Genomic DNA, 144,179 nt, shown 5'->3' with positions numbered 1-144,179 from the left:
AATAATTTTAATCTTCCTTTCTTGGAGATACCATACAAGTGTGTAGTAAACAAGAAGGAAAAATGGATTTACCAGACTTCATTAAGGCAAATTGAAGCAATTTTAGCTGCTCTTTCTGGGTTTGCTTTTTCTTCTTGTTCTCCTTGTTCTCCTTGTTGGAGGTTCCTTCGGTGATACTGATTGTCCCTCTCCTTTTTTCGGGCCTCCCATCGAAGCTGATGATGCCTCTGCCTTTACCTGTGGATTTTGCTCTTGTTGCGGCTCTTCTTCTTCATCATCATCATCCTTCTGTTGTTGTTCCTCAGAAGTTTTTAGTTTCTTTGATTGGCTCTCGGTAACTTCAGCTGTTTCCTCTTCTTTTACTTCTTCACTTTCTGTTCTCTCTACAATCTTTCGTGGTCTGCCTCTCTTTCTAGGAGTCTGAGGCTGAGATTGTTGTTGTGCTTCTTCTCCTGCTGATGAAGCCTCAGCTAATGCTACTGAAAGTTGCTTCGTTTTTTGAGGCTTCTTCGTCTTACCCATCAATCTTTCCTTATCAACAAGCTTTCATTCAAAATAAAACCATCAAAAATCTCCAATGGCTTTTTTTTTAAGTTGCTATCCTTTTTAATGGACGCCTGTCTATTGAATCCAAAAGAATTCATTCAAAGAATGCCCCTAGATATGCATTTTTTATACAACACCCTAAAACAAATTGACCAATATCAAGATTCTGGAAACCCCATTAATACAATCTCTTCATTTTTTTTTTTCGTTTCTTTTCCTCAAATTCTCTATTATTCCATATACTTTATAATCTACAACCAAATACCAATAGCAGTAGTAATTGCTCCTACTTGCAAAGAATAAACAATACCCAAAAAGCCATTAAAATTACTTTTCTTTATCTGTCAACCCTATTCTTTCATCCCTATGCGTCTGTGTATATATAAAAATATATACACTATTCTTTTGCAGCAGAAGAAAGGACAAGCAGGAGACTTTTTCATTCACTCCCAATAAAATTTTATTTTATTTTGTTGAACAAAAAAAAGTCCGAAAACTAAAAAAATAATGGAAAAAGAAATAACTACGTTCGATATGGAACAATACAAGATATATAATATTGATCGGATAAATATTAAAACCAGTATCAGTTTGTTAACAGGTGTGGCCAGGATAACCATGGTTAAATGTGTAGTGGTTTTGACTCAGAAATCAGACGCTGTCTCTCAGTGTGACCACTTGTGTCGCCAGTCGCCACACGGCCAATCTTTGTGGCTCAGTAAATTTTGGGGCCGGGGGGTGGGGGGGCACAAACAATAGTTAATCTATATATATATATATATATATATATATATTACGATTCTGCAAATCATCAAATATCAACTTACAAGGTCAGGTTTCCTGCTGTATAAATATACAGACTAAGCTTGTTTTGCAGCTAACAGAAACACACTCAAATACTGAATCAAATGGGTTACGACACAACTAATAGAGTGTTTGTTATTCATCGCGAATAAACAGGTTCTTCAGTAACTTGGTTGAGGTCGTGACTCCAAGAATAGTCTTACAGTTGAGTGGATTAGAGAAGGTTCTGCCATGGCGCCATTCCCATAGTCCCCACAAGCTAGTAGCTTTGAGACAGGTGGGATGAGAGAAATTCCAAGCTCATCAATTGTGACGAGATGTTTTTCCGTGAAAGGGTTGCTCCACATTAAAGTGTTCATAGCCGGCGCGACAAACATTGGCTTGCTATAGTCCCATGCTCGTACGACACAAGTTAGCAGATTGTCACATAATCCACCAGCAATCTGCAATAGCAGATACTAAAGATGAAAAAGAAAATGCTCAAGAGAAGAAGCAATATGATTGTTTAAGCAACAAACCTGCTTCACAAAATGGGAATATAATAAGCATATGACAGCAGAAGAAACTAATTTTCTGCTTAGCACAAAATTGTGAACTCATGGTCAACCAAAAATATAATTGACATAAAGAATCAAATTAGTACTTGGATCTTTTTACAGCTACATAAAGCATCCAAATCACTCAACTTAGGAGACTTTATCGCATTCTCCAAACGTCTCCAATGCTCTTTTCATTGACACGAACATATAATGTTTAGCGTCCTTTCAACAGTTAATACGAGGTACAACATACAGGAACAAAAAAATACCAAAACGTGGCCAAATAATGTTACCTTGCCAAGGGTGTTTGCTGACAATGGGGCAATGACCATAATATCAGCCCATCGTCGGAGCTCGATGTGAAGAACACTGTCACCTATTTTCCCCCAACTAGACCATTCCTCCTCGTCAGTGTAAAGCTTAAGATCCTTAGGAAGTGATGCTCTGTCAATGAAATGCAAAGAAGCCTTCGTGGCAATTGCTTTAACTTCTGCCCATTCTGAGAAACAATGGCAGAGATTCCCAAACTTTATGGCAGCTACACTTCCACTAGCTGCGAGTAAAATCCTGGGCTTTCTTGGGGTAGGGTTAACCTGAACTATCTCTCTCTCTGCACCATGATGCCCAGGGTACGCCATAATACAAATCCGAGCAAGAATAACCTTGACTGCACCGCACCTTTCAAAAATTAACTGTCAGTTTTCTTTCTGCATTCAACTACTAGTTAATTACAATCCCAAAAAAAAAAGGAAATACACCCCCCACAATAAATAGATAGTAAAACCCCAAAATGCATCCCCGAGAAGAAAAGAACGTTCCACTACAAAGAATTTAAGCTTGCATTTCCTTGATTTGAAACTCAAAACCCATTTCAAAATTTCATGATACAGATCAATTAGGGTAGAGAAAAATCGATATAAAATACAAAGTAAGCCGGCAGGAGTACTTTCGCATTGAGTAGACAAAGATGCTGACCTGGAATCTAAGATTATAGAAGAATCTAGGATTTGGTGTTCAGATTTTCTTGTGACTTCCACAGTCGTTTGAAAGACCAAGAAGCGCGGGAGTTGAGCTTTCGAAAGAGCCCCTGTCAGAAAACAATTGTTGTCTTTCGATGATCTGTCCCCCCTTCTACTTTTTCTTGCAGACAAATACTGGGATTTCCTTGGCTGTCCGCCCCTCTCTTCCTTGCAAGACAATGGGTATTAGGTTTTGGTCTCTTGGTTTCAAGAATTGGGCTTCTCTTATTTAACCGAATCTTCTCTTTTAAGTATTGGTTTTTTTATAATGTTAAAAGGCTTGATTTTTGAAGTCCTAAGAACTGAGGCCCAATGAATCTGAGGAGGCTACGTCTCTAACATTAAACTCCGACGATGATTTCATGGCACAACAGGCAACGACTACGTTGACATAGCTGCTGATTACTCCTCAGACGGCCCGCAAGGTGGGGCGGGGTAGGGCAGGTAAGGCCATCCCTTCAGGCTATTTGATATAACTAACACTAATTTTCTTTAATATTCCCTTTCTGACACCGTTTGACCAATATTTCTCGAAGTAGCACCCTTTCTACTGAGTTGACAAAGGCGCGTCCCCGGAGATGCGCTTTACCCGTGTTTTCGCTGAGTTGGATGCCACGTGTGGAAGGCGCATCCCCGGGGACGCGCCTTTCGCCAGCTCGACTGCCACGTATTTTGTTTAATAATAAATATTTTATTTTTATTATTATTATAAATTAAAATATATTATGTAAATGTTTCGATTATAATGTAAGAATTATCAAATGTATTTTGTTAATGTGTGTTAAAGGTGAAGTGAATTATATACATTAATATGATATAACAATATATGAAAACCAGTTTTGACTTTATTGTAGTTATAGGAAAAATGTATGAAATTATAATATTACACATATGGTTTATATTATTTTTGATTTTGATTATCGATCTATTAATTTTATCAGTTAATTATTTAAATGTTATCAATCTAGTCATCTCATATCAATATTTAACGAAAATATTGATGCATAAGTTAATAAATTAGTATAATTACATATTTAATCTTCAAGACTTACATATTTTATAAAATTAGTCTTATTGAAAATTTAATTTAATAAATTTAATCCTCCAATCAGAACATGAAATGTGTCATCGTATACATAAATTTTTTAATAACTTTTAATTTGTTTAATTTAATATTTTTCTCTACTTAGAAAGTGGAATTATTATTATATTTTAAAAAAATTATAACTAATAATATTAATTATTATATTAAATAAATATATTAAATATATTTATGTATTTAAAAGTTTAAAAAAATTATTTAGGTGTACATACATTGACAAATTATATAAATGCAATAACATTAAATTATTAGAAACAAAAACATTCATTTAAATACAATATTAATTACATAAGAGTTAACGGTTATATGATGATAACAGAGCTGGACATTTTTTTCTATTGTGTCCGATGTTTCTACAATGCCCACATCGTTTTTGTTCTGTTGACTTCTCCCGAATATCCATATCACAATGTATTCTAGTAGATTTTGGACGACCTGAGTCCCTCAATAGCAATGGATCTGGTACAATTGTAAGCCAAGTTTGAATCTCATTTGGGTCTCTTTCGTTTCCTATGGGCGGAAACTCAAATTCATATACCTTGAATACTTGTGAAAGTTGGTATACGGGATCAACATAATTTTTGTAGTCCAAATGCGAATGTGAGCAAGCAACAATGACATGAGAGCATGGATATTTGAGTGCTTGAAAGAAACCACAATCGCACCACCTCTCTTGCAGATTAACTCTGAAAGAGTTAGCTTCAATCCCTTGCAGCGGACGTGGCATTTCGGTTACACGAAACAATTCACGGGTGCGAGAAAAATTTGTAACTAACATCCCATTTGATGCAGCCACTTTTTTCTGTAAATCAACTACTAGTCTTGGGTGGTAAATATGTCCGTTTTGCATCCAAGTAAGAGCTTGTCCACCGAGCTTTGCAAAGAGTTGACCCAAACGAAAATAAGTCGTTTTAACCAACGCAGTGACTGGTAAATGACGCGCCCCCTTTAAGGTTGAATTTATTGCTTCAGCCAAGTTTGTTGTCATATGACCATAGCGATACCCCCCGTCATATGCATTTGTCCACATTTCTTTGCTGATGTCCATAATGTACTCGCACCCTTCTTATTTTTTCCAAATAGCTCTTGTAGCATCGACTCAAACCTTTGAGGTAAGAGTTCGTAACCTAAGCCATTAGGAATATGTAATAGTTAATATGAAGTATAAATAAGTAATAAGAAATTGATAGAAAAATTGGGAAAAAGTAACATACCCATCCGCACGACTAACTGACGTTCATCGTTCTTCTTGTATTTTCCGTAATAGTTTGTAGCAATATGACGGACACAATAACGATGTTGAACATGTGGAGGTCTAAACATTGTACCCAAAGAGTCCATTGATGCTTTTATCCCGGCTCCTCGGTCTGAAATAATGCATACTCGTTCCCTGGTGACAACATGTAAACGTAAATTTTTAAGGAAAAAAGCCCAAGACTCAGTGTCTTCTCCTTGAACGAGGGAAAACGCAACAGGAAGAATATTGCGGTTTCCATCTTGGACCACAGCCAATAATAAAACTTGCTTGTATTTCCCATACAGGAAAGTACCATCAATTTGGACAACTGGTTTACAGTACTTGACTGCATTAATACACTGAGGGTAAGTCCAAAAGACACGGTAAAATTGGCAGCGATCGCGAACCATTCGATCATTCACGTAATGATGTTGAGTTTCGAACTCAATAATTGTCCCAGGATTAAGTCTTTGCACAACATGAAACCAACTGGGCAGCTCGTTGTAAGAGGAATCCCATTCGCCATGAAGTTTGCAAATGGCATTCTGTTTTGCCAACCACGCTTTTTTATATGAGACAGTGTACCCATATTGTGACTGTATAGCAGAAATCAACACTGCAACAGCTATATGAGAGCTTTGCTTCACAATGGGCATGATTACTTGACAAATAATGTTGGAGTCCAAGTTGGGATGATCTTGGTTTATACCTGTTGCACAACATGTATGAGGACCGTTGTATCTGGTTAGTTCCCATAAGTTGTTCTTCCTCTTCCTCTTTGATACACGGACCATCCATTGACATTCGTTGTCACGTTGGACGCAGTAGCAGACATATTTCTCCGTGTTAGATCGATCAACTCGGGACTGAACTGAGTTACGAATATTGTAACTCTTTATTGCCATCATTGCTTCCTCCTTCGATGCGAACTCCATTCCAATATGTAAATTACCGTCATTGACTGATGATTGAAGTCCATAGTTGCCAACATCAGGAAGATCTGGAAATTCAGGCTCATACATTGCATCATAATCAGCCTCATACATATGTGCAGGAAGTTCGGCTAGTGTTGTATTTATCGGAACGTCATCCTCATCATCATCAGAATATACGTTAAACTGTGGTGAGTCAGGTTCAATGAATAATCCCGTTACAGCACCATCTGCACCTGGCTCCCGAAGAGGTTCTTCTGGTGGAGATGAGGGTTCCTCCGATAATCCAATATTGAGGTCAAATAAGTTCCCGCTTGCGTGTCTTCCCCTTGAACTTGAGGCCATTGTATCATGTGGGATGTGAATAGACTGTCGTCTCGTTGGCATTTCCATATGTAAGTCGAAAACATTGGCAGATGAATGTCTGCCCCTTGAAGTAGAAGAGATGTTTCCTTATGGATTATTGGTGAAGCCACGTGGGTTGAGATCATAAGCAGTTGTAGATGAATGCCTTCCTATTGAACTTGATGGCATGGTATCTGGCGTTGGATCCGCCATTAATGATGTGAAATCATTACAGATCAGTTGTGTCGGGCTATCAACTTGATCAGTTTGATATGCAATGCCAAAGTGAGAGGAATATGAGAGACCACGAGTTACACAAACCTCAATAAAAGTGGCATACATTTCAATAAGAGATTGTGAACTCCCCATATGAGCATCAACCATCATAGAAACATCATCATCGTTTGAAAGCTGAAATGATGTATACGTGAGCGGAAAAAGTTCAGTAGGAAATCTATACTGAAGTGAAGATAGTCTTCTCTGGCTTGCTACACGAATCTTTAACGAAATTTTTGTGATTAACTCCTCAACTGTGATGTTTCTCTTCAAGGTTAAGGGGATATAATGATCTGACTCAAAAATAACCCCCTCTTCAGCTTCCTTAATTAGTCCATCATACAAAACAACAGCAGAAAGACGACTCATTTTCAGAGAATTTGAGAATTTAGAGTTTGGAAATTTGAGAATTTGAAAGTTTGTGAACTGAAGTTTGTTTTGAAAGTTTATAATATGTTGCATATAATAGTGTCTATAATCGGAGTACTATTCACATGAAGGCGCGTTCCCGGGGGCGCGCCTTCCATTATTTCAGAGAATATGTTATCATTACCCTATTATGTCACTCATGTCCCTCGGTGACACTAGATATATCAGTACCTATTATTTCACTATTGACATGAAGGTGCGTTCCCGGGGGCGCGCCTTCCATTATTTTGTCAGAGAATATGTTATCATTGCCCTATTATGTCACTCATGTCCCTCGGGGACACTAGATATATCAGTACCTATTATTTCACTATTCACATGAAGGCGCGTTCCCGGGGGCGCGCCTTCCATTATTTTGTCAGAGAATATGTTATCATTGTCCTATTATGTCACTCATGTCCCTCGGGGACACTAGATATATCAGTACCTATTATTTCACTATTCACATGAAGGCGCGTTCCCGGGGGCGCGCCTTCCATTATTTTGTCAGAGAATATGTTATCATTGCCCTATTATGTCACTCATGTCCCTCGGGGACACTAGATATATCAGTACCTATTATTTCACTATTCACATGAAGGCGCGTTCCCGGGGGCGCGCCTTCCATTATTTTGTCATAGAATATGTTATCATTGCCTTATTATGTCACTCATGTCCCTCGGGGACATTATTCATATCAGTACCTATTATTTCTCAGGGGACTTGAAGGCGCGTTCCCGGGGGCGCGCCTTCCATTATTTTGTCATAGAATATGTTATCATTGCCCTATTATGTCACTCATGTCCCTCGGGGACACTAGATATATCAGTAAATCAGGTAAATTATAACCAAAATTTAACCTCTTTTGAAAGTTCAGTAAGTTAAGAATAACTTAAATTAAAACGTTATGTGAAGTTTGAATAAATTAGATAAAATGTTATGGATAAATTGAATAAATGTGAAGTGATAAGTTGATTGTGACATTGAAATTGTATGGAATGAGCATTGAAATGTGGCATTGAATAAATTGCCAATTTACCCCCCTCTTGGCCGATTCCGTCGATCGATTAACTCAACATAAGTTGATTTTAATGTATACGTTTTAATATATATGTTAATGATAAAATCATATATATGGATAAATTTAATTTCAATTTAAGTATTGTGAACTATAATTGGAATATAACTTTTAATTTCGAATACAATTGGAATATTAAGTTGAAATTTAATGTTAAATTTCGAATACTATAATTTATATTTTAAATTTAAATTTCGAATAATATTATTTTTATTTTTATTTTAAATTTTGAATAATATAATTTGTATTTTAAAAAAATTTATCAAACATTTAATGTTAAATGTGAATAAAAAATAACATTAAAAAATATGTATGTAACAACCATGAAACATTTAAATAACATAACCAAATTACATAAAATTCTGAAATATAATTATTTAAATAACATTAAATACAACTGGATCACCGATGTCGTCTTCTCGAATGAGTTCCACATGGCGGTGGTTGTCTATTTTGTGGAGGATTTCTTCGTGGAACTTGTTCTTCAGTCTCCTCATCTTCATTATCATCATCAGCAGCATTTTCTTCATTTGGTGTAGATGACGCTGAAGGGGCTGAAGGGCCTGTATAAAATAACGACCCTGGAGGAGTGCTAGTAACAATCCCACCGCTCCCCGGGAACTGTGAAGACTGTGGAAACATTGGCATCGATGTCTGTGATCCAGATGGAGATTGAGGTGTCTGCGGAGAAGCACCACCAGCTAAATAAGATGCATATGAACCATATGCTGGATCATTAAACATAGTCGTATATGCACCTCCATATGGTATAAAACCCTGCGGGCTAGGCATGTAACCTGGCGGGCTATGAATGTAACCCTGCGGGCTCGGAATGTAACCCTGCGGGCTCGGAATGTAAACTGGTGGGCTTGGTATATGAAGTGAAGGGTTGGGCATGTACCCCTGCGGCATCGACGAATAAGGATGTTGTGGTGGGACTGATGCAGAACCGGTAGCGCCTTCTCTCCGTCCACGCGTCGGGGGACGATGATATTGAGACGGTTGCCGTCTTTCTCGGCGCCTAGGAATGTTAACCCCTCGTGCTTCCGCCGAAAGTAGAAACGGCTTCCCATTTTCATTAAACCAGTCCATATAGTTATCCGTAACAATATGACCAGTTTCAGCGTAATATTGTCGAGGGGCCAACAGTGTATATCGGTTCTCCCAAAGCGCAATCCAATCTCTGTGTCTCACCACCCAGTTAACATATTTCTTTCCTCGTCTATCTATGTTATGCACGTCGTCTAAATTCCTAGGAGCTCCAAGAATATATTGCGTACAACCATACTGACGGAGCACGCGATCAACTGGATGCCACTCAATAATAACATAACATATAAGAGGTATAACCGATATCCATACCTCTAATGACCCACTAAGGTGGGGTGGGATGCAAGCTTTCACTTCATCGCTCGCATAAGGTATCCACTGAAACTGAAATATAAATATACAATTCAAATAAATAAAATATTCTAATTATATCTAACATTTTAAATTAAAATATTAATAATTAAACAAATTTAAAAACATACCTCAGACCCAGCTTTCGTATCAATAAGTAAACGAATTTCCTCTAACCCAGTAGGTATACTTTTATGGTCATTTCTTTTCATCGACCACATATGAAATATAATATAAACTAAATATCACCCTATTTAATTGAAAATATTTAAATCAAAATTTAGTTCGAAAATTACCTCAACAATAAGAGGAATACGTATGGTTTATTCACGATCGGGCATAAGAAAGGCATGCGGAACCATGCCCATGATTGTAGAAGCAGAAGACATCCACCGATAGCAGTTTTCTTATAATTCGTCGCCCGACACATTTCTCTAAAGAGAAATGTCAAAACTGTAGCGCCCCAACTATATCTTCCAGCTTCATCAAAATCGATCAGATGCCGCAACCACATACAATGCACCTGGTTGCGAGATTTGTCGGGCATCAATATTCCTCCAATTATTCGTATATGCCCGAGCACATGCCTTTGCTTGATCCTCTGAAGCATTTTCATTTAAAACCTCAAAATTAGCTTTCAACCAAGATAAAGCTATTCTACCTCCATTAAACTCTGGCGGAGCAGCTCCAAGATTGTCAATCACCATCCGCCATACCACACATCATATTTCCGTCGACGGGAAGCCCCAGATGCATAGAGACATCCTCCAATGTAATTGTCGCATCTCCACATGGAAGGTGAAAAGTGTGTGTCTCGGGCCTCCACCTCTCAATCAGTGCAGAAATTAGGACAGGTTCGAGTTTGCAACCGCCTATAATTGTTGCAATATACCCGAACCCGGCAGAAGCCAAATATGGCAAAATACGTTCCGGTGTCGGTATACGTGGATTTTTAATAAAAGTCTCTAAAATACGATCAGTATCCTAAATAATATACATTATAAAAAATAAAAATTAATATAAATTCATAATAACTTTAAAATAAAAATAAATTTAAATATTAACATTAATTATAAAAAATATTACCATATCGCTAAAATGTCTGGAGATATGATCAATATCCAATCGCAACAGCATTTCGTTTTCCATTATAACTGTAGACAAAACAATATAATTAGCAAAAAAAATTAATAATTCTAAATAAATAATAATTATATAAATATTATTTTAATAAAAAAATAATATTTACATAAATATATTAATATAAAAATAATAACTATTTAAAAAAATACTAACATAAAAATAAATTTCTTACTACTAATAACAAATTTAAAACTCAAATAGTTGGAGAATTTGAGTTATATAAGAGAGGAGAATATGATTTTAGTGTAAAGAATGAGGGAGGGTTGAGGGGGTTTATATAGGGGAGGAGGAGGGGTAGTTAGGAAAAACGGATGGGGGCATTTATGACATTTAATAGAATGCGCGTTCCTAGGGATGCGTTTTCCACACGTGGCAGTCGAGTCAGTGAAGGCGCGTCCCCGGGGATGCGCCTTCCACACGTGGCATCCAACTCAGCGAAAACACGGGTAAAGCACATCCCCGAAAACGCGTCTTTGCCAACTCAACAGAAAGAGTGCTACTTCAAAAAATATTGATCAAACAATATCAAAAAAAAATATTAAAAAAAATTAATATCAGTTATATCAAATAGCCTCCCTTTCAAATGCCACCAGCCTCATAATAGCAAAAATTTGCGGCTGCTAATCGGATAAGGTCATCGATATCATACTCGAATAATGATGCATAGGTAGCGCAGGTCAGAGGTAGCCACAATATTTCCAACAACTAATCTCTTTCAATTTTAAGATGTATTTGAGACAACCCATTTTGATGATCTGTGTAGCCGTAATAATAATACAAGGCTAGAAGTGTCATGTAGTTCTGCAGTATTTTTATATGGAAATCAAAAGCTTTGATCTTAGAGTTTGAAAGCGATTTTTGGGGTGGGGTCATTAGCTGGAAGCTAGAAAAGTAGGGTCTATTTCGATCGATAGAAAACAACTAATACAGTTGTGCAAGAGTGGAATTTTTGCGGATGGAAAATTTTCCCGGTAGATTATTTTCATCAAATGGAAACTCCTTTTTACGCTTGTGGTGCTCTGTGTTCCTAAAGAAGCTGATATTTTAATAACTTTGACCGGTTGTGTGACGTGTGTTTTTAATATTTACACAAGTGCCAAGCTAGTTTTTAGCCTTAAAAGCTCTTCTTTTTCTCTTTTTTTTTCCTTCTCTCTCGGAAGAACAAGATGATTGAAGACTCAATAATTCTTTAATTAGACCCTATTGTTTTGCTGTCATTCCAAACTTGGTGATAAGAGAGAGCCGATTCCTGTTTTGTTTATCTGTAGGACCCCCTTGGGAAACTGCTGGTGGATTCTTTTTTTTTTCAATTCCCAAATGATGAATATTCTTTACAAGTTGATAGTTTTAAATTTCCACTTGTCTGTCTTAGTTCTTCTGTTGTTTAATGGAAAATTCATACAAGTTAATAGGAATTCGTTTCCTTTTTGCTTTTTATCATTTTGGGGTTATTCAACAATTAATTGGGTGTTTTTCAAAGGGAAAAAAATTAGACTTTTCAATTATCTCTATTTGGGGATGATCATATAGACATAGTAAATTTGGAAACGTATCTTCTTTCCACCGTGTGGAGATAATACTGTTTGGGGATGATCATATGTGTGCTTTTGGCATTTATTTATATTGTTACTTGGAACCCTATTATTAAGCTCTCCCTTGGATTTTGCTCATATACTCTTTGTTCTTGTACCCCTCCTTCGCCCTTGATTTGCACCTAGCTGATTTGGATGACTTATTCCTTGTGATTATCTGACTGGCATAGTGGCATTACTCTTCTAATATTATGACAGATTTTTTACAGGCAATTCAATACCATTTTCTATCGGCTGTTGTGATTCTAATTGATGTTGGAGGGATTCTGTGAGGATTAAGCTCCTCAATCATGGAGGGTCTTTATGAAACAACAGAAAATGGTAAAGTAGCAGATGGTGACCAGATTATTCGGCACTCACTGTTCCAACCCTGTGCTGGATTATCATCAATTTGGTTTGATTTGAGAGTCTTTTATGTTAGAGTCAGCAATTTTCAAGTTGATGATTTGACTCCGGAGTTTCTAACTCTCAATCATATCCCCTTAGAACCTGACACCCTTTTGGAAGTTAATGGAATTAGAACCAGCATATACTCTGATGAAGTCTCTGTACTCCTTAGAAGGGATCGTGTAGATAAAAGATCAGAAGAAATCACCTTTGTGGGTACAGATAATGTTAAGTTGACAGGAAGTGTGAAATTCGAGGTTTTTGATAAAAAGGGTCCCATTCTCTCTGGTCTTTTGGAAAAGTCTGGTAATAATGGCTTCAATGGGGGATCGAAAAATATTGTGAAACAATGGAGAATGAATTGTGAATTAGAGATCACATCTGGCAGTGTTTTCCTGAAGGGAAAGCTTAATTCTTGTCCCAAATTATCTCCACCGACCATTGAGGTTTATGTTGCCGGATGCTTCTATGGAAAACCAATCATTTTGACCAAAACATTGCAACTTAATTACCGGAAGAAGCACAATCGCAAGGGAACATTGGATGCAATCCCAGAATATAAGAGCACTGAGTGCCAGAAAGATATGTCACCTGGATATATGCAGGTAAAATACCTGACAATTCACTATTGAAATTCCATTCCCTGCCTGTTATGTTCACTTTAGTGGACTGAGTTCGAGATATGCTATGTTTGAGCCATGCTTTGACACTGTATTCTTCATCTTGCCGTTTTAGTAGCTCATGTTCTGTTTTGTTTAAGGATGACTTCATAAGCTTTGGTCAAGTGCTCTGATTTCAAATTCAGTGAAGTTTTTATTTTATGCTAGTTTCCTTCCTCCGTTTTAACGCTGCCCCGTGCTTTCTGTCTCAAACCATGGTCCATACTTGCAAGATTTGGAATGGACCGGGACACAGAATCTTTAACCTATATGTGTGATCAGCGTATGGGCAACCCACACTTCTAAAGTGATGGGATATATATCCTTTCCTTTTCTCGTGTACTTTTTCAGTAAAATTGTTTTGCCTGATCCACGACAATAGCCCCACTAGAACCATCCTGATTTTCTATAGTGTATAGGCCACCTCCCCTGGCTGTTTCTTGCTCTTCTACTGTTTGGGTACCCGGCCATCCTCCGCTGCTAAAGGAAATTCCGTGTTCATAGATTTCATTGCAATCGAGTATTTGATTAATAGCAGCTTTGCCAACCAATGAGGGTCGATGAGGTTTACTTTTTCTTTCTTGTTAGCTAAACTTCTTTTTTTTAAAAAAAAAAAACAACACATGCGATTAGAATTACTTTGTGTACCTGTACTAAGACTTGCCTCAGAAAGTTTCTATTGATCTTTAAGCGTCGGTCTTTGCAGGAAACTTCCTGTTTGAGTGGGTATACTGAATTCTTGCTGCCAAAAAAATGTTTTCTCGAATGCTTTGTGTGAAACCCTCTTTAAAAGCATTTCATGTAAGCTTTGGGTATTTGTATTCGTAGTTATCTTCTCTGGGATCCCTTGGATTCGTTCTTTATTATTTTTTGAGGATGAGAATGTCTTGGATTCGTTCGTACAATACAGCACATAGCTCATCTCTAACTCATCGCTTTACTTTCCAATTTCCCATCATAGTTATCAGAATACAGAAACTACAAACAGTTGAATGATGAAGACTACAACAATATCTTCTGGAGAAGGACGGAGTACATGGAAAATGAAGATGGTGAGCTCTCGTGGTTCAATGCAGGTGTAAGGGTTGGTGTAGGGATCGGTGTTGGCGTTTGTCTCGGAGTTGGTATAGGATTTGGCTTGTTGGTTCGTACTTACCAAGCAACCACTCGTACCTTGAAAAGGCGGATTATTTGAAACCCTGCATTTAAATTGGTATTACAGCCCACTCCCTCCCTCGAGATCCAATGGCATGTAAACCACCGTCTTGTTTACAACAGATTTTGCGTCGCTTTGCCGTTAGTGTGTTAGATAGTTTAAACATAGGGGAAGTAAATGATTGTGTAGGTACACGTTGAAGCCTGTATGACTTGTATTTCCCTGTAAATAACACTGTTTTTGAGAAAACTGGTGTATGCGTTCAGAGAAGCATTAGTCCTTAGCATTGTGATAAATTTTTGGGTTAAATATACGTTTAGTATATGAACTATACTTGAATTTTCCATGTTATGCATTTTTTTTAATTACATGCATAAACTTTTTGGTCATTAACGGGCTAGTTCATTTCAGTCGCGAAAGTTGGATTCACGAATCAATAATAAATTGACATGATTAAGTAAACAAAATAATAAACACACGGCATGTTTTCTCCCCAATTCTGCTTTCGATCCTTATGATTTGTATACAATTAAATTAATTATTAAATTAAAACAACCAAAGCAATTAAATTTGTAAAATTAAAAACAGATTAACTAAATCTTAAATGTAGGAATACAAAAGGGACTGGAAGCATAAATTAAACCTCATTCTGACTAGTTAAAATATTTAGATTTGATACAAAATAGTGTAAATTTTATTATAAAAATTAATGAAAAATATTTATTAAATTTGTCTGCAATCTGTTTTTGACCTGACCCACTGAAGGGTTTAGGATCGCATTCTCCATCAGATACACCAGATGCCGAAACTGATTGTCCAACGATATGGTGTTCTGCCATGTTAATTAACTCGAGGTCTGGTTTTCTTCAAACTAAACCTGTTTTTGACTCCCAGTCTAGAAAATTTGATAGCTTACCCAACGAATTTCCTCAGGCTTATAGGTTGATCTCCATTTGAGCGTATCTTCCAGTATTCTCTTTGATTTGTCAACTTTCTAGTTTCTTGCCCTCCTAGTATCTCCTCAAGCAGGCATTAGTACAATATTTCAAATGGTGCCCTCATAGTGGTTCGACTACAACTCGAAGCTTCTTGATTTGATTGCATTTCTATGTAAGAGCTAATATTAATATCAACCAACTAGCAACAACATTCTAAAGACAAAAAAAAGTTCAAGTTTTTGAAATATATTATTAGGTAGATCTTATATTGATAATTTATTTACTAGTGCAAATTTTTCCGAAGATGAAGAGCAGAAAAGGGAGATTTGAGTAGACAACTCCCAAAAAGTAGTTCACAAACAGGTCCAACTATATTACCTTGGATTCATGCTGCAATGAACCACTCTCGTTGTTGTTATGCGAATTGCTCTCTGACAACATTACACTGCAAAACTTGAGAGAGTTATTATTCAGAAATAATCAATTAAAATAGCAGGTAATTGGCTTTTAAAGAAAAAGTTTGATCCGTATACCTTTACAGTCAAAAAGGTTGCAGAGAAAATATGCTTCCAGTTCTCCCCATCCAGAATACCACCACACAGTTACTGTCTACGTAAGTAACAATTTTTAGAACCAAAATAGAGCAAGAGTTCTGAACCAAATAATTTCATTGTATTCACTAATATTCAACAGCAAACAATGACACATATAGTGCTGCAGGATCAGACACCTTGGAAACTAGGATGAGACCTGAGACATATGCTTGAACCACACCTGAGACCAAGCAGCTACCTGGTTTCATTTCATTTCCATAGATTAGCATTACTTTCATCAAAGTTGCCATAAATTTTCTATCAATTCCCCCTGTGGGGATCTATTCATTGACAGGTTACAATACTCATATAAAAAGCAGTGACGGTTAAAACGTTGACACACAAATTACAAATTAAAAAAAAACCGAAAGAAACATGATTCAACTGCTAAAACTTTCAGAAGTAAATGGGATAAATCTGATGTCATGTAATACCAAAAGTCTGTAAATTTAAATGGAAGGAAAAGTATAAGATTGTTTATTCTACATATAACGCCCATACGCCATCAGAGAGAGAGCAAAATGATGATGCCTTTTTGCATCAGCCTGATATGTAAAAGAAAATACTTGGGCTGTAGTAGTTCAGAAGTTCTTATTTCTTAGCAGTAGCACAACAGGTTTGGCCAAACCTAGTGCTTGCTCAATCCACACAGTTAAAGCTTTATCTTTTCCAAATTTTCCTGCTTTTATTTTTTCCAAAAAAAATATATAGAATTTAAAGCTGATAATAACCAAGAAAAACTTCTGCATTAATAAAAAAAAATGAGTAAAAGAATATCAATATCAAAAGATAAAAGATAAAAGGAATAGAGATAGATGAACAGATACAAAGATGTAGCAAAAGAACTAAAAATAAAGATTAAACTAGTGGTAACTTTCTTCTATGAATTTTCATCATTTAAATTTTAGAAATTACATTTTAATTATTATGCATAGACATATCTCAAGAATAATGGAAATTAGAAGACATATGGAATTAAGGATCCAGGCTGACTCGAACCACTAACCTCCCAAACCAATGTTTGAGCGCTCTGCCGATTTTGAGCTTATGGATCCACAAGGTTGACACATAAGGTGTTCTAACCAACCGCACATAACGACCCAAAAGCAGAGAAAATAGTTATTACATGGCCCCCAAAATTGAGATTCAACAGCCTAACCAAAACACCCTCCACAGTCCAACCAACATCAAAACTATTTTTTATTTTCAACCAAACATATTTTTTTTATTAATCTAAGGTGTTACAAAGTAGTATATGTTCTAAATACTCTCAATCACTTGACAATGAACGTTCTATCACCCTACTGCAACAGTTGATGTTTGAACCTGTAACATCTAGGAATAATAGGGATGGGCATGGGACCCTAACCCGACGGGTTCCGCCTGATCGGGTCGGATTTTTTTTAAAAAAAATCGAGTTCGGGTCGTGGTTTTTTTTAAAATGTGTTGTTAGGGTCGGGTCGAATTCAAGTTTAGGGTAAAAAATACACGACCCGAAAAAATATATAATTTTACCTTATATATTTATGAATAATTACAATAATACTCCTCTATATATTATTTTTTTCAATTAAGTCATTAGTTTTATTAAATAAAAATAATTTTTTTATTATTTCGGGTCGGGTTTTTAAGTTAAATATCAGGTCGGGTGAAAACTTGTTTTGGCCTGGTCGGGTCTCGGGTGGAGGACTCATTGTTCTCAGGTCAGGTCGGGTGGACCAAAAACCCGACCCATGCCCATCCCTAAGGAATAACAATAATTCTTTTAACTACTTAAATAAATTGGTTCGTGTCAACAAAACATCTTTAATTATAAAAAGGTTAAAAGTGCCGGAAATCATTGTCCTTCATACATTTTCTCCCAAATTAGATCTATATACTACTTTTTTATAAGAAAAATCTTTATCTTCTTGAAAACCTTGATCCTCCCTAATTGCCGAATTGACAGTTATGAAAAAAGACAATAACTTTTTTAGTGCACTCCATTTAGAATTTTTAACAATTTGAAACTTACCCTTTAAAAAATAATAAAATAATGTCGTAATTTAAATTTAAAAAATACATTTTTAATCATCTACGTTACTATATTTTAAGGATCAAATTGATAAAAAAAATGTAAATTTAATGCATTAAAAAAGTTAATTTACCTTTCTTATAACTATCAGGTCAAGAATAACAAATAAAAAATAAACAAAAGTTAAGACCAAGCTTTTCAAATAAAAAATAATGCAAAAACTCAATTTCATAAAAATAAAAAAATATAGGAACTAAACTTTAAATTCTAAAATATTAAATATACCTTTGACATATTTAAAGTTACTCCTTAGTTACTCTATACACTAGATTTATCTTGCCACATCTAACTTAACAAAACTATGTTCAGATCCACTACTAATTAGCTGAACACTGGACCACCAAGTAACATGTCAAAACTTCAATTGTTCCACAAAATACATGTAAAGTTAATCCAGAAGAATTATATGTAAAATTCGATTGGAGTAGCAATATGATTACAAGCATGCCAATTTTCGTCTCTGATAGCAATGATTTGGTTACATATATCATTGGTGTAATATAAAGCCAAAGTTTCAGTTCAACAGCAATCCTAAACTAACAAGATTCTCTGCTACGTCACTAAGTCCCGGAAATGATTAGGCAAATTGTAAAACTAATAACTTCAGCAGAAGAAGATATATAAATTACCAGTCAGGTCACTCTAAAAGTTGATTGAAGTCAAATGGTTCAAAACAGGTATTGGAAAGAATTCACCATGTTGCGAGTATTTGGAGCAATTTTCCATTCAATTGTTCCTGCATAAGGTGCTTAACGCTTTTCAAAGCAGTGAGTCTAAGATATAGTCCTGAAACACAAATTCAACAAGTTACTTCACATGCCCTTGGATGGAAAGGGCGTATAACTAATGTAACACAAAAACATTAAGTTGCTCGCTTTCCACAGAGATAGCAGGAAAACCTGAAAAGCTCTCTGCTTCGCCATCAAAGCAAAGTTGCATCGTTTAAAATCTTGATGGCAGCCTCGTTCGGAAAGGAAGCAATTTGGTGGATCAATGAAATTTACAACTTATTTATGAACTAATACATTGTCCAACCCAATGATGATTAATAATGAAATATTTCCCGAAGAAAGAGGATTAAGTTGGTACACCATCTCCTTCTAAGCTTGAGTGAAATGTGGTAAGAAACAAAATAAATTATTAATAATTAACAAATTTAAATATTTAGCTTGACCTTCCATTGTCGTCCAGTGGTTAGGATATCTGGCTTTCACCCAGGAGACCCGGGTTTATTATTTTTATTTTTCATGTGTTTGTTAAACACGGTCGTTTTGGTGTAACACTTCTGTAATTTACTAAAAAAAATTTGAACCAGGCCCATCAGATATAGCAGCCCACGGAATAAATTCCGTCAATTTTTCACCTTGAAGAATGCTTTTTCCTTGCATCGTCATTTGAAGTTCTTCCTCAAGTCATTGTTGACATTTTTTAATTATCTCATTGGATTTAAATTTCAAGCAAAATGTCTTTTTTCTGTTGCAGACATCGTTTCGTTTAAAGTTCAGATTTTAAGGTAACTTTTTCCCGTCACTTTCTAAACAAGCTTGTGGCTAAAATTCCATAGCAGCCGGGGGTCTTTTTCACTCGTTAAATTGTCAGAGTCTCTAACAATGCTACTTTGGGGTTTATGAATTTGGCTGGACGAAGGTTTTAAAAATGGGGATAGATAATCGAGTATAAGCTCCTTTGCTGTGTTACAAACTTGTATTTACCATATGCTATGTTTCATTAAACAGACATTAGATCGTTTTCACTAACATAAGATTGGTTGATCATGCAAGTTCTTTACTGATTGCATTCATGACATGCTTAATGGTTACTTGATGATACGTTGGTAACATTCTTTAAACCCTAGGTATTTTTGGGCTTGCTCAGCCTATGGAATGTTTCATTTCTTGGATATACTGTAAGAGTGAGTACTTCTGCTTCAAACTTTGGTTAAACTTGCCTTTCTTGTTTTTTGTTGTTGTTCTGCTCCTTTTTTAAATGCTTACCAGCCACTCTATGTATATCAGGTCATTTTATATTTTTACCTTACTCTCAGGCCCTCGAGAAGTTTGCTCAACAGGCATGTTTGCTTGGAACTCCTTTGATTTATTCTTGGTGGGCAACATTTGGGAGCGAATTGAATTTGTGCTGTCAATTTTATACCTTGCAAATTTTGTACAACAGTTTAGGTCAGCATGAGGATTAATGGAGAAGGGGTGTCAATTGATGGTGTGCTGCTTCCTTATGAAGCCGGTGAAATTAATTTTGGCGAACCGGGAACAAATGGCTGGCACAGCTTTTATCAACTGATCCACCAGGAGCATTGTCTGGTGCATCTTTCATATGACAAAGGAATATGAGGTGATTCCTGTTGCATATAACATCTTAGACTACCTTGAATTTGAGATGCTAAGTTATATGTTTGACTGTGGTCCCACAAAGCTATGGAACTGCCCATAGATTAGGCAACCTTACTTCAGAAGCTTGTGCACAGAACTAAGATACTAGAAAGCTTTTTTTAGAGACGCGCTTATTTACCCTGAAAACTAAGATACTAGAAACCTTACTTGGAGAAATTTAATTTTTTATTACGAATTTCTTTTGAATGCTATTCACCAGAATATGGGTTCCAACTCTCGAGATCCCAATGTTTCTCCAACCTTATATTTGATGGAAGAAATGTTTTTTGTTACTGCATAACCATCCTGAAAATAGATTTGGGTTTTGGTACTTCCAAATTATCGTGCTGAAGTGGTGAAGTGTGGGGATGTGACGGTTTTTTATCTTTCGGTGTTGTAGAAGCAAGCTATTTCCTAAACTGCAAGGTGCTGCGTGCTATAAGCACTTTAACTTTTTATTTGACATTGCCAAGGACGTGTAATTCCATGTGATTTCATTGGTTTTGTCTAGAGCAAACAGCCTATGTACCTTAAAGGTAATCCATTTCTGCATTAATTACTAACCTGAAGATCATATGGTTGTTTATGTTGCATCTTTATGTCAATATTAGTCATCATCATTATTTTATCATATTGGCAGGTGAAGTGGTAACCGTGATGAGCTCATGCCCAACATCAGTTCTCTGAAGGAGAATATTCCAGTGTTCCGCATAAGGCGACTTTCAGCTTTTGTACCAAGTTTTATTTCATTAATAGGATTAATCCCCTAACTGTTGTAATCTTCCTTAAACATTTTCTGGAAATAGGCCCTCTGAATTTTGCTTCCATCTCTTAATGCTTACAGTATTGGACAGGTGAGTAGCTTTGATATAGCGAAGCATTTTGCATATAACGTTTATAACTGCTGAGGGCTTCATTGTTATTCTACTGGCTTTGCACCACTTTACTACGGCACAACTTATGGCTTTAGTCTTTCAAGTACAAGCACTTGGAATAACTGGGAATTACACGTCCCTGACAATGCCAAAAGAAAAGCTGAGCACAATGATGTCTATTCCAGATAATGATAAGCTTGAGGTTCAAGGTTAACAGAGCAGCAAAAAATCATTGACAATAGACCATAGAAGTTAACATGCAGATGAAGTACCACAGCTTGGCCTTGGACAGTCGTGCAAAGATCAGTAAGAGAACTCGGTTACCGCCGATTACCGAATACATCAATGATGGCTTCTTCCAAAAACATTATCCATACAGCAAAACAAAGGAAAACATTTTGTTTCAGCAGTGCCGCCCACCAAACTTGGCATCCTAATACACTGCGACAGGAAAAAGAAAACAGAGGTTTAGACACCAGTGGAGCCAAACCCCCCCCCCCCCCCCAGCCCCTCTAGTGGTAGCATCCAAATCTTCAACTCCAAAACATCGGGTGTCCTGATTTTCTCAATAATCAACTGGGCAATTCTGTCGCCCACTTTCACTTCAAAGTCAACATTCGAATGGTTGAACAAAATCACCCCAAGGGGTCCCCTGTAATCTGCATCGATTACTCCAGCACCTACGTCGATGGAATGCTTCCAAGCCAAACCAGAACTTGGCGCTACACCCAAAAAACAAATTCCCCAAATTTTAGTTCGGCCAATTATGTTGGATTAATCGAAGAGATGATAAATAGAATAAGAGATTTATACCAACGCGACCATAGGTTCCTTCAGGTACTGAAATGTGGGTGGCTGGTCTACAAAGAGCACTCCTGCCAAAGGAACTGCAAGCTAAGCCGGTAGCAGTCAATGGGTGGGGGACCTTAATGACGAAAAGCTCCAAAAATGTGAATTCTGGCAATACTGTTGTTTCAAATTTTCAGCAGGAAATTGCAGTCCCACCAGATGCGTCTTCAACGGAGGGAAGCAAGAAGAAATGGAAGAAAGGAAAGAAGGTGAGCCTCGTTGTTTTAGGATTTAACGTTGTCCGTAACCGTAACATGACGGGTGAGATTCAGGTGTTTGAGGATTGAGAATTTTGACCGAAGACAAGACGGTAACTTCGGAGATTCACAATTTATGGTTATTGGGATGTGGGTGTAAATACATTTACCTTCACTGTTTGTAAATATAATCGAAAATCAAGTTTGAGTATTAAATTTTTATTCAACTTCCATTATCTTCATTTATATTTAAGTTTAAACTTGAATTTGAATTGGAATTGGAATTAAGTGCCTTTTGAATTAAAAATAAGGATATTTATATAATTTAATAATATAAAATATATATTAGTGAAAACTCAATTAGGTTCACAGCCATTATGGCGCTCAAATTCAGTTCGACCAATAGCTTGAGTTACTCGAGCACAACTTGATTATTATTATTATTTAATCATATTTGATTTTTTTAATTGAACTATCTACTTTCAAAGTTCCTTTGAGAACGAAAAAGTATGGATGATCTGAATGTCTGTTAGGAGACCAAAAAGCCCAAAATAATGCTAAATCCGAGCTCAAACCTTTATTTCAACCTCTTTGCAGGTTAAAAAGATGAACAAAAAATGGGGGGGAAAGGAAAAGAACAAGAAAGTGGCCTTTGATTGAGTAGAGGGCAAACCAAGATTTGAGTGCATATATAATTTAGCAATCTCAGAAATAGCAGCATCTCGGACTCCAGGAACATCACTTGATAAAATATTCACAAGATTCAAGCCAAAACCTTGGCAATCGAACGCTGGCGCTTTGCTTATAAACATCTCACCATCTTCTCTTTTTCCTCCAATTCCTGTTTTTAAACCAAGATTACTCAATCCAAATCCAAACAAAATACTAAAACCCAGAACTTTTACCAAAGAAATCTTCCTTCACAGTCTCAATGTGTAACCCCAGACCCGGTCTGTAAGTTAGGCTCAAACCTAAGTGATCACATATCTCATTCAAAGATTTTTTTAACAACTTATAAAACATTATAGGTAATACTAAACAAAATATCGATAATACAAATATATCCAAAACGATAGCAAAATACATGTCACCAAACACCACTGAAAAACATATAGAGATATACGTTCATACAAAATAAAGTAGTTGATCTCCCCTGATGTCAAATCTAATGCTTACTGTCTGCTGTTATCTGAAAAAGGGTAAAACTATAGAATGAGATAAAAAGCCCAGTGTGCTTCAAACAGTGTATAAAAACATACTAATAAAATATTCCAGTAAAATCAGTTCATCAAACATGTTTTTTTTATTTAAAATATGAACACTACCCTTATCCGTCACGAACAAAATGTGTAGGTTCCCCAAAACCATACACCCCGTCACGTCCAGTAAAACTCTGAGCACAAAGCCAAGGAGCCTGCAAGTATTCTTCCTCCAACAATATTTCCCCCAACGTTAGTAATAAACAAGTATGTATTCAAGTGAAATTGGTGAATAATTCATCAAAACATGAAAATGTTTTATGCTTAAAAATCATATACAGAAATCAGATATCAGGTAATCAATATTCAGAAATCAAGTATCATGTCATAACAGTATTATGAATTATCACCAATCTAAAACAATTCAAATAATATTTTTAAAACAGTAAAATAACACTATCATGAAACACACCTGTAACAGTCTGAGAAATCAGATAGGGAAGCCTATTACTGGGTTTGTCGATCACGTTCTACTGCAGTGCTAGATCTTACGAATTGGAAAAATCCATATTAGAATCCTAATATAAATAATCTTAATCTTTATTTAAATAATATACGGAAACTTACGGGTAATTCTTGTAGTACGCGGTTCGGGCTGATCTGATGAACGAACAACTCCAGACCTAACTGATCCTCGCTCAGGTGAAACACGAGTACTTTCATAAAATATTTTATTGAATCAATTCCTTAACTAAAACTCAAATAAATAATCAAAATATTAAAATACTAAGCCTTTTGGGTTTACATGCTCGATTTGGGGATTTCGGGTCAGAATTTGACAAAACGGACTTCGGAATCATATTCAGGACGTCGAAAAACATAAAGTATAACCTTCCGAAATTTTGAATTCTTGGTCAAAATCAAAGTCAACGGTTTTGACTAACGATTTGGAGACTTTCGAATTTGAATTTGGTGAAACGAACCCCAAAAACGGATTTGAGAGGTCGAAAAATGTAAGTATAGGTATACTCGGAAAAGATTAAAGGTCGTTTAATGGCCGGTCAAAGCCGGTTAAAATTTTGGTCAAAGGTGGTCAAGATATGATCAACCATTTTACACATTTATCACCCTTTAAAAACAATTTACAAATATATCACCCTTTTCAAAATAATTACTAAAATATCACTTTTTTTTAAAAAAAAAATAGAATTTATCACCTTTTTAAAAAACAATTTTGAAAATAGCATCATTTTAAAAATAATTACCAAAATATCACCATTTTCAAAATAATTACTAAAATATCATCCAGTCAACGATCAACGGTCAATAGGTTGGGTCGGGTCAACGGGTCGGGTTAGAACCGGTCAAACAGGTTCAAAACCGGTCAAACTGGTTATTTTATCATTCCTCACGCGCAGTATCGACGCGTGGGGGAGCGTGAGACATCTTCTGGCAATGTAAAATTCACATAAAAAATTTTATAAATTATTTTGAGCGATTTATAGATACTTACAAAGTTCGGTTCAAATTTTTAAACGGCAGAGAGTTCGATTTCAACAAATCGGAAACTTTGACCGCTTCACTTCCTCACGCACCGCCGTCTACGGAGACCAAGGATGACACCGGCGAACTCGGAACGGCACAAGGAACACGATGGTGCGGGAGGTGTCGAAAACCGAGCAACGATCGGTGATGAATTTAAGATTTTCTCGGCGAATGTGCTAAAAAAACGTCGAGACTTTGACTTAAAATTCACGACGTTTGACAGCGTTTCACTTCAATTAATTTAAGGGGTTTGTTCCTCGCTCGATGATGAACACGATGATGCTTTCAAAACAATGATCGGAGGTCGGACGGCGTCAGGATCATGGTTGGAAGTTGAGATGCGTGGGGTAAAAACTTAGCAAATTGTTCTGGTATGAAACCAGAATCAATTTGCACGCATATAAGCAAAAATTCCGCCGACACTCTTTGAAAATATTCAATGATTGGTCACTGAATTTCTTTCACTTTTTAAAATAGGTTATAAGTTTTAAAAAACTTCCAATTAAATCTCCAAATTTCACCAATTTACTTAATTAAATATTTTTTTCAAATTTTCGGATTGGTACACAATGTTGCTTGTTTTTGTTGTGAATTGATTGCATTTGGAAGTGTTTTGGGACTTCTCGACCTCATCTTTCAAATCTCCCTGTTTTGGCTAAAAGCTAAAAGCACTGAAGTAGCCGAGAGAAGAAATAATTAGAACATTAGATGGGTTTAAATATGCTCTCAGTTCCTGCACTCCTCACACATTTAAAATAGTGTTGAAGAAAATTACAATTTCAGATTTAGAATAAAAATGGTTACAATTTCTTATTCGGCCTTCAATGTGTGTAATATTGATCATTTATTCATTTCTTTTTGTTGAAATATCATATAACTGTAAGTTTGAGCGTTATTTTAAAGTATTATCAATTAGGTTAATTAAACCTGCTATACTTCAGGAGTTTATTGTTTGCAAGTGAGCACTGAAGTTTGTTGAAATAAATCATGCCTCGGTTGAGAGAAATTAGTCGAAGAAAAAGAAAAAGGAAAGAACATTACATTGTCCCTTTTGTTTCTCCGAGACAATACAACTTCATGAATCATGTCTGGGTTTTATGTTTTAACAAGTGATCTTTAGGCAACGTTAAAAAAGTAATAATCTTCTAGTTTTTATAAAGGTTCATTCAAATAGCAAGTACAAAACAGGAGAGGAAGCTTGCTCCCCCTGTCCCAACTCCCCAGCCGACCTTATTAAACAGCTAACATATAGTGTTTAGATGTAGTTTATAATGGAGAATGAAAGCAACTTGTAATCTGATTATTAAATTATAAAATAAAAAACTTTATTATAAATTTTAATTATTTTATTAATACTTTTTTGTCTCTTTATATCAAGCGATGATACTTAACAATGAAAAGTAAAATAATTTCACTATTAGATTCCTGTTACCCTTGATGAGTTCAGGGTTACAATATTCAAGAACGAAGATAAAGCCACTCGTCTTGATAGCTATACTGTAAATTCTTAAGGCAATGATAAAAGTAAAAAACAAATAAATTAATCATCGGCAATCCATTGATGATTGATATCAAAACCAACTTCTTCAGTCTATGACACCATGTCATGCATATTTATCCCAGAAAATGCAGACATCATTTATCTTCAGTGACCTTGGTCCAGGCATGTTTGATGATCAACTGCATTTTGTGAACAAAGTCTCTATGAACCTCGATCCCAACCACAACACAGCTTAACCAATTAGCTTTGAAAGAATGAAATGATTCTCAAAATTTTCCCTATATTCACGTTGTTTCATCTTCTAACTCATCAATTCTCTTCGTGCTCTCTCTTGAGATCAGCTGGAGGCAGAAAAGTTTCATTGGACAAGCCAAGAATGTTAAACTCTACCCCGTCGATCCTTCAAATCTCTTCGACCCGCCGCTTGTGTTTCTGTGACTTCTCGTATCGGTAAAGCGTCGTGATGGTCTTCCCACTATGTGCTATGTTGATCCCATCGACGTGCTGGTAATCTTGGACCATCGATTCCACGCTGGTCTCCCAAAACACGCTGTCGTTGCTAATAGCGGTCTTCATCCTCACCAGCTTTTTGTCCTCGAACATGTTGAGGTGAACTTTGAGCCTTGAGTGCCTCGGAATCAGTTTCGAGCATGAGTATGAAACAATCTTCATCGTTAATAGCCTGTTCTCCTATGCAAAGTGAATTGATAAATAAGCTGGCCGTGCACCTTGGGTCCAATCGCTGCGGAATCCACAAAATGAACAATGTCATGGCAAGCATATGGTAACTGCAATTCATCTTGGAAGAACAGTCTAAAGTGCACCTGTGAGAATCGTCGTAGGGATCGAGGAGGGCCTCAATGTGCATGACCGGATTGTGAAGATGACTGGTTCCAAGCAATCTTACCGTCACAGCCTGCGCTAATTTTGAAACCACATACAACTAGTTCTAAGTACGACAAATCAGGGTTCTTCCGCCACAATACGAACCCCCCAAACTCACAACTGCATCTGTAATGTACCATATCATCACCCAGCGGCATCTCGGAACCCTGCATCTGCACCTTCCCCACTGCATACATGTTTCTTATTGAATTCAAAGCCGAATGCCTCCCACAGGCGGCCACGTATTGCCGTGTTATATATTTTGCAGTCTTCCTGTTTCGTGGATCCTCAAAAACAACAATCTTCGTTATTCATCTTCGATATTTCAATGATGGACGTACATGGAGAAGACATAGAAAGAGTTGTAACATACGATGGAACAATTTTTAATTGAACTTGAACGCGTGTAATTCTCTGAATCGACACGGAAAGGGATAAGGGGAGCACCGACGATCTTAAGCAATGTCAAGAACTCGTTGTCGGAATTAGCCAGGAGAGACGACGAGCTCTCGAGAGATGACCGAGCTTTCATGAAATTATGCATGTTCTGCCATCGTAAAATCTCATTGCTGCCCATCTTGGTGTACATTTCCTCGGGTATAGGCACTTCCAGGACGGCATCCAGGCCTTCGTTATCGAGGTTAGGCCAAAGCTTCATAATCCTAATTCAAAATCAACTCTCCGAAAATGGGGGTAAAATGAGAGACAAAAGCTACGAACTTTGAGATTTTCCCGATGAAAACTGGTTTGTTTTTGGTCGGAAATTATGTCGATGATCACCTAGAATGAAACAGGTTACCTGGTTTTAGTATTTTGGGAAGATTTTTGTAACTTCTGTTTCTATTTGATTATGAGATTGGCAAGTATTAACATAATATATATATATATATATATTAAGGTTGTTTGTTTATTAGTATTAACATAATATATATATATATATATATATTAAGGTTGTTTGTTTATTAGTATTTTTTACTATTTGTTAACTTTAAGTTTAGTTTATATTTGTTTTGAATTTAGTTAAAAATATAATAAAAAAATCCAAATCTTCTAAACTATAAAACGACGATGAATGAACATTCTTAGGTGAAATTTAAAAAAATTAAGTACTAAAATAGAATTTTAAAATTAATTTAACAGTCAGGATACAAATTTTAACCATTTATTTTATAATATATATAATATTAATTTTTTTAATTTAAAATAAAAATTTTAAAATTATCAGATTGTGACACATGTCACTTAACGGCCAAAATTAATTGTTTGTCATGACTTGACCCAATTTGAGTTACAGAATAAAACGTTAGCACCAAATTGAAACGAAATAAACATTAGGCCCTAAACTGGAACCAAAGGCATACATGGGGCACCTTCGTATATTAAAGCCTTTATAAAAAAATGGTAAATTATACTAATGGTCACTAATATTTAAGTAAGTTTTCTTTTCCCGCTAAAGTCTCAAAAGTAACAAATTAGTCGCTAACATTATTGATTTGTAATAAAATAGTCACTAACGTTATCGATTTGTAATAAAATAGTCACTAACGTTATCGATTTGTAATAAAATGATCACTTCACTGTTATCTTTATTAAATTGATGACATGACACCTTTAATAAAAAGGTTAATATTTAGTTTTACCCCTAAACTATTGTTAAAACATCAAATAGGTCATTAAATAATGATTTTATATCTAATTTATCCCAGAAGCTTTCTAATTTCCATTTTTTAAACACTCCACCATCTCAATTATATTCTAACCACTTTTCTTACAAAATAAAAATTGCACTTATACAAACTCTCATTTGTCTTTAAATATTCTAAATATTTTACTTACGAAATGAAAATCATCCCAAAAGCAAATTTTTTACATTAAAATTAATTGAATATATGGCTTTAAATACTCATGTATTTGTCTTTAGTGGAAAAAATCTGTTTATCTATGTAGTGTGGTTTTTTTTTTTTTTGTAAGGAATGTAGTTCGAATATAGTTGTGGTGGTGTGTTTGGAAAAAACTATAAATTAGATAGCTTTTGGAATAAATTAGGTATAAAATCATTGATTAAGAACTTATTTGATGTTTTAGCAATAGTTTAGGGGTAAAACTAATATTTTTATTAACATTGTCACATCATCAGTTTGACATAGATAATGGTAGAGTGACCATTTTGTTATAAATCGATAATATTAGTGACTAATTTGTTATATTTTAAACTTAATTGAAAAAAGGGAAAATTTCTTAAACATTAATAACCATTAGTGTAGTTTATCCGTATATATATATTAGATGCTAAAGATTACAAAATCCGAACAATTCCACCAAACTCTCCTCTTGTTTCGGTTCCTTGCCTCTTGCGAAGAAAAATGAAGGCGTCATTGAAAGGCAGATACACTAATGACAAGAGCACCGCCGCCGTTACCCTATCCGTCAACGCCGGCGATGGCAAGCTCCGCGCCTCCATGACTGATGCCACTGTCATCAAGGGTCCCAGCCTGAACGGTTTGACGCTTGCCGTTGAGAAACCCGGCTTCTTCATCATCGACTATGACGTCCCCAAAAAGGCACGCTTAACCTAAAAATACCAAATTTTCTTTAACTATGCCTTTAATTAATTAATCATTAACTTATTCATTTACTTGAATTTTGTATATTCGGGACAGGATTTCAGGTTTCAGTTTATGAACTCAGTTAGGGTTGCGGAGAAGCCGTTGAAGCTGACTTATATTCACAGCAGAGGGGACAATCGGACCGTGGTGGACGGGTCACTGGCGTTCGATTCTGCTAACAAGCTGTCGGCTAATTACATGCTTGGTACGAGGAACTGTAAGCTCAAGTACAGCTACGTGCACGGAGGGGTTACGACTCTGGAGCCATGTTATGATATTGGGAAGAATGCGTGGGATTTTGCGATTTCGAGGAGAGTGAATGACGATGTTTTTAAGGCAACGTATCTGACATTGAGCAAGGATTTGGCCTTGGAGTGGTCGAGAAATTCTAAGTTCAATGGGACTTTTAAGGTAACTGATACTAACTAGATTGTTCCTTCTTTATCCTTTCTTTGCTTTTTTTTAATCGATTTTTTCGTGTTTACTTTTAATGGTGTAATCTTAAATCTGCAATTTGGATTCTGAAATTGATTTTCAAACTGATTTAACTAACCTATTTAATTATGGAACTCGAAAAAAGTGGCCGATGGGGTTGCAAATCATAAATTATAGTGACAGAGGTAAATTAAGGTTTCACAGACAATGGCTACAGGTTTTCGGTCTCAAATGCTGAGAAGAGCTTGAAGCAATCAAGACTTTGGATTGCTTGATTAGTTTGCTTATATCCTTCTTGGATTTACATGTTATCTATATTTGTTTAAGGGAAGCTTTTATCGAACGACACTGGTGTTTAGATTAAGATATAAATACTCAACTTAGGTCATGCTTTTGAAGCATTACGGTGGTGGTTTATTGGGAGGCTACTCTTGCTCATGCAATCTTTATACAGAATCAAGTGAAGAGTTTCTTTTCTTGGCCTGGGGAGTTTCTAGATGTATACACTGTGGAAGGACTAAGGACCAAGGAGTAATTTAGGAGACAAAATTCTTAGTTTGGAATCAATTCATAGTCTTCTTGCATTGTCAGATAGCCTTGGTGGAAACAGATTTGATCCCTCTGTTGGTTTTGAGGAGAAGAAAACAGAGTAATTTAGGAGACGGGTAACCGGTCTTGAAAGCTCTTAGACACTGTGTTTTGGAAGCAGAACACCTATTATGCACCTAATACTGAAACTTGAGAGAATTGTATACATGACACGTTGAATTATGATGTCCTTTGATATCTTAATCCTATTTGTTGGTCATGACTTCTTGCTTTGTATTGTCGGATATAATTTCTAACCATGTTTGCTTTTTTTCTTCAACAGATTTCAGCATCGGTCAACCTGGCTGAAGAAACTAAGATCCCAAAGATTATTGCGGAGAGTTCTTGGGATTTGGAAATGTGACGTTGGTCATCAATATTGTTTATTTGCTTGTTCGAATCATACACATTTGGACAAACAGCTTATTGTAAGCTCAAAACATAATGGTGTTACTTTGACCAAACTTGTCATTTGATCAAATTGAATACCAGATCGCCATTCTTGCAAGGTCTTGGGATTTTCGAGACTTCGTTTTCCTCTTTTATGATGAGATTATGCAGCTCATATCCTACAAATCCGAAGAGATACCGGGAACATAACTTTTTATTTGGAGACTCTTTTATTTTTGTTTTTATGGCATGCAGGATAGTTGAGATGTAACATCCACATACCAATGCGGGTGACCCGATCTGATCCGGGATTTCACATTAGGGTTACTGGAGCGATCCACGATAAAAATCCGGGAAAATTTAAAATTTCTATTGAAGTATGTAATATCATAAAACAATTTATATATTAAAAATAGAATTTAATAATATAAAAAAATAAAACAGATTTCAGACTTGGATATAAAAATAAAATACAATCTACATGCCCTCTAATCACATACACCGTACTCAGCAAGCAAAGCCGAATAGAACTCCCAAAAGTGAAGTTAATAGCTGCACTAGATCGATTTTTGCAACCTGAAATGGTGAGTAAAAGAGTGAGTTTTGGGAAGCTCAGTAATACATAACTACCAAATTATGCTAAAGGACATGTAGATAAAAGGATAACATAAATTTTCCTTATTGACTTAACCGTCTATAGGTTTTCGTAATGAATTGAGGTTCCACTAATATTTCTTTGAGTACAAAGCCATGAAGATGTTAGCTCATAGGAAACATTCAGAGTACCAAGTTTTCAGGAGATCAGAATAGGATGTCTAGTGTGTTCCAACCAAAACCAGTGTAAAGGTACAAATCTTTTTAAAACAGTAACAATTTAAAACATATTTTCAAAAACCATAGTAATACACTCATACCGAACACAATTATGTAGTTCCCCATAACTGCATCCATAAGAACTTACCCTAAGCACACAGCAGAGGAGCCACCCTAAAGGAATGCCTTGGGGCCTATGGGCCTACCCAAGGGTCACCTTAGGTCCATAAGGATTTACCAGCTTGATCAGAGCTGAACCTTCATACTCCAAAATCCTACTCATACAGTATCCAATAGAAATAAGATTTAACAGTAATAGTAATATCTGGATCGTGATCCAGTAAAATCTCGTAAGTGTGATAATGAAATAAACCATATAATTACCATCCACTCGTACACCATATGTAGTTCCCTAGAACTGCATCCATAGAGCTTATCTTATACCCATTAGATATAAGGAGCTAACATAATGGAGCATCTTGGGGCCTGAGAGCTTACCCAAGAAAGTTTTCTGGGCCTATCCAAGAACGTTTTCGGGGCCTCAGAGCCTATCTAAGGGTCGCCTTACGTCCGTAAGGATTTACCACTTTGATCAGAGCTAAACCTTCATACTTCAACCGACCCAAAAAAAATTTCAATAAAATAGTTCACATAATAAGCAGTAATTTCCATGATCCATATTAGGCATAATCATATTTCTAGTGAAAACAAATATTCAAATAACATAAATCATTTCACCGTAATCCATAAACCTTTAACCAGTAAATCAATAAATCAAAATTTTCAGTGAAACTTGTCGACAATCGTTTTTCGTCCCAAAATTTAATTATTATATTATTATTACTATTATTATTAATATTATTATTCCATTTTATTTTTCAGAACTAAATACAACAGGCCCAATCGGGCCCCAATTACATCAAGCTGGCCCAACAAACTTGAAACCCAACTGCTATAGCTCGATCAGGTGGCCTAAACCCGATTAGGGTTTCTTTCTTCATTGCCTAGCACCGCATCATCCCAGTCGTTGGATCTAAGAGAAATCCAACGGGCCATATTAGTGACCATTAGGGTTTCCAAAACCCTCATCTATCATCGCCCCACAAGAATTGTCCGATCTAGACCCATCCAACGGTCCAGATCGAGCTTGCCACCGCCACAGAGCCCAATCCGAGACCACCTCCTTGCTGCACCAGTGTTTGGCCACCACAACTGCCTCCTTCCGGACTCCATCTCGATCCACAAAGCAAGCAGCAAAACCCAAACATGCAAAAACCCACCTTTTTTCAGTTGTAATCATTTTGATCCAAAAAGAGAAAAAAGCAAAAAGTCAAAAAAGTTGCAATATTTGGGTTCTATATAAACCCGAATCATATATGTAAACGGGGGTTCAGACCATCCAGTTCGAAAAGTAATAAAAACAGACTTTTGAAAATTTGTTGAGGTATATTTTTGTGTTTCATTTTTATGTTTGAAAGCAGAAAAAAATTAGCAAAAAAATATAAAGCGTCTTGCATGTGAAACCAAAACCGAGAGTCACGAGGGTTGAGTGGTTACCTGAGCTGGAGAGAGTCTCCACAGCGACCGAAGGTCCAAAAACTGAAAGGTCAAGTATTTGAGGTTTATTTTTAAGGTTGTTTAGATAGTCTTTAGGCTAGGAGAAGGGTCTAGGGTGGTAGATCGAAGCAAGGGGTCATTTTGGGTGAGTTTGGAATTTTCAACCACCGTGTGCGGCGACCAGTGATGGTTCAAGTCGATCGGTAGTGGGTTGACCGGATGCTTTGAGAGAGAAAAAACAGAGAGATTTTTTTAGAAAAATGGTGCTAATGAAAAAAAAACTAAAGTTAGTATTTATAGGCAAAGTTTTAGGGGAATTTGCGTTTAGGTCCCCCGAACTTTGCCATTTTTTTTTTGCAAAGAAGTTATTAGGGGACCAGTTTTGTTATTTTTCTATTTTTATTCATGCTTTATAGTTTTTGGGTTAATCTTATTTTAGTTCCCCTAGTTTAGCCGTATTTTTGCATGTTAGTCCCTATAGGGACTGTTTCTATAATTTATCATTTTTATATCTGATATTTATTTCTAGGGATATTCGATGTATAGACCCTGTATTTTTGCATGTTCGTATTTCGAACATGAATATATGTTTTTATTTATTTTAATTCGGCTATGTAGTTTTAATTTATTTTAATTTATCCCATATTTTATTTATTTTTATTTTAGCACCAAATGTTCATTTTAGTCCCTTGTATATTTTATTTTTTATTTTAATTTTGGCATGATAGTTTGATTATTTATGTTTTAGACATACTTTTTATTTTTATTTTAATTGTTGTATGTTGTTTGCATGTTAATTCATTTTAGTCCTAATTAATTTCTCATGATACCCTCATAAGTATCACTTGACTCGAATCAAAATAAATTGACTAAGGGTAATATTCGATCATTTTAATATTGTCATAAAGTGATTGTCTTAACGTATAAGAAAGTTACTTTCGATAATTTTAAAATGAAAGTTTATTCCATTAAGTGACACGAATTAAATCAATTTCATTTTTAAAATTCGGAGATTGAGAAAAAAGACAATGTTATTTTAATTAAATTCATCGAAAAAATACTGTTAGATCGAATCTAAGGTATCGTCCAGAGATATTTAAATAATTGAACATTCTTATTCTCATTAAATATTGGTAAAGTAAATAATTAATTACATGTCTGTTATGTTTTTATTCGTTTCAATTTTTGCATGTGTTTTCCGATAAATTTTCAAAACAACAACATTCGAATTGACATAGAGAATAGTAATATCTTTTCTTTTCGATGCGAGTAATAAATGATTGTTTTAAAATATGAGAGGTCATTTATTCTTGATTAGAAATCATTAGATATTGTCGTTTTCATTCGAACTGCTACGTAATTTTAAGACGAAATAGTAATATCCTTTTATTTCAATTGGGGTAATAAATGACTATTTTAATGCACAAAAGGTCATTTATTCTCGATTGGAAATAATCAGATATTATTGTTTTACCCTTAAAATTATTTTGGGTGTTATTATTTTGAAATTGTAAGTAAAATTTAGAATAGAATTTTAATATTTCTTTATTTCCATTGGAGTAAGAATCGATTGCTTCAAGGTATGAGAGAATGATTCTTCTCGATATGAAATAATTAAATATCATCATGTTTCATCCAAAAATTCAAAGAACATTATTTTAGGGGATATTAAATTAAAATAGACTCGAACTTGTAAATTTTATTGCAAAGACAATTAATTAATTGACTAGGTACCGATTTAGGGCGTTGTGGGGGTGCTAATCCTTCCCCACACGTAACCGACTCCCGAACTCAAATTCTGGTAACGCAAACCGCAAGTTTGTCGTTTTAATTAAAATTTATATTTTATTAAAACGGAAAATTTATTTTTGGGTTTCCAATCACACCCTAATCAAATATTAGTGGTGACTCATCAAACCACGTTTTATCATTAACCGGACATTCCAAGAATTATTTTCAAAATGAGACCCCCTTTCCCCTAAAAAATCGTTTTGACAAAACTTTTTTAAAGCAGATGAAACAGTCGTGTAGAACAAAGGGAACATACTAGGGGATCCAGATACTATTCAGAGATACTTGGTATTTATCAGGTAGGGAACCAATAGACTTTTGTAATTTAATAGGATTTTAGAATCAAGATCTCTATATAAGGGGGTTTGATAGTTAACTAATTCATCATTCAATCGGGAAGTGATTTATCAAGATCATACAATATTAAGATATATTTTGTAGGCAATTGAGTATCAAGAAGGCATTCAGAATATTTTACATCAGAATTATTGAAGATTTAGACATAACATGAGTGTTCCCAATATTCAGACAAATTAGGGGTATTTTAGACATTTGGTTCTTGGAGAATTATTAGCAATTTAATTCAATAAGGGAATAACGATGATTTAACTGAACAAATCCCAGCACTAATACCTGTCAATTGGTTAAATCGATGCACCACAATGGTATCCACACTTTAATAATGACAACTCTTATCAAACTGTTCATATTTAGAATCTTCGTTGAATGAATCTTAGGGAGACGAACATGTGTTCCAATGGTTTTCATTGCATTTTTGTAATGCAGCGATATCATGAAATGTCGACGTGCTTGATTTTTTGTTCGATACCCTTATGGACAATACAATATATAGGTTCATCAACGTTTCCAGACATATCTAAGTCATTCCCTTAATTCTATGTCTTTAAGGGTACTTAGACCATTTATTAGTTAAGTCTATCCCGATCACTTCGGAGTTTCCAAAGTAATTCGGGCGTTTCCGTAAATTCGAATATATACAATACTTTCATTCAGTTCAACTTGATCATATAATATAGTCATTTTGGGATTCAGTTCAACTAAATCTCTCACTTGGGCAACATATGTTTCCTGATAAATGTATAACCTACATAAGCTCAAAACTTGTTGTTGAAAACATTTTGATATTTTGATATAACAAATTAAGTTAAATGAATTTTAAGATTTTCCAAATGATTTTCTAAGTATATTCGATATAATTATTCGAATATCAAAATATTACTCCAAATATTTCAAAAGTCATTTTTAATCCTTACTCGAGTGTAAAATTAAGTTTTAGTCAGAAAATAATTTCAAAACAATTTTACAAAATATTTCGAACCATTTCAAAGCCAAAAATTCCAGATTGCTCAGAGGGAACCGATTCCCCCTGAATGGTTTGGCTCAGAAAAAGAACAGAATGCTCGGAGGGAACCGATTCCCCCCAAGGGGTACCGATTCCCCCCTGTTTAACGGTTGAAATATTTGAATTTTATACTTAGGGAACCGATTCCCAATGAGGGGTACCGATTCCCCCCACGCTCCAAGCAGAAATATTAATTGTTTTCACACTTAAACGGCTCCAATAACTTCATTAATGATCCCCAACATTCAGAAGTGATTCAAGATGTATTTAAGCAAGCTTAGAAGCCATTGATCAACAACAAGAAACAACAAGCAACTAGAATCAAGAGAGAATCAAAGAGAAAGCATCAAACCTCAAGTTTGTGCATTTCAAGCCTATTTTTCATTCAATATTCATTTTGCTTTCAAGAACACTACTTGTACAATAGGTATTCTATAAAAATATCGTCCATCAACTATATTTGTATAGTATCAAAGCGACATTTGTCATATTTATCATGACTAGACCCATCAATGGTCACGTATACAAACATAGTCAAATGACATAGATCAATCATGAAGTGTAGCATAGAAATTACATGCAATGTGAACCACACATGTATATTTCCAACTGGTCCTCTTTAAACATTAGTGAGATCCAATTTTACCCAAACTAAAGTATGGATAAACCAAAAAAAAATTATTTATGCAGAAAATAACGTTAAAATAAATATTATTAAATCAAAGTAACTAAAATTGTGTTTAAAAATAAACAAGCATTTTTAAAGTTACAAACTCCCACTAAAACTGAAAATTCTTATGTGATATTACACCTACATGAGTAGTGTGCTCATGAAAGATCTTAGGTAACAATTCCTTAGTATGTGTGTAATTATGAGTTTGTACCAATATGTTCTATAAACACATAATCACTCAGGACTCTCTTTAATAACCAAAAATATAATGGATGTATGCTTAGACTTAAAGTGTTTCTGTTATATATAGAATAGAGGACTACAACTTAGTTGTCACAAAATAACTCAAGTGATCTTTCTTATCAATCCATAATTAGCAGTTCATGTGACAAAATTTTGCATCCATATTCTAGTAAGTCAGAGTCCATAAACTGAATGATCTCTTACATACTAGACCTTCGATATGTGAGCATTTAACATTTTGTTCTTAAATGTATTATATGAATCAATTTGGTTGTTATCCAACGATCCAAACCCAAATTGCTTAAATATTTGCTTAATATATTAAAATCATACGCTATGTCTAAATGCATATGAACTTGAGTATATCTTAAATTCTTTATTTATTTTGAAACACAAGGAACATTTTTACATTTCCTTAGTTTCAAAATCATCCTTAGGGCTCTGATCAATACTAAACTTGTTTCTTTTAGCTATAAGGGGTATCATTTGGTTACTCCAACTGAACTTATAGTGTATACAATTGTCAACCAAATTCATCTCAAAACCAAACGAGATAATCACTTGGTGAAATTTGTTATACAATTAACGGGAGTCATACTTAAACTCATAAATGAATTTCCTTAATTTGCATATCATTGATTTTGTATCATTAGATATAATTTTCTAATTGCACCATATAAACCATTTCATCAATGTTACCATTGAGAAACACAATTTTGAAATCCAACCTATGTAACTTAAGATCAAATATGAGCAACAAGTATCATGATTATCCTAAAAGAGTCTTTTAATGAAACCAAAGAGAAAGTCTCTATAAAATTAATGGCTTTTTCATGAGTATATCTTTTAGATACAAGGCAAACTTTATACCTATCAACATCACATTTTGCATCTATTTTGGTTTCAAATATGCATTTGCAACCAATTAATTTTGCACCTTCATGTAATGAGACAAGTTTTAAACTTTATTATCTTGTATAGATCTTATACTCTTCTTCCATGACATTAATTTTGTAACACCCCCAACCCGTATCCGACTCGGATACGAATCCGATGTGTCACATTGACTTTTCAATCGTTTACTTTTAAAAAATAGTTGAAAATTTAAACTTTTATTTGCATAAAAATGGTAGAACCCTTGATCAAAGTATATAAAGAAAGTTCAAAGTCAATTTAAAAATATAAACTCAATAATTTGCATAAAAACAATAAAGTTTGTTTACAAAACTGATCAGAGCATATTCAATTTAACATTTAACTACATGCCAACACAATTCAACATAACAAAAGAACCTACTGTTTAAATCGTTTTTGATCTGATCCTCGATAGAGATATGTTGTCTTGATTGATCATAGCTTTGCTCTTCCTGCTTCTTTACACCTACGTGTGAAACACTCACACGCTAAGTCGTTGACTTAGTGAGGCATATAAAGTGCATAATAAAACATTTAATCATACTCTAAACATTTCATAAAATCATATAATAAATAAACCATATAACATATCATAGAACAAAAGCATACATATATATATATATCCTCGTTATCATCATGCACTGTTTATTTATATATTTTCTTTTAATAGCCTATGGTACATCATTGAGAACTTAGGGTGCGTTTGGTTCACGGAATGTAAGATTACCAGTGAGAATAAAAGATTACCAGGGAATAGGATTACTGGGAATGTTGTATTTTGTGTTTGGTTGGTTTAGCAGGAATGTAAGATTACCGTGTTTGGTTAAAGGAATAAAAGATTATTGGAATGTATATTTGACCAAATTGTCCTTATTATATATTTGTATAATATTACAAATTGTAAAATATTTATATATTTTCTTTAAAAAATTAAATTCGTAATATTTATATAATTTTTTTACAAAATTAAAATTGTAAAAAAGGTTTAATGAAAGGGTAAAAAAAAATTTAACCTCTGAACTTCATATAAAATTTTAATTATAGATTTTTTTTGTAAATCTAAAATAATTTAAGGATAAATTTGTAATTTAACTTTCATAGAATTTTTATTATTCAATGATAGAAGAATGATATTTTTTGAAAAAAAAATAAAAATTTAAGAGAATTTTAGTCCAAAACTCCGGTAATGTTACAATACCTAATGGAAGGGAGGTAATGACATTCCCGGTAATATACCCAAAAAAATCTACTATTGGTAATAAAACATTACCGGGAATGAAATTCCCGGCCAACCAAATATGGGTCCCACAATCCTTAAACCAAACACCCCCTTAAGGTATGTGAGTGCATTGAGGTTGTGCACTAATGATGTCAACACAACTTGTATAAATTACACTGAAGTACCGCGTAGAATATGTACCGAAGTTTCACATAGAAATGTCCCGACATATTATTGTCCCGACATATTATTGTCCCGAAGGACCACGTAGAAATGTCCCTATAATTAGCGTGATTCATATGCATTTACTGTTGATTCCGTTGTTATAGCTCTTCATTTCAGTAGCTTTTAGCATGACTCTGGTCATAACACAATCCTATTAATCTACGTGTACACAGATCAACTGCCAGTGTATCCACGTTTTACCAGCCATCTTAATCCTTTGCTACTCGATGCTAAGGATCTGGTGTTTATTGTTGACATGCTGTGCCCACCATCGAATAATGACCGATCTGGGGTTTATTATGCGCCCACCACCGACTAATGACCGATCTGGGGTTTATTCCGCACCCACCATCGACTAATGACACGGGGGCCTTGCAAGAGGTGACGGATGGTTTCCGGGTTGGCTCAAGCTAAGAGGGCAGCAATCACTTGCATCGAATCCCAAAGTATGGTAGGAATTTTAAGTTTAGGTTGTGGGTGGCTTGGCTTTCCATGTGGATATTTTCACCGTGAGTACCCATAGAGCGATCTGTGCTGAAGCCAAAGCAAATGATAATTATGAATATTGTATTTGTAAATGATGATTATACTAATGAACACATACTAATAATGGAGGATAGTCGACTCATTAAACATTACACGGTTGTGGTTAGAAGCGTTACTCTATGCAATGGTTTCAAATAATTATTTTTTATTGCCCATTGTGATGAATCTCAGAGATTCTGGGTAATGCCAAATTACAAGGGAAAAGCTTCCCTCCGTAGGGATTCCTTTCTCATTCCAACGGCCCTGAACCTAATTTTGTGAAAATTATTGAATCCAAATCTAAAAATTAAAACAACGGCTACTTTGTTTTTGTTGTAACTCGTACTCGATGCCAATCGTGAGAGAGCAAATGGAACTAAAGATTGATATATAATTGAAACGAGAACCTTTGGAGTTCAGTAGAAGCCATTCATTTCTTCCTCGAAAATTTCATTATATTATGTCATCTACACACCTGTCGTTAGCTACTTGCACTAAACGAGTAACTTAATATTCTCCTTAAACCAATACATAGTAACGTCGGAATTAAAAGATTAATTTCCATATTACTCGGTTAAAGTACTGTAGAGGTCCAAGTACTACAACTGTAAGTACATTTTGGATGAATGAAATTAGTTGCGAAGTTGGGATAATAGTGTTGTAGGGTGTCGTGGCACATAAACTCATTTGGTCCTAAACCTTGTGCTGCTATTGATATTGTAGGGTGGTGGGAACCGGTCAGCTCTAGGGTATGGGCAAAAACCTATCGACTCTGCCACTACCCCCAATCTAATAATATCATGAAATCCGACCCACGAGTTCTGTACTTGGACCAAGAGGTATTGATGTGCGGTTGCATCTTTTGAAAATTTTAATAATAATTTTATATATCCCTGTATACGTGTCACAATAACTCTTGTTATCGTATGTATGCATATATATGCAAAAACCTTTCTTAAAGTTAAATTTTTTTTTAAGGTGAATGTGCTTGTCTGTCTGGATATTCAAGTTGGACCTTTTCTTACTTATCGCCATTGGAAACAGAAAGAAGCTAAAAAGTTAATCAAATTGGTGATGATTACTCCAGGCCCTGTCATTCAATTTCAACACCTTTCTTTTCTACTTTTTGACAATTGCTCATCACCTTACATTTTCTATATATATTGAGAAAACAAAATTGAAAATGAATATTTTACTGTTGAAGCTGAACATAATCATGAAAAACTCCAAAGCTTGGGTTTACTTGGTCCTGAAAACTGTTAAAACTAGATTGCTTCATAATTTAACTTGTTGGATGCCATGTTGTTTTGTTTTAGAACCAAAAGCTTTTTCTTTTACCTATTTACTCCCAACTTAACTCCATAATATCCCCTTATCAGCAATATTTACTTACACCCTACAATGGCCGACGAAGGAGAGATGAACACAACAAATGTATTGTGCTAAAAGAGATTATATATTTTAAGAAGTTTAATCTTTAATTAAAACATATTTATGGCTAAGTTTGTTTAAGGTAAAATAGTTGTAATTATGTAATGTAGTAAAGATATGTTGGTATACAATTGCGGATCACAACTTTTTGAGAATTGATATGTGATTATCCTAAAATTCAGATTATCTTTAATTAGTAATTTATTTTATTAAAAGTGTCCACGACTATTTTATTAGTTGTAATTCGAATGTTTATACGATGAATGCGGTGAACTTCTTTGTTAATTAAGGTTATGACAAAAGAATGACTCAGTATTTACGTCGTGTTAAGTGTAACCTGTTTAATGGTTCAATATTTATTCATTTTTAATTTTTGAATCAAATTATTATTTAACATTAAGAAAATAATAAATACTAGAATTAATTATTTTTAAATTTTAAATAATGATAGATGTGAAAGTTTATGTTTTTTTAATAGTTTGAGAATATCATACGATAGTATTTATTCGTAATATTTTTTAATTATTGACAATGCAAAAACATCTTGTAGACGTACCTGTTTGAACTTGAGACCATAATAAGAATAATATTTATCTTAATCAGTGAAATAGTTTCTTTTTTAAATATATTTTGTTCAAATTTGGTGTAGTCTTAAATTATGTAAGCTCTATAGATAAATGTAGTTAAAGAAAAAGCAAGACCGCAAAGAGAATAAAAATGGAAGAAAATAAATCTTATCCATGAATGCAAAGCGAAGCATGGGTCCACCTTTGAAACACTTGATTGGCTCAACTCTTACGAAATCATTCTCTTAATCTTTGTAGCCTATCCATACCATAAAGCATATAATATGCTATTTGCCAAAGTACGTAAACCAAGTGCGTTTACTAATTTTAGCCCTTTCAACCTTTTACTTACATTAAACTAGTTCTTTTTTACGTAAGTTTTAATATATGGTTAAGAAAATATGTTATTAAAAATATTAATATTTTTTAATGTTTCCGATAAAACATTATATAAAGTATTATTTTTTTATCAAAAATGTTAATTTCACTACCTAATTTTCGGTAAAAAAAATAATATTTTAGGTAGCGTCCAATATTAACATTTAGGGTAGAAAAAATATTTTAGGTTGCATTTTACTGGAAATGTTAAATATTTTAAGTAGTGCCCAATATTAACAATTCCGGTAGAAAAATTAATATTTTAGGTAACGTTTGTTAAAAATTAAACATTTATGTTAAAGCATTTCTTTAAACGTATATTAAGACTATAGCACCTTAGACATTCTCGTTTTTTACGCATTTTTTCCATGAAAGTAACTTTTCTTTTTCTCATAGGAAGCGATTAATTATATAATTTCATTAATCGAATGAGATTTTGATTGTGTCGATAAAATTTTGACCACAAGATATTGTGTTTTAGTATAGTTATCTGTAAATATTATGTATGCATTATAAGTTTTATTATAGTTTAAATCTCACTATGTGTGAGAGAGAAGATAAAATAAAGAAATATTATACTTCTCTCTCTTTTCTCTCAATTTAATTTTCTTTCAATATTTTTGTATCGTCTTCTTCTTTCTCTTTAATCTTTGTTTAATCGGTAGCAACATCGATCTTAATGTTAATTACCGACCGCCGACAAATATTAGTTCTCTTATTTTTATATTATGTTTTTATGTTTTTTTTTTCTTGAGTTTTTTTAATTTTGAACAAGTATATATGTTATTGTGACATGATTTTTCTTTGTTCTTGTGACACAATTATCATATTTTTTAATACGTTTTTTCGCATACATTTGCTGTCGTTTTGGTTATCGCACAAAAATCATCACGATATTTATTTCTGATTGGTTAATCAGTGGTCACGTATAGTCAGATCCCCTCTTTTAGTAAAAAAGTTATTTGCCGATGTAATCAGAATTGCGTAGCGAAGCAATCTGCCAGATTATTTGGTTTGCTCTCTACTCCTTTATCACTTTGTCAAGCGTCTCATTCGACAGAGACAATGAGTTTGTATAAAGATTATTGAGTTTTGATATTGGTCGTCATTCTCAATGTAATATTTTAATTTTCTTCGTATTTTTAGGTTTATTATTTAGTTTTTGTTTGAGTATTTTAGTCACTATTTTCTCTAAATTTATCTCTTTATTTTGATGCGTTGTAATTTTGATTCCTTCTATTATTAATAAATTCAATTGCTATTGTTAGAAAAAAAAATCACACCATGTGTAGGTCATGTTAAGAATTATTAATATTTAGATTAAGATGCAATTTGATTATCGATCAATTTCTTTGTGCATTATAATGACCGACATTATTATAGTTAAACGAAATGATTGATTATTATTGTAATTTTATTTATACATTATATTGATGTTTATGTATAATATCATATGAATATACTAATTATAATTATAGTTGTTACTTAAAAAGGAATATTTATTTTTTTATAATTAATTTATATTCGATTTATAATTAATTAAATCAAATTAGGTATTATAGAATTTTATTATGAACTGATGATTCAACTTAATTTATATTATTTGACAATAAGGTTCCTTTAAACATAATCAAAGTAAATTACATCACGAGTCAATCAATTATTAGTAAGATTATAAACAAGTCATTCAATTTTAAAAAGTTATAAACAAGTTACTCAATCAAACGATTGTTACAAACATGTCATTAGATCATTAAATTTTGACAACGTAAGTTTCTTTAAACATAATTTAAAAAAGTTATAAACGAGTTACTCAATGAACCGACCATTCCAACCATGGTTTTCAGAACCGGACCGGTTAGCGAACCGGTCATGCTATCGGTTCACTGGTTTAACCGGTTGAATCAGTCCGATATGTCGGAAGAACCAGACGACGTCATAATTATTTAAAAAATTAAATAAAAATATCAAAAATATTTAATAAAAAATAATTTTTTTATATCACAAGTCATATTCAAAGCAAATCATAACATATATAAGTTAAAAACCATAAAATCAAGTGAAACAAAATGATTCAAATTAACTACAACATAATATTTAAGGTAAAACATATTAAATAATAAATATAATTATATAACTATAATTAATAAATAAATTTGAGGCTAAAAAATCATAACAAAATGATATTGTTTGGTTTAATTTTTTTTAAAAAAAACAATCTTACATGGCTAAGAAACATAGAAGAGCATCCCAAAAGTCTAAAGAGTAAAAATATGAGAACAAAATAATCTCACATGGCTAAAAAATATAGAAGAGCATCCCAACTAACTTCTATAAATAATAGAGGTAATTTGACATTCAAAATCATAAAGCCTTTTGGTGAGCATTGAGTGAACTATTCTTTCACTTTAATCAAGCTTCAATCGAGCTTCTAAATTTTTTTTAGTTCAAACATTTTCGAGTTCAAGTTTCAATATTATATTTCGAGTTCGAGTTGAACTTGATAATTTTTAGCTCATGAGTTTGAGTCAAGTTGAGCTTACTTTTAAAGTTTTCAAGTTCGAGTCGAACTCAGCAATACTCGAGTTTGATTTGGCTTGTTTAACAAACGACGTCGTTTGGTTTAATTTTTTTTTTAAAATACAAAATTGACGGTTTTTTCTGATTTTTTCCGCCGGTCCGGTTCGAACGGTTCCAGCCGATTCACTAGTAACGATTCAACCGGTGTAAATTGAACTGGACTAGACAACGATTTCCGGTTGAATCGGCCGATCTAATCTGGTTTTCAAAACAATGATTCCAACTTAATTGACTAACTATCTGATGTGACGTATACATTAACCTCACATTAGTTTTAATTTAATTTAATATTAATCGTATACGTTTTACTGTTTAATATTACCTTAATTATTACTTTCGTTAAATATTTTTATATAATTAACTAATTTTATTCAAAATAAAAAATATCACAAATTACAATATAGATTTACGATCACAATTGTAAATTAATTACATAATTGGGAAATTTTCTTATAATCATTGAAACAAAATTAGTAATTTAAGATCACATAAAGACCATACAATGAAAGATTAAAAATCTAACCAAGAAACTAAAACAAATATAAATACAAACAGATCTAATTGCATCAGCAAACGAATTACAAAAGAATATCAAGCTATTGAAAGACCATCAACAAACCTCAAATCAAACTTAAACAACATGGAAAGCTATCTACGAACGAAAATAGGGTATTCAAATTCAATTTGAGGGTCTAAAGCAGAGAATATCAACAAGATATTAGATAAATATCATCTTATCAATTGTGATGATGTCAAATAAATCCTTAAAAAAATAAAAAAAAATAAAGATATGATATAAAGAAGAAAAATACAATAAAAATATAATAAAAAATATTGATGATCAATAACTAACATTAAAATTAATATCACCACTAAATAATAAAGACGAAAAAAAAGAGATGATTGGTACAACAATGAGAGAATACTAATTTTTTGTGTTAGTTTAAGAAAATGTCTAGTTTCGTTAAATAATTTGCATTGATTACTTGACTACTCAGTGATTCCCTAAACCCTGGTAGCTAGGAAATAGAATATTATTTATAATGGTAACATGCACAATTGTAGATGAGTAGCTCAGACTGGGAAAATCTTTAAGGTGTGCCTTTAAGTAGTGAGATTTTTATATCTTAGAAATAGTTGGTTAATGGCTTTTTGTCAGAGTAGAAAACTCTTTAAAATAGGTTTAATCAAACAAGATTTTTTATAACAATAGTACTGCACAGTGTCCTCTAACAGGTATATGTGAAAAGATGGAATAAAGCAGACAGAACCCCACTTAAAGCCCATGGAAATGGAAATTGCACAACATATCAATGAAGATAAGACCCTGAACCAACCCTTGTTCCTTTTATATTGGAACACGTCTATATCTCAACCTTCCATGCTTTGCTATTTGAAAATTGTACCAAGAAAAAGCAGAATCATGGACAATATGTCAAGTAAAAAAAAACCAGAGACTTCTTATTATTTAAAATGAAAAAATAGTCCAAAAATGTTATATTATTTACGAAAGTTGCCACTTTGCCAAGGGAAGTACAATTGTTATTTTGAACAAGGAACATGGACATCCTTATATATACTACACAAAAGCAAACCAGCTGTCTCAGCATTATGAGGACAAGAATGTTGAGCATAATCACGAGAAAGTCACTAAATTTCAGACCAAAATCTTTCAGGTTTGTCTCATTGTGTATTGTTCGTCCTTATCTGTTCAATGGCATATCTTTGCTGCTAATCAAATATTATACTTAAAAAGCAGTTCTTTTTTCTCTTTCCAACAAATCAGAGAAAGATAATATATTATACAATATAAATATATAATATAACTCTAATATAGTACTCCTATTATTAGTTTAGGGTAAATTAAATGCTTATTCACCGAATTTTATTCTATCTTCCTTTTATTTCACTTACTTTCAAGTTTTTTAATTTCCTCGTTAAATTTTAGACATTGAATTTTTTTATTACTCGATCGTTTACTCAGTAATGGGGTGCTCATGTGGCTTGTTTTAATAATAAAACATACCACATAAGACTTATAATTAAAAAGATAAATTACACGTTTACTCATTGAACTTTATTCTCTCTTCTATTTTATTCACTATACTTTTAATTTTTTTTAAAATTAATATAACAATGTCATAACTCCGTTAGAAATTTAAAGACCAAGTGACCAAAAAAGTTTAATGTTTAAAGTTCAATTAGCAAATTGAAAAAATTGAAAGTACAATGAGAGAAATAGGAGAGTAGTGAAATTAAGTGAGTAAGTGTATAATTTATTACTCAAGTTGTGCAAACAGACCCTAGGTTATTTTATCCATACATCACCGTAAAAAATAATTAAATATTAAAATAATATTTATTAATAATTATTCACTAAAATAAAATTAGGTAAACTGCTAGTCACTTTCGTTTATGTTGTGTACATTTTTTCTCATTAAATGTAAAAAAATAATATATAATTATTTTTCGTTTTTATTTCATTAAAATGTGATTAAGTTCGTTTTTATTTATCGAAAATGTGATCATTTACTTTTATCGACTTTTAAATATTTTATCATTGAATTTATAATTGTTAGTTAAAAAATGAGAAAATTAAATAAAAGTGGTTATGTCTTAATTAAATAAAAATAAAAGTAATTAAATATTATATTTTATATTTGAAAAGAAAAATATATAAAATTTAAACGAAAATGATGAATGTAATAGTTTATCCAATGAAATTCTTTTGAGTGTTAACACGTCGGATGCATTAATAAAAGAGCTAATATATTTGATGTAATAAATAGTGCATGTTTAAAGTTGATGGGGCCTTAGAAATATGACGATAACAAAATAGTTTAATTATTTAATTTGTTATTAATATTATCAACGTATTAGGTAGCGCCTAAAATATTACCAAAGTTTAAGTTGATGGGGCCTTAGAAATCCAACGATAACAAAATAGGTTAATTACTTATTTTGTTATTAATATTATCAACACATTAGGTAACTCCTAAAATGTTACCAAAGTTTAAGCTGATGGGGCCTTCGGAATCCGACGACAACAATATATGTTAATTTCTTATTTTCTAATAAATAAATATTAACATACTAGGTTGCGGCAAATGATGTTATTTTGAATAAAAAAATAGGTTGTAATATGAATATTAAAGTTGTGTTTAATGATATCGGTAAGATTTAATATATTATGTATATTTGGATGACAATTATTTTTAAAATAAATATCGATACTACTATGATCTGATGGTCAATACTTTAGCAAATATCAATATCATCTATGATGTTAGCAAATATTAATATCATCTATGATGTTTGATATTTTATCATTTTAGAAACTTGTTAATTGATTTTTTTTTTTTTGAAATGTTAAGATTGAAAGTGACTTATTTACAAAATTCCATTAAAATATAGTTGTAGAAATATCAATACTTAGTGTAGATGTATAGAAATTATTATATACTTAGTGTATATGTATCAGTACGTATTCAGAAAAATTATTAATACCCGATATCAATACTTTAAAATTTTAGATTTTTGATGACTGTTATCGAGACTTTAGCTGAAAAATTTGATAAATGTTAAATTATCAATAATTAATATATAATGTATCAATATTTTTGAAAAAAAATTGATGAATCCCACCCTCACATCAACCTACAAATATCAATATTTTCAAATGTTAAAACAATATTTAAAATGATTAACTTGTATATATTTTACCGTTTACATTATTATAAATATTTAAATAAATCGGTAGCTAGTTTAACGTAATTGTAGCGGTTATTTAATGTAATATGCAACGCCTATTTTAGTTTACCGTTTACATTATTATTAACCTTTAAACAAACCGGTAGTTAGTTTAACCTAATAGGTAACACTTATTTAACCTAATAGATGGCGTCTATTTAACATAATAGGCAACGCCTATTTTATTTTACCGTTTATATTATTATTAACCTTTAAACAAATCGGTAACTAGTTTAACGCAATAGGTAGTACTTATTTAACCTAATAGATAACGCCTATTTAACATAATATGTAGCGTCTATTTTATTTTACCGTTTACATTATATTAACATTTAAACAAACCAGTAGTTAGTTTAACATAATATGTAGCGCTTATTTAACGTAATATGTAACGCTTATTTAACGTAATAGGTAGCACTTATTTTATTTTACCGTTAACATTATCGGTAACCTTTAAACAAACCAATAGATAGTTTAACGTAATATGTAGTGTCTATTTTATTTTACCGTTTACATTATTAGTAACCTTTAAACAAACTGACATATATTTTAACGTAATAGGTAGCACCTATTTTATTTTATCTTTTACATTATTAATAACCTTTAAACAAACTGGTAGGTAGTTTAACATAATAGTTAGCGCCTATTTTATTTTAACCGATTAAGTTTTAAATATAAATATCGATACATACAATATAAGTATGAATACTTTTTCAAACAATAGTTCGACATAACTTAATGTCGAAACAATATCTATACTTTTAGAGTAAGTATGGATACAGAAACTGTGCAATTTATGTTTCAAATTTTTTTAATAATTCTTCATGTTTTCACATACAACATTAATTTAATAATTTCATTTACATAAAAAAAATATTTTATTGTTTAATTTTTTTATAAAATATTATTTTGAATTTAAATTTAATAATTTTAACCAAATATAATAATAAATATGTAATATCTATATTTATTATTTTTAATTTAATAATAATATATATCATAACATAGAAATAAGTCATTAAATGCTTATAATTACTAAATTAATATATTAAAACTCATCAAAAGATAACCCTAAGTCATTAAACGCTTATAATTACTAATTTAATAATAATATATATCATAACATAGAAATAAGTCATTAATTTTTTTCACAGTAAAGTAAGTATGAATACTTATATATATATATATATATATATATATGTATGTATCGATACCTACTGATAATCAAAGTTTATCGATTATCAATTTTTTTTAATAATTCTTCATGTTTTCTACCTACAATATTATGAACTTATCAACATTTTCGATAGCGTGTTACCGAATTTATTAATTATGCTATTAAATTTTTAGTCAAACTATTTCTTAATCTTATATTAATCTGTCTTACCTTATATATCCTACACGAAATGCACATTTGGTCAATCGTAAGTATATCATTTTAGTTATTAATTGATGATAAGGGTAACTTAACAGTGCAAACACACGTTGGATTGGTTTTTAAATTCCAAAAAATTACCCTTCAGAACGGTGAATTTTGGTTTTACATAGGGGTATAAACGACCATTTCAGCGGATCTGAAAAGGTTCGCGAAAACAATAGCATCGTGAGGAATGAGTTTAAAAGAACAAGGGAAATTCGTTTTGGAGTCTTTTCTCACTAAACGACAAGCACCGTCCAGTCCTGACTGCTACCGACAAATGTCAGCAAGCTGGAAAACGTGACACGTACACAGTCAGTTTTTGTAATGCAGCCAGAACCTAGAATTGAAGGACAGCTGATTCCTTAACTCAACCATGGTTAAACCTGACGCTGCTTTAACTGTTATTTTTTAGGAAAAAAACATTAATGGATGGATGTCGCTTTTTCCTATATGTATGGGGTAATGGGAGGTAAGATAGTAGGTTATCTCAACATCAGGTTGAGAGCAGCTTTCGTAAGAGACCTCCGAATTATGAAATGCCTTCCGTGGGACTCAATTCCACGACCTCAAGGTTAAGAACATTGTGCTCTACCAACTGAGTTGAATGATCATTTCAGAAAAAAAAATTAATAATTCACAATTTATAATTTTCTAAGTTCGATATTTTAACGTTTATGATTTTCTTAAATATTTAACAGTGGTTTTAGTATTTTGATTTCATTGAATGTTTTTATTTTTTTAATTATAAATATTTTTAAATATTTTATTTTTCTTAAAATTTAAATTAGTTTTTAAAGTTTCTGAAAACCAATTAAATTCTTAAAAATTTTAAAAGAATTAATTAAATTTCTTATCACTTCATCATCCATCATAAATTATCATGTCAATACTATAATATGTCACATTAAAATGTACGGATCAATATGGGATTTCATTTTTCAAATGGTAAGATTATTTTTTTTATCGATTTAAAGGTTATATTAGATGTAAAATAAGTTTAGGGACCATATTTATTTATGTTTTCAAAAGTTTGAGAGTTTTAAGTAATTAGGCCTTTTTTTATTTCACTCATTCAATTATCTCGCTAGGCTTCTTTGCTTATTTACTGTTTTCTCTCCCTTTCGCTATGTCTCTGTGTATATATCATGGGCATGAAGCCGCCTTACGAGACCTCCCCGTGCTCTTCCGGTATTGACTCGACGACGACTTAGTGAACTATGGCTTTTATTTAGACTAAAAGCTTTTTGTCCTTTTCTTTCAAAGCGTTTTTTTAATCATTTTCCCCCTCGAAAAGTGAAAACAATCCATAATCTTTGAAACCCAACCCATCATTTGCGGTGAATCGTTGTCTAGAAAACTGGGTTATTGTTTGTTTTGTAGTTGAAAACGAAGAAATTTTGGGCTGTATTTTCTTGGGATTTTATCTTAAAAACACATGATGAAGCTTGAAAATTGGTTGCCGGTGACGGTTTCTACAGCTTCTGGAGAAGCCACTGCTTCTTCTTCAGGTAATCAGATTCAAGACACTCAACTAGCAGCAGGAGGACCAGCGAAGAAGAAAAGAAATCTTCCCGGGATGCCAGGTGAATTATAAGAACATTCACACTCTTCCTTTTTTTTGTCTCAATAATTTGAATTTCCAAGTTTTCTTTATTGTTGCGAAAAAAATAATTTCTTTTGGACTCATTTCAGATCCAGATGCTGAGGTGATAGCTTTATCTCCAAAAACCCTACTAGCGACCAACCGGTTCGTCTGTGAGATCTGTAACAAAGGTTTCCAACGAGATCAAAACCTGCAACTCCACCGACGGGGCCATAACTTGCCATGGAAGCTACGGCAAAGAACCAGCAAAGAAATTCGGAAGCGAGTCTACGTGTGCCCCGAACCGAGTTGCGTCCATCACAACCCGGGTCGAGCCCTAGGTGATCTTACCGGTATCAAGAAACACTTTTGCAGGAAACACGGGGAAAAGAAATGGAAATGCGAGCGGTGTTCTAAAAAATACGCCGTTCAGTCCGATTGGAAGGCCCACATGAAGACTTGCGGCACCCGAGAATATAAATGTGATTGTGGCACCGTCTTTTCTAGGTATAATACAATTACAAACTCATCCGTACGCTTCCCTTTCACAGTTCAACTCTTTTTTTTTCCTATCATTACGGGGTGGTGGTTCTGGGTTTGACGACAATGATGGTTTTTGAAGGAGGGATAGTTTCATAACGCATAGAGCTTTCTGCGATGCGTTAGCTGAAGAAAGCGCAAAGACCAAAATGATAGCAGTTGTTAGTACAGAAGGAAACGTTAATGCTAATGGAAATGGTGGTGGAACTGTGATTGGAGGAGCTGCAACTGCGACATCTCGATCGCCTCAACCTTTAACACCCTCTACTACTGCTCTAGTTTCTCCAGGTTTATCAATTCAGAGTTCAGGTTACAAAAATATTAGTGTGGGTCTTTATATATAGATTTTTTTTGAAGATTCCCCGCTAATTTTTTGTTTTTGTTTATTTAGATAGGTCAAAGTTGAGGTAATCGTAGGGGTGTTTGTTTCCCCTTTTAAAATCGTTTTTGTTTATGGGAGTCCATTGAGATGAAGTTTTTGGTGTGTTTATGGCTCTGCTTTGTCTCTTATTGTTGTCGCTCTCGTTTGTATGTTTAGTCTTAGGGAACGTAACACACGTGGTAGTGAAAGAGAAGCATTAACAGAATATAAGAATAAGAGAGAGATGTTGAGTAGTTTAGTTTTGTGTTCACGAGTAATATAGTTAAATACTGTCGATAAGTAAAGCTCAATGATCAAAAAACAAAAAGGCGATGAATTTTGATCAGAGAAAGAAAGAACGAAAGGAAGGCATTATTGCCTTTTGGTTTTACTTCTTAAAGCTTTTCAAGATTCATAGGGCTTTAGAAAAGGGATATAGTTCTATAAAGAAAAGCCCTCTCCCTTTTCACGCTATTTTTTGCTTCTTTTTGTTTTTTTCATTGACACTTTTTTTTCCTCAATGGCTTACAGAAATACCTGGAAATTCAATGGGACTTTCACAGGCAACTCCTGCAGCAGCCACTGCCTCTACTTCAACCGCCAATGTTTTTGCTAGCATGTTTGCACCGAACTCCCAACCGTTCAACATATCTGCACCAGTGGAGCGAACATCCCTCTCTCTTTCGTCTCCACTTTACATATCCAACAATGGCTCTTCCAATATCTTCACTGGACCCGAAAACGATCATTGTCACTATGCTCCAACTCCGCAGCCCGCCATGTCGGCTACTGCATTGCTACAAAAAGCTGCCCAAATGGGTGCCGCGGCATCGAACCCTTCATTGATTCGTGGTCTAGGCATGACAGTATCCTCGGCTGGTCAAGATCCTAATGTCAAGTCCGAGAGCAACATTGCCCTTGGCGTTCCCTCAAACGGAAATTCTGGCTTAACTAATCCCATGATAGGCTCATACTTGCTGTTTGGAAACAAGCCTACAACGCTAGATCTTCTCGGCCTTGGCATGGCTAACGGCGTAGCTGCCTCAAGTGGACTGTCTGCGTTGCTCACTTCCTTTGGAGGTGGCTTCAATGTCCTAGCAGCGACCATGACAACATTCGGAGCAGGAGGGAGTAATTCGCCTAGAGAAACATGGGACGGTGCACCCGAAAGAAAACTCAATGGCCCAACCATGATTTAGAGATCATTTGAGTTCTCTAGTTAGGCACTGAAAAACAAAAGTTGCATCTTAGAACCCAAAAAATGATGTGTTAGGGTTGCATATTAGACATTAATTTTGGGTTTTCTTTAATTAGTACATGCATTTAAAGCTTAATTTCCTTTTGAGGTAAAACCTGGGATAGATGGATCCGGAGAAAAGATTGTACAGGAACTCATCTAGTTAACCGCCAGCAGATATAGCACGAAATATTATGCTACTATATACGGTTTTTGGTTTATTTATTTCTCAGACCATTGTTTTCACTTCCAAGTTCGGATTTGACTGTCGACTCAGGTAGGGTTCAGTTCCCCAAAAATGAACTCAACACAACACACTTAAGTTTTTGGTTTTTTTAATATTTGTGAAACCACGGTGGTTATGGGGTGAAAATTTGGTCAAATGAGTAGTAAATTTGTAAACAGAAGATGAGGGACCATTTGGACTTTGGAGTTGAGATTTCAGAACTGAGGAACCACATTTAATGAGGTGAGTTGGCAAATCTGTAAGTGCAGCTGCCCACTTGAGCTTTTGTAGGTGGTGGGGTTGCTTTCGCATGCTGTTTCAAACGATTACGCATTCTGGAAAAAAATAAAGGGTAAACTATGCCAGTAGTTAATCATGTTTAGGATAGTATTCGTTTTCACCATTGATATTTAAAAAGTTACAAATTAATCACTAACATTATCCTTTGTTACAAATAGTCCCTCGACTTTAACTTTTGTTAGTGGAGTAACGGATCATAGCTGAACCATTATCTGCTGAATTGAATGGTTGACCATGACAACTAGACCATTTTAACCGGCTCTTCTTCTTCTTCAACCCCACCTTACCTTCTTCCTCAACCTAATCAATAATGCTATCCAAGGTAGCTGAGCTTGGAGTTAAAATCTGCTGCAACATTTGTTTAAACAAGGCAATAGCCTCCAATCCTATCTTCTTTTCCCTCTCACCAAAACTCTCTCTCTCCCAACAAATCTATTAATGTATCGTCCTCTATGGGTTCAACGGCTCCGTCGTTTTCGGTTTCAGACTCACCAACGCCTATATCCATTTGGATTCTCTACAATTTGCCCAGAAAACCTTCCATTGCATCACTCGCAAGAATCTCAATTCCTGGAACAGCCTTATCTCTGGGCATTCAAACAATAAGTTTTTCCTCGTTGTTTTACGCCTTTTTAGTCCAATGCGAAGGGAGATCGTTGGGGATAACAGTTTCAATTTAGTTTTTGCAATCAAAGCATGCGTTGGACTTTCATTCCTGAAAGATGGAAAACTGATTCACTCTATAGCTGTCCAGTTTAGGTTGGAAGGAGACGCGTATGTTGCGCTCGCTCTTGGGAAGGTGTACTGCCAATTGGGTTCTCTGAGAGATACTAGGAAAGTGTTCGACGGTTTTCCTGAGAGAAATTATATTCTTTGTGGGAGGGTTGGTTCGAGCTTGCGGAAATGTGTCTGCTGATAAAGAAAGCAATGGTTTGTGTATTAAAAACAACTTCGTTTGTTCCAAGTTTACTTGCAGACCTCCCTTATGGATATGTATTTGAAAGGTGTTTTGGTTGATTTTGGAATGAAATTATTTGAAGAGGCTAGTGAAAGGAATGTGGTTTTGTGGGGTACGATGATAACGGGATTAACCAAAAATGGGAAGGGGTTGGAGGCTATTGCCTTGTTTAGACAAATGTTGCAACAGCCTTTAACTCCAAACTCAGCTATATTGGATAGCATTATTGGTTAGGTTGAGGAAGAAGATGGGGTGGGGTTGAAGAGGAAGAAGAGCCGCTCAAAATGGTTTAGTTGTGACGGTCAATGATCCAACTCAGTAGATAATGACCCAGCTGTGATTTCGGTTACATCTATCAATGGTTGATAACGTTTAGTGACCATTTTGTAACAAATGGTAAAGTTAGTGATCGATTTGTGACTTTTTAAATATTAGTGGTGAAAATAAATACTACGCCAAACATGAGTGAACATTGGCGTAGTTTACTCAAAAAAAAATTGCGTGATCGGGAAATGCGACCGAAAATGATAAACAAGAAACATATGGATGTTCCGTGGGCTTGGTTATGGCCTTGTAGCTGATTCGCCGCCGTTACGTGTGATTGAACTTAGCTTTTCCTTAAACGGGGAGAACCATGAAATTTTGCCTTCTTTTGAAATAACTATGATATTTCCATTTGTTACTATTTTTTAATTTTTTAATAATCATATATTGTATACTATTTTGTAAAGCAGAGGAAAGTGTCCCGAACACCAGGTTGAGAGCAGCTTTCGTGGAATACATTCGACACTCACAAAATTAAAAATAAAGATAAAATACAATTCATGTATAAATAGATAAATAAATATATAGTTAGTATTCATATGCAGTCTTCATATGCGCGTCTGTAATGGGAAGTAACTCCTGCAAATAAATCCATGCGTAAAAATCTCTGCATATAGACAGAAATGTAAGTCCCGACTAAATTTAAAAAGTAGGAACATGAAGAGAATGATGCACAGAAGTCAGCGATAGCAAGATACGATAATGAATAAAGTCAAATGAGTTAAAACCTAAACTAAGACAACACTACTCCGCTACCCTAGTTCTAATCCTTCATAATTTCCAATGACAGAAACGTATAAAAAGTAGAAGTCATGAAAAATTACTACAAAGACATTAAAAAGAAGACAGAGATGCTACACCATATGGCTGTGACCCGAAATGTAAATAAACATTAATGCATCTTAATTTATATTTTTCTTGCTACAACTTAAGAGCACCCAAATCCATCTCTAAATCCAATAGACGTTAGGGAATGCAATAACAATCCCTGAAATATAAATCGGCTAAAAGAAGAGAAAGCAAAAAAGAGAACAAACCAAATGAAGAAAAAGCTTAAAATTATGGCCAATTCAATCCGGAGATTTGCAGTTGTTTCCTGGAACAACATGGTTTTATAAATGCTGATTTGACAAATAATCACACTCATAGTTGGGAAACTGGCGACCCCATGTAAAACTTGCAAAGGATTACATCTTACCAGATGAGACTAATGGCTGTTTTTCGTACACTGCAGGACCGTCATCTATGACTCAAAAAGCCTATAACCATGTGCTATTTAATTTAATAATCATCTCCGGACTCAATTTCATACTTAATAATAAAAAAAAGGTTATATTGTGTTTTCCTAGGCGTTGAATTAGTTAATTCGGTTAATTGACTCAATCAAATTACTAAAAATTTATTAATAGAATTTTTTAAAGAAAATTAATTGAACCAAATTAAATTTGATTAATTAGTCGATTAACCAAAGTTTATAAATAATATATATTAAATATTAAATATTAAATATTTTCTACTTATTCGGTTAATTCGATCAAAAGGCCATCAGTAAGCGGGCCTGCCTACCGTCCAATCTTTGGGAACTCACCCGAGATCCAACGTTTGTTTAAGGAAGATAAGTTGAAGACAGCTCCAGTTGAACACCACGATATCCTCCACCCTGTGGCTTCCTTCTACCACAGGTGGTCGCGTATGTACGAGACGCCGTTTCTTTATTGGTTCGGGTCGAAGCCAAGGCTGGGAATCTCGGATCCTGATATGATCAAGGTGGTTGCTATGAACACGAGGGGGTCGTTTGATAAGGTCCGGAATAATCCCATGTCCAAGTTGCTGTTCGGGCAGGGACTTGTTGGATTGACAGGTGAACAATGGGCCATCCATAGGAGGATTGAAAACCAGGCCTTCAATATGGAAATAGTCGGGGTAAAATCGAACCGTGTTCACAGTATTTATCCATTTTTGCAAACCTTGTACAGTTGAACAAAAAAAAAACCATTTATCTATATCCACTTGTGAATGTAAAATCATGTATAGTTTCCAACAAAAAATCATATACAGTTGAGTTCTTCTTGATTATCAATCATTTAACTTGAATCAACATTTTTTTCCACAAAATCAGTGATTGATCGAAGGGATGAACGGAGACAGTCGCCCTCTTTAAATATTTAAATTTATTTTATATTTTATATATTTCTATATATTTTCTATTTAAAATCTATTTGCATCCCCCTAATCTTTACAAGGTACTCTCTTGCTAAAATTTCATAAATTCGGTGTCCCTGATATCAAGTCCTGCCTCTATGGAAGTATACTTTAATTGCAGGGTTGGGAAGTATACTTTAATTGCAGGGTTGGGTACCTGAAATCATAGCTGCTACTACGAAACTGCTAGAGAAATGGGAGGAAGAAAGAGGCTGGAGAGATGAATTCGAATTGGAAGTGAACAAAGAACTTCATGACCTCTCAGCTGACGTTATATCCAGAACAGCATTCGGAAGCAATTTTGAAGAAGGTACGCATCTTTATGCTACAAGAACAGCAGATGGAGTTGTTCTCAGTGGCTATAAGAAGTATCTATATAACCTTTGCTATTCCCTTCCAATTCACTTAAGAAATTAAGTTTGTTTATGTAAATGCCCAGACAGTGTCAACTACGGATATAACACATGCTGGTAAAATAATAGGAAGAAATGATCTTTGATGCCGTAGCTTATCCATGCACGATAAGTAATAGCCTAAGTTGCTGTTGTGTCAGGTTTTTGCCCACTAAGAATAACAGAAAGAGGTGGAGACTAGAAAGGGAAACTCGCGAATCTGTAAGGGCAGTGATCCGGTCTAACAGAAACAGAAAAGAGAACTCTTCAAGTCTACTAGATCTTTTGATGTCTCCATATAAGAACCGGGATGATAAAGAAGAGAAGTTAAACGAGGAAGAGATAATAAACGAGTGGAAGACCTTTTACCTTGCGGGGAAAGAAACAGCTGCTAATGCTGTATCATGGGCACTTTTGATTTTGGCATTGAATCCCGAATGGCAAGACAAAGCAAGAGAAGAAGTGGTTCGCGTCGGTGGAAGCAGCAAGTTTCCAGTTGCAGAGCATTTGAGTGACTTGAAGATTGTAAGTTTTTCATCTTCTGATAACCTTCTTTTTCATGTTAAAGACCAAGAGGATATGATTGCATAAACGATTTAATAAACAGGTGACCATGATAATCAATGAAACACTTCGACTATACTCACCAGCAGTGATGTTGATGAGGGAAGCATGCAAGGATGTTAAGCCAGGAAAGCTCCACGTTCCTGCAGGTACACAGCTTTATCTGGTACTGACCGCTGTTCATCATGACACTGATACATGGGGAGAAGATGCTAACAGATTCAATCCCTCGAGATTTAAACAGCCTCGAAAGCATTTAGCCTCATTTATTCCACTCGGTTTAGGGCCTAGAATTTGTCGGCCAGAATTTAGCCATGGTTGAGATGAAAATAGCTATAGCTATGATTATCCGGCAATACTCACTGGCAGTGTCGTCGACATATGTTCATGCCCCTATGCTGTTCATCACCACGCAGCCTCAATATGGTATTCATATACTCTTAACTAGAATTGTGGAATAAGGAATGGGTTTTGAAACTCACAAGGCCTCTTCTTTAACGATGTGAAATTGATGCAATCGGTTTATGGCCTAGAATTTGTGTCGGCCAGAATTTAGCCATGGTTGAGATGAAAATAGCTATAGCTATGATTATCCGGCAATACTCACTGGCAGTGTCGTCGACATATGTTCATGCCCCTATGCTGTTCATCACCACGCAGCCTCAATATGGTATTCATATACTCTTAACTAGAATTGTGGAATAAGGAATGGGTTTTGAAACTCACAAGGCCTCTTCTTTAACGATGTGAAATTGATGCAAACGATGGTATGGTTTTTATTATGAAAAGTATTCGCTGACTCTGCTAATGCATATTGTCGTAACCGGTTTTCGTCCGGGCACGAAATTTTTTACTTAGCGGGAAAAATGATGTGAATAAATATTTTTTTTAAATAATTTGGAGTCGCCATCGGCCTTTTGGGTCAGATAGGTCGAATACCTAAAAATCATCTTTTAAAAGAGTTTTTAAGAAAACATCAGTTAAAAGATAAACTGATATGCGTTTAACCAAAAATTCATTCTTTTTTATTAATAAAAAGGGATTCGTGGTCGGTTACGTTTAGGGAAGGATTAGCACCCCTACAACGCCCAAAATTGATACTTTTTAATTATAAATTGTCTCTATTATTGGAAATTTAAAAATTCAAAGATATATTTAATTCATAATTCTATTGTTTCAAATAATTTTAAGAAAATATATTAATATACATAAATAATATATTTATTTATTTAGAAATATCAGAAAAGGGCTTCTGGGTACCTTAAGACAGCTCTCTTCTTCTATATTAATAAATAAAAATGTAATAAAACTAAATTATAATTTTTATAATAATTAGTTTTAAAATACCAGAATAGGACATCCAGTTGTATTAAGACTGCCCTTTTCTTTAATATGGAAAATAAATAAACATTATTAAATAAATAATATATATATTTATAATATAGTAAAACAATAATTAAAGTAATGATTTAAAATATAATAAAAATTAAGTTAACATATAACTAAACAATGACTAAAAATAAATAAAATAATAAATGTAAAATTATGAACATAACTTGAATCATCATAAAATAAAATTACTAATAGTGTAATTAATCCTTAATTAATTAATCAGTGATTAAAATAAAATTTATCAAAGTTTAAAGGCTCTATCTCGAATAAATAAAAACTTTAAGTGCTAAAAATGTAATTTAGCCTTATTTAATTAATCGGATTAAAATAAATATTAATAAAATTATAAGGTACTAAATCAGTTATTTACCCTAAATATATATATAAACTGATAATGACTAAAATGTAATAAAATAAAATTGAATGACATAATTAAAAGAATTAAAACTTGCTTTTAGTGACTAATTTGTAATGTTACAAACTCGGAATGACTGCGGAAAGGGTTTACCCATGATGGAAATTACACGCACACCCTCCCCCAAAACGACGTCGTTCGGAGAGGGGTTTAAATACCCCGAATGGCCGGCCATATATGCCATCTTCCTCATTTCTTTCTTTTCTTTCTTTCTCTGAGAGAGAAAATTCTCTCTGTTTTCTCTAAATTCTTCCCCGGAGAGAGAGGGCTGACCACCGGCTGGCAACCATGATCCGCCGCAAGTCCCCCCGCCGGCCACCGGAGGCGGTGGCCGGAAATTCCCAAATTTCCCTAAAATATAGATTTAAACGCTCTAAGACCGATTCCGGTCTTTGTTTTCCCTAAAAACCCTTAGATTCCTGTAGATCTAATTTTTTACCTTCGAAAAATGAGACTCCGGTGATGCTCGAGATTTCCGGTAATGAGCGAAGCTTCAAGGGTAAGTTTCTTTTCTTCTCTTCGTTTCTGTTTTGGTCTGGTTGTTGGTTGTTGCTCGTATCTCTCTCCTTTTTTTTTATCTCTTCGTCTGTTTCTCTGTTGTACTCCGTTCCTCTCTGTCCTTTCTTTTCTTGCAGGTGTGGTGGCTTTTATAACCACCACCGAGGCTCTCGTTGAACCGGTTCTAGAGATGAGTTCTGGTGAGTCACCAAACTATGTGGTGACTCACCCCATAGCTGCGACGTGGACGGCCGGCGTGGTGTTTCTGGAGTCTTCGAAGAGGCGGTGGTGTCGTGGCTACAGCAGGGTGGAACACCTGAAGGCGGCAGTTAGGGTTTGAAAACCCTAGGGTTTTCAATCTGGAACCCTTTTGGGCCGTTGGATCTTGCCAGATCCAACGGCTGATGATGCTGACGGCGGCTGGCCTTCTGGGATCTTGGAAACAGCTGGGGGTTAGGGTTTGAAAACCCTAGATGAAACCCTAAATCAGTTTAGGGTTTCCATTTAGGGTATGGGTCGGTTCTGGTTGGGCCTGGGATTTGGGCTTGTAAATGGGCTTCCAGTTTTGTAATTATTTATTAAATAATAATAATATATATTAATAATAATAATAATATAATAATAATAATAATTATAATAATAATACTAATAATAATAATAATACTAATAATAATAATAATTTTAAATGAAAAAAATTGATGTCTACACATATGATTGCATTTACCAATTGATGATAAATGTTTCCTTTGGGAAGATGACATTGAAATAACAAAATTTGCTTATTAGCCCTCAAAATAAATTGACGATCAATGTTTCCTTCGGCACTATTAACTGTCACCGTAACAATCAGATTTGGTTAAAGAAGGAAATTAATAAAATTGAAGGACTTCAAAGGCAGAATTGACGCAATTAAAAACCAGAGAGCAAAATTATTGACATCCTGATTAAAAAAGGGCTGCTCTTTTTGTTTGCAGATGTTATTGACATGGTTCGACGTTGGTTCATTTCTTTCCTTCTTTCTTTCACCAAAGCACTTTGAATGTCTGATTCGATCTTTCTCAATAATGAATAGAATGGTGGTGAAGCACATAATCAAACAAAAATGTTCTCTGCTACATTAAAACTGAAACTGCCCGTACAAGACGACGTGTTTGTAACAAAGTAGTTCGAGGTCGTTTTACTTGGTCAGATCTCAGAAATGCCATTAAAATCTTGTTTTTCCTCTTGCAAGAGCTCCATTGTCCCAACATAATTATCATGGGGGGAAGATGAGTGAGCTAATGTTAATGTCATCGGATAGAAGGTTGCTGTCATGAATAGAATTATAAATGTATGATGCAACCACTCTCAACCTATTTGCATTAATCTTCGCCGATGGAATCTGAATTTGGAAGCATTTTGCATTCAAGGTAGGCCCTGGATCGATCCAACCAACAATTACTCAACAAAACAGGTCAGATTGGTCCTCGTGATTTTGGGTTTGGAATTGGATAAACTTTTCTATTCATTCACCATTGATCATTTCCTCCTCCATGAAGATCTTAGGAGTGGAAAGGAAATCATGGTTTTGGTTTAAGCTCAGACTCAATCAGCACAAGCGCGCGCACGGTGCACACACACACACACAAACGCTTGATGAATAACGGTCGCCGTTGCAGACAATTGATCATTGAATGACGTATTTGACTTAACAGCCTACCCTTCGTTTTTTCTTTGCCATTTTTCAACTCTATTGCATGGATTAATTTGTGGCTTCAAATCCTTGATCGACCTGTCAAACTTTCAAGCAGTTGACCCTACACTGTGTGTGTGTCTTTTCCCTCCTTGAACTTTCTCTACCAAAACATTTTATTTTCTTCTCACCAAACCTCCCTTGCTTCATCAGCGGGAAACATGATCAGTTCACCACAGTTTGATTCAACTAACTGTCGTACCACGTTGACAGTTTAAAACAACCTTGTCTTCATTTTCTTTTTCGATTCTGAAATGCAGAGATTTTCGCAGAGGGAAAGTGTTATTTTGGGGTATAGCCCTCAGAAGACATTCACGGATCCAAGTTCTTCCCCGGAGAACCCACGTAGAAACTCAGATATAGATTTTAAAGATGTCTTCGGTGGTCCACCATGGCGGCCATAAAGTCAAGAGAGAATATATGGTTTTGGTGAAAACCGAAGAATTGAGGTTGCTGGATCGCCACGGAATCCATGGTCTGATTCGAGCGAAAAGCCGGTCTTCGGTGAAGAAGAGATGGCCCGGAGAAGGCGCTCGAAAAGCGATTTCTTCCGTGATATATTTAGAGGGAACGAGTCATCGAGTGCTTCAAGGAAGTATGAAGTGAAGGACTCCTTTGCACCTGGTTCATAGTCGATGAGTCAGGCTTTTCCACCAAAGCGAACCTTTTGGCAGTTCATCTCCTGCTCATTTCAGGTTCGGCTTGCCTTTTATATATATTACAGGGACAAGAGTTTAGAATGATGACATAATTCACTCCTTTACCCACATGTTAGAGATCACAGCAAACCCATATGAAACATTTTCAGTTCTTGCAGATATTTGCTTTTTCTTGTTTCTTAGTTATGATTAATCTTCTAGTTTCTGATGCATTTGTATCTTTCGTGTTTTCGTTGCATTGATTAATTGGTGAAAAGTGAAAATGTGGTAATTTCATATGTTTCTGCCATTGGCTGCCTTTAACAGACATCCAAACCTTCCTGCTAAATTGAACAAAGGAATGGACCTCCCCATGTTTGGCTCCTCCACTCAAACCCGTGTCTAAATTCTCAGGCCAAGCAAACGAAGATAGAGAAGAACCCAGAAATGGTTTTCAATCATCATATTGCTTTAGTGAAGGTAATGAGGGGTCGACAAACTCGACCAAGTATGCAGAAACGGGGAGAGAGAGCAATTCGAATGAAGATTCAAGTAGCTCGGGGATTTTGAAATATGGCAAATGGTTTCACTTCTCAATATACAAATGGGCAAACAAGGGAGGTGTACCGGTATCCAATCCACTGAGGGAAAGTGACAGACGCAAAGGAAAGGATAAACTGCAGAGGAGCATAAGTGCTAATGGATGGATAGCACATGAAAGCATAGCAAAGGAACCGAAATATAAACTGCATAATAGATTTTTCTCTTTTGATGCCATCAAGTTGTAAATCTTTTAGGGTAGAGCATGACAAAAATTAAAAAAACAATATTGTTCTGCAATCTTGGATCATTCCTGCTCAAGGAAATCCAATGCAATATCTTTTTTCTAAACTAAAGCGACTGAAAGTTAAGCTTAGAGAACTCAATCATTCTAGCTACAGTGATATTACTGCAAGGGTTCTTCAAAAGAAAACATAATTGGAGCATCAACAACTTAAAACTCTTAGGGGTGAGGATTCTATTGATAAGGAAATTCATCTGCAAAATGAACTTAAAAGCCTTGAGTCAGCTGAAATCCTATTCTTAAAGCAAAAAACAAAGATATAATGGCTTAAAGAGGGTGACAAATGTTCCAAACTTTTTCATTATGCTCTTGCTCTAAAGAATAAAAGGGATACCATTCGAATCCTAATTGATGACCAAGGTAATCGGTTGGAAACTTTTGATTCTATGTCAGCTGAGGTGATTAGCTATTTTACTAATTTGATTGGCACCATTGATCATGAGGTGAAAGCTATTGATCCTTCCTTGTTGAAAGACATTCTTCAGTCTACTATTACTGAAGACAATGCTCAAGATCTTATAAAGGAATTCACAAATGAAGAAATTAAGGTTGCTTTCTTTTGTCAAGGAAACGACAAGTCTCCTGGTCCTGATGGTTACACTCCTTTCTTTTTCAAAAAAGCTTGGCATATCATAGGAGAAGATGTCACTGCTGCTGTCAAACAATTCTTCCTTGATTCTTCTCTTCTTCTAGCTTTTAATGCTACAACCATAGCATTGGTGCCAAAAATCCCTAACCTAAGCAAAGTTAAGGATTTCAGACCAATCTCTTGTTGCTCTGTTTTTATAAGGACATCTCCAAAATTCTGGTTAGCAAACTGCAAAAGCTCATTCCAGATTTAGTCTCCCTCAATCAAACAACTTTTGTTAAAGGAATAAGCATTGTGGATAATACTCTTCTTGCCCAAAAATTGGTTAGAGGTTACAATAGGAAAAAAATCTCTCCAAGATGCTCTCTAAAGATTGATCTACATAAGGCCTTTGATACTCTAAATTGGGATTTCATTTCTTCCATTCTTAAAGTTATTGGTCTTCCTAGAATCTTCATCAACTGGATTGAGCTCTGCTTCTCTACAACAAGGTACTTTATCTCCTTTAATGGGAGCTTAATTGGTTTTTTTAAAGGAGCTAACGGAATTAGGCAAGGTGACCCCCTTTGACCTTTATTATTTGTTCTTTCAATGAATGTCCTCTCTAGACTTCTGATTTTAGCAGCTGCTAGAGGTTTTTTGGGTATCATCCAAAATGCAAAGGAATAGGCCTTACTCACATTTCTTTTGCAGATGACCTATTAATTTTCTGCCAAGGTTCTGTTGATTCTGTTATTGGGGTCACTAATGTCTTAGATCTTTTTTATGAGATGTCTGGCCTCAAGCTTAATGCCTCCAAATGTGACTTTTATGCTGCTGGAATGCATCCTTCAACTCTAGAGGAAATTCATTTGATCATTAGTTTTAAAAATGGCAGTTTGCCTGTGTGGTATTTAGGAATCCCTCTGGTCTCTAGAAAAATCTCAAAAAATGATTGTATGTCTCTCATTGATAATATTAGAGCAAGGCTGAATCACTGGTCTACTAAATCTCTTAGCTATGCAGGAAGACTTGAGCTTATTAAAGTTGTTTTGTTTAATATTACTAACTACTAGTGTAGACAAATTTTTCTGCCTAATTCGGTGTTAAACAAGGTTGAGCAGCTCTGTTCACGCTTCTTCTTGAAAAAAGCTGATAAATCTACAACTGGTGCTAGGGTTAGTTGGTAGAACGTTTGTCATCTGAAATTAGAAGGAGGGCTTGGAATTAAAGACTTGAAGACCTGGAATAAAGCTTGTATGGTCCTCCTTATTAAAAAAATTCTAGCAGGAGAAAGGTCTTTATGGGTTGCTTGGATAAAAAACTATGTTCTCAAAGACAATGATTTTTGGAATGTTGACATTCGATCTTCTTACAGTTGGAGCCTAAGGCGTATCTTCAAACTTAGATCTGTAGCTTACCCCATTCTAACTGCTGGAGCAGTGAAAGTGATTGATATATGAGATGCTTTTCGAGATAGAAGACCTCAAGTTCCATGGCAGAAAATTATCTAGTTCCCTCTCCATATTCCCAAATTCAGTTTGATAACTTGGATGGCTTTACTTGATAGACTTCCAACTAGAGATAGACTTCACCATATGGGGCTTATCAATGACTGTAAATGTCTTTTATGCGATGATCCTTGTGAAACAAGGGAGCATTTGTTCATCCTATGTCCTATGACTAACCAGCTATGTAATGTTATTTTTTCCCACTCTGGACTGCAATTTAATATTTGCTCTTAGGATGCTCTTATTATGTGGGCAAGCTCTAATTGGAAAGGAAAATCTCTACTAACATCGATCATGAAACTTGCACTTACTGCTCTTATCTATATTCTTTGGGATGAACGAAACAAACGACTGTTTCAAGGCCGATCCAGGAACTTTCAAGATCATTTTCATGCTATTAAGGATATAGTTATATTGCATTTTAGGGATAGAAATATTAATAGGAATGATAGTGTTAATATTACTCTATGTGAGCATTGGGGTATATTATGATATAATTCTTTTTGTAAGTAGGCTGATATTTGTATCAGAACACTGATGTTTTTTGTAACAGTTTCTGTTCTTGGGTAATAAAAATGAATTATCCAAAAAAAATAAAAAAACAGGCTCCCTAATCAATTCAAGAAATGATGGCGAACTCGGTCGAGTTGTTGAGGAAGACAACATCACCAAGCCTGAGTCAGAAATCATAAACGAGCTTAAAAGTACTGTTAAGAATTTTCTAATGGAGAAGTTTCAGCGGTTGGAAATGCAACTCGAGAACCTCAACCAAAATATATGAATTTGCTTTTCGACGATGACATCGATGGTGAACGAGGTAAGTTTCATATTCCACTTCGACATGATATGTTTTGGTGCTGATGGTGTTTTTTGTTATAATGTTTTATTCTATTACATATGTAGGCAATGGTGAAAATAAATAAAAATTATGGAAGAAAAGGCATTCTTGAAATGAATGCCAAGAAGTTATCTGAAATTCTAGATGGTAAAAACACCAAAAAATAGGATGTAAAGAAAAGGGTTACTTCCAACCTGGAAACCAGTGCATCAAGCGTGAAACATTCCCCAAACAAATCATGGGATAATGGAAAAGCCAAAGTCAGAGGAAAGGTCAAAGAATTAATCAAAAATTTTCAACCAGGATGCTTCATCGAGACCTAGAACGGATGCTGCACTATCTGAGAATTATGGCTCTAGTCGGAAGGAAAGAGATAAAGTCAGGCCCGAGACTGAACCAAATATTATCATGAATACAAGGGTAGAGAAAGTTCACCTGAATAGCGTGATAAAGAAGAAACCATATTCAGATATTCCTGAGTGATATGTGTAACGGAGCATCCGAGAAGAACCTCAATAGCTCAGTAAAAGAAAGCGGTATAGTTTATCTGTTTGCTTTCTTCACTCTAAATGAGCTTTTACTTTTTGTTTTATGTTGATGGAATTCTGCATAATCTGCTTCTGGTACTTTTGAACCAAGTATATGGAGGGAAGTTCATTACTTGAACAAACTGCTACAGATTTTACATCATTTGATCTTTCAGTTAGTACACCATGAATTTTCAGATGTTCAATTCTGATTGTCCACTTACTCTGTTGGCACCAGTTGAGGATGTATAGTTATGATTTCAGATGTTGAGGATCCAGCAGAGTTATTTGAGGAAGATTTTTTGGTAGGTTACTCGTCTGTTTTAACTTTTATGTCTATTTTTACATTACCTGATGGCTGATATGAAAATCACTCTATCTGTACTATGAGTCCACATACACTTCCAATGATAGTAGGAACCAGGCATTTTAAACTGAAACTTGGGGTTTCTGTTTGTACAAAGGTTAATAAGTGAATTGGCCCCAAAGTTCATAACTATACACCTTTGAATAATTTGCAACTCGGTTACTTGTTTAGAAGGGAAGAGAATATTTTGGCTGAAGCCCTAATAAGCTGGTTCACTTTTGGCTTATGAACAGATAGAAGACCTGACTCCGGAAGAGAACAATTTGCCAAGATTTGGAATTGATGCTGTAGAAATGGAGGTAATATTTATTAAAAAATATATAGAGGGATATTATTGTAATTATCTCTAAATATATAAGGTAAAATTACAATTTTATTAGGATCGGGACGGGTATTTTTCACTCTAAACTCAAATCCGACCAGACCCAATCTCGATTTTTTTTTAAAAAAATCTGACATTATCAAATCAAATTAAATCAGAACCCGTCAAGTTCGAGTCCATGTCCATCCCTAGACGGGTGCTAATTCTTAATTATTATACCTTTTAACGACTTTTTAATTATTCGTAACAGGGGCCCAAGTTTATCTTCTGCTTGACTAGGAGCAGGTAGTAAGGATCGTTGAATAAAGCTTTTAGAATTGAACATATAACAGTGAAGTTTCTGTAATGAAAAAAAAATCCCAAATTGAAACCCTAAAATTTGGGAAATTATAACCTAAATTCCTAATTTGAATGTGGTGACCAAATTGTAATTTTGTAACGATTGAAGTCGTATTTTCAAAACTCTAGAAAATATGATCGCTTACCTTGAAATTATACTAATTTAATTTGAAACCCAACTCTCCCCTACCCTGATATAATTCTGCGCAGCTTTCTTTTATTTTTGTAACCCTAGCAGCAAACCTTTAACCTCTCTTTGCCGCCGCCGTCTTTCTCCCTTTTCGCCATTCACGTCGGTTTCTTGCAAAGGTAAGGTCGTCGATCGGTATTTTAGTGCTTCTCCGTCGCCCCGTCGCTCGTTGTTGCCGTTGAACGGCACTGGTTGCGAAACCCGAGAGCTTTGGCTCGCTCTCGTCGCCGTGGGGCCCTCGCGACGGCCATGTGTGGCAGTGGAACGGTCGAACGCTCGCCGGGGAAGACTCAGATGGCTTGGTCGCGGCTGAACGACGTCGTTTGGCCGTGGAGAGCCTTTGTCGCTTGCTGTCCTTCTCCATCGCAGCCGCCGTCGGCCGTTTAAGGCCACTGAAAGGCCGGCCATGTCACTACCGACCCATGGTACCACTGTCGGTGCACCCTTGACGTCGACAGCTCCTATTTCTGTCCTGACATAATCAAGAAGTTAAACCAAACTACTGTCGAGTTTCGATTGAATCGGAAATATTTTTTTAATTGTATTTAACTATTATTTAATGATCTCAAATCTCAGAATCGGGGACTTATTTGGTCATTGAAAATTTTACAGAGGAAGTCGAGCCAGGAATCGAGTTATCGCCTCCGCCACCGTTATCCTCGAACTACGAATCGAACCATGTAGCTTGTGTCGATTCTGAGTTGTAGTTGACGAGTTAATCCGTTAATCTTGTAATCGATTAAGTTATATATTTAAATTCTTTGTCATAGTCACTGATGACGCAATTATAGTCGTTAGTTTTCTCGAGATATGTTCTGTTCAGTACTAAATATAAAGTTGTGCATAGTTGGTTGTTGACATGAAATAATAAAGAGAAAATAATTTTAGTGATCGAAAATGTCTTATAATATACGATTTTGATCATTTTTTTATTGTCAAAATGACCAACAAAATCGCAATGCGATCTCTAAATCGTAACGCGATATCAAGTATCGTAAATCAGTTTCCAGATTCGCAACGCGATTTTGACTATCGCATTGTGATTTTCTAAATTCGCGTTGAGATTTTAGAAAATTGCAATGCGAATATGTAAATCGCAACGCGATTCTGACTATCGTAGTACGATTCTGACTATCGTAGCACGATTCTGACTATCGCAACGCGATTCTGACTACCGCAACGTGATTCTGACTATCGCAACGCGATTTTTAAAGCGCCATTAGTATCGCAACGCGTATTTTATTTTCAAATTCCAAACACGAATATTAATATATCCCGTAATCACAACTCATAACCTAAAACCCTAAATCACAACCTAGTCCCATCTCCATCTCTCACTCTCTACGGCGACATCTATCCCCATCTTCGACGAAATCCGTCCCTATCTCCGGCGAAATCCGTCTATCTCCATCTCTCAGAGCCACCCTCACAATCATTCACGGTCAGAAATGGAAAATCAACCAAATCAATTACCGATGGTTAGTTTTTTTAATTATTTTTATTTTAAAATTTTTGCATTATTATTAAGTTTTTCATATTGAAATTGATAATAAGTTTACTGGTAATTTCAATAATAGATTAACCATTTCACTTAGATTGCTTATTAAATTCATTCGATTGCTGTCAATACTGCTAAATTGTTTAGTCTTTAACCCTGTGAAGTTAGTATTTGTCTTTGTTTTGTCTTTTGATTGAAGTAATGCAATTCATTCAAGTTTCAATTTTAGACAATGACTATTTGAAACCGAGAATCGCAACGCGAAATAAAAACCGCAACGACAAAATCGCAACGCGATTTTAGTTTCGCATTGCGATTATCTCGTTGCGATTTTCATTTCGCGTTGTGATTATCTCGTTGCGATAGTCAAATTCGCGTTGCAATAGTCATTTTTGTGTTGCGATTTTCATATTCGTGTTGCGATTTTAAGTTTCATAAACTATTATTCTTCTGCAAATTGAAACTTGAATGAATTGCATTACTTCAACCAAAAAACAAAGACAAATATGAAATTCACAGTGTTGTAAATTTAAGTTTGAAGAATAAACTACTACTACTCTTTATGTTTATTATTGTTTTTTGTATATCTTCATAGTGTAGTTTTTGGTATATCTAACTTGGTATGTTTATTGTTTTTGTAGAACTTTTTTTCGGCTCAATTGACCTTAAGGAATAAAATAAGCGTAGTCACTACAATTGCGTCGAAGCTTTCACCTGTACAAAGAAAATTGTTTGAGGATACTTGCTTCGGGCCATGGCTGAAAGTACAACATCCAGGTGGAGATGCTATGTTGACCCATTTGTGGCTTCAGACCATGACTAGCGATCTACCCGAGAGTATAAAACGTGGTAATGAAGAGATATGGTTTCATTTTCCACCGGCGTATACGTGTTTTGGGCGGGAGGAGTTTTGTTTAATCATTGGTCTACGCTTCGGACACGATGATGTAGGTCGATACACTAGTCATATTACCCGCCCATCATGGTTATCCCGGGTTTTTCCTGAGATGTCAATGGAGAAACCGAATTTACACGTCGATGACTTGACGAGATTATTTAATAAGAAAGATGGTTTTACTCGGATGGATGACGTCGATGTTGTCCGAGTATGCCTTTTAGTACTTTTGCATGCCGACTTTTTAGGCAGAGAGGCCAGACAACCTATTCCTAAGGAGCTAATATTATTGGTAGAGGACCTAAATGTATGGAACCTATTTCTGTGAGGTTCGTATCTATGGAAAGCTACCTGGAATAAGTTGTCGTCTGCCTTTAATGACCAAAAAAGTTTGCGTGGCGATGGTTCCAAATACACTTTGTCAGGCTTTATTTGGGCCTTTAAGGTAAGAATTTCTATATAATGTTTCCAAAATTATAATTAATTATTTAACAATTACTAATGTTTGTGTATTATATTGTTTGTAGATTTGGATATTTGAGGCTTTTCCCCGCATGCAGACATATGTATTAAAAACTTCAAATGATATTCCTAGGGCTATTTCCTGGAAGAGGAAACAACAGTTGTTGGATTGGGAAGAGTTACTACGGTATACAACAATAAATGATGTAAGTTAACACAAATACTACCATATATAAACAAGTTATTACTAGTACATGTTTAACTTTGTTTGAGCTTTTATATTGTTAGGAGGCCAACACTCCTTTACAGAGGCTGACACCCACGGAGGCTGAGCTTGCCACTGATTGGTGGCAAGCTAGTAAGTGTTTTTTTATGGCACGGATGATGAGCAGCCTCCACTTCGAGAGCCATCACCTCACCCAGAGCCATCACCTGATCGACCACACTATATACATCTACAATGAGAGCCATCACCTATTTCGTCACATCATCGAGCCTCTTCTCCACCATCACCTCATGATAGGCGACCGACAAAGATTCCACGACATTTATCTCCCTTTTCTCCAACTCCACCTCCACGGGATGAGTTAGGGAAGTTACGTGATGAGGTCAATGCCTTGCGTGAGGAGGTCGGTACTTTACGCGATGACAATGGTGCATGGCGTGACGAGGTATCTACTTTACGTGGTGAGGTAGCCGGTCTACGTGAGATGGTAGCATCGTTGTAGAATGAGGTTCATACTCTACGCAACGAGGTAAGTTTAAGATTTTTCATATTTAACTTGATTTACTCGTAATTTCACTTAGATTAATAATTTCACTTAGACTGCTTAGTAAATTCATTCGGTTGATGCCAATACTGCTAAACAGTTCTAAAATAACCCTGTGAAGTTAGTATTTATCTTTGTTTTGTCTTTTGGTTGAAGTAATGCAATCCATTCAAGTTTCAATTTGCAAAAGAAGAATAGTCGCAACACGAAACTTAAAATTGCAACGCGAAAATGACTATCGCAACGGGATAATCGCAATGCGAAATAAAAATCACAACGTGAAAATCACAATGCTAAAAGGAAAATCGCAAAACGAATTTAGTTTCGCGTTGCGATTTTGGTTTCGCGTTGCGATTTTTATTTCGCATTGCGATTATCCCGTTGCGATAGTCTAATTCGCGTTGCGATAGTCATTTTCGCGTTGTGATTTTAAGTTTCAGAAACTATTCTTCTTCTGCAAATTAAAACTTGAATGGATTGCATTACTTCAACCAAAAGACAAAGACAAATACTAACTTCACAGTATTGCAAATTTAAGTTTCAAGAATAAACTACTACTCTTTATGTTGTCCTTGAACATACACTAAACCTATATGTTGTCCTTTTAAATGTTTATATAAGTGTTTACTTCTGGAATGTTATCTGATGCATTTTGTGAACTATGATAGAATAATGACTTGGGTGAATACCGTGCAAGTTTGAAACATATTTGTCTTTGTTTTCACTGTTTAATATCATGTCTGTTTATTTATTGATTTATATATTAATTTATTTTTAGCGGCCCGATAAGGTGGATGCTTTACGTTGGGTTTTTCTTGCACGACGGGGTTCACGCATCAGACGGCGTACACGTGCCATTACGTCTCCGTTCACCCCAATAGTGCGAAGACTCCGTAAGAAGAAGCCTGAATCACATGTCATCGTTCAAGAGGCCTCTCCTATCGTTCAAGAGGCCACTATCATCCTCAAGAGTCCCCTCCCACCGTTCAAGAGGCCTCTGTCATCGTTGAAGATGTTCCTCCCACTATTTAAGAGCTCGATTCACACGGCGTAATATGTCAAATTATTGAGAAACCCTCTCACGTGCCGGACATGATGGATGAGTGTTGGCTTTCGTATGAGTTACTGGCCAGTACCATTCCGACAGATGAAGTGGATAGGAGAAAACTACCGGAAACAATTATGGATAATAACCTTTGGGCTAAGACCGTAGTTGATTTTTATTTACATGAGCGGAGCCAGGGGTGTTACGCTGACATATACAAACTCAACGATGATATGCATTTGTTGCTTGATCGGTCTTGGTGGGGTGTATTATTAGGGGTTGAAGACAATGGCTATTTCGATGGGGGGTAAGTCTTATATTTTTCTTATATTTCATTTTGATTAATTTTTTTTAAATTTATGTAATTCACTAATATATGTCTTTTTTTGTAAAACAGCATATTGATGCATGGGTGTCACATCTTCTAATAATAAGGAAAATGAGGAAAATAAAAAAAAAATACGCGATATACAATTATGCCGACGTCTTTTCACATAGTTCACTTGAAGAATCAACGAGATGAATCATATGTGTTGAGTAATGGACAAGCTAAACTTTATCCTGCAATTGAATTATTACTTATGATTGCAGGTGTTTATCCCTATTTTGGAACATAATCATTGGTTTCTCGTCGAGCTTCAGCTCCTATCCTTGAAGACAATAGTATATGACAGCATGATAAATTACATATCATTGTCTGATTTGAGAGATATTATTAAGGGATGGAGCTCTGATTTGGCTAAATTCTTGGATGCGATTAATTATTGGACTTATTCTGGAAACAAGAAGCCAAAGAAGTTCAATGTTATAGTTATCAGAGATGAGACCACGCCACAACAAACGCAGGGAGCCAGAGGGGATTGTGGTCCTCTCATATGCATGTGCTTGGAGTGTTTGACGACAGGAAGTATACAGTTTTTACCTCTCACCGATAGAGATAGAGGTGCAGTAGGCTTGTGGTTTCAGCATTTTATGGCTAGAGCGATATATGCGAGACGCTGTCTACCTGCATCCGCGTTATGAAAGTGTCCATAAACAATTAGTAAGTCAAATGCAAGTGTTGTTAAGTACCTAGAATTCAATAATTTGTTGTTTGTTGGTTTTAAATGTGTAGAAAGTGTTGTTTGAACAAATGTTTGGTTTCTTCAGGTTAATCCTGAAGTGAGCTGCGTGAAATTGATGTATGGGTGCATAAACAATTGTCTGGGGTACACTTTTTTTGATTGTTTAATTGATTCTTAAAAGTTGATTTGTTTAATTGATGAGGAAAATAAGAATTATTATTATTTTTTGCTTGTTTAATTGATTTGTAAAAGTTGATTTGTTTAATTGATGTATAAATAATTCTTATTTGTGCTTGTTTAATTGATTGAAATGTAAAATTTGATTTGTTAATTTCAATCTGCATCATATTGAAGGCAAAAGATCTGTTGAAGGTACACTTTCGCAATGCTAAACTCAAAATCGCAATGCGAAAGTCAAAATCGCAATGCGAAAACCAAAATCGCAACGCGAAAGTCAATTCGCGTTGCGATAGTCTAATACGCTTTGCGATTTTCTCGTTGCGATAGTTAAATTCCCGTTGAGATAATCAAATTCACGTTGCGATAGTCAAATTCGCGTTGCGATATTCAAATGAATGTGTAATAAGTGATAACAACTGAACAGATCATAACAATGTTCAAACTCAAGTTACTAATACATGCCTAACTGAAAATGTTAAAAGTTTACACATAAAATACACATAATACAACGTTTGCATTTAAAAATCACCTAAGTTAATAGTCCCAAAAGGTGAAGCCGGTTGTGATTGAGATTTTGATTTTGATTGCGATTTTGATTGCCTTTTGCTTGACATCATATGAGCTTTGATTTTGATGAGGATCCATATTTTGGTAGAGAAAAAGATGATTGTGATGGCACTGGTGATCCACATGTCAACCTTGTATGACCACTTTCTTTGCACCGACTACATGTTGATCTCTTCTTCTCTTCACCCTTAGACGGTATACGATCGTGACTTTTTTTTCGACCAGGTAGCCTTCTATCCATGGCTGGTGGCAAAACTGTTTGTAAGTCATCTGGTATGTCCCACTCAGAAGGATGTGGAATAGGGTAGATAATCTTGGTATAAGTCTGTAGCGTATGCGCTTGAATCATCTTGGTTTAGATGAAGAGCAACTTTTATAACATGGCCACACGGATAACCATATGTTTTTCATTTCATACAACTACACGTCTTTGCATTTAGATCGACAAGCCCATTTAAGTTATTATCCAGTACTTCAAACAAAGTGTTTGAACATGGTTCAACTCTCCATGACGTTGACTTCACAACACGTTTCGTTATCTTTTTTTCAGTCCATGGTGTAACACGATGTTCCAATGTTCCTGTAAATTTAAATAAATAATACTTAGTAAAATATATGATAAGTTACGAATTTAAAGAAATAATACATGCATGGTTTCTTTTCTTGTAGTACCACTGTTGAATAGAGGCTCGGAAAAACTCCATTAATATAGTAATGGGTAATTTCCGGGAATGACGACTTAGAGCGTTGATTGATTCTGCACTATTAGAAGTCATGAAACCATATCTTGCTCCAAGTTGATGTACTCTTGACCATCTTTCAAACCCATCATCTTCTAGTGTTTGAGCACACTGAGGCAAAACACGTCTTAAATAATTTATATGCTTATTAAAATCCACTTCCTGATAAGCTTTTACAGCCTTCAAGTATGTCCATTTGTGATTTTTTATACCAACAGACCTTGATTTTAGATTTCTATACAAATGAACACCACAAAGTCCATAAAAAGCATCTGGGAAACACCTTCTAACAGCGTTGTCAATTAAGTTTGCCCTATCGGATATGATTGTCAGATTGCTAATAGGACCTATGCAATCCCTAAGATGCCCCATAAACCATGTCCATGAATCAGAAGTTTCAGATTTGCCAACCCCGTAAGCTATTGACAATATCTCATTGTTAGCATCCATGACTACTGCTAATAAGTTTACTCCAAGGTATCGACCTTTCAAATGTGCTCCATCAACTATAATAACTGGGCGCATGCAAGTAATAAACGAACGAATCTACAAAATAATATACACAAGAAATATAATCATTTAAATGTGAAATGCATGTAACTAAAAAAAATGAGTCAACAAAATTATATTGATTTACTAACCGCAGCACCAATGGCGATAAACAGCAATTCAAAGCGTCCATCTCTATCTGTTTTGATATGAGTTACTGACCCAGGATTTTTCAGCTTTAAATTGTGACAATAAGCCGGCAGTTGGGCAAACGATGCTTCTGGCGACCCCCTCAACAATTCCAAGGCATAACATTTGGCTCTCCAAGCTTGAGAATGTGAGATACTAATCTTGAACCGAGCATTCATGTCAGTCATAATTTCATATCCCCGATATACCCTGCCATTCAAAAACATTAACTCAGCCAGAAAATCATCCAACACCTTTTTGTTTGCCTGTCTATGGTGAGGAAAAACTTGGGTTCTTGAACATGTATGTTTATCAATAAAAGTCCTAACTTGAAACATTTCACAATCTTTTATCCTCTTTGCAATCATACGCCACATACAGTTTTTGTCAATCATACACCTTGTTTCGAAACGATCTTTGCTTGATTTGTTAACTTTTAGTTGATAGCCATCTTCCACACATTTCATATACAAATCTATCTTCAAGTCTTCCTTTGTATCAAAACAATCATCTTTCTTGATACGAATAATTTTTGTGTAACAATCAACTGCTATCTTTACCAACTCTTCTTCCGGTATCTGAAGTAATTCTGGTATATTCCAGTTATACTCCCGTGGCATTTTCTTCGAGGACTTTTCTTCGGGGATTTCTTTTTTTCTTTTTCTTTTTCAGGGTTATATGAATTACAGAATGGATAACATGTTCATTTACAGTCGTAACTTCCTCCTCATTATCATCAACAACATCTTCCTCGGCAGCGGCTGTTTCATCATCAAAATTTGGGTATTGACCAATATCAAAATCATTACACGCAGGGTCTGTTTCTTCTTCTGAAACATCATCAAAATCTGAGTATTGACCAAGATCAATGTCCCGGTATTGACCAAGATCAAATTTCGAATACTGACTAGTACTCACAATTTTTTCTGTTGGCTCATCATCGTCTAACTGGTCAATACAAAAATCGGAATTTAGTGCTGAAAGTTGATTGGGATTTGGATTAGGGAAAGGTTTTGGGTTTTGAGATTGTGTTTGGTATTGGAAATGTGGTCAAACAAAATTTGCTTGGTGATGAAATTGTGGTGGAACCATTAAATTTTGAGCACCATAAACTCGGGTTGAAAAACTTAATTGATTACTACCTGCTACTGACCCAACTTCACTACTTCTAGGTTCAACAACATACAATGTAACATCATCTTGCGAAACACTAATGTAAGCAATGAATCGTTCAACATCTTCATTGTCGGTTAACAAATAAACTTTACATTTTCTCTGATAAGATAGGCTAAATCCACTTAGGGGCTCTAAATTCAATTTATTTGCAACACGTAACATTAGAGTTTCATAAGTTAACTTTTTTAATGACAGTTTTAGTTGAAGATTCATGGGTAAAGGCATATATTGTAAAACACCATGAACATTCTCCCATGACCCTCCAAAACACAAATCTATCCAAACATGATCAACATTAGATGATTTCATTATTGTAAATTAATTTACTAAACAAATGAGATGCGAAACTAAAACCTGTTGCCGGATGGGGAAGGATGTCGTTGGATATAGGATGTCGTTGGATATAGGAACGGATGTCGCCGGAGAGAGTGATAGATGGAGATGAAATGAGTTGCGATTTAGGGATTTAGGTTATGAGTTGTTGCTGCTGCGTAGTTATATACCCAAAACATTTGTGTTGCGAAACTAAAACCTGTTGCGAATTTGAAATTCAGTGTTGCGATAGTCAGAATCGTGTTGCGATAGTCAGAATCGCGTTGCGATTTACATATTCGCATTGCGATTTTCTAAAATCGCAACGCGATAGTTAAAATCGCGTTGTGAATCTGGAAACTTATTTGCGATACTGGAGATCGCGTTACGATTTTGTTGGTCATTTTGGCAAATCTAAAAAAAAGTTGGTCAAAATCATATATTATAAGGCATTTTCGGTCACTGAGGTTATTTTCTCAACAATAAATTATGAACTTAACTGCTATGTGATATTGGTTGAATTTAATGTCATATGAATTTGCCATGTGATAATGTCATTCTATTGAATTCGGATTATATGCTATGCATCAGGAAATTATGTACCATCTTTACATTTGGATCGGATCAGAATTTATATATGTATCTCATATTGCCTTGTCATACGGGGTTTGGATTGATAGGGAAGTTCAGTGTTTTCACCCGACGAGGTGAAAGTCAATTCGGATTCAATAACTTTTGCCTTTGTGGCGGACCTCACTTCTGATGGTGTTAGTAGTAAGAGTGGTTTTGAGGAACCTACTCTTTTGATGGTGTAAGGTGGTTGGGTGCATACTCATTGCATACCTTATCGGATTGTGTATATTTTGTTGAAACGGATTGTATGATAACTTGTGTTATATTAATTGTGACTGATGCACTATAGAAAGATACTAAGGGTGCGTTTGGTTCACGAAATATAATATTACCAGTGAGAATAGGATTACCTGCGGGAATAAGATTACTGGGAATGTTGTATTTTGTGTTTGGTTCGTTTAGCAGGAATGTAAGATTACAGTGTTTGGTTAAAAGAATAAAAGATTATTTGAATGTATATTTTATCAAATTGTCCTTATTATATATTTGTTTTTTTACAAGTTGAATTCTACTATAATTAATTTATATATTTTCTTTAAAATTTTTAAATTCATAAAATATATATATATATATATATTTTATAAAATTGAAAAGATAAATAGGTTTAATTAAAAGGTAAAATTTTATTTTAACCCCTCAACTTCATATAAAATTCTAATTATGGACTTTTTTGTAAATCTAAAATAGTTTAAGAATAAATTTATAATTTAACATTCGTAGAATTTTTTTTATTCAACGAGAGAAGAAGAATATTTTTGAAAAAAAATTAAGGCATTTTAGTCCAAAACACCGGTAATCCAACAATACCTAAGGGAAGGGGGTAATAACATTCCCGGTAATATACCCCCAAAATACCACTGTTGGGAATAAAGGATTACCGGAGGCTGGGAATGTTTGCCAACCAAACAGAAGAATGACATTCCATTCCCTTGGTAATGTGAGAAGACTTGAACCAAACACGGCCTAAGCTTATTAGCTTACACCCCCTAATTTCTCTCTCTCAGATTCTCGAATTTGGACAATCAGTACTTGGAGTTCAACATTATTTTGTTTTTATTTTAGTATCTTCTCAGTATGATATATATTCGATTTTTAGATATTGTCTCTTATTATTTTATAGTATGTTAAATACTTGAGATATTGGATTTAAACGTTATTTGGATTTTGAGACTTGAATTTTGGATTTTATTTGGATTTTGAGACTTGAATTTTGGATTTTATAAATGCTCGTACTATGTTTTAATATTTGTAAATTTATTTGGGTTGCTTTAAGTATTTGATTGCAATAAATACGAGGGTAATTTTAAATGTATTTTAAGTAACGTTTGGGGGTTCGAATTGTGAAAACAAGATGGTGGGCTTCTTAGATCCAACCTTTTCCCTTTAGGTCGGGTAAAAGGGGTCACATTTTGCAGTTTCATTGTTCCATTCTTTATTATTTTCCAGCAAAGAACTAGGTAGAAAAATTCATTGAGGCTTGCGGGTCAAAATGAAAAGAATGATGTGATCATGACTGGGTAAATTATACTTTCCTTGGGTAATAGAGAAAAAGACATTTTATTAGAAAAATGGCCTCTCTTTTTTTAAAAAAAAAAAGTAAATAAGATGTCTGCGAGCACATGGTGATCTTAGACTCCAATAGATAAACCAGAAAGTTTTAATTGAATTTTAGTGTTAATAGCGAGTTGGATTGCCCTTTTGTTTGTGTTCTTATCCTTTTGGCCCTCGAAACAACTGAAAGAAACCAAAAACATGGCTGAATTTAAGGGGACGGTATATAGAAATGCTAGATGCGAATACAAGCGTAGTGATTCCTTTACAATGGCTTGGAGATACACTAGCTTATTGATGTCCGATTCATTCACTAGTCTTCCCTTCCCAATCTGGGTGTCCAATTCCTCCTGAGCTTTCTCCAAAGCATAGCGGTTATTCAGCAATGTAACTGTCACGGTATCTGTGCCCCCTACAACCAAACTCTACAGAAAAAAATTATGTTATTTCCATTAAAACATGGTCGACACTAGCAATTGATGTTTTTATCTTCGTGTTTGTTGAAGAATTCTTACCAGGGCGGTTGCTTTAGTGACAGTATTAACATCATATCCTGAGAGATCCAATCCCTCTAACCATTCTTCCATGAAAAGAACTCCCTCATGGCCTTCCTGCATCGCCTTACCTTGACAGCCCCAAAAAACCTCTTGGCCGCAATCATCCGAAGAATCTCGTTCAGATTCAAGTCCCCCACCCATTTCTTCATATCAACCAAAACATGAGTTGACTCAACTTTTTTCTTGACCCATAGCTTGTACAGCTCTTTCACTGAGCTTTCCACTTCAGATGCTCTAATGTATTTCAAAAGCTCAAGTCTCCGGTTTGATAAAAGCTCCGAGGCTGTTAATTTGCGCATTTCACACCTGTATGCATTATAAGGGCAGAAACCATAGTTGGCATAGTTATGGCCCATGTGTTTCCTGCAAGTAAGTTTAGGCCGGGAAGACACTGCTACGTCATAGTAGGTAAATATTTCCTTGTCCAACTATTGACCACCACGGCAGGGTGCAAGCCGATCCGGATGGAAAATATTGGTCCATGCTTATCGGCTAAGTCAGCCAGTGCTAAGAATGGAAGCTTGGATCCTGCTAATACCTGGAGATGACCGATTAAAGGCCACCCACCGACAGCTTCTGGTGGGCTTTGAGCGTTCAAAGACTTTCTAGACCAAGTAATTACCAGGAAAAAAGAGAGGATCAGTATAGCAAAGACTCCTGCAATGTTACTGTTTAGGTAAGGGAAGAGGAAATCAAAATCCATAATAGCTTGGATATTCTTGGTTGAAAAAGGTTTTAGAACTAAGTTTGGCAAATATTTGGGGATCTGGGATATTTTAGATACCTTCGACAATGTTTCCGCTTATCAAAGTCAACCCATGACTAATGAGAAAAGAAACAACTTTATAAACTTATTTATTCAAAATACCACCACGAGGCACAAGTAGGCAATTATACATTTCGAGTATAGTCATTCTGGCTATCATTACAGAAGACAAAAAGCAAGATCGGAACTCAAACTAAAGTATTAAATCTAACAGAAACATATCATGACGTCAACTAAAAGATTCCATTTTAGATGTTTTTATTTTTCTTGAATCACATCGCTAATTATCATCGATGCTCATGTTATGATGGATAGACATTTGGTGTGAGACGCGGCTTAAGTAGAACGTCCAGTGGTGTGGCTTTTGGAATGGTTAAACCGGGGCTCTCAGTCATATCAACGGGTTGATTCAAAGGCTAGTGTGAGATGAAGAACTTGGAGAGCAAGTGATGCACCAGGGCATGAACGTCTTCCCGAGCCAAATGGAAGGAGTTCGAACTGTTGGCCTCTAACTTCAGTATCCGCATGGCTTGTGAGAAACCTTTCTGGTAAGAATTTAGATGGATCTGACCACACTCTTGAATCTCTTTGAATTTTCCACACATTTACAATCAAGCGAATGCTGGCTAGGATATGGTAGCCGGCAACGGTGCAATCGTTCATGGCTTCTCGTGGTCCTATTAGAGGACCAGCTGGATAAAGGCGTAGGGTTGCTTTGATGATGGCTTGAAGATACAAAAGATTTTTTATATCAGAGTCATCGACTGGCCTTTCTTGGCCTACATGGAACTCTAGTTCCACATGAGCCTTCCTTAACATGTCACGATTATTCAAAAGTAACGATTGATTCCTTACCAAACATGAATGCAGGAGCCTTTCCACTTTACCATTTCTCAATTTTCTGAGGCATACGATCATCTGTTCGTCACATATTACTCAAATTTTGGATGAAATCAACACTCCATATGCAGACATCAGCAAAGCAATGTCCACAGAAAAATAATATATCAAGGTTGATGACTAGCGGCTCGGAATACAGGCATGGTTTGGAGTCACAATTAAAACAATACTTGTAAATTCAGCAATGAAAGTAAAGAGTTAACATAACATGCTTTTTTTATGGTGAATTTTAGATTGTTATCTATACACGCACTTATTTGCTTTATGCAGGATTTCTTTTCCCAAATGAAATCAGATCAGAGCCGATTGATAATTCACATTAAGAATTGGATTTCTCATCTATATTAAACTGGTCCAATTAGTAAATATTAACTTGTTCATATCATCCGTCACTTGAATTTACACTGTAGACTTCCTTTCCTACATTATTCGGCATTGGTGGTGGTGAAAAACATGCCCCAATGTGATTATAAATACTTCATCTGGAGGCTGGATACAGAAAAATAAGTATTTATTATATAGTTATAATACCAAATATGGACCAGAAATCCACTGGAAAAAGATAACAATGATTAAATCAACAAGTTTTTTTTAATAATTTCCATGGGGACTGTATGTCTGGTACCAAAAGAATTGAAAACATTGGGAAAAGAGAAAAATGAGAAAAGCAGAGACAAGAGAAGAAGCTTCAAAGAAAGAAATGGAGCACAGGGTACAGAAGCATTCATTCTGACCCAAGGATCTTTCAATTGTAATGGTACCGCCTGGAAATTTCGTTGAGAACGACTAAAGAAAAGTTGAAGGAAGGATGAAGATTTTGTCAGGATTTTTCGATGTTGGTTGGAGTTGGGTGCTCCAGAAAAAATAACGCTGTCGTTTTCGACAGACACAATTTCCACGGAACAGACAACCATACAATCATTATCGATGAAAACAAGGACCAGTTCCCAATTTCCAACACTCTCCAAAGCTTTGAAAGGCCTAATGATGGCGAACAAGGCCCATAATAATTTTGATTTCCAGTTTTTGCTTCTTTCTTTTCTTTTGTTTAATGCAGAGGCATGGGTGGGCAGGAACTGAAGTCTTTGGGTAATAAAAGATTGATAGGGACCGTGCACCAGATATCCAAATGAAAAAGTACAAGATTTCGTTTTCGATTTCTTCACTGCACTTATGAAGCAAAGAGCGTGGGCAATTATACGACAACTAACAATGGATACCTTTGCTTTCTTCGTAATGGCTTTTCAGCAGTATCATATGCCCTCCGTTTATGACTCTCTCATATTTATAACAGTGATATAATTACTCCGATCCCTTTTACTGTTCTCCAAAATAATGTAATCTAACCTCTACTCACTATTATAGAGTAACTTTACAGGAAATTTGATCGACTTGAGATTGAGCCTCAATCAAATTGGATGTCCTTTTTTGCCGACATATGCTTGTAACTTTACATAAAACATATGCTCTGTATATTATTAATGTATATTCAACTTTCTTACTTTTTAGAATAATTCAAAATATATTAAAGATTTTTAGGGAAATGTAAGATTATTTATAAGAATAATATTATCAATATATAATATTACTTGATATATAATTAATAATGTTATATTATATATATATATATATATATATATAGTATCTTAAGAACAATATGATCTAAAATTTTAGTGATTGTTCATTTCCACTACTTTTATGAATAATTGACATTATTAGTAATAATTTAATGAAAAATACCCTAATTAAAATAATTACTCCAATCAAACACACCCCTAAGAAGTTGGATTTCAAGAATGGATTGAAGGAACCAGCCAAAGTTGGTGGTCCCATAAGGGTCTTCTCTGCAGATGTATAGTGCTGGAGTGGTAATTTATGAAACATCACTGCTCGTATAGTAATTTGAAGATGAAGAACACTCATGATTGACGACCACTCTGAAAAGTATGGGGTCCTCAAAGGATTATTATCTCTTTGGAATACTTAATTAATATAAAGGGTCGTTATTATTGTTTTCCAGAAGACGTGGAGTGGACCAATCTCTTATCACATCGTACGTTCAAGCTTCCAAGGCAGGGCCTGAGCGACATTAGTATTCAAATATTGGCTACAATCATATCAATGGTCATGGAAAGATGTAGGGGCCATTCCCAGCTCAATGTTTCAGAGAGGGCGCCGAGTGCGAAATTGATTGACATAAACTGTCTCAAATATATTAATTTCATTGACCCACTTGTTCACTGTTGGGGACCAAGTCTGCAGAACCCTAGCCCCACTATAGACCTTGCCCCGGAAATATCAAGATCGTTGCTGGTTTTAGAATTCTGGTTTTTCCTTTGTTTGTTTGCCACAATGCCATCAAAATTACATGGAACAAAGGCGATCCGACGACATTCACAAGGCTACAGACGTTTTCTTTTTCTTTTCCAGACAAAATTTAAACAACTTGGAACAAGATAGTTCATGCAGAACAGACATGCATTTCCACCCAAATTACAGGAAAAAAACATCGTACTAGCTGGTCCTGTGGCGTCTAACACTTGAGAAGAGCTAACTCATTTGAAGATTCAGCGTAGTCCATTTGCCAGCTTGGCCTTCCGAGGGTGAACTCTAGGTTAAGGAACATGTCTGAAGGTGACAAGTTGCCGGAATCTAATCTTTCCTTCATTCTGTCCGAGACTTGAAGCACTGCCTTGTCTCCATCAACCTATGGCAAAACCAAAAGTTAATCACGAGATTGATAATCAACACAATATAACAAATTGAACTATCGAATTTCAACACGTTGGGTTTTGTTTTTAGTCAAACAATTATACCTTTGCATTATTTGGCTCGAAAATCAAGCCGTGCCCATAGTTTGATATGCTCAAATTAAGTGTCTCCGTTGAGGATAGCCATGAACCGCTGCAAACAAGCAAGAAACACCAACAACAAAAAATTGTAAGAAAATCCAAAATATTGCACGCTTATATCAGTTTGTCGTACTTATATTATCATACTTCATATATAATCATGCCATTGATTCTACCCAATGATGTATAGCATGTGGAAAGTATGCAACTCCTTTCAAACATATATTATACTGAGAAATTGTTTGGGGAAGTCGACAAAACGAGGCAACAAACAGCAAAATATAATTAAAGTATTACTAGCTTAATAAATAAGTAGAAAGGTCATGGAAGTTTAGGCCTTTAGAAGAAATGGAGATTACTTCGAAATCTAACGGGCATTATTTTTAGAACTGGACCGGTTAGCGAACTGGTCATGCTACCGATTCACTGGTTCAACCGGTCGAACCGATCGGAAGAAACCGGTTGAACCGGATGACGTCACAATTATTTAAAAAATTAAATAAAATATCAAAAATATTTAATAAAAAATAATTTTTTATATCACAAGTCATATTCAAAGCAAGTCATAACATATATAAGTTAAAAACCATAAAATCAAGTGAAACAAAATGATTCAAATTAACTACAACATAATATTTAAGGTAAAATATATTAAATAATAAATATAATTATATAACTATAATTAAAAAATAAATTTGGGGTTAAAAAAATCATAATAAAATGATATTGTTTGGTTTAATTTTTTTTAAAAACAATCTCACATGGTTAAGAAACATAGAAGAGCATCCCAAAAGTCTAAAGAGTAAAAATATGAGAACAAAACAATCTCACATTGCTAAGAAACATAGAAGCGCATCACAACTAACTTCTATAAATAATAGAGGTAATTTGGCATTCAAAATCATGGAGCCTTTTGGTGAGCATTGAGTGAACTATTCTTTCATTTCAATCAAGCTCGAATTTTAGGCTTCAATCGAGCTTCTAATTTTTTTTTGAGTTCAAGTTTCAATATTATATTTTGAGTTTGAGTTGAACTTGATAATTTTTAGCTTATGAGTTTGAGTTGAGTTGAGCTTACTTTTAAAGTTTTCAAGTTCGAGTCGAGCTCAACAATACTCGAGTTCGACTTGGCTCGTTTAACAAACGACGTTGTTTGGTTTAATTTTTTTTTTAAAAAAAAACTAAAATCCTGATTTTTCCCGTTTTTTTCCGGTTTTCAGCCGGTCCGGTTCGAACGGTTTAGCGGTTCTGGCCGGTTCACGAATAATGGTTCAACCGGTTTAGATTGAACCGAACTAAGCAACGGTTCCCGATTGAACCGGCCAGTCCGGTTTTCAAAACAGAGCTAACGGGTAGAAATGGGTGGGATTTTTTTTTTTTTTGGAATGGAACACAAAATAGCTTAGCTAGCCTAAAAACCCTAAGTGATCTTCATCAAAATCTATGCACTTGTGACTAAATAAAATGGCCTCATCTGCCTCATAAACAGTGAAAAACACTTGGATCAAACCATGACCTAGAATATATGTGTATATGCGACTATGCATCATGTACGATGGCTTTGGTTTTGAGAAAATAGAGAAGATCAGCTTCGGATACAAAGAAACTAATAAAAAAGAAGCAGAAAGAGATGTTGCAGATATGATAGATCACCTTTGGGTCCTTTGTGGTACAGTTTGTGGTGGTGATGTTGTTGATAGTTTGAGAGAATAAGAAGCGTTAGGATCTGCCTTTGCAGAAGATGGTGTTCCGTCCAAATCAACAATTCCCATCCTTTGGTTCAAACTCATGTCTGTCTTCCCTTGGCCTGAAACACCCACCAAAATAATTCCTATTTTAGATTTTTAGGTACAGTCTAATAAATCCAAACGGTTCTGGTTTAGTTAGGAATAGTGGATCAGATGATATAACTTTCTGTCATACTTGGTCACAAATTTAGGTCTAAAACAAAGAGAAACTAATAATTGAAGCGGAATAAAAATTATAATGGTTCTTAGAGGGAAATTCCAATTACCAGCTGGTCCTTTGTCAGTGCTCTTCACTGTTCTATACATCTGCATGAACACAGAACACCCGTAGAGAAAAAAAATGAGAAAAAATTCCACATTGCTAAGATTACTACTCTTGATGCCTTTTTGTCCTTACCCTTTATTTCCCCAGTCCTCACCCACTACAGTTGAATCATACAGAAATACAAAAATAGAAAATTGTAAAGATGCCAAAACAACTATAGGAAAATCATAAAAGTAATAGTAAGAATTATCATATACTACATAAGTTCAAAGAAACGAAGATTGCACACAGTAACCCACCTGCAAGTGACTCTTCACATGAGCTAGGGTTAGATCTTTGACATTCATCAACTCTAAGACTGATTTTGGTGTTGCTCCTGTGACAGTTGACAATACAAATACGTAAACTTTGTTATGCTTTTTTTATTTCCAGTAAAGATTATTTCTATTTTTGGGTATTTTGCACTAAAACGAAAGGGAGGGAAAGTAAGTAAATATATTACTTTCATGGCCTCCAAGCAGCTGGACTGCATGAACAAAATGGGCATGGAGTGTTGTAGTCCATCTCATTCTGGGAGCTCTGACGCTTCTTTTCACAGTTCCATTGATCATTCTTGCATTTCTCTTGAAATCACGACCATAGATTTGAGGCTGATAAGGCTGCTGCTGCTGATGATCATGACGATTATTAAGGTTTCTTGGTTGCTGTAAATGGGGAGAACATAAATCTGCCATTTCAAACCCTAAGCTCAACGTCGGTGCTCCAAGGCCTGGATTACCGTATCCATTTTCATGGCTCAAATCGCTTCCGCTGCTCCCGGAATCAGTCGTCGAGCTCCTATCACTATAGATTAATTTTCCTGATAAAACATCGTAAGTCATTTCCTTAGCTTTACAATCTAAAACGGGCGGTGGGCTAATCTGCAAGGATAGATCAGGCAAAGGTGAGTTTATCATTATGGTTTTTGAGCTGATGAACATAAGGAAAGAGTGAAGATCGTAGTCAAAAATCCCCTGGAGGATGTGCTAACAGAGACAAGAGATTAAAATAGAGAGAATGAATGTAAGAGAAGCGTACGCAAAATACTGCCAAAACAAGAAAAAGGCAAAGAAAATCGACAGGAAAAGTGGGTTTAAAACTTCGAAGTTGAACAAACGAAGAGAGCCGAAAAGGAAGTGAAGGAAAGCGTTGTGTGATTATATCATGAGAGCCTCATGATTAAGTTGCATGGTGTGTTGATGTGTGTGTGTGTGAAACTTGAAAGAGGGAGCGAGTGAAGAGAAATATAGGCTTTTTAATAGGATCCGTCTAGGTTTGATAGAAAAAGGAAAAAACTTGCAGAAACTATAACCATTAAGCAGTCAGATTATACAAAAAAAGAAAGAATTGCAGGCGAAGAGAAAGTAAGTAATCAGAGTTGTTTTGGGGATGATGGTTTGAAGGAAAAGTTTGTAAAAAAGGAAACTCATGTATTTAAAGAAGCAGAGAAGGATCAGAGACCTTTTCTTCCTTGCACAGAGAAAGAGAAAGAGAAGGAGAAAGGGAAAGAGTGTGAAGGAAGGGACCTTATTTTCCTGTATCTTTTATAATGGGGGATTCAAAATGCCAGCAAGCCAGCCGGGAGCCAAAAAAACAAAATGGTTACTATTCAAACTTCACAATACCATTTTTTTCTCTACGTAAAAGGGTATAAATTAATTAAATAAATAAATAAACACATACTTTTTAATGTATTATATATTTGAAATGGAAGTTGGAGTCACATAATATTTATCTTCCTACTAATTTAATAATATCTTTAACACTTTCCCAGAATTAGAATATTCTTGGTTTTCATTTTCTTACACCAGGATTGAGTGGCAAAGCAGGAAGGGCCAAAAATATCTTATCCCCTTACCTCAAACTATGAAGCTGTTCTAAGTTATTACTAGCTCTTTTTTACAAGAAGACGAGGCCCTATTAAATGTTTACATTTTGGTTTTTCTTCCTCACTTTTCAAAGCTCACTGCCTAACACATGACGCTATGCTTTTATCTGTTTTTGTGATGTTGATAATTTAAGCACGAGCTTAATTGCATGCCATAAATACCAAAACACACTCACCCTTTCTTCTCATTCTTATCAAAAAACCACATTTGCGGTGGGTTTTATGATTAAAAATAGAAAACCAAGAAACTGTGAGTGCAAAACCCCAGCTCTTAGTTATTGATTAAACGGCCCACATTTGCCGAGTTTGGGTAAAAAGGGGAAAACGTTGAGGTCTTGTAAGTCAGTGAGTGGTGATGTTAGGTGGAGCGACAAAAGTGAAAGAATCGAAATATCAATTCTGATTTAGCTATGCGATTCAGTTTAGTTTGGGTTTTTTATTTTTTAGTCCAGTTTCTGTTCGATTTTAAAACACAATTATATAATTCGGTTCGATTCCGATTTTTAATATGAAAATTATTTGTTCCAAATCGAACTGATTTGAAAAATTAAAACAAAAATAATTATCTAAAACAATTTTATTTTGAATTTATTAAAGAAAAATATTAAAACATTTGTTTTATAAGTTTAAATTTATGTATTTGCACTCGATTTAATCTTTAAGTTTACTTTATTTGGATGATGAATTTGAAAAATAGTGAACAATCAAAAACTACAAAATTAAATTGAACTGAACCAAAAATCATGGTTTTAATTTGTTTGTTTCGATTTTAGTTTTAATTTTTTAGAAAACTGGAAAGTACGATTCAACTCGTATTTTAATAGAATTGAATCGAATACACCCAAGTGTTAGGGTCCCGGTGGGCACGTAGCGAAACAACAAATGAGCTGTACACGTGCGAAGAAGTTGGCGATAGAAAAATTTAAGAGTGGGGGAATGATAAGGAAGGTGTTATAAGGAGAGAAGGAATATGGAGCCTAATTAAAGGGAGGAGTTAGCGGTGTCAGATTGGTTGGGGTGACCGGCGACACCAGGGTCTCAGACCCACATGCAAACTCTTCCCTTGGCCCCCTCCCTATTTCAATTTCATCTATGTTTTGCTCTCTTATTTTCTCACGCGTCCACGCTTTTCTTTCTTTTCTTGGGTTTTTCCTTCCTTTAACCGCAGCCTTTAACTACAAGTAAAACAAAAAAATCAGTATCATTTAGGTGTTCTGCCACATTAATGGACTCGTTATAATCGTCAGATATATATTCTAAATAGCGAATAAATGTGTACAAACAACTATGCTGGGTATAATGGAGATATATGAAAATTATAGTGTAAAATGGGAGAAAAATGAGTCATAAATTTTTGAGGGGGAAAAAAAGAGGATTGTACTGTTTTTGAGATGGTCTTGGAGAAGATGATGGATGATTAAAAACAAAAACATGCAAGGAACAAGAATCGTGTACATAATTGGCAATTTCACATATTCCAAAAAAATTTGGCAAATTTGTACCTTAAATGCGATGAATTATACCATGAAATATATAGTTTTAATTTTGGCACCAAAACATTTTTAATTGTAGTGAGCTCATTGTTGATAGCATAAAAGAGACTGATCGTATTAAACTTAGTAATACTTATATAGATAAGAGGGATAGGATGAACATTAGGTTGTGTTCTGCGTGGGGACTGCCTTAATCGGGATGCTTTTGGTATGTTGTAGCAGCTTGACTGCTTTCATTTTACTTAATGGAATTCTTGAATTATCCAAAAAAAAAAAAACCCTTTGATGGCAAGGTCGAGAGCGCGTTGAAATGTAACACCCCGAAATCAAGGTCAATAGTTTGGGTCAATCCGAGATTCGTTTTGGAGCACAAAGGATTTATTAAAATAGCTTGGACTAAGTTTAGATGGAATTGGGTTGAGCTGGGCCCAAAAGGTTTATGAAAAAGTGATGATATTTTTTATGAGCTTGATAGTGTAGGGACCTAAAGTGTAGTTTAGCCAATTTTATTTGAAGATGAAAACTTCCCTCTTATTTTATAGTATGTTATGTGAACAACCCCCATAATATCTTACCCACTATTCTTCATTTTTCTCCCATTTTCTCCCATTCTTTTTTCCTTCTAAATTAAGAAGTTCTACTTCAATTCTAGTTTGGTTAAACCAAGGTAAGATTTTTAATCCTCAACCTTCTAGCTTCAATTCAAGCTCCATTTTGCAAGATTTTCACCATGATTTCAAAAATGGGTTTTGGGGAGGTTTGTTAGAAATCAAGGATTTTAGGTTGTTTTTGTTAGATTTCGATTATAAGAAGTGTTCTAATCCTTATTTCCATTACATAGTTAATTTATAAACTCCTATTTCTTATCCATTGATTAGTGAAAGAAGTGGATGAAAGCTTAAAGGCCAAGGGAAAGGAGAAAACACATTTTGAGTGAGTTGTGGGGTTTTACATTTAGCCAAGAAACTTGAGTTAACCACACTCACAATTCCTTCATACTAATTAGTGGTCAATAGAAGTAATGAATAACATGAAAGTTGTGAAATAAGCTTGATGATCATGTTCATAGTAGATGCTGTGATTTTATATTTTTAATATGTTTTAAAACTTTATTTATGACCCTTATTTCACATAAGATATTAAGAACAATTGGGAGCCTCATTATAGTAATGTAGGTGAATTTTAGAGTGAATTTCAATCCTAAGTAAGGCTTCTTCGAGAATTGATATCGGTACTTTAAGAACATTATCTATATTGTTCTTCAGGAAGTGTAAAAATTGGCTTAGTCTTAACAGGGGTATCGATACTCATTTCTTTCAAGGAGTATCGATACTTGGAAATTTTGAAAACATTAAAGCTAAAATTGGTATCGATACTCATGGAGTATCGATACCCAAGGTTAGAAGTATCGATACACCCCATAAGGGTATTGATATTGAGATTATTTCCAACATATCAAAGCCAAATCTGGTATCGATACCCTATATAGTATCGGTACCCTAGCTTGGAAGTATCGATACTATATGGTGAGTATCGATACTAACCTTTTTCAAAATAAGAGAAAATGGAGTAAAGTATTGATACTTAAGGCTAAGTATCGATACAAAAAGGGTTAATATCGATACTGAATGGTCATTATCGGTACCATCATACATTTTAAGATAAGGATTTTAAGGGTTTGGAATATGGAAATGAGGTTCCTAATAACTCTATAATTACTCTCAAATAAGACTATAAGTGTAAAAAAATAATGCTTAATCAAACGTAGAAATAAGATAAAATAGGAAATAAATAAGACTAGCCTTGTATGATGCTCGGGAAACAAGTCAGTACCCTTGTTCTTTTAGTTTAGGTTGTCGAAGTATAAAATCAATCTGAATATCCTTAGGTAGGGCACAAGTCCCTTAAAACTGACTAGCTAGGGAGCAAAGTCTGACACTCGCAAGGGATGGGTTAGTCAGGGGTGTGGTGTCCGATGCAGAGATTTCGGGGGCCACATCCTCGGTAGACTAGAGGGGTGTGTGACCTCCGAGATGCAGAAATCCCTCAGCCGCACTATGATGTCTACCATAGCGTAGAGAGAGAGTATCACAATGATAATCACTAATGTTTGATTTGGATATATTCAAAGAACTTTTACCAATTGTTAAAGCATGATTCTAACAATCCCTTTTAGTATGTTTTAGTTGTTAGTGTGGAATTGGGGTAGGTAGCTCAGTGTTTGGAATTTGTTTTCTTACGTAGATTCTTAGGTGGAGCACTTGAAGAAATTTTGTGCAGAGTAGATCCAGATTAGTTCTAGAGCAGAGTATGTCTCGAGTCCTTTAGTGGGCATATATACTCGAAATCCCTATTTTGTATACTTGAGTCATGCTTTTATTTGAATGATGGTCTGTATATTTTGTTACTATGTATGAGAGCTCCCGAACATAAATTGTTTTGTATAAATGGTGTTAAAGTTTATATTATTTTTATAATCGATTTTCTTATATTATGGTCATTTTAAATTAAGAAAAATGAGAGAAAATTTGGTTAGCCACTTCGATGGTTTTGTTTGGCACTGCATCGGTCGATTGTGTGTCGTACTGGTGTAGGGTGTTACATTTAGTGGTATCAAAGCGTCAGGTTTGATTTTTAGGACCTACGAGTCAGAGTCAGTAAAAGTTTATGAATATACATGCCTCTAGGGATGCTAAGAGTAATTCTTCTTCTGAAAATATATATAGTAATCCCTCTTATTGTTTAAATTTCAGAGTTTAGATATGGACGAAAGCCTAGGTCACAGTCAAGATGCTAGACATGGGAGTGGGACCTCCATTACAGATGATTCATGTTATGAGTTTGTCCCTGGTAAAGATGCAGAAGAGCTTAGGGATGCGGGGGTCGAGGAGGTAACTTTTTTAGATATTTGACGGAGACCCTTAGGCATATAGTTAGAGCTCTACATTGAGTGTATACTACCCCACTTGCCCAACCAACTCAGCCAACCCCACCTATAGTAGCATCTCATGAGACCCTGGTTGAAAGGCTCTGAAGATACTATACCACAAATTTTCTTCGGTATGGGAGACAACAATCCAGTAACTGCAGACCAATGGCATAGAGAGACTCTTTGGACTTTTTCCCAGATATACCTTATCCCTGAGGGTATGCTAGAGTGTGGCATCTCATTGTTTAAGGATGAAGCAATTGACTGGTGAGAGACGGTTGAAATGTCCCCGCAACCCGAGCGACCTACCTGAGATCGCTTTTTAGAAGAATTTTGCCAGAAGTATATTAATGAGGCTCACATGGATGCCTTGAGAGATCAGTTTCTCTGCCTGAGCCGATATACACCCGAGTTGATGTAAATAGAGTACCATAATTGTCAGAAATTTAGATAAGGCCTTCAGTTGGATATTTTGAGCCACTTAGCTATCGATCATGTAACACCCCCAACCCGTACCCTACCCGAATACGAGTCTGAGGTGTCACATTGACTTTTCAAACTTTGACTCTTGAGAAAAATTCAAAGAAAATTTAAAACTTTCATTAAAATAAAAGCAGTTTATTTACATAAAGCGACCAAAATAACCAAAATCAATCAAAGCATTTTCAACTCAATCAATTAGTACATGTCAACTATATTCAAAATAACCAAACACATTTAAATTATCTACTTTCTGATCTGAGATTTTGTAAGGAATATGCTGACCTGTCTTGCTCTTATTCGCTTCTCTTCTCGATTCTGTACCTACGTGTGAAACAATCACACGCTAAGTCTATGACTTAGTGAGGCAAATTGTTGAGTTAATCGAATGACGAAATTGGCCAAGAGGGGGGTGAATTGGCAATAAAAATTTTGTGGAAGCTTTTGCAGAAAATTGAAAGTAATTGCACAGCGATTTACAGTGGTTCGACTTTCTCAAACAAAGTCTACGTCCACTACCTTAGCTATCCACACTAAGGATTTTCCAACAAATTCACTAATTTGTTCTTTCTTTTGAGGCCAAAGAGATAACCTTACAATTCCCTCAAGAGTATACCCCAACTCTTGAGAACACTCTTTTCTCAAAGAGAAGATTACAAATTTGCAAACTTACAAGAAAACCTCACAAGGTAAGATGTTTGCACAATTCTAGAACAAAGAAAAGAACACTCAAAGATGAATACAATTGAGCACAAAAAGTGTTCTTGAAAGCAAAATGAATATTGAATGAAAATGGGCTTGAAATGCTCAAACTTGAGGTTTGATGCTTTCTCTTTGATTCTCTCTTGATTCTAGTTGCTTGATGTTTCTTATTTTTGATCAATGGCTTCTAAGCTTGCTTAAATACACCTTGGATCACTTCTGAACGTTGGGGATAATTAGAGAAGATATTATAGCCGTTTTAGTGTGAAAACATTTAATAAAACAGCTTGGACAGTGGGGGGAATCGGTTCCCTCTCATAGGGAATCGGTTCCCTAAGTGTAAAATTCAAATATTTCGACCGTTGAACAGGGGGGAATCGGTACCCCCTTGGGGGGAATCGGTTCCCTCCGAGCATTCTGGAAATCTCGGAGCCAAACCATTCAGGGGGGAATCGGTTCCCTCTGAGTAATCTGGAATTTTTGGCTTTGAATTGGTTCGAAATACTTTGTAAAATATTTTGAAATTGTTTTATGATTAAAACTTAATTTTACACTTAAGTAAGGATCAAAAATGATTTTTGAAATATTTGGAGTAATGTTTTGATATTCGAATAGTTATATCGAATATACTTAGAAAATCATTTGGAAAATCTTAAAATCCATTTAACTTAATTTGTTATATCGAAATATTAAAATGTTTCAACAATCTCCCCCTTTTTGATATAACAAAACATTTTAGTAATTTTAAGATTTTTTGAAATCAAGTTTTGAAATTACTCCCCCTTACTTTAACCCATCTTCAATTTATCATGTAAAACATTTAACTTAACACTTATTATTCTTCTCCCCCTTTTTGTTAAATCAAAAAGACATTGTAAAACAAGGTTTTGAAAATCATTTAGCCAATTGATTTATTAATTATAAGCTTAAGCTGCTAAGATCACAATCAAAAGAGAGGTTAGCCATTAGTTTCATAAATCAATATTCATAAATAATGTGATATGGCAAAATTGGTCATATTGCTAATGATAATGTAAATGATGCAAAAATGAATTAAACACACCAAACATATAAGTTCACACCATTCATAAATCCAAAATCCAACAATCCACAAAATCAAACAATTCAAAATGTTGAAACAATATTCATTTTGTTCAAAGTTTTAAAGCTAAACATAAAATCAAGCATCCGGATCGGTAGGAGGAAAACGGGCTCGCATAGCGGCCATCTCGTGTGTTAGTTCATTGATACGAGCGTTGGTTGATTCATTGTTTGCACGCATCTCCCGAAGAATCTCTAATTGTTGAGCTCCTATTGTGGATAAATGAGACTCTATAGAGGAAAAGCGCGAGTCCATGGTAGCGTATCGGAAATCGAATGTTTCCATAAAGGATTGAAAATATGGAGGCATTTGATGCGTTTGTTGTGCTTGCTCCTCGGGCTGCTCTTCGGGTTGTTTAGGTTCTTCTTCAGCTTCATCAATATCCCTCATTAATTGTTCAAACTCGGGATCTTCGTCAGCTTCGGGTGGAGCTTGTGAAGAACTAGCTCCCGGAGTAGAAGAACGAACCCATTCACCGGTTTCTTTGTCCTTTACCCATCCCGCTCTCGTTAAGGAAAGAAGATTTATTTGTTTCTTAAGAGGAAAAACGGCATCTAGACCGACTCTAAGCCCAGCTTTGGAAAACAGATTACTCAAAAAGCAACCGTAAACTAGAGATGAACAGTGTTTCTTGTTAGGAACAAGATTTACGGTTTCAACAATTTCAGCAAAAATAATCTGAGGTAGGTTAATTTTAATACGATTTTCGAAACAATGTAACCACCAAAGATCCAAAGCTCTAAGAGTAGAATAACGACCTCCGGATGGTCGAAACCACCAAGAAATCATTAGATGAAGAAAACGCTCATGTAGGTCTAAGACACTCGCACTATCTCTTCTTTTGTAACGAGAACCTAAAATTTGTTTTTCATTCGAAATACCATCATTATCTAATCCAAATGTATTGGCTATATATATGCCGGATCAATATATAAGAATTGTCCTAGAAGGTAGGAACGAATTCCTATGGTTTCGGTTTCAGCTTGGTTTTTAACACATACGGCATTAGAGTAGAATATACGAACAAGTTGATGGTAAACGATGGGTTCAAGATCAAATAGTTTATCAAATTTCCATTCTTGTAAAATGGGAAGATATTTAAAATCGATAGCTAACATAGCTTGACGAGAAGGAATACGTTCTTCCCAGATTTTGTAAGAATCGAAATATTGATAATACCAATATCGGTGATTTCTAGACCCAGGATGATTGAAACACGAATTTTGGATAGTCAAGTTAGGATCAGTGGGGATTGGGATTAAAAATTGGAATAGAAGGAGGATTTGGAGGTGGATTTGGTTGACGACTAGAACGACTAGATGAAGACCTAGGACGTTTAGGATTTGACATGATGAAGGAAATCGGAATAGATATAATAACCTGCAATTTTAAAACAAGTGTATGCAATTCAATTAATCCCAAAACTCAAATGAGTCCTCAATATTTCAAGATTCTCTAAATCAATCCTAATGGGCAAAGTTTGTTAAAAAAAACTTTTGAAAAATATGGTTTTGATAAACAATATATGTAGTTTTTCATAACAACAATATAATTTAATCAAAACACAATAATTTGAAAAATAACATTTTTTTTATTTCGAAAATTTAAAAAAATTTGAAAAATTCTTGTGTTTTTGATGAAATTAGTTGTAACATCTAGTTTCTAATCACTAAATAATCAATGCCCGATCACTATTTCAACCTAGAACTAATTGAAACTAATCCTATGTTCAAAAATAATGAAATAAAGAGTTTAGAAAAATTTACCTTGAAATATGAAGATTGAGGGGATTTAGATGTTGTTTGCACGATTTTAATGATTCCAACAGGTTTGGAAGATGATTTATGAAGCAAATTCCGATTAATATCGTTGATTTGAGGCAAAAATGGAGATTTGAGGGGTTTAGAAGGTGAAAACGGCGGAAGAGATAATAAAATGAGGGTTTTTGAGATTTGGGGTTATTCTGCCCGATTTTAGCAGAACCCCAGGGGGTATCGATTCCCCTGTGGGGGGAATCGGTTCCCCTTCAAATGGGGAATCGGTTCCCTCAGGGGGGGATCGATTCCCTCTGCACAAAAATGCTAAAATCCATTTTTTTAAGCACAAAATGCTAAATTAATCTTTTCTAGTGGTATTGGCAACTCATATATCAAACATTAATTATGTTCAAACAATTAAATTAATCTTTAATCGATTTTTGAACATAAAATTAATTTTCACTAAGAATCACAAACCCCCCTAACTAATAGCAAGAATGCAATCAAAAATTATAAGCATTTTTTTCAAGATTTATTAAAAGTGCTAAAATTATTTTAAACACTAAGTGAAGATAGGTTGGTCAAACCTAATTCTCTCCTAAGTGTCCAAAATCTTTCCTTGTCTAAGGGTTTTGTAAAGATATCCGCTAATTGTGCAAAGTATCAACAATTCTAGAACTACATCTTCCTTAGTGACATGGTCTCTAATGAAGTGATGTCTTATTTCAATGTGCTTAGTTCTAGAGTGTTGGATGGGATTTTTAGTGAGACAAATAGCACTAGTATTGTCACACTTGATAGGAATAGTACCTACTTCAATTCTATAATCAAAAAGTTGTTGTTTCATCCATAAAACTTGTGCACAACACTACCAGCTGAAATGTATTCGGCTTCAGTGGTAGATAATGCAACACAATTTTGTTTCTTTGAAAACCAAGAAATCAGCATATTCCAAGGAATTGGCAAGTACCGGAGGTGCTTTTCCTATCTAATTTGCATCCTCCATAATCCGCATCAGAAAAGCATGCAAGCTAAAGCTAGAGTCTAGGATACCAAAGTCCTAAACTAGGAGTGTCCTTAAGGTATCTAAAGATTCTCTTAACAGCTAGTAAATGTGATTCCTTAGGACATGATTGAAATCTAGCACATAAGCAAACACTAAACATAATGTCCGGTCTACTTGCAGTTAGATAAAGCAAAGAGCCAATCATTGACCTATATAATTTAACATCTACACATTTACCTCCTTCATCTAAGTCAAGCTTTGTTGAAGAGCTCATTGGAGTGTTATGAGGTTTCCCATTTTCCAGTCCAAACTTCTTGAGCATATCTTTGACGTACTTAGCTTGATTAATGAAGATGCCATCTTTTCTTTGCTTGATTTGGAGTCCCAAGAAAAATGAGAGCTCCCCCATCATGCTCATCTCAAACTCACTTTGCATTAGCTTAGAAAATTCTTGGCAAAGACATCATTAGTAGAACCAAATATATATCATAACATAAATTTGAACTACTAATAAATCTTTACCTTTTCTCTTTAAAAACAATGTAGTGTCAACTTTCCTTTTAAAAAATCTTTTTCAATTAAAAAATTTGACAATATTTCATACCAAGCTCTAGGAGCTTGTTTTAAACCATAAAGAGCTTTTGTCAATTTTAAAACAGATCCGGAAAATTTGAATCTTCAAAACCTGGAGGTTGTTCACGTACATTCTTCTTTTATAAACCATTTAAAAATGCACTTTTAACATCCATTTGATATAATTTAAATTCATTGAAACATGCAAATGCTAATAAATTCTAATGCTTCCATCCTAGCTACGGGAGCGTATGTTTCATCATAGTCTATGCCTTCTTCTTGAGTATAGCCTTGAGCAACAAGTCTAGCCTTGTTCCTCCTATATTACCACTTTCATCAAGTTTATTTCTAAAAACCCATCTAGTACCTACAGTAGATTTATTACTAGGCCTTTCAACTAATGTCCATACTTTACTTCTCTCAAATTGATTTAATTCTTCTTGCATAGCCATAATCCAATGTTCATCTTTTAATGCTTCTTTGATGTTCTAGCTCTATGCATGAAATAAATGCAACATAATTAAGATATTTCTAAGAGAAATCGAGTAGTTACCCCTTTGATGGATCACCTATAATTTCACCATCTTTGACATAGTTGTACTCTCTTGGAAAGATACTTCCTTTCTTCAATGGTTGGATTCTCGAGGGGATCATGAGTTTCCTCATCTTTTGTTTCTTCCTTTGATGATGATTATCAACGTCATATCTAACGTCATTTGCTTGTACAACCTACATCATCATTAACAGAAGAATCCTTCCTCGGAAGGGGATTATCATCGAAAACAACATGTATAGACTCTTCTACAACTAAAGTTCTTTTATTAAATACACGATAAGCTTTAGAGTTTAGGAATAACCCAGAAAAATTCCTTCATCACTTTTAGCATCAAATTTACCAAGATTTTCTTTACCGTTGTTTAAAACAAAACATTTACATCCAAAAGGATGAAAATAGCTAATGTTAGGCTTTTTATTTTTGAGAATTTCATATGGAGTTTTCTTTAAAATTGGCCTAATCATTACTCGATTATAATAACAAGCAGTATTTGTGGCTTCCGCCCAAAAATATTTTGGCAAATTATTTTCACAAAGCATGGTTCTAGCCATTTCTTCTAAAGTTCGATTTTCCTCTCAACAACTCCATTTTGTGAGGGTTCTAGGTGCTGAAAAATTGTGGCTAATACCATTAGAATTACAAAACTCAATAAATCCAAGATTTTCAAATTCAGTTCCATGATCACTTCTAACACTAGTGATAGTATCCTTTTCACTAGTGATAGAGTATCCTTTTTCATTTTGGATTATTTTTGAAAATGTGATGAATTTTCTAATGCTTCATCTTTAGTACTTAAGAATAGAACCCAAGTGTATCTAGAATAGTCATCTACCAAGACAAATGCATATTGTTTTCCTCCCAAGCTAGTAGTTCTAGTTGGCCCAAAAAGATCTAAATGGATCAATTGTAATACTCTACTAGTTGATACATCATTAATAGATTTAAAAGAAACTCGTTTTTGTTTTCCTTTAGCACAAGCATCACAGATTTTATCATTTTCAAATTTAAACTTAGCAACCCTTACTAAGTCTCCTTGAATTAACCGTTGCAAAACACTCATACTAGCATGACCCAGTCTCCTATGCCATAACCAACTATCATGCTCATCCTTAGCAACTAGGCATAAATTAGTCATATCAATAGAATCTAAATGCACCATGTAAATGTTTCCTATTCTATGACCAACAAGCATAATCCGATTAGATGCAATGTCAATGACTTTACAACCATTAATTTCAAATAAGACATTGAATCCTTTATCGCATAATTGACTAATACTCAATAGATTATGCTTTAATCCATTCACAGATAAAACATTCTTAATTTGTATGGAAGAGGTATTACCTATTGTACCAATACCTTCAATGTAACCTTTTGAATTGTCTCCAAAAGTCACTTCTCCTCCATTTTTGGCGTTAAGCTCAATGAACCGGCTTTTGTCTCCGGTCATGTGTCTTGAGCATCCACTATCAAGGTACCATGAATTTGAATTTGTTTCCCGTGCCTTGTAGCAATGCTCCTTTCCCTACAAACATAGATTAATTTTTGATTTTTGGTACCCAAATTCTTTTGGGTCCATATTCATTAGTTTCCAAAATCCTAGTTCCCTTAGGTATCCATTTTTGTAGGATATCTTTATCTTTAGTAGTAATGAGTCCTTTAGGAACCCATATACTTCTAAATATTTTACCATTTAAGGTTCGTTGAGGATTTCTATGATTGTAGTTTCTAAAATCTTTTCTAACAAAGTTGGATTTTGTTTTCTCCTTTTTCAAAACGTTTTGTTCCAACTTTATCAAAGAGATTTTAAGATCATCAATTTTCTTTTGATGATCATCATTGACCTTTGAAAGTAAATTTTGCAAATCTAAATTTTTCTTTTCAACTCTTCTAGTTTGATTTGCAAATCTTTAATTTTACTTTCAAGATCATTGTTGGTTTTGGATATGAGTTTATTTTCATTTTTCAACTTTGAAACATCATTTTATATTTTAAAAATAATTTCTCATAATCCGAAGCCAACCCATTATATTCCTCTAATAGCTCATCATAAGATAAATCATCAAAATCAGATGAGTTAGAGGTTACCTTAGAATCTTCCCCGAATGCCATCAAGCACAAGTTTGCTACTTCTTGTTCCTCTTCATCGGAACCTTCTTCATCGCTCCATGTAGCCACATGAGCCTTGTGCTTATTCTTTGATTGACCCTTTTCTTCAATTGTGGGCAATCATATTTGACATGCCCCGGCTTTTTGCATTCATAGCAAATGATTGGGTCCTTCTCTTTTGGTTCATTTTTTAGGCCTTCGTTTCGTTTGAATTTTCTTCCTTGGTAAGGTCTCATCATTTTTCTGAACCGTTTGGCAAACATGCCATTTCCTCGTCATCATCATCATCATTAGAATCACTCTCATCTTTGTGGATTTGAGAGCAACTCCAATGTTTTCTTCTTCTCCTTTGGTGTCTCTTCAACTTTATCACCATTGACAATCGTTGAAAATCTATCCGTCATAGCTTTGATGTCTTCATTTGGTTTCATCCTGAAATTTTCATAGCTATGCGTTAGAAACTAATTTTTGATTTCTTTACCTCATCGGTACCTTCATGTGTGACTTGAAGCTGTGTCCCATATTTCTTTGGCGGTTGTACACGATGAAACTCTTCCCGTATTCATCGGTCCAAGAGCACAAAAGATAATATGGATGGCTTTGGAGTTGAGCTGGAACATTTTTGTATCTCCTTCACTCCACAACCTTGGATGAGTGATAGGCTATGTATCCTTCTTCTACGGCATTCCATGCTCCCATGTCACTTGCTTAATGAAGTACATCATTCTATTATTCCAATAGGCATAGTTAGCTCCATTGAAGAAAGGAGGCTTGTTGACGGGCATAGAATCGAGACCGGAGTCGAAGTTTGAAGCGAGGCCATTGAGACTTTAATAATCGATATAACTCTTCCGAATCGACTCAAGAGGCGATAAAACCTTTAAATGAGTTAGGCTCTGATGCCAATTGTTGAGTTATCGAATGACGAAATTAGCCAAGAGGGGGTGAATTGGCAATAAAAATTTTGTGGAAGCTTTTGCAGAAAATTGAAAGTAATTGCACAGCGATTTACAGTGGTTCGACTTTCTCAAACAAAGTCTACGTCCACTACTTAGCTATCCACACTAAGGATTTCCAACAAATTCACTAATTTGTTCTTTCTTTGAGGCCAAAGAGATAACCTTACAATTCCCTCAAGAGTATACCCCAACTCTTGAGAACACTCTTTTCTCAAAGAGAAGATTACAAATTTGCAAACTTATAAGAAAACCTCACAAGGTAAGATGTTTGAACAATTCTAGAACAAAAGAACACTCAAAGATGAATACAATTGACACAAAAGTGTTCTTGAAAGCAAAATGAATATTGAATGAAATGGGCTTGAAATGCTCAAACTTGAGGTTTGATGCTTCTCTTTGATTCTCTTGTTCTAGTTGCTTGATGTTTCTTATTTTTGATCATGGCTTCTAAGCTTGCTTAAATACACCTTGGATCACTTCTGAACGTGGGGATAATTAGAGAAGATATTATAGCCGTTTAGTGTGAAAACATTTAATAAAACAGCTTGGACAGTGGGGGGAATCGGTTCCCTCTCATAGGGAATCGGTTCCCTAAGTGTAAAATTCAAATATTTCGACCGTTGAACAGGGGGGAATCGGTTCCCTCCGAGCATTCTGGAAATCTCGGAGCCAAACCATTCAGGGGGGAATCGGTTCCTCCTATGGGGGGGAATCGGTTCCCTCTGAGTAATCTGGAATTTTTGGCTTTGAATTGGTTCGAAATACTTTGTAAAATATTTTGAAATTGTTTTATGATTAAAACTTAATTTTACACTTAAGTAAGGATCAAAAATGATTTTTGAAATATTTGGAGTAATGTTTTGATATTCGAATAGTTATATCGAATATACTTAGAAAATCATTTGGAAAATCTTAAAATCCATTTAACTTAATTTGTTATATCGAAATATTAAAATGTTTCAACACAAATAAACATGTAATGTAACTATAACTTGTAATAATGCCGTAACAATCACTGCTATCATATCCTACCACTCATATCCTTATTCATGTAACAAATACCTAGAACACCTATACAATATATCATTAAATGTAAGAACATGCACACATATACTCATCACTCATCATTTCCATCATTAGCCTTATTTTACCATCAATATTATTATCATTTATATCCCTTAACCACAACCTCTTATACTTATCATTTTAATCAACATATGACTCATTCATTCATACAATCCAAATATAATCATATATATAACATGTAATATAATTCATATCACAAAAGCATATAAATCACATGTAATGTGGTTATTGTTATCTCTTTATTAGCCCATGTACACATGTGAGAACTATAGATATGTGAGTCTATAGAGGTTGTGCACAAATGCTGTCACCACAACTCGTATAATTGCACCGAAGTGCTGCGTAGAAATACACTGTAGTGCCACGCAGGATTGCACCGAAGTGCCATATAAAATGTCCCTAAGGACCACGTAGAAAATTCCTTAAGAATCATATACATATACAAATGATCAAGTATGTGTCTCAAAAGACATCACACATGTTCCAAGGAATACATATATGTCCCGAAGGACCGCGTACACCCTCGACTCTTGGCATGCCAACTATACCCTTAGCTCTCATGACACATAACATGGGCATTATTATCTATGTCATTTCATATTCACACATTCATAACACTTATCTCTTATCGCATGTCTGATCTCTTATAATCATGTAATCACATAGCTCATGTCATTTCTTGTGAAATCATACATATCATGTAAGACATATCAAACATGTACACACAAATCACTTCATATAATTCACATGATTTATTATCTCGTAGATCATATCACAGTTTCATACAATTTCATAAACCATTGTCATATATGGATATCACAAACACCATTTACTATTATACATGATTCGTGCCCTTATAACTTATTTTACATATTCACACAACTCATAAGGTTCACATATAGTTACATATTTTGTTCTCATATAACCCATATCATATAAATTCATACCTCATAACATATAATATGAACAAAGCATATACACATAATATAACCTTAATCATGCTTCTATTCACGTAACATAAAATATTGGAAACAGGCTTATCACAAGTCTAATTTCCATATAATAATATGCACAACCTAATAATATGCACTCACCTTGGCCTCACTAAGTTTCAATCCCCTTTTTATGATTTCCTCTCTTTTGATTGAATCTTAACTTGATACTCGTTCCGGAACTTATTCATGTTTAATATCTTCATAATCATACATTGATACATATCAATATTTAATTGATATACTCTAATCTATCATTTCTTAGACTAAAAGAAATGTCTATTTCTGTAACATCCTCAATACCGGATTAGTGACTAAATTGGAAAGTTTTAAATTTTGGTGATTAAAATAGAATGAATGAATAGTATAAAGATTTATATGTAAATGATTGTATAGGATTGAATTGAAAGGAAGAATGAATGGAATGGCAAAAGAGCCATTTGCAAGGAAAATTAATTAAAGAAGGGATAAGGATATATATGAGTACAAGTGGGATAAAAAGAAGAGAACACCAAAGCCTTCCAGAGTTATCTTCTTCTTCTTTCTTCCTTGTACGTGTGAACCAAAGCAAAGGTAAGATTTTTGATTATTGAGTTTCTTGTTAAATTTAATATTAGGTTTTGATTATTAGATGATAACTAAGCTTAAGGAAAGCTTAAGTTATCTTAACATCAAATGATGATTGAGTTAGGAGAGATTTAAGATTTGAAGTTCTTAAATAAAATCTTGGAATAAAGTTCATAACTAGAATTGAAAGTTATATTTGACTTGTCATCAATCTATTTAAGATATACGAAGTGTTAAAATTTGAATTCAAACATGTTGATTTATTAATGTAATTCTTGAATTACATATGAAGGATAGGATTTGAAGGTTTAAGATGAAATAAATGAGTATAAATTGGTTTAAGGATGTGTACTAGAGTTAAGAGTGAAAGAGGGGATTAAACATGAAGGATTTAATCCAAAAATCGATGCACATTCATAGTGCATCGATGCATCAAGGTTAAAACCCAGAAATTGTATGAATGTGCATCGATGCATTGGTAGTGCATCGATGCACTCTTTTAAAATAAAGACATCGAATGCAATTCGTGCATCGATGCATAAGGAGTGCATCGATGCATCCCAGCAATAATACTACATCGAATACCTTTTATGCACCGATGCATCAGTAGTGCATTGATGCATACCTTCATTAAAAGATGAAATTGACTTTTCTCTTAGTCTAATGAGTGAATCATTAGAGTATATTAGTTATAATACTGATATAAATCCATGTGCGATTATGTAGATACTAAAAGTAAGCTTATTCCGGAACAATCAAAGGATTAGAATCGAATCAAAGCAAAGCTAAGGTAAGTGCATACTATATGTATATTATAATGGAATAAGACTTGTGATAAGTCTAATCCTTATATTGATTTTTATAATACAGTAGTTGTGAACATGCATACATGATAATTATTGTGATACATGCATAAGATATATATATGTTCATGTGATATGCTATGTGATATGATATGTGATATGACATGTGATATGAGAACATGATATGAAATGACATGAGCTACATGATCACAAGAGAAATGACATGAGCTACATGATCACAAGAAAAATGACATGAGTACATGAACATATGAAATATAAGAATAATGCCCATAGTATACGATATGAGAATTATAGGTGTAATTGGCATGCCAAGAGTCGAGGGTATAATAGTCCTTCGGGACGTAGTCCTTCGGGACGTAGTCCTTCGGGATGTAGGAGTCCTACGGGACGAATACTGAACTAATGTTCGGTGCCCCATGAGGGAATAGATACGAGCTGTGGTGACAGCATTAGTGCACAACCTCAATGCACTCACATACCTCTAATCTCAATAAGATAAATGGGCTATGCAATTGAAATACCGATTTACAGTGAAAGTGATACAAGAAGGTAAGTTTCGTATGTGCATTATATGTTATCGTGCGATAGATACATGCATATTGAAATGTCATGATCCAATTGTAAGTATGAATATTCATAAGTTTATTGTTGCATATTCATTGATTGCCTCACTAAGTCTATGACTTAGCGTGTAAGTGATTTACACGTAGGTACCAAGAATCAGGAAAAGTGGAAATAGAAGTAGCACGGACAGCAATACTACTAAGAGATTAGATCAGAAGTAATTGACAAAGTATGTACTTGGTTATGTATAGAATGTTGGCATGTAATAAGTGTTAATTACGAATACTCTGATCGATTTTGTATTTTATGGTCTTATGTAAATTAAAGTATTTCGTTTTAATGAAAGTTTTAAAAATTCCCGGGATTTTCTATAAGAGTCAAGGTTTTGAAAAGTCAATGTGACACCTCAGACTTGTATTCGGGTCGGATATGAGTTAAGGGTGTTACAATTTCAATTTCCCCTTGAAGTGCATCGATGCATTCTACAGTACATTGATGCATTCTTTAACATGTGCATCGATGCACTAACCATGCATCGATACACCAATCACCTTCGATGTTTTCATTTTAAGGTGGGTGCATCGATGCACTCCTAATACATCGATGCACTAACTGCATTCGATGTTTCTATTTTTAAGGGGTGCATCGATGCACTTCCTGTGCATCGATACACTCTGAATAATTCTGGAAATTTACTCTTGATGCATCGGTGCACATTGAATGTGCATCGATGCACATAGCCCATAATTCATTTTTAAGCCCGAAAATCTACTCAATTCAACTAAAATACTTCATCTTCCATCCCATTTCATGTTCTCAACTCATATACACATGTTTAAACTCATTTATGTTCATTTACCTCTTCTTGAACCTTAATATTCTCTCATCTTTATTAACTTCCAGAATCATACCAGATTTTCAACATGTTTTAAAACTCATTTTATCACTTCATATCCCTTAATTTAACCCTTGACAAGTCAAATTCAACTTCAAAATCTATTAACTCATTCTATTTCACTAATTCACTTAAAAAATCTTCATATTTAATCCTTCATAACTCATCCATTTTGAAGTTTCAACATACTTTAATCTCTAAATAATCTTTCTTAGCACCCCAAGAATCAAAACTAAGCTTAAAACTCAAGAATTAACCAACTGAAATTAAACTTACCTTTGCCATGGAGCTTACGGGAAGAGATGAGGAAGGAGATAACTCAAGCTCTAGACTTTTCTTTTCTTCTCACCCTTTCCACGTGTTTTATAACCTTAAAAGAAAAATAAAATTCTTTCTGGTCAAATTACCATTTTACCCTTTACTTCTTTTAATAATTACTAAATAACCTTCATCATATATTTCCAATAATCATTGAACTATTTCATTCTTCCGCTTTAGTCACCAAATTCTGAAACTTTATAATTTAGTCACTAACCCGATATTGCGGATGTTACAAATCTCCCCTCCTTTTTAAGAAAATTCGTCCTCAAATTTTCACTGAACAGCTTGATAAAAACATATCTTCTAATGTTCTCATGTTGCTTCATTTACTTAATCTTTCTTGTCATCATCAGAAAACTTACTTTTTAATCCTTTAGTTTTTCAATTACCTTTTTCCTTTATACACTCATATCATGTCACTTATCATTTAAACAACAACCAGTAACTTCAATCCATTTTCATCAATCAACATCATAAATTCATCTCTAACTACCTTATAATAATAAACAAATTCGTTTTCCATCATCATTTAACCAAGAACATGACCTTAAATCTTCTTTAAATTTGATTCAACACACACTTTAAAGAATCTTTTTACATCACCTTGCACACTTTTCTTACTTTTATATCAAAATTACCATCTACACTTTCATATAACCTTTATCGTGTCTGATCCTTTAACTCAATTCCTTTCATTTCTTTATTCTATTCTTCCTTTATTCATTCCTTATACACAAATCATATCTTTCCTTTCATATTCACATACTTTTGTCTTATCATCTATACTCATCTCTATGTACCAATCTTCATTGTATCCTTATAACATTGATAACCCCTTTTCTTATATAGAACTTCATTCTTTATCATTTCTTATACTTGTATTTTCCTTTCTTAAAGTTCCATGCAAATACTTATCTCCTTTTTTACATCATAGCTATCTTATCAGAATACACAACTATATTTAGATTCATATCATAATCAATTAACTTAGCTTTATATTTTCCTCCAATCTTATAACTCTATTACCTTTACTCTGATAGCTAATCAATAATCTCTATTCAATCTAGGGCACAAGCCCTTGTCAACCAATCATATACATCATTTCCAAATGAAATTATCTCAAAATTAGTTTACTTAACTTATCAATTTCACCTCTATTCTCATACATCCTGAAATTTCCGTTATTCAAACTCAACATCATAACTTCCTTTGTCTTATAAACTGATCATCGATATATACATTCTCAAACTCTTCTTATCAATCCTCAACTTTACTCAAATATACAAATCCTTATTTCTTTTACTATATCACCTTACTATGGTCCAATTATACAACTGTATCCAGATCCATTTTATATTTGGTTGTCTTATCCTGACAACATCTCCAAATATTAAATTCTATACATTTTCCATCACGTAATTTGGTTAGCCAACGCTAACTCTGTCCATCCAAAATGTAAACCCTTATTCTATCCACATTCTTGCTTATACACGGTACTATTCTTTTATTTCAAACTCATCAACTCTGGTTGTATATATCTTATACGCTTGTCACTGATGCACTTATTCTCAAACTCTCCACAAATTCTAACCACATCTTTAGATCTTTTAACGTCCTTATGGTGACACTTGCTCACCATATTCTATCTTATCCACTTTATAACAAAACTTCTCTATATCACTTTTCGATTCGAAATAGTGAAAACCTTTTATCACTATTAAAATATGATTTCAATTTTCTGAAATCAACCTTTAATCTTATAAGACACTTTCTGAGGTTTCTGCTCTTCATCCTGCCTGGCCAAGGCGGGTGAATTGCTATCACCATCAGATTTGTCAGTTATTGATTCACTTCGATAATTTCTATAATCAATTTACACTATATTATACAAATCTTGTTCTATTGGCAAGACATCATACTCCTTACCCTATCAGATCAGAAATTTTCACTCTGTGTTGGCATGTACACATTTTATGACACTTTGGACTTCAGTTTATGCCGAGAATCGGCTAAACCGTAGCTCTGATACCATTAAATATAACACCCCCAACCCGTACCCGACCCGAATACAAGTCTGAGGTGTCACATTGACTTTTCAAACTTTGACTCTTGAGAAAAATTCAAAGAAAATTTAAAACTTTCATTAAAATAAAAGCAGTTATTTACATAAAGCGACCAAAATAACCAAAATCAATCAGAGCATTTTCAACTCAATCAATTAGTACATGCCAACTATATTCAAAATAACCAAACACATTTAAATTATCTACTTTCTGATATGAGATTTTGTAAGGGAGATGCTGACCTGTCTTGCTCTTCATCGCTTCTCTTCTCGATTTTGTACCTATGTGTGAAATAATCACACGCTAAGTCTATGACTTAGTGAGACAAATAAACATGTAATGTAACTATAACTTGTAATAATGCTGTAACAATCACTGCTATCATATCCTATCACTCATATCCTTATTCATGTAACAAATACCTAGAACACCTATACAATATATCATTAAATGTAATAACATACACACATATACTCATCACTCATCATTTCCATCATTAGCCTTATTTTACCATCAATATTATTATCATTTATATCCCTTAACCACATCCTCTTATACCTATCATTTTAATCAACATATGACTCATTCATTCATACAATCCAAATATAATCATATATATAACATGTAATATAATTCATATCACAAAAACATATAAATCACATGTAATGTGGTTATTGTTATCTCTTTATTAGCCCATGTACACATGTGAGAACTATAGATATGTGAGTATATAGACGTTGTGCACAAATGTTGTCACCACAGCTCGTATAATTGCACCGAAGTACTGCGTAGAAATGCACTGTAGTGCCACGTAGGATTGCACTGAAGTGCCATATAAAATGTCCCTAAGAACCACGTAGAAAATTCCTTAAGAATCATATATATATACAAAGGATCAAGTATGTGTCTCAAAAGATATCACACATGTTCCAAGGAATACATATATGTCCCGAAGGACCGCGTAGACCCTTGACTCTTGGCATATCAACTATACCCCTAGCTCTCATGACACATAACATGGGCATTATTATCTATGTCATTTCATATTCACACATTCATAACACTTATCTCTCATCGCATGTCTGATCTCTTATAATCATGTAATCACATAGCTCATGTCATTTCTTGTGAAATCATACATATCATGTAAGACATATCAGACATGTACACACAAATCACTTCATATAATTCACATGATTTATTATCTCGTAGATCATATCACATTTTCATACAATTTCATAAACCATTGTCATATATGGATATCACATACAACATTTACTATTATACATGATTCGTGCCCTTATAACTTATTTTACATATTCACACAACTAATAAGGTTCACATTATGTTACATATTTTGTTCTCATATAACCCATATCATATAAATTCATACCTCATAACATATAATATGAACAAAGCATATACACATAATACAACCATAATCATGCTTCTATTCATGCAACATAAATATTGGAAACAAACTTATCACAAGTCTAATTTCCATATAATAATATGCACAACCTAATAATATGCACTCACCTTGGCCTCACTAAGTTTCAATCCCCTTTTTATGATTTCCTCTCTTTTGATCGAATCTTAACTTGATACTCATTCCGGAACTTGTTCATGCTCAATATCTACATAATCATACATTGATACATATCAATATTTAATTGATATACTCTAATCTATCATTTCTTAGACCAAAAGAAATGTCTATTTAAATTTCCCCTTGAAGTGCATCGATGCATTCTACAGTGCATCAATGCATTCTTTAAAATATGCATCGATGCACTACCCATGCATCGATACACCAATCACCTTCGATGTTTTCATTTTAAGGGGGTGCATCGATGCACTAACTGCATTCGATGTTTCCATTTTTAAGGGGTACATCGATGCACTTTCTGTGCATCGATACACTCTGAACAATTCTAGAAATTTACTCTTGATGATGCACATAGCCCATAATTCATTTTTAAGCCCGAAAATCTACTCAATTTAACTCAAATGCTTCATCTTTCATCCCCTTTCATGTTCTCAACTCATATACACATGTTTAAACTCATTTATGTTCATTTACCTCTTCTTGAACCTTAATATTCTCTCCTCTTTATTAACTTCCAGAATCATACCAGATTTTTAACATGTTTTAAAACTCATTTTATCACTTCATATCCCTTAATTTAACCCTTGACAAGTCAAATTCAACTTCAAAATCTATTAACTCCTTCTATTTCACTAATTCACTTAAAAACTCTTCATATTTAATCCTTCATAACTCATTCATTTTGAAGTTTCAACATACATTAATCTCTAAATAATCTTTCTTTGCACCCCAAGAATCAAAACTAAGCTTAAAACTCAAGAATTAACCAACTGAAATTAAACTTACCTTTGTCATGGAGCTTACGAGAAGAGAGGAGGAAGGAGATAACCCAAGCTCCAGACTTTTCTTTTCTTCTCACGCTTTCCACGTGTTTTATAACCTTAAAAGAAAGATAAAAATCTTTCTACTCAAATGACCATTTTACCCTTTATTTCCTTTAATAATTACTAAATAACATTCATCATATATTTCCAATAATCATTGAACAATTTTATTCTTCTACTTTAGTCACTAAATTCTGAAACTTTACAATTTAGTCACTAACCCAGTATTACGGATGTTACAAATCTCTCCTTGGGGAGCGTCGATCATTTTCGTTAAAAAGAATGACGAGTCGATGAGGCTGTGCATCGACTACCGTTAGTTGAACAAGTTGACAATTAAGAACCGTTATTCCCTTCCCAAAATTAATGATCTATTTGATCAGCTTAAAGGAGTCTGCATTTTCTCCAAGATAGATATGAGATCTAGGTATTATCAGCTAAATATTAAAGAAGTTGATATCCTAAAAAATGGCGATCAGGACAAGGTATGGTCACTATGAGTTTCTTGTAATATCATATGGACTCACCAATTCCCCGACGACATTTATGGATCTTACGAATCGAGTTTTCCACTCGTACTTGGACTAGTTCGTGGTGGTTTTTATTGATAACATCATGGTATACTCGAGATCGGAGGAAGAGCACAACCATCATCTTCGCATAGTCTTTAGACTCTTTAAGATCAACAGTTGTTTGGTAAGTTTGAGTTTTGGTCATCTAAAGTTTGATTCTTAGGGCATGTTGTTGATGTAGGTGGTATTAAAGTTGACCCTCAGAACATCCATGTAGTACTTGAGTGGGAATTGGCCAAGAATATTACAGAGGTACGTAGTTTTCTAGGTCTGACGGGATATTATTGACGTTTTGTTAAAGATTTCTCAATGATAGCAGCCTCGATGACGAAATTACTTCAGAAGAGTGTGTCATTCGTTTGGGGAGAGAAACAATAGAATAGTTTCGAGCAGTTGAAAACTATTTTTAACCTAAGCCTCAATTTTAACCTAACTCGAGTCGGAAAAAGAATTTGCAGTTTTTAGTGATGTGTCACTAAATGGCCTTGTTTACATGTTGATGCAAGAGGGAAATATGGTTGTCTGTGCTTGTCGTTAGCTTAAGCCTCACGAGTGGAATTATCATAATCATGATCTAAATCTTGCAGTTATAGTCTTCACACTCAAGATTTGGAGACATTATTTATACAGAGAGAATTGCCACATCTTTACCAACCACACGTGTTTGAAGTATCTGCTTACCGAGAAAGTATTAAATTTGAGCCAGCGAAGATGGGTTAAGTTACTAAAGGACTATGACTGAGTGATTGATTACCACCCAGGAAAAGCAAATGTTGTTGCTGATGTTTTAAGTCGGAAATCGATATTAGAGTTGAGAGCTCTTCTAGCGCGTCTAAGTATATCCGAATATGAAGGTTTGTTAGTCGAGCTCCGAGTAGAACCTGAAATAGTAAGTGATATCAATAATTTGTAAAGTTTAGATAGTCATATAAGAACTCGTGTAGAGCAACTTCATCGGGCGAGGACCTAGGGTTCAAGTTACATGAGATAGATGTGTTGTATGTTTTAGGGCGTCTTTGTGTTCCAGAGGTCGATTAGTTACGCAGTAAGATCCTTTATGAGGCCCATTGCAGTCCACTTTCGGTTCATCTGAAAAGTAATAAGATGTACAGAAAACTTCGACCATTGCATTATTGGTCGAGAATGAAGATAGATGTTTCCGAGTTTGTAGCGAAGTATTTGGTATACCAGCAAGTTAAGACGGAACATCATATTCCTTCAGGTTTACTACAGCTGAACCAGATACCGCAGTGGAAGTGGGATAGAGTAACTATAGATTTAATGACCGGGTTACAAATGATGAGACGTAAACATGATGCTATATGGGTAATAGTAGATCGGTTAACAAAATCCACACATTTCTTACTGGTTAGAATGAATTTCACCTTAGAGAGGTTAGCATAGCTTTATATCCGTGAGATAGTAAGATTGAATTGAGTTCTGACCCAATCATTTCGGATAGAGACCCCAGGTTCACATTTCAATTTTGGGAAACTCTTCATGATTCTCTAGGCACTAAGCTCCATTTCAACACCTCGTTTCACCCTCAGATAGACATATAGTCAGAATGAGTTATTCAAGTTCTCGAGGACATGCTTATATATGTGGTTATCAATTTTGAGGGTAGTTATGAGGATCATTTACTCTTGGTGGAGTTCATGTATAATAACAGTCACCAGTCGAGCATCTAGATAACTCTATACAAAGCTCTTTATGGGCGAAAATGTATAACTACCCTCTGTTGGACCGAGGTTAGTGAAGGAAAGATAGTGGGACTAGCATTGGATATGCAAAAGTAGTATGATATTTTGAAGCGCAAAGAAGTTGAGTTTATTGTGGGAAACAAGGTTTTTCTTAAAGTGTCTCTGTGGGCATCTAGATGGCTCCATATGGAGCTCTTTATGGGTGAAAGTGTAGAACTCCCCTTTGTTAGACTGAGGTTAGTGAGTGAAAGATAGTGAGACCAGCATTGGATAAACAAAGGTCGTATGAGAATTTTAAGCGCAAAGAAGTTGAGTTTACTGTGGGCGACATGGTTTTTCTTAAAGTGTCTCCGTGGAAAAAAGTACTTCGATTTGGGCATAAAGGTAAATTGATTGCATGTTTCATCAGTCCCTATTAGGTGATTGAGAGAGTCAGACCTATAGTATATCATTTGGCCCTTCCCCTAGAGTTGGAGAGCATTTATAATGTGTTTTATGTGTCCATGCTTCGAAGGTATCGTTCAGGAAGGTATCGTTCAGGCCCTTCGCATATCCTACCCTTGGAGCAAGTTGAGTTGAGCCCTGACATGACCTATAAAGAGGAAGTGGATCAGAATCTTGTCTAATGAAGTGAAAGAATTGAGCAACAAGAAGATTCATTTGGTAAAAATGTTGTGGAGAAATCATGGAGTTGAAGAAGCTACTTGGGAAATGGAATAAGACATGAAACTCTAATATCCGCATCTCTTTTATCAAGGTAAAAATTTTGATGACTAGATTTCTTATTAGGAGGGGAGAGTTGTAATGCCTCGAAACCCGGGTCAGTAGTTTGGGTCAACCCGAGGTTCGTTTTGGAGCACAAATGATTTATTAAAATGGCTTGGACTAAGTTTAGATGGAATTGGGCTAAGTTGGGCCCAAAAGATTTATGAAAAATGATGATATTTTTATAAGCTTGAAAGGGTAGAGACCTAAAGTGTAGTTTACCCAATTTTATTTGAAGCTGAAAATTTCCCCCTTATTTTATAGTATGTTACGTGAACAACCCCCATAATATCTTACCCACTCTTTTTTATCTTTCTCCCATTTTCTTCTATCATATTTTTCTTCTAAATCAAGAAGTTCAAGTACTCCAACTCTAGTTTGGTTAAACAAAGGTAAAATTTTGAATACTTAACCTTGTAGCTTCAATTCAAGCTCCATTTTACAAGATTTTCACCATGGTTTCAAAAATGGGTTTTTGGGAAGTTTGTAAGAAACCAAGGATTTTGGGTTGTTTTTGTTAGATTTCGGTTATAAGAAGTGTTCTAATCATTATTCCCATTACATAGTTAATTTAAAAAGTCATATTTCTTATCTTTGATTAGTGAAAGAAGTGGGTGAAAGCTCAAAGGCAAAGGGAAAGAAGAAAGCACCACTTGAGTGAGTTGGGGACTTTTTATTTAGCCAATAAACTTGAGGTAACCACACTCGTAACTCCTTCATACTAGTTAGTGGTCAATAGAAGTAATGAATAGCATGAAAGTTATGAAATAAGTTTGATGACATAAGACATTAAGAATAATTTAGAACCTCATTATAGTAATATGGGTGAGTTTTAGAGTGAATTTTGAGCCTAAGTAAGGCTTCTTCGAGAATAGGTATCGGTACTGTAAGAACAATATTGATACTGTTCTTTAGGAAGTGTAAAAATTTTAGTTTTAACAGAGGTATCGATACTCCTTTAAGGAATTTTTGAAAACATTGAAGCTAAAATTGGTATCGGTACTCATGGGAGTATCATACCCAAGGGTAAAAGTATCGATACTCCCCACAAGGGTATCGATACTAAGATTAATTCCAACACATAGAAGCCAAATCTGGTATCGATGCCTCATATAGTATCGGTACCCTAACTTCGAAGTATCGATACTATACGGTGAATATCGATGCTAACTTTTTTTCTAAACAAGACAAAATGGAGTAAAATATCAATACTTAAGGTAAAGTATTAATACAAAAAGGGTCAGTACTGATACTGAAGGGCCAGTATCGGTACAATTGTACATTTTAAGATAAGGATTTTAGAGGGTTTGGAATATGGAAATGAGGTTCCTAAGAACTCTATAATTACTCTCAAATAAGACTACAAGTGGAAACAATAGTATCGCTTAATCAAACGTAGAAACGAGATAAAATAGGGAATAGATAAGACTAGCATTGTATGATGCTCGGGAAACGAGTCGGATACTTGAGTTCCTTTAATTTAGGGTGTCGAAGTATATAATCAGTCCAAATATCCTTAGGTAGGGCGTAAGGCCCTTAAAACTGACTAGTTAGGGCGCAAGGTCCAACACTCGCAAGGGGTGGGCTAGTCGGGGGTGTGGTGTATGATGCAGAGATTCCGGGGGCCACATCATCGATAGACTGGAGTGGTACGTGAGCTTCGAGATGCAGAAATCCCTCAGCCGCACCATGATGTCTACCATAGCATAGAGAGTGAGTATCACACGGTTACTCACTAATGTTTTATTTGGATATATTCACAGAGCTTTTACCAGTTGTTAAAGCATGATTCTAATAGCCCCTTTTAGTATGTTTTAGTTGTTAGTGTGACACTGGGCTAGGTAGCTTAGCGTTTGGAATTTGTTTCCTTACGTAGATTCTTAAGTGGAGCACTTGAAGAACTTTTGTGCAAAGTAGATCCAGACCAGTTCCAGAGCAGAGTACGTCTCGAGTCCTTTAGTGGGCATGTATATTCAAAATCCCTATTTTGTATAATCGAGTGATGATTTTATTTGAAAGATGATATGTATATTTTGTGACTATGTATGGGAGCTCTTGAATATAAACTATTTTGTATAAATGGTGTTAAAGTTTATTTTATTTTTATCATTGATTTTCTTATATTATGGTCGTTTCAAATTAAGAATAACGAGAGAGAAAATTAGTTAGGCACTTTGATGGTTCCGTGTGGCACTCGCATCGGTCAACTGTCTGTCGTACTGGTGTAGAGTGTTACAAGAAACGTGAGAGGAAAAACAAGTAGAAACTCAAAGACGATGTCCAACCTCAACGTTCAATTCAACGGGTAGAATTTGTCTAATAGAGTTTATCTTTCCTTCATGCCCAATATTCCCTCCACGGCGTCAAATATTCCTGTTTTAACATAAAAAGATGTCGAGTTCTTAATCCACCCGCGCTTGGGAACCATATAGCCTAATTATATATATTTTTAATAGATAATATTGTATTTTTTACAATAATGATTTTATTTTAATATTAGTAATTACAAATTTTCATATTCAGGTATTTGATTCTTCGCATAGTACTTGCAAGTTAACTGGTGAAAATAGTCAGATTGTATCACTATAATATCGGATATTTTTAAACCCTTTTGTTAATAATATATTTTAATTTTCATAGAAGAATTTGAAAAGATATTATCATGTACATTATTAATAAAATGGAAAAAATACCGCATTATTTTTCTATAAATTGTAAAAGTAATTTAAAATATATATACATTTGTTACCGACATATAAAAATATTTATCACTACAATATTCTGACTAATAAAGTAATAATTTGGTAATAATAAAAAGGATCATATTCCTCGGCGTCAACATGGTTCATATCACGTGAGTGTAACCTCGTGTTGTCTAGGTTTTAAGCTCTTTGTTTATTTGTTTCTTCAAACCCCGTTTTATTAGCCGAATGGTCTCATTTAATTTATTCTCAAATTGTGGAATTCCCATGGCCCTTGTTTCTGTATCAGGTTGATCAAACAGTAACAACAATATAACTATGAGAAAATAACCTCATTGACTAAAAATGTCTTATAATATACGATTTTAACCAATTTTTTTTAGATTTGCCAAAATGACCAACTAAATCGCAATGCGATCGATAATTCGCAACGCGATCTCCGGTATCGTAAATCAGTTTCCAGATTCGCAACGCGAACTTCGACTATCGCAACGAATTTGGAAAATCGCATTCGACACGTATTACCACGACCACGACCACGACCACGACCCGACCCGAGACGGACGGCGGCGGCGCGCGAGAGTCCCTCTTGTTCTCTATCACTCAACAAGGAAGTGGGAAAGTCAAGCCTTAAATACCATTCACAATAGTGTTTCCAACTATGTGGGATTGAGCATTACCAACACTTGTTTCCAATACAATGTGATTATTCAGGAAACAATTAACAATCATGCACCTTAAAACAACTGAATCAGCAACTAATTGCATTAGTATTATACGATTAAATATGTCATAATTAAAGTCAATCTACAATCAATCACGATTATTGCAATTTTAAGCAAAACATTCAAAAATAATATCACTATTTAAAGCTCAATCCCACATAGTATTGGGAACAAGTGTTGGTAATGCTCAATCCCACATAGTATTGGGAATAAGTGTTGGTAATGCTCAATCCCACATAGTATTGGAAATACTATTGAGAATGGTATTTAAGGCTTGTCTTTCCCACTTTCTTGTTGAGTGATAGAGAACAAGGGGGACTCTCGCGTGCCGCCGCCGCCGCCGTCCGTCTCGTGTCGGGTCGTGGTCGTGGTAATACGTGTCTTCGATACGTCGGCACGAATATTATAAATAGTATATTATAAGACATTTTTGGTCAATAAAATTATTTTCTCTATAACTATATAGAACAGAACAAAAAGTAGACGTGTTTAATGCTTTAATGATTTGTTAATAGTTTTCGAAACCCATGGTCAGCGCCCGATGCGCTCTATATTCTCCGGGAACTGGATTTTTTTTTGTTGTTTTCTCCTCTCATACCTAATCAATTTCTTTTTATTTTCCTCTCTCTCTCTGTGTGTGATTAGGGTTTTAAATTATTAAATTATTTGTTTTTTTTTGTGGGCCTCACTTGCAATGGTGTCAAATTCTTTGGGTTATATTCCATATTCCATGTGTTTGTCTTATAAGAACAATTAATCCCTACTCTCTTTTCCGCTCTGTTGTTATTGTATTCATCAAATCTTCCAAACTTGTATTTTTCTTTTTATTAATATCATTTTCCGAGAAGGACCCGTTATAATATCCATAGTTTAAGCTATTGGAATTCTCAAAAAAAAAAAAGTTTGAGCTATTGGACCCTTCATTTATATAACTCTATTTTAATACATAATGGTCATAGCATTGTTGATGAGATTTTTTATTTATTTATGCGTAGCATTACCATGTGATATTGTTAATATATTGTTTTAATAAATTGAAGTATATAGAATTACAGTAGCATTTAAATTTATCGCATGTAGCAAGTGCTTATAATTTTAATAGGTTTCAGACTTTCGGCACCATGGTTTTCAGAACCGGACCGGTTAGCGAACCGGTCATGCTATCAGTTCACTGGTTTAACCGGTCGAACCGGTCCGACCGGTCGGAATAACCGGACAACGTCATAATTATTTAAAAAATTAAATAAAAATACCAAAAATATTTAATAAAAAATAATTTTTTTATATCACAAGTCATATTCAAAGCAAGTCATAACATATATAAGTTAAAAACCATAAAATCAAGTGAAACAAAATGATTCAAATTAACTACAACATAATATTTAAGGTAAAACATATTAAATAATAAATATAATTATATAACTATAATTAAAAAATAAATTTGGGGTTAAAAAAATCATAACAAAATGATATTGTTTGTTTAATTTTTTTTAAAAACAATCTCACTTGGCTAAGAAACATAGAAAAGCATCCCAAAAGTTTAAAGAGTAAAAATATGAGAACAAAACAATCTCACATTACTAAGAAACATAGAAGCGCATCACAACTAACTTCTATAAATAATAGAGGTAATTTGGTATTCAAAATCATGGAGCCTTTTGGTGAGCATTGAGTGAACTATTCTTTCACTTCAATCAAGCTCGAATTTTAGGCTTCAATCGAGCTTCTAATTTTTTTTTGAGTTCAAGCCTTTTTGAGTTCAAGTTTCAATATTATATTTCGAGTTTGAGTTGAACTTGATAATTTTTTAGCTTGTGAGTTTGAGGTGAGTTGAGCTTACTTTTAAAGTTTTCAAGTTCGAGTCGAGCTCAGCAATACTCGAGTTCGACTTGGCTCGTTTAACAAACGTCGTTGTTTGGTTTAATTTTTTTTTTAAAAAAACAAAAATCCCGGTTTTTTCCGGTTTTCAGCCGGTTCGGTTCGAACGGTTCAGCGGTTTTGGCCGGTTCACTAATAGCGGTTCAAACCGGTTTAGATTAAACCGGACTAAGCAACGGTTCCCGGTTGAACCCGCCGGTCCGGTCCGATTTTCAAAACAGAGTTCGGCACCTTCCCCGGTTGGCAGCTGTGATTTTATTTTTAATGGGACGTAGCTGTGATTTTATAATGTATAAATATTTTTAATTAACGGTGATGTTTATATGAAGAAACGATGGATACAATGCAGACCAAGAAAGGACAGAAATAATTAACAAATAACAACAAGAGAGGGGGGAACAGACATATTGTTAATTACCAAAATTATTTGCTGCAGGTAAAATACCCGTCTATCACTGAACATATAAAATTTCATGGCCTAACCATAGCTTCTTCATGGTCATCCCTTAATACTTGTCCCCAATTTGTTAATCAAATGTCATTGTCATCTAAACTCAAAAATAACACCAAGGAATAAGGCTTTCACGAAGTTGACAAATGTGTAGGTGTTGATACTTATTTAGTAATTGTAATTCCAAAAAAAAAATTCAAATTGGTTAAAGGGTAAGTTTTTGTTTTTGAAGTGAAGAGAAGAGTCCAGCATTAAAGACAGAATAATGATCTGCAAATCATGCCAAAAAAATGTGTATTTAGAATTGGAAGAATATTAGCTTCTTCATGGTGATTTGGTGAGATTAGGTTAAGCGAGTATGACATGTGTTTGCTTTGAAAGTTGAACATATATCACCTTCTCCCACTCCTTTTAGAGTAATTGCGGGGAGAATAGTTATATGAGACAAAAGAGAAAGGAAGGAATCAATCACCGAAATCAACGCCGTTTAGGCTGAAGTGCACCACGACATTACATCACACTTTTTACATATATAAAAACCATAATAATAGACGACTGATTGAGTTACTGCCTGGCTCCCTATCCCACGTCCCTTCCGTTGCTTTCTGTACAATTTTCTTCTGTCTTAATTTGATGCTTTTGCTTGCATGCATAAATTAATGCATAAATTTTCTTCTGTCTTAACTTACTTAACATCTTAATCACAATTATTTCTCGTTAATTTACAAATAACTAGAAAAACACTCATCTATATAAATGAAGTGAAATTTGAATTCAAACCATGTAAATAAAGTAATGGATTAGATTAAATTATGGGTTTTACTTATTATAGAAAACTGCTATCATCACAGTATTTGACATTAATAGGGTAAAAAGGGAACAAAACTTTGGTCAAAGCAAGCATTTAAAAAGGTCCAATAATTGATAAATGATGGTGAATGTAATTAAAAGATATCAGAAGGGTAGGCAAACCTCTTTTCGGCTGTAAAGCGGAAAAGAGAGGGTTCCAAAGTAATGTGAAACGGGTTTTGAGCAGAGAAGAAAGCATTATAAACAAACAAGTCAAATAAATATCGGCACAACTCCTATATTTACTAAGGTGAATGAAGTCAGAACCTACGCAACCCTAACGATATATTTATTTTTAGCTGCTGTTGAGACCAAGTAAAAATAAGACTTGAAAACGATTTCCGACCTTGAGACTTGAAATCTTATCCCTTTCCTTACATATTGTACATGTAATAGATTTGAATTCTGATCTTGGTGTTACTATCCTAGACTAGAGGCCTCGCCGGCTGGTTTCGTCAACTTCCACAGCTCAGCTTGGCGATTACCTAAAACATCAAGAAAGCGAAATATAGTACCGACTATAACAGAAGAAAACGAAACTCGGTTTGATGATCATTTTACACGATGCTTACAACATGCTTCCGTATATAGAAAGAGCTCCATTAATTCTTTTTATTTGGGTTCGTTGTTGTATGTTGTGATGTCAGTCTAGCTCTCTAGACTAGACTCCTGCTAGGGCTGCATAAGAAGAAAGGTACTAAATAGAAAGTGAAAAATGAAAGAAACAAAAAATAGCCTCGCTTCAGTTTACTGAACCGTTGTCTAACTAGTGTTGTGACCCGAGTTGAGCTTCATTCGACTTAAAAAGTTTAAAGATGAGTTTGATTCGATTTGAAAGTTTACGAACTCATACTTTTTTAAAATAAAAGAGCTCACTACCTTGAAATTATCAAACTCAATTTGAACTCAAAATAAAAATTAAAATTCAACTCGAGTTTGAAAAAATATGAACTCAAAATATTTTCAGACTTATGTCGATTGAAGATCGAACTCGAGCTCGAATCTTAAGTACATAATAACTTATATTGTATTTAAAGATAACATATAAATATTAATATTATTAATAATTTGATTTTAAAATGAAAATTTTAACATATTTTTTTTTGAATTACTCTGAGGTTTTCGAATGAGGTATCAAATAGCTCCTTTCAGTTCATTAAGAACTCGAATCGAATTCCAACTCAAATTGAATTCATTCGATTTGAGTATTGATCAAACTTTAATCAAATTAAACTCAAATAACTTACAAATTATCTCGTCTCTATTTACCGCCCCTCCCTGATTGTCTCCGATATTTATGTGGAGTCAAAATCTATGTCATGAGAGGGGGGCTCATCGGGTTAAGCGTGAAAACTGAAAGCTGATGGATGAATTCCTGGTCATTGGCCAAACAAGAAAGCACATATCCCCTCCCACTTTATCATAATGAATGTTCAAAAGTTGGACCAGAATGTCAGTCCAACCAACAAAGCTAGTAAAAACCATTTTTAGACTTATTTTGAAATAATATTGCATTTCATTTTTAATACTTTTTAACCCTTTTTTTTTCTTCTGAAAAAAAGTCTATTATCACTCCTAACTAATTAATCGGACAGAAAGGAATGATGCATGCAGCAAATAAAAAGGTGGACATGATCGAAAAGTAGTCTTAAGAAACACTCTTCCGAAAAGGCAGACAGCGAAGTTAGTGTGAAAATTTTAATTTGATTATTTTTTTAATTTTAATTTGTTTAAATTAATATTTGCAACTTGACCTCTAATTTTCTTTTTTTCTTCTTCAACTCCTCTTTTGTTTTAAGTTTAATTTTGACCAAATTTAAATCTAATTCTCCTCAAACTCTTTAGAATACATGTATAGCTAAACTACTCTTGTTGACAATAATTTTTTTACTTTTCAAATTAGTCTCTCGTCTTTAAATTTTATTAAATTTGATCACGTTTATAACTATTTACAAATTCTTTTTCGCATCAATTTATTAACTTCTTTACACTCACATGAAGAATTGCTGTTTTGTACATCAGATGACGACCCACTTTCCGGCCAGCTCATGTGCACGCAATCAGTTCTTTGTTGGGATCTACAAGTGACCAGTGGAAAATTCGGCTGGTCCTCATATTCAAAAATTAATTCATACAATTCAAAAATAAGGAATTTTCCTAAAACGGTGATGTGCTGTTTTTCTTGTTTGGATGAGATCTTGATACATGTAAAAATATTTTAAATTATCAACTTTTGTTGGATATAATGGTAAGTGCATTCCACTTGTTATATAGGAGAATTTAAATTTGGATAAACATGAAATATCAAATATAAATAAATATATGTAAAATACAGCAACAACATTTAAAAATACACCAATATAAACTATGTAAAATACCTAAATTCAAGTTTTGAAAACGTAATTAATTTTTTTGTTGATTTATGATAATAGTAAAATAAACCAATAATTTTAATTAAACTCTGAAAAAAAGTAAATATAACTTGATTGTATTGCATCTTGGTGACCTCATGCATACTCTCGTGTATTTCTCATATTCGTTTTAATTTATTCTTTCTTTTGCCAATTCAACGAAGTAATAAATTTGTATTCCCTGTAGTGTTACAGGCAGGTACATTGTCAACATTCTCGTGACACTGTCCTTTGGACCACATCAACACATTTTATTTTATTCTTTTTTAGGTCCAAAAAACAGAAGTTGTATGTTTTTCTCTTTTTTTTTTCTTTCTATTATTGTCAGAAAGTAATTTGTTTCTTATTCATGGTAAGATGTCAAACTCCTCATTAATAGAATGTGAGAAAAATAAAGCTGACCTCGATCCAAAGAAAATAAAACTAAAGCTGACAATGTCGACATCGACTAATTAAAATTCTCCACGTTTCACTTTCATGGAGGAATAAAAACATCCTCATGATGCTTCAAAATTATTAGTTTTTCAAAAGTCTACGAACTTTGCTTAAGATGATTACATCATTTCTGTAATTCCATAGACTTTGCTTTGTAAAATAATGACATGAAAATGACATCAAACCCTAAATTCCTGTTTGGGAATAAGCGATTTGTTACATTTCACACGTTGTATAATAATTAATACAATAATGTATAGTTTATTTAAAAACAATTAATATAATAAATTAGACTGTTTGACACACACATTATATTTACCTTGCATGATTAGCACATAAACCAGACCGTTTAAACCGATTATAATTCGAGTGTGAATGGAACCTGGGAAGGTAAGGGATAAGTACGATTAATTTGTGTGTATATTAGTATATATACCAACAAAGTTGGTTTAAGTAGTAAGTATCTTGATATAACTTTAGTAGGTTTGAGTCTTTGTGTATACAGAAAATCCCGCTAGGAGATTCTCCCGCCAAAACTAAGTGTACGACCCTGATCGGTCCGAATTAATCAAGACGGGACCCTAGAACCGGGAGGGAAAAAAATTGTTGTGTATATATATAGAGTGAGAACAACAAGCTGAGATATTCTATATATTTTAATTTCTAAACGAAGTGTCTTTTATATATATATATATATATATATATATATATAGTACCGTCAATGATTTTTTTTTCCTTTCAAAAACGAGATAAAATCACATGAAGTGCTTTTCATATTTATTTAAAATTTTAAAATAAAAAATAAATATGATAGTATTTATTGTCCATAAATCATTTGAATGTTCAAATAAGACATTACATAGATTTATTATACGAATAACCCTCCGACTTCAACTTACTCCATTCACAACGTGACTTTAAAATTTTAACATTATATTTATGAGATCAAGACTCTCATCTTGCTAGATTGGATAGATAGTTGGTGTCACCATTTAAAGAGCTTGCTTGTGAAAAAATTATTTGGGTAAATTATACATTTTATCACTAAACTTTACCACACATTTATTTTTTATCATTGAAATCTAAACTTATTTTAATTTAATTATTAAACTTTTGAATTGTTCTTATTTTCATCACTTTATCATTAAATAGTTAACAATATTGTGATATGATAAACACCATTTAAATAACATTATAAAAAAACACAATTTAAACTAACATGATGCCATTTTGTATTCCTATAAAGTTCATTTTCTTTCTTTTTTTCTCCGTTTTTCTTATTTTTTTCTTATCATTCAAATTAAATGTTGTGTTCGAATCCAAATATCTGAATATCCAATCCACAAAATCAGAAATTCAATTTTTCTAGATCAAATACAATTTATAGTTTTAATGATCCAAATTTTTGAATATCTAAAATTTTAAATCAATAATATTTGATATCCGGAAATATACCCTTAATTCACAGAGTTGATGGGGGTATTTATAGGCCTAGATTAGATCCAAACCAAACTCAAATTGGATTTCTATTGTAAAACATTGGATTTCTATCTCAAATAGGATTTTATTTTTGGGGCTTCTGGTATAAATATCAAAACATATAGCATCCATACCCAGTCCTTATCATCCATAACCGTAGAACTTGATGTTTTGGCAAGAATTTTGATTCTTGGGGATTCGACCTTCAACTCTACATTTTATTTATTTATTATTTATAAAAATAAATTTACACGAAAAGTTGTTTTATAATTCAAAACATATATTAAATTTCTATAATTAAATTTAAACATGCTATTTAGCTGAAAAACCTGAATAGCTTCTTCAGGGCTCGAAATGTAACGGGTTCTTTAGCAGCCCACTTGAAAAACAGATCACTCATTCTCGATCCGATTTTAAGTTGAAGCGGACGAGCAAAGCATCGCAAAAAAAATTGAAACCTGGAATTGAAACTTGCAAAAACACTGGGAAAAGGGAAAATGACGATGTTTCACTTCTTCAACTGTGCCATTCTCACCTTCGGTCCACACGCCGTCTACTACTCCGCCACTACCCTGTACGTTCCGCCTCCCCTTTTACTCGACCTTTACCTAGTTTTTTTATGTAATTTGTGATATATTTCTTTTTATAGCATCTGCAATTTCTTATTTTTCTATGGAAGTGAGCTTTGCTTAGAACTTAAACTTTGATCTGTGTTGAGACTAGGAAAAAATCATCGATGGAAAAAAATTGTCTTGTTCTTTTAAGAACAGATCTATCTACAATAAGAGAAAAATGAGATAAGATTTGTTCTGAAAAATGTTAAAATATTTTGATTAAAATGTTCGGAAGCTATAAGCCTATAAGTTGGAAGTAATTAGGCGTAGTGGAAAATTTATAATATTAGGTAGTTGATTTTTTAGAATTTAGTTACTGAAATTTGTTGGGGGAATTGATATTTTCTTCTAAATTATGGTACTGTACTACTGTTTCGCATACAAATCAGTGTAATTTTTAATGATTTATTCTTATGCTTATGCAGATCGGAGTATGATACTTTTGGTACCTCTGTTAAAGCCGCCCTTGTTTATCTAGGAACAGTTTTGGTAAAGGTCAGTACAGCTTGAAAATATCAGCGTCCCTAAATTCTGTGCTAAATCTCAATCTCATTGATGTTTATATCAAGTGTTTTTGGATAGTTAATTTGTTTTGTTTTCTTTCTATGCGGGCAGCTTGTTTGCCTTGCAACGTTTTTGCAGGTGTCTGAGAACGATGGCTTTGACCCATATCAGGTATTTCTTTTCTTTTTCTTTCTTTCTGGAATTAATGGAATCTGCATGGATGGATGGATGCAGATATTGCTCTAATTTTAAATGATTTCCAGTTTTTGTTGTAGTTAGTGGCAGTTTGATTTGATGATGTTATTAGCTAGAACCGAATGTAAACCTTTACTACATTCTTAACTGCAGTTGCATAAGGGTCTTTTAGAGATAGGGATCGTAATACTGTCATGGGTCCTTATGAATAGTATACATTTTATACTCATGGAGAAATTTGTTGCCATGCAATTTCAGGAACTCTTGAAAGTGCTGATTGGTTTTATAGATGTTGCTGGACTTTATTTTGCCTTAACACAGTTGACACACAGGAATATCTCTCAAATTCATAAATTTCAAGCTGTTGGACTTGGTGAGTGAGATTTTGTTTCAAGTTTTTAAAGTTGAAATTCAGTTTTGCACCCTTCCTAATACATCTCCACCCCGCCCCTTCCAAATGAAAATTAGAGAAAAGAAATATCACCATTTTAAATTTGTGGCTTTGACCCTTAAGGATGTCACCGTGCATCAGGTTATCCAAATAATTGATGAGTGAATTACTATGGTTATAGTGTGATCTTTATAACAAATAAATATCATGATATTAATAAAATGTTCAGATGTTATCACTCATTGTTCCATTTTGAAGCATTCATGAAGTAATACCTTAATTTTAGAGCAGTGCTGCCAGTACCTTTTTTTTATGAATGTTCAGCGCTAGTTTTGCCCATGATAAGAGTTTATTTTGCTGGGGTTTTTTCTTCACTAACCTTAATTACTTCTTTCCATGTTGATAGGATGGGCTTTTGCTGACTCTGTTCTACATAGATTGGCACCTCTTTGGGTGGGAGCTAAGGGGCTAGAATTCACTTGGGATTACATTCTACAAGGCCTGGAAGCAAATGCTAATTTGGTATGTTAATTTCTTTTATGCTTGGACTTGGGACACTGTTCTTGGAATTGCTTTGTTGGACATCATTGCTTCTGTATCGGCGATTTATTCATGAGGTGTTTCTGGAACTAAAACAATGATTGTATAGCATCAGGATTTTAGATTTCTGTTTCTCTAATGAAGAGTGTAATTTCTAATTATAGCTCTCCCTATGGACATCTGTATCCTTTGCTCATTTTAGGTGTTGAGTATATCTCTCGCAGCATTGGGATCTTTGATTTGGCTTCGAAAGAACAAGCCTAAGACTTTGATTCCCGTAATATATGCATGTGCTGGAATTGTGGCAACCATGCCATCTATTACAAGGTCTCCTTTAACTCTGTCACTACATCTTCCGACTGCTTTTTTCTTTCTTTATTATATATATATATGTATATATGTTGGTTTTTGCATTAATAACTCAAATGGAAATTGTTTTCCTTAAGCAGCTACTTAAGGCGAGGTTTGGGATGGCACTTTCCAGAGGTGGTAGGCTTCGAATTATTCACATCTTTGGTGATGGCTTTCTTTAGTTGGCAATTGTTTTCTGCATGCCAAAGACCCTCTGCATGAGTAGCTATGTTTACGGCCTTCAATACCATTAGTTGTTTGAAGCGATACACTCGTTGTCCATCAATTACTCTTCGCATGTTTCTTCTGTGGTTCTTCCCTCGGGCTGCCCCGTTGTCTACTTTGGATTTCGATCTACTTTGTAGTTTGAAAGTTTGATCATTGTTGGAAGTTGGAACTATCTGACATTAATGTTGGATTTTTGCCTAAGGCACAAAACTCGAAACTCAATTTTTGTACCTCTGCAGAAGTAGGTAGCATCTAGACCTGTCAATTATGATTTAAATTTAAAAGATCCAAATTTTATTGTATCATAAAAGCAAACAATCTGAATCTGATATATTTGAATTTAATTGAAGTATACTTTTTGATTTCATTTATTACTTGTAAATTCTCGTTATCGTTTTAATAAAATAAGTACATTTTTATTAAGACAGTAAGTTATTTGAAAACTTTAATATTTAATAAAACAAATACTTTTGAATTTGAACTTTATTAACTTTAATAGTCAAACTAAAAAATATTCGACTAAAAATATACAAGTGACAAATAGGTCATTCGGATTGGGTTCGATTCGGCCCACTTCGGATTGGGTTCGATTCAGCCCACTTCGGATTGGGTTCGATTCGGGCCACTTCGGTTTGGGTCATTTCAGTTTAGACTTAATTCGTGTCAGGTTTGGGTCGGATTGGGTCATTTATGGGTTCAGTTTTATTCGGGTCTATAGTAAGTCGGGTCGGGTCATTTCGGGTTTATTCAGGTCTATAGTAAGTCGGGTCAGGTATCGGGTCGAGTCAAATATCAGATCAGTTGATTTTGAGTTAGATCATATCGGATCCGTTGATTTTTGGGTCAGGTCAATATCCGATCAATTATTTTCGTTTTAGGTCAACTTTGGATTTAGGTCAATTCAGGTTGAGTTGGGTATAAGTCAAATCAAGTATATATAGAATTATTGATATATTTTTGTAAAAAAGATCATGTTTGGGTAAATTAAAATCGGGTTAATTTCGGTTCACGTTATTTTCGGTTTAGTTGCTTTCGGTTCGGGTTACTTTTGGTTTGGTTAAATTCGGGTCAGTTTCGGTTCGGTTCGGGTTACTTTCGGTTGGCTAAAATTCGGGTCGATTTCGGTTCGATTCGGTTTTTTTGAGTTTCAGGTCAAATTTAGGTCATCGCGTTCGGGTCTCGGTTCAGATGATCGGGTTCGGGTCAAATTTGACAGGTCTATAAAAATATAAATAACTTAATTATGAAAATGATTGATTCAAACTAATTTGTATATTAAATTAAAATGAAATTATCAAACATGAAATAATCCTAACTCGTATTGAACTCGGAATGATCCAATGAAAAACCCAAGCTCCAAACCCGATTGACACAGATCCCGATTGACCCAGATCAACTCGACTTGAAATTGACTCAACGTAAAACTAACCAAACCATCGTTTTTTTACAGGTGTAGTATCAGTATTTGCTCCAGACCACATGTAAAGTCGTTATTGCAGTCTTACTATATAATATCATGATGTGGAGAAGTTCATCAATCAAGCTGAATAAAATACATGAAGGTAGTTAGAGGAGGTTCAAAAGTTGGTGTTAAATTCCCCCACTGCTGAAAATATTTCTCGTGAGAAGGAGGTTAATCGTTAGGTAGTTACTCTGTGTAGGGCTGAGGAGTTGTTTCTAAGGCATAAGTTGAAGATTCAGTTCATTGCTGAGGGGATCAGAATACTGCCTATTTTTTCAGGCAAGTTACAACTAGGTAGAAATTTAATTCGATACAGGTTCTTTAGGATCCTCAGGGGTGTATGCTGGAGAAATTTGAGGACATATCAGCTGAGTTGATTCGTCATTTCTTTAATGCCTTAGGAACTGTGGATGAAAATGTGAATTTGGTTTCAGATGATTTACTTCAGGAGATTTTGGGTACTGAGCTTCCATCTGATGCGATGGATAGTTTGATTGCTCATGTGTCCTCTAGGGAGGTAAGGGATGTTTTATTTTCTATGAATGGAAATAAAGCCCTTGGATCGGATAGGTATCTCGTAAATTTTGTTAAGTTTACTTGGGGGATTGTTGGTGAAGATTTTTTTTTAATGTGGTAAAGTATTTCTTTATGTCGTCTTAGTTGCCTGTTGGATTTAATTCAACTATAATTACACTTGTTTCTAAAGTGGTTGCCCCGATAGCTGCGATTGACTTTTACCCTATTTCATGTTGCACCACTATTTATAAATGTATTACTAAAATCCTAGCAAATCGAATGAAGGTTTAGCTGCCGAGTTTAGTACTACCTAATCAGAGTGCATTCCTTGTTGGGAGGGATTTGGTTGAAAATGTGATGCTTGCTCAAAAGCTAGTGAAGGGTTATGGTAGGAAGCATTTGTCTGCTTGGTGTGCTTTGAAGATTGATCTTAGGAAGGCTTTTAATTCTTTGAATTGGAAGTTTATATTGTAGGTGTTTAGGGATTTGGGGTTTTTCAAGAAGTTTAGAGGTTGGTTGGAAGCTTGTATTACTCGCTCGAAATTTTTTGTTGGGTTGAATGGGGGTTTGGTTGGTTTATTATTTGGGGCTAAAGGTGTGTGATAGGGTGATCCTTTGTCTCCTTATATCTTCATTGTTGTAATGAATGTTCTGTCGAGGTTGTTTAATTTGGCAGGTGAGCATGGTGTGTTGGACTGTCATTCAAAGTACAAACGTGTTGGCTTACTCACCTTTTCTTTGCGGATGATCTTCATATGTTCACTAAGGGGAATGTGGAGAATGTTTTGGCTGTTAAGGGTATTATGGACCTTTTTTTACAGGATGTCGGGATTACAGATGAATGTATCAAAGAGTGAGTTATTTTGCTCTGGAATTAGTTAGATGAAGTTGCATAGGATGGTTGAACTCACGTGTTACCGTGTTGGTGGCCTTTTGGGGGTTCTTTTTATGTCTCGTAATCTTGCTTGCTCGGATTGTTCTTGCTTGCTTGATAAGACTATTAATAGAATCCGTAGTTCTCCATCTAAATGTCTTTCGTTTGCAGGAAGATTGCAGCTTATTCAATTTGTGATCTTTAGTATTCAGAATTTTTGGTGTCGAGTTTTTTTTCTGCTGTCTAAGATCTTGAAGCGCATTGAGGGGGCCTGTAATGATTTTCTTTGGAAATGTTCGGATGGATCAGCTAGAGGGGTCCGAGTTAGTTGGGAGAAGGTTTGTTATCCTAAGTGTGAGGGGGCTTAGGTTGAAGAATATGTGCGCTTGGAACAAAGATTGTATGATGCGTTGTTTATGGGTCTTTTTTGTGCAGACTGGTTCCCTTTGGCTGGCTTGGATTGAGAGGTATGTCCTAAAGGGTTGCTCTGTATGGTGAGTTTCTCCGCGCAGTTGTGATAGTTGGGCTTGGAAGAAGATTCTGAAATTGCGTGATGACTATGCACTTGTTGGTGGATTAGATTGGGCTTTTCAGGCAAGGAAAGTGTGGGATGTTCTACGTTGTAAGAAGGAAAAAGTCCTGTGGGGAAAGATCATTTAGGGGGAGTGACGATTCCTCGATTTTCTCTTCTAGCTTGGCTTGTGCTCTTAGATCGGTTTCCGACTATGGCTCGGATGTTATCCTGGGGATTTAGTATTGATTCGAGCTGTGTTTTGTGCAGTTGTGAGAGTGAGTCTAGGGATTATCTTTTTGCGAGTTGTTTTTACTCTAGACAAGTATGGTAAGTTGGGTGCAAGAGTGGTCAGGGGAAATCTTTGAAGGCGGTTGTTATTCGTCTGGCTTGGTGCGCTTATCCTTATTATATTTGGTAGGAACAGAATGGCAGGTTACATTGTGGTGGGGCTCAAAGTGTTGATGGTATCTTTGTGATTAAGGTTTTGTTGGTGGGGAGATTCAGGGGAAGGTGTAGAGTTACAATCGCCTCCGACTCGCTTACCGTCGAATGAAGGTTGTTTTAGTTTTTTCGCTTTCTTTTGGTTTGTTGTTATTGGTGATTTGTTTATTGGTTTCATTGGTTATGGGTTTTTAGCTTGGTCTGTTGTGTTTGGTTTGTATTGGGGATTTGTCTTTATTTGTGGTTTGTATACGGTTTCTTTTTGGATGAATAAGAAATTTTCATTTATCCAAAAAAAAAAGAAATGCATGCAGGTAAATGCGTATGTAACTTTTAAAAGGCCTCACTTCATAAGAGATTAGCTAGAGCGAGCTTAGACAGCAAAATAAATTCTAATCATACCACTAGCAACAAGGCTCACAGAAATCGAAACGTGGTACAATGACAGAATGATAACCATCTCATCATACATAATTTACAAAATAATTTTTAAAACTATGACTTAAAAACATATCAAACATCTATATAAGTCGTACCTAGAGATGATACTTCTGCTGGTTCTTTCGGTTAAGAGACAGGGTCTGTCGTCAGAGGAACTAATGCTTGAGCCATTGAATCTAGAACCTGAAAGATGCAAACATACAGGAAGATAGGTTTTTTCCCATATTATATGGCTCAAATACACACACGTCATGTTCTACTAAATTGTTGTCACTCGCAAAACTCTTCCAACCACCACAAAGCCCTACAGAATCACGACCTTTGTGATAATTAAATATGGTCCTTCATGAAACTTTCGTATTTCTTTGAAGCTTGTTCAAGTGGTTGGGGAAGTAAATTTGTGGGATGAGAAGGAAACTGATGGTCTTATTAAAGAAGTTCTTCCTCCAGGATCGGTTGATGCTTCAACCAGGCTTATATTCGCTAATGCACTCTATTTTAAAGGAGCTTGGAATCAAGCTTTCGATGCATCAGAAACAAAAGAGCATGAGTTTCACCTTATTAATGGCAACTCTATTAAGGCGTCTTTTATGACCAGCAAAAAGAAGCAAACTGTTGGATCATATGAAGGTTTCAAAGTCTTAGGACTTCCATATAAACAAGGTGAAGACAAGCGTTATTTCTCCATGTATTTCTTTATTCAAGATGAAAAAGACGGTCTGCATTCTTTGATAGAGAAGGTGCCGGGTTCTTAGAAAGCCACCTTTCTAATCACCCAATTAAAGTGGGAGAATTCAGGGTCCCAAGGTTTAAGATTTCATTTGGACTTAAAGCTTCTGAATTTTTGAAGAGATTAGGGCTTAAATTGCATTTCTCTAGTGAAGGAGATTTGACCGGGATGGTGAATTCGCCCGAGGATCGAGACCTATATGTTTCAACCATATTCCATAAGTTTTTTATAGAAGTTAATAAAAAAGGGGTAAAGGAGCTGCTGCCACTTCTTGTGTTATTGCAACCAGGTCTCTCATACTTCGTGGCTGACCATCCGTTCATCTTTTTAATAAGGGAAAATAAAACTGGACTTGTTCTCTTTATTGTTGGTTTTTTGGCAAAATCCCACATTGGTTGTGTATAAGGAGGAATGGAAATTCTTTTGTTATAAATAGAGTCATTCTCCTCCTTAGTTTAGCATCCCACAAATATAAGTCTTCTTCACTATTAAAGGCTATTTGTACTCTCTCTCTTTGTAATATTTCCTCTATTAGTGAAATATTATTTTAGTAGTGTTCGAGGAGGTAGGCATAATTTTGGCCTAACCTCGTTAAATTTTGGTGTTCTCTTTATGTCTATTTAATAGCTATTTTCGGGTATAGTTATTGTAAATTATTGTCCTATTAAAATTACTTGTCTTGGTAGTTCTGTCTAAGGAAAGTGGATTTTAAGAGGGACTATTGTAACCCCTCCTCTTTCCTGGGAATCTACCTTGGAGTGATTTTTAGTACAATCGTTTTCACACTAGTCACCTAGATAATAGTTTTCAAGGTGAATTTGTTATTTTTGGTGAAAATTAACCCGAATTCCACAACAATTGGTATCAAAGCTCTTGGTTTATTTTAGTATGCTATGTGGTTGCGACTTAGGCTGATCTTCCACATCAGAAAAAATTTCCTTGGGGTAATTGACATTCCGCATTGACAGCTATTAAATAGAATTTGTAGCAGAAATGACATACGACACAAAAACATCCGCAAGAAATGTTGTGGCAAATTTTAGATTTGTAGTGGAGATTTTTTATGACACCGATCATTTCGGCATGTGGCAAAGTGAGGTTCTAGATGCCCTATTTCAGCAGGGTCTAGACACTGCTATTGAAGGAGAGAAACCAGATGATGTTGAGGAGAAAGAATGGAAGATGATCAATAGATTGGCATGTGGTACTATTCTATCGTGTCTTTCTAGAGAGCAGAAGTATGCATTTTCTAAGAAAACTTCTGCAAGTAAATATTGGAAGGCACTGGAGGAGAAATTTTTGAAGAAAATCGGTCAGAACAAGCTCTACATGAAAAAGAGATTGTTCTGCTTCAACTATGTACTAGATACCACTATGAATGATCACATTACTAGCTTTAATCAGCTGGTGACTGATATGATGAATATGGACGTGACTTTTGAAGACGAAGATCTGGCTCTGTTGTTGATGGGATCACTTCCTGATGAGTTTGAGTATCTTGAAACTACTCTACTTCATGGGAAGGTTGATGTATCTCTCAGTGAAGTAACTGCTACCTTGTATAGTTATGAATTGAGAAAGAAAGACAAACAAGAAAATACAAGTGTAGAAGCAGAAGCTCTTGTTGTTAGAGATCGTTCGAAGAGTCAGAATAAAGGAAGGAGAGGGAGATCGAAGTCAAAGTCCAGATTGAGCAAAGATGAATGTGCCTTTTGTCGAGAAAAAGGGCACTTGAAGAAAGAATGTCCCAAGCTAAAGAATAAAGGCAAACCTGAAAGGGGAAATGTTGTCTCAGAATCAAATGTGGTCGAGTATGATGATGCAGATTCAGATTTCGCATTCTCTGCTATGCCATCAACCAGCTGTTCCAGTTCATGGTTGTTAGATTTAGCTTGTAGCCACCATATGACCCCCAATAGAGAATGGTTCTTTGATTTTAAAGAATTAAAAGGTGGAATTGTCTACACAGCAAATAATTCTCCTCTTGACACACTTGGGATTGGTTCAATTCGCTTAAGAAATCAGGATGGATCAATTAGAACCTTAATAGGTATCCATTATGTACCAGATTTAATGAGAAATCTCATCTCTGTAGGAACCTTAGAGTCAAAAGGTTTAGAAGTGAGGGCAAAAGATGAGATTATGAGGATTATGAGGATAATCTCTGGTGCACTGGTGATAATGAAGGGAATCCGAAAAAGAAACAATGTGTATTGCTTTCTGGGTAGTACAATTGTTGGGACAGCAGCAGTGGCAGCCTCTACTGATGAACAGGAGTCAGAAGCAACCAAGTTATGGCATATGCGCTTGGGGCATGTTGGTGAAAAATCCTTGAAATTGCTGATAGATCAAGGATTATTGAAGGGTGCTCGGGCTTGTAAATTAGTTTTTTGTGAGCATTGCATCAAAGGGTAGAAGACGATGGTGAAATTTAGAACAACAATCCATGATACTAAAGGTATTTTGGATTATGTTCATTCAGATGTATGGGGGCCTTCCAAGAAAACTTCATTGGGAGGAACACACTATTATGTCACATTTGTTGATGATTTTTCCCGGAGAGTTTAGGTGTATACAATGAAGACAAAGGATGAGGTGCTAGGATTCTTTCTCAAATGGAAAAAGATGGTAGAGACTCAAACAGGCAAAAAAATCAAACGTCTCCGTACAGACAATGGTGGAGAGTACAAAAATGATCCATTTCTGAAAGTCTGTGAAGAAGAAGGTATTGTCGGGCATTTCATTGTCAGATCTACACCACAACAGAATAGGGTGGCAGAGCGTATGAACTGGACATTAGTGGAGAAGGTTCGGTGTATGTTGTATAATGCTGGGTTAGGCAAAGAATTTTAGGCTGAGGCTTTGATTTATGCTTGTCACATTATCGACTGCTATTGGTGGTAAAACACCATTAGAGAAATGGTTTGAAGAACCTGCTACAGATTATGATTCCTTACATGTGTTTGGTTCCACTACATACTACCATGTTAAGGAGTCAAAGTTGGATCAAAGAGCAAAGAAGGCGATCTTTATGGGGATCACCTCTGGTGTGAAAGGCTATCGTCTTTGGTGTCCAGAAACAAAAAAAATAATCTTCAGCAGGGATGTTACCTTTGATCAATCTACCATGTTGAAAAATGTGACTACAGAAAAATTAGAGCAGACAAATGGAACTCCCAAACAGGTGGAGTTTGAAGGAAACAAAATTGACCCAGCCAGTAAAGAAACTGATGTTGACTCTCCTATGGTAAAAGAAGAGTCAGATGAAGAAGAGGTTCAGACCCAAGAACCTCCACAGCAACATGAATCAATTGCACTCAGAAAGGGAAAAAGGACCATTAGATAACCTGCTCGTTATGCTGATATGGTCTCTTTTGCATCACCAATTGCAATTGATGACGTTCCTGCCACTTTTAATGAAGTAGTCCAAAGTTCAGAACATAAAAAGTGGAGGATCACCATGAATGAATAAATGCAATCCCTTCAAAAGAATAAGACGAGAAAACTAGCTAGTCTTCCGAAGGGAAAGAAGACAATTGGGTGCAAGTGGGTATATGCAAAGAAAGATGGATTTCCTGACAATAATAACATCCGCTACAAAGCAATATTGGTGGCTAAAGGCTACGCTCAAACGAAGGGAGTTGATTATAATGAAGTATTTTCTCCAGTTGTAAAACATTCCTCCATCAGAATTTTGTTGGCTTTGGTAGCACAGTTGGATTTGGAACTAGTTCAGATGGATGTAAAAACTGCATTTTTACATGGAGACTTGGATGAGGAAATCTACATGGCTCAGCCAGATGGATTCAAAGTTGTTGAAAAAGAAGAGATGATGTGTAAATTAGAAAAATCGTTGTACGGATTGAAGCAATCTCCAAGGCAGTGGTACAAGCGATTTGACAAGTTTATGATAGGGCAGAAGTACACAAGAAGCAAATATGATCATTGTGTGTATTTACGCAAGCTACAAGACGGATCCTATATATATATTCTTCTTTATGTTGATGATATGTTGATAGCTTATAGGAGTCAGACAGAAATTGTGAAACTAAAGAATCAATTGAATAGGGAGTTTGAGATGAAGGATCTTGGTGAAGCGCATAAGATTCTAGGCATTGAGATATCAAGGGATAAGAAATCGGAGAGGCTTTGTTTGTCTCAGAAAGAATATCTGAGGAAGGTACTAAAACATTTTGGCATGAATGAGAAGTCAAAACCAGTTAGTACACCTCTTGCTCCTCATTTCAAGCTCGGTGCATCCATGTCACCTAAGGATGATGCAGAACGGGAATACATGTCAAAGGTTCCGTATGCAAGTGGTGTTGGTATCTTGATGTATGCAATGGTGTGTACAAGACCCGATATTTCACAGGTAGTTGGGGTTGTGAGCAGGTATATGCATGATCCTGGAAATGAGCATTGACAAGCTGTGAAATGGATTATGTGGTATATTCTGAACACCGTAAATGTTGGTTTGGCGTTTCAGCAGGACAAACAATATGGTCAGTGTGTAGTTGGGTATTATGATTCAGACTATGCAGGTGATTTGGACAAGCGTCGATCAACTACTGGTTATGTGTTTACATTTGCAAAGGCAACAGTCAGTTGGAAGTCCACCTTACAGTCAACAGTGGCTTTGTCTACTACAGAGGTAGAGTATATGGCAGTTACAGAGGCTGTGAAGGAGGCAATTTGGCTTCATGGGTTACTTGGTGAATTGGGAATAGAACAGAAGCACATCAAAGTGAATTGTGAGAGTTAGAGTGTTATTCATTTAGCAAAGAACCAGGTTTACCATGCAAGGACGAAGCACATCGATGTTCGATATCACTTTGTACGAGAGATTCTAGAAGAAGGTGGAGTCATAATCCAGAAGATTCGGACCACTGAGAATCCTGCTGATATGTTGACAAAAGTGGTAACTGCGGTCAAGTTTAAACATTGTTTAGACTTGCTCAATATTGTTACATATTGAAAGATGAATTTGCAGTCACTACTAAAGATTAGATTTTTTAGAGATGTGTGTGGAATTTGCCAAGGTGGAGATTTGTTGGTTTTTTGGCAAAATCCCACATTAGTTGTGTATAAGGAGGAGGGAAAATTCTTTTGTTATAAATAGAGCCCTCTTCCTCCTTAGTTTAACATCCCACAAATATAAGCCTTCTTCACTATTAAAGGCTATTTGTACTCTTTCTCTCTTTGTAATATTTCCTCTATTAGTGAAATATTATTTTAGTAGTGTTCGAAGAGGTAGGCATAATTTTGGCCTAACCTCGTTAAATTTTGGTGTTCTCTTTATGTCTATTTAATAGCTATTGTCGGGTATAGTTGTTGTTAATTATTGTCCTATTAAAATTACTTATCTTGATAGTTCTGTCTAAGGAAAGTGGATTTTAACATGGACCATTGTGACCCCTCCTCTTTCATGGGAATCTACCTTGGGGTGATTTTTAGTACAATCATTTTCACACTAGTCACCTAGATAATAGTTTTCAAGGTGAATTTGTTATTATTGGTGGAAATTAACCCGAATTCCACAACATTTATTGGCCACGTTCTCAATCCTCTTGAAAACTGATATAATCTACCATTTTCTTTGTGCATGAGAATATTGTTGTATTTTGCAGATTCTAGAGCCTAGTGCTACTTAAGTGGTGTGTTGATTTACAAGTATAAATTGCGGTTTCTTGTTGTCTTTGTGGTCGTATTTTCATTTAGTTGTTGAACCTATGCTTAACTTCATGGAATTCACCTATGAAATAAATAATGATCTCCTAATATCTTTTATATATATTTATTTTGTAATTATAGGGGTGTTCACTTTTCGGTTTTAACCGAATTAACACCGAACCGAACTAGTTCGGCTAATTTGATCTACCACCGAATTAGTTCGGTCTCAGAATGATTAATATTTTTTCAATATTCGGTTAATAGTAATTTGATTCAATCGGTGGCCGAATTAACCATTTGAACACCCCTATTTGTAATCATTAATTATAATTTTTTATGACTATTTGCATACCAGCAATCAGGGGCGGACCTAGGGAGGAGTGGGTGGGGGCGGTCGCCCCTCTAAAAATTTAAAATTATCATATATTTTAGAATTTTTCTATGTATTTTCTATTGAAAATATATTTTCGCTCCTTAAAATTTTATAAGTTCAAGTTCGCTCCTAACTAAAAATCCTACTTCTACCAATCTATAATATTTCAAAAATGAATTCAAAGTGTGAAAGGTGATGACGAATGTAGGGATTAGATATAGTGAGAATCAAATTCCACAGCATTTTAGAAGTGTGAAAGGTGATGAAAAATGTCGTCTAACCTATATTCCCTGGTGAAAAGTGACAATGCTACTGCAATGCAATTGATTAGTAACACTCAGCAGGGACGAGACTGTGGTGCAACTGATTAGTGACGCTCAGCAGGGATTAGGCTTATCGCTAATTCAATGTGTACTCTCCTTACCTAACTTAAGATGCAGCTGCTAGCCATGTGTTGGGGAAGATAGGTGCTTCATTTGTTTCATCAGCTGATGTCAGTTTACTCACAATCTTAAATTACTTCAATTCTATTCTGTAATGTGGAGTATGGCACTATGGCTGCACTTGTTTTATCTGCTTAGGTTCATTGGCTTAACTTCCTATGACATCCATTGCAGTCTATTGGAACAATTTTGCAGCAGCTCGGTTCTCTTGTGCCACCGACCTTCCGACACCGACAATCACTGGCGGATCCATTAAGGAGGCGTTTGGTTTACGGAATATAAGATTATCTTTAGAAATAATATTACTGAAATGTAATATTACTATGAGAATGTTGTATTAACTTATTTGGTTTGTTTAGCATGAATGTAAAATTGCAGTGTTTGGTTAGAGTAATATAAAATACTTAAATGTATATTTTACCAAATTATCCTTGTGGCATATGTTTTTTTAAAAGTTAAATTTTAATATTAAATTAGAAATATTTGCATGAAAATTTATAAAAATATTTTAATCGTTATACTATCTAGGTTTTGAGAAAATATATTTAATATATAATTAGTGTATTAAACTTATATTTTTAAATAATTTTTATAAGCATTATATTTATTTATTTATATAAATATAATATAATATAATATGAAAAAATAATACTATAATCTCAAGTGGACTGATATTATTTTTCAATGTATAAGATCTATTTTTTAATAACTCAAAGTTAGAGATTTTAAATAATTATATTTTTACAATCATATTTTTTATCTCATAAAATTATAAATAATTAATATATTGAATATTAAAAATATAAAATAATTTTAAATACTCAAATTTATTAAATTAAGCTCTTTGTATATTATTATCATATTTATAATTTTGAGTAAAGTACAAAAATTAAAAATTAAAAATGATCATTATAAAAAGAATTCATTAGTCTAAGGCATTCTTGTCCAAAGTGATGGAAATTGTCTAATATCTAAGACTTTGAAGGTAATGACATTTTCACCATTTTAACCAAAAAATACTATTATTGAGAAAATATTATTTTTTGATAATAATCTTTTTCGTGAATCAAATGTGAGAATATAATTTCGAAAAAGACTATTATCTTAGTAATATTTTTTTCCGTAAACCAAGCCCCCTAAAGGTTATTTAAAATACACCTCGACATGAGTGAAAGCTACCATCTATTTTAAGTGAAAAAAATATCATTTATTAAGTTTACCAAGTATCTTGTTATTTGAAACTCATGCATGTGCTTATAAAACTAAGCTCACTTAACGGTTTTTTTAATGTTTATTGAAAATGAGTTGAACCTGCACCATGTCTAAATCTTTCCCATTATTGGAACAAAACAAAGTTGCTTTCTTTAATCATTTTTCTGTTTTCTAATTTGTTTCATTATATTTTATTTTGCGTCGGTGATTCATTGTCGATGGAACCTGGAAAGATATCAGAAAATAATGGAACTTATTACGATTTCGAATCTGAAAAATCTACTGTATTAGATACTCTCTCAACTTCAAGTGAAAAAGAACATGAAGAATATTACAGGGTGCATCTTTTGCATACACCTTACCATTGCTTTCGATCATCGATGATTATAATGATGAAGCCTTCGTAACTCCGCATGATGTACGTAAACTTTAGTAACATATAAGCAGAAGGAACTTACGAATTATGAAGTCTTTTGTGCTGTGCTGTATTAAAGTTGAGTTATTCTTCATTCAATAGGTAGATGCGATATAAAATTTGTTTTTAGGTACGAGTTATAGATTTCTATTTATTAAGGTCATCGATAATGTGAATGATCCTGACTTGAACATAGTAGCTGATGAATCAAATGAACGCTTCTTGATTTCATGCCTGATTTGAAGAAGTCATTCTTTTGCGTCTCAAACTTGAACTTAATTACTTTTTCTCTACTA

The 144,179-nt window shown here is 34.6% G+C and overlaps 8 protein-coding genes and 4 pseudogenes across 12 annotated transcripts in view; 6 read left to right on the top strand and 6 right to left on the bottom strand.

Moving 5' to 3' along the window:
• The window catches only part of LOC120216671 (parathymosin-like), a 1,167-nt gene extending 121 nt beyond the window's left edge, over window positions 1-1,046 (bottom strand). The window contains exons 1-3 of one of the 2 annotated variants that reach the window (XM_039214027.1): window positions 971-1,046; window positions 290-887; window positions 1-259 (exon numbers count right to left, since the gene is read on the bottom strand). The exon at window positions 1-259 is cut by the window's left edge and continues 121 nt beyond it. In XM_039214027.1, coding sequence (XP_039069958.1) covers window positions 103-259; window positions 290-522 — 390 coding nt within the window. In that variant the 5' untranslated portion in view covers window positions 523-887; window positions 971-1,046 and the 3' untranslated portion in view covers window positions 1-102. Of the gene's footprint in view, window positions 888-970 lie in introns of both variants that reach the window. The other variant, XM_039214026.1, reaches the window with a different exon arrangement.
• A 308-nt stretch (window positions 1,047-1,354) lies between these two features.
• LOC120216670 (probable phosphopantothenoylcysteine decarboxylase) lies at window positions 1,355-3,352 on the bottom strand. Of its 3 annotated transcripts, none has more exons than XM_039214023.1 (3): window positions 2,865-3,352; window positions 2,183-2,567; window positions 1,355-1,793 (listed from the first exon to the last, which is right to left on the bottom strand). In XM_039214023.1, exons 2-3 carry the CDS (start codon window positions 2,525-2,527, stop codon window positions 1,512-1,514), a joined length of 627 nt encoding a protein of 208 aa, XP_039069954.1. In that variant the 5' UTR covers window positions 2,528-2,567; window positions 2,865-3,352; the 3' UTR covers window positions 1,355-1,511. The 3 variants fall into 3 exon arrangements, with proteins under 3 accessions (XP_039069954.1, XP_039069956.1, XP_039069955.1); XM_039214025.1 differs by having other exon boundaries at window positions 2,183-2,556; XM_039214024.1 differs by having other exon boundaries at window positions 2,183-2,551.
• A 9,345-nt stretch (window positions 3,353-12,697) lies between these two features.
• Window positions 12,698-14,729, top strand: LOC120216669 (uncharacterized protein At1g01500-like). The gene is made up of 2 exons (XM_039214022.1): window positions 12,698-13,414; window positions 14,430-14,729. Exons 1-2 carry the CDS (start codon window positions 12,713-12,715, stop codon window positions 14,661-14,663), a joined length of 936 nt encoding a protein of 311 aa, XP_039069953.1. The 5' UTR covers window positions 12,698-12,712; the 3' UTR covers window positions 14,664-14,729.
• Window positions 14,730-27,016: 12,287 nt separating this feature from the next.
• Window positions 27,017-29,030, bottom strand: LOC120216766 (annotated as a pseudogene).
• Window positions 29,031-29,977: 947 nt separating this feature from the next.
• On the top strand, window positions 29,978-31,804 carry LOC120216666 (outer envelope pore protein 24A, chloroplastic-like). Its single transcript, XM_039214017.1, has 3 exons — window positions 29,978-30,228; window positions 30,328-30,684; window positions 31,580-31,804. Exons 1-3 carry the CDS (start codon window positions 30,031-30,033, stop codon window positions 31,658-31,660), a joined length of 636 nt encoding a protein of 211 aa, XP_039069948.1. The 5' UTR covers window positions 29,978-30,030; the 3' UTR covers window positions 31,661-31,804.
• A 20,683-nt stretch (window positions 31,805-52,487) lies between these two features.
• Window positions 52,488-55,082, top strand: LOC120216665 (zinc finger protein GAI-ASSOCIATED FACTOR 1-like). The gene is made up of 4 exons (XM_039214016.1): window positions 52,488-52,718; window positions 52,828-53,224; window positions 53,340-53,566; window positions 54,150-55,082. The coding sequence occupies exons 1-4, from the start codon at window positions 52,571-52,573 to the stop codon at window positions 54,815-54,817; spliced, it is 1,440 nt and encodes a 479-aa protein (XP_039069947.1). The 5' UTR covers window positions 52,488-52,570; the 3' UTR covers window positions 54,818-55,082.
• A 3,117-nt stretch (window positions 55,083-58,199) lies between these two features.
• On the top strand, window positions 58,200-60,631 carry LOC120216765 (annotated as a pseudogene).
• Window positions 60,632-70,029: 9,398 nt separating this feature from the next.
• Window positions 70,030-82,842, bottom strand: LOC120216764 (annotated as a pseudogene).
• Window positions 82,843-83,292: 450 nt separating this feature from the next.
• On the bottom strand, window positions 83,293-83,715 carry LOC120216763 (xanthotoxin 5-hydroxylase CYP82C4-like). Its single transcript, XM_039214100.1, has one exon. The coding sequence runs from the start codon at window positions 83,713-83,715 to the stop codon at window positions 83,293-83,295; it is 423 nt and encodes a 140-aa protein (XP_039070031.1).
• Window positions 83,716-86,321: 2,606 nt separating this feature from the next.
• On the bottom strand, window positions 86,322-90,246 carry LOC120216744 (probable transcription factor KAN4). Of its 2 annotated transcripts, XM_039214091.1 has the most exons (7): window positions 90,162-90,246; window positions 89,164-89,581; window positions 88,961-89,037; window positions 88,663-88,702; window positions 88,302-88,455; window positions 86,613-86,700; window positions 86,322-86,503 (listed from the first exon to the last, which is right to left on the bottom strand). In XM_039214091.1, exons 2-7 carry the CDS (start codon window positions 89,540-89,542, stop codon window positions 86,330-86,332), a joined length of 912 nt encoding a protein of 303 aa, XP_039070022.1. In that variant the 5' UTR covers window positions 89,543-89,581; window positions 90,162-90,246; the 3' UTR covers window positions 86,322-86,329. The 2 variants fall into 2 exon arrangements, with proteins under 2 accessions (XP_039070022.1, XP_039070021.1); XM_039214090.1 differs by having other exon boundaries at window positions 89,164-90,217.
• A 38,158-nt stretch (window positions 90,247-128,404) lies between these two features.
• On the top strand, window positions 128,405-130,999 carry LOC120216664 (transmembrane protein 147-like). The gene is made up of 7 exons (XM_039214015.1): window positions 128,405-128,543; window positions 129,009-129,078; window positions 129,199-129,258; window positions 129,541-129,655; window positions 130,080-130,195; window positions 130,416-130,540; window positions 130,663-130,999. The coding sequence occupies exons 1-7, from the start codon at window positions 128,467-128,469 to the stop codon at window positions 130,784-130,786; spliced, it is 687 nt and encodes a 228-aa protein (XP_039069946.1). The 5' UTR covers window positions 128,405-128,466; the 3' UTR covers window positions 130,787-130,999.
• A 2,653-nt stretch (window positions 131,000-133,652) lies between these two features.
• On the top strand, window positions 133,653-141,491 carry LOC120216762 (annotated as a pseudogene).
• Window positions 141,492-144,179: the final 2,688 nt, after the last annotated feature.

The sequence above is a fragment of the Hibiscus syriacus genome, unplaced genomic scaffold (genome assembly GCF_006381635.1).
Source record: "Hibiscus syriacus cultivar Baekdansim isolate YM2019G1 unplaced genomic scaffold, ASM638163v2 tig00110163_pilon, whole genome shotgun sequence".
NCBI classification, from domain to species: Eukaryota; Viridiplantae; Streptophyta; class Magnoliopsida; order Malvales; family Malvaceae; genus Hibiscus; species Hibiscus syriacus.
Note: the sequence above shows the minus strand (reverse complement) of the source record. Positions and strands in the feature narration are given on the sequence as shown.

What these genes read in the sequence shown, in the direction of transcription:
- LOC120216670 (XM_039214023.1), bottom strand. Translation starts at nt 2,527, where the DNA reads ATGGCGTACCCTGGGCATCATGGTGCAGAGAGAGAGATAGTTCAGGTT. An exon ending in CAGCAAACACCCTTGGCAAG is followed by an intron (nt 1,794 to 2,182) that starts GTAACATTATTT and finishes CTGCTATTGCAG; the next exon opens with ATTGCTGGTGGATTATGTGA.
- LOC120216669 (XM_039214022.1), top strand. Translation starts at nt 12,713, where the DNA reads ATGGAGGGTCTTTATGAAACAACAGAAAATGGTAAAGTAGCAGATGGT. An exon ending in TGTCACCTGGATATATGCAG is followed by an intron (nt 13,415 to 14,429) that starts GTAAAATACCTG and finishes TTCCCATCATAG; the next exon opens with TTATCAGAATACAGAAACTA.
- LOC120216666 (XM_039214017.1), top strand. Translation starts at nt 30,031, where the DNA reads ATGAAGGCGTCATTGAAAGGCAGATACACTAATGACAAGAGCACCGCC. An exon ending in ACTATGACGTCCCCAAAAAG is followed by an intron (nt 30,229 to 30,327) that starts GCACGCTTAACC and finishes TATTCGGGACAG; the next exon opens with GATTTCAGGTTTCAGTTTAT. An exon ending in AGTTCAATGGGACTTTTAAG is followed by an intron (nt 30,685 to 31,579) that starts GTAACTGATACT and finishes TTTCTTCAACAG; the next exon opens with ATTTCAGCATCGGTCAACCT.
- LOC120216665 (XM_039214016.1), top strand. Translation starts at nt 52,571, where the DNA reads ATGATGAAGCTTGAAAATTGGTTGCCGGTGACGGTTTCTACAGCTTCT. An exon ending in AAATCTTCCCGGGATGCCAG is followed by an intron (nt 52,719 to 52,827) that starts GTGAATTATAAG and finishes GACTCATTTCAG; the next exon opens with ATCCAGATGCTGAGGTGATA. An exon ending in TTTATCAATTCAGAGTTCAG is followed by an intron (nt 53,567 to 54,149) that starts GTTACAAAAATA and finishes AATGGCTTACAG; the next exon opens with AAATACCTGGAAATTCAATG.
- LOC120216763 (XM_039214100.1), bottom strand. Translation starts at nt 83,715, where the DNA reads ATGTTAAGGAAGGCTCATGTGGAACTAGAGTTCCATGTAGGCCAAGAA.
- LOC120216744 (XM_039214090.1), bottom strand. Translation starts at nt 89,641, where the DNA reads ATGTTCATCAGCTCAAAAACCATAATGATAAACTCACCTTTGCCTGAT. An exon ending in ATGTGAAGAGTCACTTGCAG is followed by an intron (nt 88,703 to 88,960) that starts GTGGGTTACTGT and finishes GTGTTCATGCAG; the next exon opens with ATGTATAGAACAGTGAAGAG. An exon ending in CACTGACAAAGGACCAGCTG is followed by an intron (nt 88,456 to 88,662) that starts GTAATTGGAATT and finishes TGGGTGTTTCAG; the next exon opens with GCCAAGGGAAGACAGACATG.
- LOC120216664 (XM_039214015.1), top strand. Translation starts at nt 128,467, where the DNA reads ATGACGATGTTTCACTTCTTCAACTGTGCCATTCTCACCTTCGGTCCA. An exon ending in TGGAAGCAAATGCTAATTTG is followed by an intron (nt 130,196 to 130,415) that starts GTATGTTAATTT and finishes TGCTCATTTTAG; the next exon opens with GTGTTGAGTATATCTCTCGC. An exon ending in ACCATGCCATCTATTACAAG is followed by an intron (nt 130,541 to 130,662) that starts GTCTCCTTTAAC and finishes TTCCTTAAGCAG; the next exon opens with CTACTTAAGGCGAGGTTTGG.